Raw genomic sequence first — 119,176 nt, 5'->3', positions numbered from 1 at the left:
CCTTCTGCTGTCAGTCTGAAGGCCTGGCAAAGTGAGACACTGCAGACCTTGCACACCTTTTCATGGAAATTGCAATAAGCAGTTTGATTATGACAGTGGCCTCCTTCCACAAGACACCAGGAACACAAGCAACACGAGTGAAATCAGGGGGAATGGTTAAAGGAACATTTAAAAAGAAAGAAAGAAAAATCAAACAAAAAATAAATGTGTTATGCTGGCAAAAAAAAAAAAATCTCAGATCTTTGTTGGAGCATCTATAAGATGTCCTGGACCAAACAAGTTGCTTGAAACACAGTCTAAAATGCTACCATCAACCATTACCAGCAAACAGAAACTTAGGCTAAACACAGTTGAAGATAACTGAATAATGGAGTACAGTTCAGTGCATTGTTTTAAAAGCATTATTTTTAAGTGCTTTATTATTCTATAATTTTTAATACTCAAACCCACTCTCAAAAAACCTTTTGCAAACCACTTCAGCCACTAAACCAGTATGAGCTTCAATCCATTCTCCAGGCTGGGAGAAGATGACAGCTGATATTGGGAAACATTGTGGGATCAGAGCACCCCATTCGCTCCCAGGCATTGAGGTCTAAGACTAATCACTCAGCCTTGTGAGTCAAAATTCCCAGGCCTTCAAGAGTCCCAAACATGGTCGTTTGTCCACACACATGGTCACTCCTGGGTCCTCCTCTCTGTGAGACAGCGCTCTCATCTTAATGAAGCGTAGTAGAGATTGGAAATCAGGCCTGATTGTTCTTCGGAGCGCCTGCCTGGAGGCACGTTGGCGCTGGATAGAGGACTGGCCCTGAGAAGTCATAACGTTTCTCTCTTGTTTTATTGTGAACAGATCAGTCTCCACAAAGGCCTCGTTAAGCTGGTCCCCCTCCTTCTCTGTCTCTCTTTCCTCTTCACCAAGTGGCAGCTGATTATGAATGTAGGGCTTGGGATTCTAATTGAAGGGTTCTTTGGCAAGGGACGTGCTATGCCATGGTTGGTGTTTTAGTGCTTTCCAGCTCGTGCCGCTCACGGTAGTTCAGGATCACATGTAGTAATAGAAAACCATTCAGGAGGGTTTGGGGAGTGATGGGAATATGCAGGACCTGATAGCAATATTATATCATTATCTGGGTTGGAACAAAAAATATAGTGATTATTTAAGTGGACCAATTATTGAATTTGTTTCTATTTTCTCTATATTCGACGCTTTATTTTTTAAAGTATTTTGCACAATCTTATTTGTTTCAGTAAAAAAAAAAAAAAAAAAAAAAACTATATAGACCTAATGCTGCGTTGTCTTTTTCCCTTCTCAATCTGAATGCTGGTCAACCCATAATTCATTTTTATGTTTAAAAATATATATAATTATCAATGAAAAAAACTACTACTAATACTATTAATATTAGTAAAATCATCGAACAGTTAAACTCAGTGACTGTATAAAAATGACTAGTAAGTGAATTATTCATAGAGAAGATTCTACTCAGAATAAAATGTTTTGACAAATCAAGAAATCTAGTTGTCTCATGAACGTGCTTACAAACAAACATTTTAACTGAATAAAGCTGTAGCTAATAAAAGCATAACGGTTGAAAATGAAATGAGGGGGTGAATTTTGGAGTAAACTAGCCTTTGTAATGGTCCATAAATGGATTCAGTTGATATGAATATTTATTCTTCTCTTTAATTCATATGTGCACTCCAATTTTAGGGTAGAAAGGTGCAGAGACCTGAATGACCAGATTTATGCAGGTTCTAGTCTGTCCCTCTCTGTCCTTTGAGAAGTGCTCAGTCACACTGTCAGCATCTCTCACACTGCCCTAGGAGCAAACCACAGCATGCCAAAATCTGAGCTCACTCCATGAATATCACAAACTCACTGTGATATAGTTCGTTGCAAATGCCAAACACTGTTTGGATAAGGGCAGTGCATTAAAATAAAGTGTGCCGTAGATGTGAACAATATAAATATCTAACCCATTTCCTTCATGGTTTAATGTTTAGTGTGCGCTATGCAATATATTATTGTAGTAGATGAATACTACTCATCATATTAAATCTGTTTGCAACAGTTTTTAATTATGCAGTTGTGTTTGTGGCATGGTACAGATTAGTGCAAAATATCCCAGAATCTTCACAGGTCTGTAGAGAGAGCTCCTAAAAGTGTAGTTTAGATAAGCTTCTCTAAATATCCAGTGTAGATATCGTGCACGTATTCTACATGCTTCTTTCCAGCAGAGGGCAGTCCCCATCCCTATATACAGAATCTGCTTGGCCTAGTACTAGCACTACTCACTGACATTAAAATGCTAAGAGCTAATAAGCTGATCTGAGAGCCTGCTGTCTGTCTTCTGTCCTGATCCAAAGCTGTGGTATCAGCACAGCTTGTGTGTACCCTAGATCGAGGTGTTTGATTTAGAAACTGATAATATTAGGATGTCAGAACATCTTTTGTACTGATTTTATACTATATGTTCCAAGTATCCATTTTTAGTGGAAGAATTCAGGTGGTTTATTTTTGTCTAAAATTAAATCTTTCTTTTCCCCAAAAAGAGATGTGAGGATTGCATGTGAGGATAAGCAATTTGAATGTAATTTATGGTTATGCATAGTTAGCCTACTATAGAAGTGACTTTGTCTTTAGATTTTGGAAAACCACTAGTTTTCCAAACAGCAAATTTAAAGCAAAGTATATGTGTAGTATTATATAGATCTCTATTGTTAGAAGATATACACTGCAAAAAAATCTGTTATAAGTGCAAGCTTAGTTATTTCTTAAATGCCCTTGTTAAAGCCATGATCAGAATAAAAATGCTTATTAATGCCATTTAACATTTGTTAACATTTACGGTTTTTATTTGTTGTTTGAGGTAGTCTGACAAAGGAAGAACATCACTCTGTTTACATAAATACAAATAAATAAACATGTTTATTTGACCACTCTGCAGACATAAAGAGCTTCTTATAAACAAGTCTAATAAAAACATTTTACTCTCATAACGTAAAATATGAAAGAGGTCCAACATTCATAAAGTTCTATCGTATACTTAAATTTTTTTTTTTTTTTATTTTACTGAATATTTTAAATAATCTGATTATGTATTCAGCCAGATATGAATGTAGTAGTACTCTCAGCTCTATTTAAGACATTTCTCCACACTTAACTCCATTCCACTCATTTTCCCCCAAAATCTGCCACAGATTCTATCTGGATCGCTTGTGAAAAATACTTCAAAACTTTGACACACAAAAAAATGTCGCAATATATCCCATGGCTCTAAGTTTGTGTATCTATCTCTCTATCGTTCTCTCTCTCTCTCTCTCTCTCTCTCTCTCTCATGGGGAAAGTAGCAGTGGAGGGGATGGTTTAGATAGGTCAGAGTTTGCCATTACTGGAAGCCTCTTCGTCGGTAATGAATTCCCCAGGTCAGAATCCTGGGCTCTCCGTTAAGATAAACAATGATTACACCTGGAGGAGAGTGAGAGTGTGTGTGTGTGTGTGTGTGTGTGTGTGTGTGTGTGTGTGTGTGTGTGTGTGTGTGTGTGTTTGTGAGTGCATGTATGTGAGTCTGTTTAAATCAGTGGCAGGTGCAACAGCAGATCAGGCCTCATTAAGCAGCACCTTCTGCCACAACAGGCCTTCAGCAGATGGGAGTTCCACCCTGCGTACACTACCTCACCTCATATGGCATGGGCGTTTGTGTGCACGTTGGGAGGGGGTATTAAAATTAGCCTTTATAGGCTAGTTGCATTCAGATTGAGGCAGCAATGCAGTGGATATGCAGGCTGATCCTGACTTTCACATGTGCATGATCTGTTCTTACTCACTGCTTTGCTGCAGCATTTAAAGTTTAAGGAACCTGAAAGGAGAAAGGAACATTCTGTCTGTTCACATGTGGACTGACCAAACAGATAATCCTGTTAATGCTAAAGGCCTTTTCCAAAATGACCAGCATGTTCAGGAGTAACAACATCAAAAAACACAAGGACATATAACATATAACAGCTTCATTTGTCTGAGCACTGTCTTACATTTACAATCTGATTAATAAGCTAATGTAAAAAAAATGAAAATCCTTTTTGTATTACTTTTAACCTTTAATCTTTTTTAATCTAAGATTACTTTTAACCTTTTCTAACATAAACAGATATGTCAGAGAAAGAAAGTGAGAGTGAATCAGATCTGAGATGTTTATACATAAAGGAAGAATTAATAAAAAAAAAAACTACCAGTATTGGTGATTAGAGGGTGCTAAGGATGGCTAAAATTGAATGAACTAATAATATTTAGAAACAAGTGAACTCTCTTTTTATGTGTGTCAACACAAATCTTACTTGATAAAATTTAGGATTCAAACATGGATATTCTAATTTTCTGTCTTCCTAGGTCTTTGTTGACCTTTGAACAACATTGATATTAGCCAATCAGATTTGTGTGTTTTGTGAAGTTTAGGCTTACAATCAGTGTTTGGTGCTTGTACAGCAGTGTCATTAGTCTATAATTTCCTGATTGGCCATGGGTAAGGTTAGGTTTAGGTGTAGATATGGTCAAGACAAAATATTTGGATTAAAATGTTGTTCCAGGGCCAACAAAATATGTGAAACTAGGAACACGTTGAACACAAAAAGATGATGTATACTTAAATCAACAAAGGGACATTACATGCGGTCTATCTTGCAAATTTTTACCTGTTCAGTTTTTATTCAGGCCTTCCCGGGCATGGTCTGGAAGCTTTTTTTCTAATCCAGCCCTGCTCACAGTTCAGACCTGCCTGTGTGATGCAGCAGTGTGGAGTCACTCTGAATGGAACAGCACTTCTTGGCTCAAACCATTGGTTTTGGCACAACATTCGTGTAGCTTTTGGCTTAAAGGAGGCCATTCCTGACTGAGCCGGACACTGGCCAGTCGAGATGAGAGATGTTGGTGTGTAAATCTGTTGCTTAGTGTGTGACCGCTGAGCCCGTGGGTTCCCTTTAATCAAAGATGACCAAGATTTCCTGGAAAAGCTTTGAATCTCCCACAAATAGAAACAGAATCAACCTTCTAAGTATGGCTAGACATGCAGACATGCTTGTGTTTCACTTTTTTTTTCCTTCATTCCAAAGGCATTGTGCTGTAAGTCAACACACTTATTAGTGTCTTGATTCTAATTGTGTTCTAATTATCTAAAAGAAAATAAATGCATTATGAAAACAATATTATAAGTTACACTGCCTGAAAGAAAATGTGGCAACCCCTGCCATTCAGTCACCCAGATTATTTGTGGTGCAGTTATGTAAAGCCTCCCTTTTATGATCCAATCACATGGATACATCAAAAGTAAAAAGCTTTTATAGTGTTTTTGTTTGTTTGGTTGGTTGGTTGTATCCATTTTGTGTTATGGATTGGCAAGCACCAGGTGAATATTTTTAAGGCTATCAGAGTTAACATAACTTGCGACCATTAATTAAAATGTTAAGGGTGTTTTGTTGTTGTTTTACTAAAAACATTCCATTCTTTATTCTAACTTTAAAAGAGTGTTCAGTAATCTATTTATATAACAGGGTTAAATAACTGTGATTATATCACTGTATTGAAAGAAATAAAACAAATATTGTTTTTGTTGTCTGTGTAGTCTGTATATGTTTCAGTATTTTAGGAAATGGCTGGGGTTATGAAACTGCTTAAAAATATACATATCATGAAGAGTGTTAAACAAACATATTTAAATTAACTGCTAAACCCTGAACAGTTTGACCTATGTCCTCTTTATATTTACATAAAAGGAAAAAGTACACACACAAAAGGAAGTAGAAGAAAACAAGACAACAGTGTCAGGTATGGACAAGAAAAGAAAATTCCTTCCTTTTTCTGATTTACTTTCTTATTTCAATTTTTTGTTACTGAAATCACTTTGGCAGAGCTTGGTCTGACAGGATTAATGTATAATCTGCACAGACTAGTGCTACCAAGAGCTCACATTCAACATCATGCTTTTTATTCATGCTGCAGATTAGGTAAATACAATGCGCAGACCAAAATGGCTGCTAGCACTAAATTCCACTTGAATTTTGGCCTTGTATTAGTAGATTTATGAGCCTCCTGACCAAAGAACTCTTTCAGTAAGTGTGCGGTGACAGATTGAGCAGTGCCTTTTGTCCTCCACTTTGTGGTTTTTAAAGAGCCCCTTAGGGAATTTTGCAGAATGTGATTGGAGATGTAGTCATATGAGGAAGGGCTAATTGTTTGTGTTCTGGCACTGATCAGAGGGCATATTTAACTATTTATGGATTAAGAGTCATTGTAAGGAAGAAAGGTCAAACTGTACAGTTCAGTTAATATCTTAAGTAAGAATGTCTGACTACTGGCTCTCCATAAACTTGAACGCTGGGTAAATGAGACCATTACATATTAACTGGGATTACAAAAAATGCCATTTTACTTGTGGTATTAAATGATGAATTGTGCTGAAGAATATTTAACAGGCAAGCGGTCGTGAAGTGGGTGGGGAGGAGGATGTTGTGATAAAGGCCCATGGAATACGCTGGTAAGTTAATGTCTAACACACCTGTACATTTTGGTTTATTGTTGGTAAAATGTTTTGTTTTATACGGATTAACAAGGTATACATGCTTTTAGTTTAACAAGAAGCTTCTTTGAGAATTTCAGAGAAGTGTCCAAACTGTGTGGCTGTAACTTGAGAAATGGTGAGGTTAAAATGATTAACAAAATTGTGACACATTTTAATAGATAGGCCTATATTTTTTGTGAGTAATATTAATTTAAAACTTAAAACTTATTTTTAACAGAAAATTAATTTTTGACATGTACTTCTAAAAATCTGAGTTTATGTTTTTGTTCATGTATCTTTTAAAAATATGATTGAATGTGAGCTTACAGACAAAAACAGACTGTGTGTGTTGGGGGTATTTTAATGATTTATAAATTATTTAATACAAGAGCTAATACAAGAAAACACTTTCCTCAAATCATTTGAGTAGTCTCAACTTTAGGGTTAGGGTTTACAGTATACATTACTACTGCATGATTCTACTTCCAAAGTGCACCTTTCACCATTGATGTCATTTGAAATATAACTCTGACATTTATATTAATAGTATAAATAAGAATACTACAGGATAAATGATAATAATTAAGTTTTCTCCAGGTTTTGTAGACATACCTACTGTCATAACTGCAGCATCAGTGAAAAGCATTTTTTTCCCATTGACCAATCCTGGTGGGCATAAAAGAAAAAAAAAATATATATATATGTATATGCTCTGATTAGCTCTGATAAGAGAAAACGCCAATGAAATTTGGCAAGTGATTAACTAATCCTTAGCCCTTTCCCGTCACGCAGGTATAAACCACTCATCAGATTGAATGACAGTCTGTATAACTACCAGCCCTGAAGTGCTACAAACAGAGGAGAAGCTGAAAACATAAGCTGTTCTGGGTGGCGTCGACAGCGTGATCAGCGGTATTCCTGAGTTTAATAATTACCTGGGTGTCTCACCAAGGCCCCAGACACTGAAGACTGCACCCAAGAGGGCACAGTTGAAAGCGGCATTTTGGGAAAATGTCTTTTGGTGAGACACCCAGGGTAATTATTAAACTCAGGAATACCGCTGATCACGTTGTAATCGAGGAGGATTATGTCCTCATTGCGAGGTCATGCCCATGACAGTTCTGCTATCCCACCTTTCTATCCTTTGGGAGGGATCGGCACCCTTTGCTATCACCCCACTCGGTTTCTCTGTGGCTAACAGAGGATTAGTGGCTGACATATTGGGGGATCAGTGAGTGAGGCTACGGTGAGTGCCGCTCTGTCAGTTCCAACCCTGCTGACCACTCATTCCTCCCACAGTGCTTGTCCCGTCCGACTGCCTAGCGATGCAGGGGGGCCGTCTCACAGCGGTCCTCTTGTGTCGTTTGGTGCACCAAGGGAGGACCAATGTCAACTGCAGCATTGGGGGATGTGCTATCGTCTGCCGAGGTGGAGCCACGGCCTTCAGGAGCTGCGGCCTCCTCTGAGCAATATCCGAGGCTTCAAGCCATGCTTGCCCAGGCTGCTGCGAGTATCGGCTGGAGGTGTCAACACTGCCCAGCCCTGAGCCCTCGCAGTTGGATGTTTGGTTTCTGGGTGCTGCCCGTGATAGTAAAACGCAGCCCGCCCCTGCCTTTCTTCTCGGAGGTGGAAGCCACTCTTCCTCCTCCATCCTCACCACCCTCGATGACGGGGTGACATGGGGTTATGTAGATATTCCCCAGGTAGAGAGAGCGGTTGCGGTGCATTTGTGCTCTCAAAACGCCGTCACCTAGCGGAATCGTCCCATCCAAAGCCTATAGTACTCACTGCTAAGGATTACAGTGCTGCGGGCCAAGCCGCCTCTGCCCTGCATGCCATGGCAATCCTGCAGGTTCACCAGGCCAAGGCATTGAAAGAGCTGTACGAGGGTGGCTCCAACCCAAGGTCGATGCTGGAGCTGTGCACTGCCACCGACTTTGCTCTACAAGCAACAAAGATCACGGCGCGGCCCACTCGGGAAGGTGATGTCTGCTTTGGTGACCTAAGAGTGCCATTTATGGCTTAACCTGGCCGAAATGCGCAATGCTGACAAGATGCTCCCATCGCCCAGGCTGGGCTATTCAGCGACACTGTTGAGGACTTCGCTAAGCAGTTCTCGGTGGGACAACAGCAGACCGAGGCGATTCAGTACATCCTACCCTGGTGTGATCCTCCAGCTGCCACCGCCCCACCGTGGGTTTCGTCTTGTTCTGCTCGTCGCTGAGGGCACCCCTCTGGAGCAACAACACCAGCTCCGCCATGTGCTGAGACCCCGTCAAGGCCGTCGTGTAGAGCACCATGCATTCCACCTCAGGTAGCCTCCAAGTCCTCCATGAAGACGATGAAGAGACCCTGAGACGGATGGCCCGGAGAGGTGACGAGTTGCTCCTCAGGAGATGGTAATCACGCCTGCCCACCTTCTATCTAAAGTGCTAGAAAAAAGATGCATAGTTTATATTATCACAAGTTTTTCTGATGTATTGGATGTGCTAAGGAAATGGCATGGTCAAGACGATCTGCTGCAGTTAAAACCGAGCATCAGAATTGGGAAAAAAGGTGATTTAAGGGACTTTGAACACGGCTTGGTTGTTGGCGCCAGACTGGCTGGTCTGAATATTTCAGAAACTGTTCTGTGGGCGCAAATGCTTTGTTGATGCCAGAGGTCAGAGGAGAATGGCCAGACTGGTTCGAGCTGATAGAAAGGCAACAGTAACTCAAATAACCACTCGTTACAACCAAGGTATGCAGAAGAGCATCTCTGAATGCACAACACGGCGAACCTTGAGGCAGACAGGTTAAAGCAGCAGAAGACCACACCGGGTGCTACTCCTGTCAGCTAAGAACAGGAAACTGAGGCTACAATTTGCACAGGCTCACTAAAATTGGACAATAGAAGAAAAACATTGCCTGGTCTGATAAGTCTCAATTTCTACTGCAACATTCGGATGGTAGGGTCAGAATTTTGTGTCAACAACATGAAAGCATGGATCCATCCTGCCTTGTATCAACGGTTCAGGCTGGTGGTGGTGCAATGGTGTGGGGATATTTTCTTGGCACACTTTGACTTTGGGCACAGTAGTACCAACTGAGCATCATGTAAATGCCTACCTGAGTAGGCTGTTGAGTCCAACTCTTTATGACCACAGTGTACTCATCTTCTGATGGCTACTTCCAGCAAGATAATGCCCCATATCATAAAGCATGAATCATCTCAGACTGGTTTCTTGAACATGACAATGAGTTCTCTGTACTCAAATGGCCTCCACACTCACCAGATCTCAATCTAATAGAGCACCTTTGGGATGTGGTGGAACGGGAGATTCGCATTATGGATATGCAGCCGACAAATCTGCAGCTGATGTGCTCATGTCAATATGGGCCAAAATCTCAGAGAAATGTTTCCAGTACCTTGTTGAATCTATGCCATGAAGGATTAAGGCAGTTCTGAAGGCATAAGGGGTTCAACCCACTACTAGTAAGGTGTACCTAATAAAGTGGCTGGTGAGTGTATATATATGTATATACTCTAACACTGAAGAGAAAACCTATCTCAGCTGATTATAATATGTTAAACACTTATGAAATATTTATATTTAGGTAATTTACTTTAGATAAATTGGGCCACTTAATTCACCTGACCAAGTAAAAAGTAAATAAATGAAGTATTGTTTATAGGCCTGTCACAATACCAACTTTTTGTTGTGCGATATATTGCTCCATAAATAATTGCGATAAGCTGTATTGTTGTCATTTTTAAGACCATTTTATGCCACTGAATGTATAATCATAAAGTAACTGCATAATAATGCAAGAAGGCTTACATACTTTCAGCTGACAAAAACATTTTATTCTTAGAAATATTTCGATCATGAAAATGAAGTATTAAAATATTAGATAAAAATAAAAGTAAATACACATTTTCTTACAAGCATAAAAGGCAAATGCACAAAGAGATTTTTCCATCTACAGATTTATATCCTTTTTCTCTGAAAAGTAAAGGGGCACAGTATTTAGCAGTCAGATCTCTGTATTGCACAAAGGCACAGATCCTAAACAAGGCAGATTAAAAAAAAAAAAACATTTTTTTATGCTGTTGTGTTTTTTATGTAAATATAATGAGCAATTTACCAAAAATTATTAAGGTTGTTTACATATATTATGCAATAAATTGATATATTCATTATTGTGACAGGGCTAATTGCATTTAACTGAATGCTTGCGTTCTTTGATAGTGTACTGAAGAAATGCATTCTATTACACTAAATTTCTCTTTCTATCTATATTTTCTTTATGGTAATGGAGAGGGGGAAAACAGAAGATGTTGTTAAATTCACAGAAGACAGGCTTCTGTTGGATTTGGGAGCAAATGAAAAGAAACAGACACACATATGGGACGTTTTTTTAGTCCTCAAACATGCGCTTAGGCCAGATTCACACACCATATGGGAGTGGGTGAAAGTGTGGAAGCTCCTAACGCATTCTGAACACTCCATCCAAGAGCCCAGAAGTGAGCCAAGATCCCTCTGGTCTGGCTCTGGTTCTGCCGTGAGCTCATGAAAGCCAAGGTTACACGCCACAACAGCCTCAGAGCACCGCTGCACTGCATTATCTTTTTATGTTAGGAATTGTGTCTTGAGTGGGTTGTATATGCTCATGTGTCCACATGGAGGATGGACCACAGACTTGTAATGTTATAAAAAATCCATGTGTAATATACAATATGGCATGCAATACAAATGCTGTTCTGAGACAAATTATATTATGTTAATTAAGTGCACATGTTTGGGTGACTGTTGAAGTTCAGTTCAAAGAGAAAGTCTAGAATCACAGAAGCCAATACAACTAAGTAAACAAGACAAGAACGTTTGGGTTTTTGTGTGGTTGTAACACTACTTGTTTTAGCATCTGTAACTCATTGAATTTTTGAGCTAGAGTGCTCAAACTTTTATGCAAAGCACCCATATTTGTTCTTTACAAAAGCACCAATTCAAACCTCTGTAAACTTTTCAAAGTTCAAACTTACATCAACTCTCTAGATGAAGCCAGTGCATCAATTTTAGGTAATATGTTCATAATTCTGTGAAACATTTTTGACTGTTGACATTATAGGCTAATGTGTTTTATTGGTGGTAATAATTTCACAACCAACAACAATACATCTAACTTAATATTTCTGTTTCTATGACTTTTATTATATAAAAACAACAAGACAATAGGACTATATAGTTTACGGTTTAATTATGGTTTCATTGAATAACACTGAATAATACATAATGTAATACAGTAATACAAATTTTTTTTTTACATTATTACAAATGCCTACAAAGGGCACCAAAGGGCTGATAATTGCTGTTGTTGATCTTACAGCATGATCAAATAGCCTATTTGTTTAATATTGTATAAACAGCCTATTTAATGTCTTCAACAAAACATGGACATCACAAGCCTTGCCAAAATTAAGTAAAACTGCTTAATTTTATTTTCTGTGATTTATGATTGCTTGAGACCGTAAAATCAATCCCACTGTATAATAAAATCATATAGGTTACTATATAGAGCTACAATTAATTTACAGATAATGCAATTTAATTGCAATTTATTTAATTACTTTTATATTTATTAAAGTTCTATTTTGACCTCTTGTTTTCGTTTCTTGGCTTTTAAGGGAAAAAATGGTACAACCACAAGCTAGGGTGTAAAAAAAATGTATGCAAAAGTAACATAATTCATTAACAATTAACACAACCAGTTATGTTTTTTTTTTTTTTTTTGGAATAATGCAATATTGTAATACATTACTTTTAAGCAACTTTCTAGAGCACTGGTATTTAAATGATAAAGTTAGTCATCTAAAGGCAAGAACCACTTACATTTAGAATCTTATTTGCAGTGCAGCTTGTTGGAGACGTCTAGGTCTCTGGAACCAATTACGAGCCAAAAAGAAGGAGAGTGAAAAAGAGAGTCAGAGTTGGCTTAAGGTGAACTGTGATAGATAAGCGTAGCTTTACAGCACAGAGAATGATTGTCCTAGGTGGATCTAGCAATGATAATACTTCATTCTGAACAGACAAATTACCAAAAAAAATTAAAATTTAATTCCACGGAACACATGCAGTATAGCAGTACACCTCAGAAACTCTCCAACACTTTCAAAAGAGTAAACACAGTGATATCTATCTCGCCTGAGTTTTTTTTTTTTTGAGAGTATGTAATCAGTGGCTTTCTGTTTGTGGTTTTCTAGGCATGGGTGTGCAGTTGTCCTAACTCTTCAACCCCTCATGGTTCAGTATTAATACCACATGCACCAGACTGGACAAACCTCTTCAAGCATCTTTCGCCCTATTCCTCTTTTACGCTGTGGGAAAACACCACCATCTTGTGAAGCCCACAACCTGATTACCCACTATAGTGCGGGTGTCTGCAAAGTCCAACATGTGGCAGCGTTTGCTGGTGTGCTCCATTGCCTTTTTTTCTTCCTTTCTCTATTCCTCTTTCTTCCTACGTCTATATACAGGATTGATGCAGCATTATTAATTTACCTATGCTATAGGGTAAAATAAAGCGTGGTTTAGCTACATGGGACTTTTTGAAGTTCCTAAAAGAAAATTGAAAAATAAAGCACAAGAACCATTTTGAAATACCCCCCAATAGGGGTCTTGCCATCTTCCAGAGGTACACAATATGCAAGTGTGTAGCTTTTCATGTGTAGTTACTCAAACTTAACTGTAATGTCGTGTGTATGTAGGATTCATTTACTAAACAAACATACAACAAAATATTGGGCATATGGTAATTTCTACACAAAACTTACACAAAAATCGATATGGACTTAGTGGTTGCTATGATCAAAGTTTTGAGTTATCTGATCCTGCACGCAGCCTCTAAATCTGCTGGAGAATTTGTAGGTTAAATAACCTAAGATTTTGTAGGTTATTTTTCTGACCGCCAACCAAAGCTTATTATTCAATTGTTAGGATTTTAATGTCTTTTTTTCAGACTTTAGCTTTAAATGGACTAAAAGCAGTGCAAACAGCATACCACGAAGATTCAGTTGTTGCATTATGCATCTGCAGTGCAGAGAAAAACTGAAATTAAGTCTATAAAAGGACTGATAATCGATACATGGCCATAATCATCCACCTTTCTTCTCTACGAAGAACAATCCAGCGGCGGATGGAGATGTGGAGGGACGGATGAAACCAGACATGAGTGCTTCCGAGGTATATTATTCCATAGCTTAACTTTTTCATCCATGTTAGCAGGTATACTTTACTCTTGGGTGACATGGCATTAGGGAGCAGTTCAATTACGCAGTCCACAGGTCTATGAGGTGGTAGTTTCGTGGCTTTGACTTTACTCCATGAGGTCATGGTAACAGAGGGGAATGTCGACTGACTGAGTGTTGAGGCTTTCCACACTGATAGTTAAGCAGCATGGCAAAGGTTTAGGAAGCAAACATCATTGATAACAGACTGGGGACCAGTTCAGTAATTCTCCTTTTTTCCCAAGAGATGAGGGGGTCGTGTGCATTCAGCCATGGGAATCCAAGAGCGATTTTGTGTTTTGGTGAGTCAACTACATACAATGAAATGTATTACTGGTGAAATAGACCAACTTGAGGGGTTAGGGTTTGTGTCTGCTCTGAGATTTCCTTGCCAATGACAGAATCGTTGATGCATTTGATTTGAATAGGAGGATTAGAAGGTTGAGTGGGCAAGTTGAATTTGGTGATAATACTACGGTCAATTATATTCAAAGTGGCTCCGGAATCGATCATGGCTATGAGATGAACAGATAGGGTGTCAGTTTTTAGTAGTACAGGTAGAGTAAAAGTTCTATTTGACAAGAGAGCTAGATGTTCAATATTTACCCGAGGTACAGAGCTCTTATGGGGACATCTCAGACTACGATGTCCCGGGGTGCCACAGTAAAAATAGAGATGTTTAATTCGGCGTCTCTCTCTCTCCTCCTCAGATAGCCTGGAAACTCTGATTTGCATCGGTTCGAGATCTTTTATCTTGGTTGTAAGTAAACTCAGCAAATATAGGTTGGTCTTGGTGCTCTTGGTTTTGGGTGCTTGTCTCATGAGATTATCGATCTTTATGGCAAGTATGACAAACTCAGAAAATTGTAGTTCCTCTCCTCTACACGCTAATTCGGTCTGAAGTTCTGCCGATAAACTCTTAGAAAAGACTGCCTTGAGAGCAACATCGTTCCACCCACTTTGTGCTGCTAGTGTTCTAAATTCTATTGAGTACAGTGCGGCAGAACTTTTCCCCCGTGAAATTTGAAGTAGCTGGGTTGATATATCCGTTATCCATTATAAAAGCTCATTTTTGTCCCTCAGATTCGAATTTGCTTTCCTGGTCCTTGAGATATATTCTAACTTGAAGGAGAAACCCCATACATTGATCTGCAGAACCATCAAACTTATTAGGATGGGCAAAGCTTACCTGTAGCTGATGTAGGAGGAAGCGAGCGGATTAACTGGGTCAGGTGCTCATTTACAGATTGTAATTTGGTCAGTGCTGATAGTTCTAAAGTAACTTGATTAGGTATGCAAATGCCACTTGCAGATTGGACACCTCCACTGGATTCATAGTAGGCAAAGTATTCTGTAACGATGATGCAGAAGACAGGGTAGAATCCATTCACGGAGGTTTATTAGAGATAAAGACAATAGACATCAACGGTGAAACAAGTACAGGGTCAAGGATAATCCGGCTCAGTGGGCAGGCAGTGAGTCATCAACAGGTCAACAGTCCAATCAGGCAAACAAAGCAGACAATTACTTTTAATTACTTTTTCTGCAGCTTTTCTGCTAAACTATTGCATGCATCTGAGCACAGAACTGCTAACGGAAGGTCTCTGCTGCTTCATGCAAGACACTAAACATTGTTAGATGTCTAAAATATAAAAATAAGAAGAAGCCTATAACAGGCCCTAGGCCTGGCCTGTGTCTGAACTTTGATGTGGAAATTGGCCTGAAGCCTGGCCAGAGTCGAGTAAAAAAAGTCTGGGCCTGTCGGGCTCTAATGTGTGTGCACTGTCTATGAAACCGATATGAGTGACAACGGAACACATTAAAATCTCTGTGACATCAGTCATAATCAGTGGGTTAGCGTTAGCATTAGCCTGCTCTCAAGGAAGCAGTTCTCAATATTCATATTACTGCTTTTTTTTGTGAACTTTCACACTGCTCTTGGGAAAGGAGTACTTAATATTACTATTACTGTTGTTTTTATTGAACTTTCATGCTGCTCTGTGGACAGAATTACTCAATGTTTATATCAATGTTATTTTTAGTGTACTCCGTGCTGCTCTCAGGGCAGGATTACTCAATAGGTTCATATCACTTTTATTTTTACTAATCTATCTACTTCTCTCAGGGCATTGGTACTCAATATTCATATTAATGTTTACTAAGAGGTGTTCTCAGAGCAGGTGTACTCAATATGCGTATTACTGTTGTTTTTACTGAACCTTTGTACTTCTCTAGGGGCAGGAGTGCATAATATTCTTTCTAATTCACCTTGAGACTCTGGATGATATGCTCTGCCTAACTGATGTTGAACTCCCAATTGACCTATCGGTGAGCCCCGCCCTCCTTTAGTTTCTTACGATGACAGCTGCAGTGTGAAAACCTTGTCCAATCATGATTTTGCACATTTTTGGACACAGAAGTCCACGAAATGGGAATTAAATACTCCATGGACTTATTTATGAAATATTTATATAATAACTGGAAAGCAAGGTTTTACAGATCACCACGCAAGTGGAAAAGTCTTATATTACGGTCGGTCATCACGATCACGGATAATACTTAGGATTACCACTGTATTACTGGATACAATTAAATTAATGTACGTTTAACCTGTTTGACAGTATAGACCTTCTTTGTGTTTTTGAGTGCGCCATTTAAGTTTGTACATTAGAAATTTGCACTGTATTATTAATATTTAGAATAGAATAACCAGAGCCATCCCAGTTGCCATTTAATGTGAAGGCAGTCAAGTTTGATATTTTTCATAAAAAAAGATTCTGAATTTGTTAATTTTGTGATTTGTTTTGGGACAAGTGCAGATAGTTTATAGCTAAACCCAACTTTATACGTCGGTGTAACAATCTGAAACTCTTATATAAATCTTAAGATTACAAAAGCCCTTTAACTGAGTTATCTCTTGGAATTGTATCATTTAATTTAAAAGCCCTTTTTTACTGTATTTAATTTTGGTTCATTTACATGTTTTTTTTATTATTTTATTTTATTTTGTTATTATGTTTGTTTATTGTAATGTCCAGAGTCATACGGTTCTGCTGCTGTTGCAGTGTTTTCTTTTTCTTTCTCTCCCTGCAGAAACAGTGTCCTCACCTGAAGTTGATGATTAGAGCTGGGTGATGAGTTAGTTAAAACTGGCATGCTAATTTTTGATGAGGAGGCTGTTGTTGGAACAGAGTCAGGGGTTGGGGCGGAGACTGCAGTTATGGACTTTGATCCTAACATAGATGCCACAAATCCTTGTTATGAGCCATTGACGGCTTTTAAGCGAAAGAAACTAGAACTCAAATTGAAGTGAGCCAACTTCATTACATCATTAGCTGCATTTGTAGCCGGCGGGCGGCACCAACCAGACCTTTTTAATGGAATGTGAAATTACCCATTATCCTTTGCACGTACACGTAGGGAGGACGCTCCGAACCTCTGGTTCTTGGTGTGTACATATGTATCCATGGTTACAGAGTTATTTGGACCAGTAATGTCCTCTAGCTGATGACAATTGACTGTTCACAAAGACCCACCCTCCATATTGTTGCCATGAACGACAATGCAGCTCTCACACTACATGTGTGTTCTTATGAAATGAAAAATACATCACAGAGCAAAGAGAAAACTAACAACACACCAACAGAGAAGACAGACGAGGTTATTTCTGATATTAAACAAAGTGTCAGGACCTGAAAGGTGTAATTTGAACTTATCATCTTATCATTCATGGTTATTTAAAGCATGAAATAAAATAAATGAATACCAGAAAGTTAAGTTAATCTTACTGAAGTTTATCTACTCTCTTGTCTGATTTGTGGATAAGGATAGAAGGGATACAGTGGTGGGTTCTGCATATATATGTATTTGCATCTTTTTCAAGCCAACATAAAACTATGAAAATGGTTTTAAAAAGCACATGGTTTCGTTACTTCAGAGTGTTCTGCAGTGTTCAGTGTTTTGCAGTAAAGGACCTGTCATAGTTCAACATCTTAAAGACATTTTATAGATGTCTATTTGACACTGACCCAACCTTAAAGGGACCTATGTAGCTTGGACTAAGTTTCTTGCAGGGAACTTCGAGGCACAGATCCCGGGTTGACAGCCAAACCCATTGACCTGGTTGATAATTGGTACTGGGACGTCTTTGACAATCAGCTTATAATTGTATTCATTGCACACTGTTGATTGGAGATGAAAATGAGCCTCTTTCCATTTCTCCTCACTCCGTTGTAGCCATGAGGCAACTGGTTTTCAGAGAGTTCTGTGCATATTCTGCCCACATGAGGTAGAGACTCCAGTCTATCTGGTTATGGTGGCAATAGGAGTGAAGAAAGCATGTAAGCTCTTGGTTTAGCCATTCGACTTATCCATTGGCTTGTGGATGATAGAATGGTGTTAAACCCAACACTGAGACTGAGCTTTTGACAGAAGGTGGACCAGAAGGTGAACTGTCAGAGACTATATCCTCTGAGAAGCTGTAAAATTTGAACATGTTATATATGACTTTGGCTGTTTTTGAGGGCTGTGGGTAATTTGTGCAAAGGGATTAGATGGAATGCCTTGGAGAAAAGGTTGATGACTGTAAGTATGGTGGTGTGGCCATAAGTCAGTGGTAAGTCTGTGAGGAAATCTATAGCAAAGTTCAGGCCAGTAATTGGTGAGTGGTTTTGGATGTGCTACAGATGGAACAATCTCCGATGAAGGTTATGGTGTCTGCCTGCAAAGTAGGCCACTAGAACCAATTATTAAGCAACTGTGTGGTAGCAGCAATGCCTGGATGCCCGAGCTAGGAATGGAGTGTACCCAGTGTATGACTCTCTGATGTAGAATGTGAGGAATGTACATGCGGTAAGAGGTACCAAAACTTCACAATAATTTCATTTCAGACCTCTATATTCAGTGCAAGGGCGGAGACCGCCATCTTTCTTCTTTACAAAGAAGAAGCCAGCAGATGCAGGTGAGGTGAGATGGATGAATAAATCCCTTGACCAGCTCCTCCTTGATGTATTCTTTCAAGGACTTGGATTCAGGTTGTGATAGAGGGAATATACAACTCTTGGGGGTTTGTGCATTAGGTTGGAGCTCTATAGCACAGTCATTAGCTCGATGAGTGGTTGTGTCAACCTGAGGAGTGATCTTGAGGCATTCTTGATGGCAGGATTTGGACCACTGAGTAATCTGTTTCTCTGACCAGGAGATACGGGGATTATGTTTCTCGAGCCAAGGCAATGCCAATATGATGGGTGTTCTGGGTGACTGAAAAACAAATAAGATGGTTTCAGTGTGGAGGGCCCCAGTGCAAAGTGTTACATTCTCAGTAGTAAACTGAATCTCATCCGAGCCCAGAGGATGAGCCTGACGTCAAGTTCAGATGAAGTTATCAATGCCAGTTCCAGTTTATTGAATTGGTCCAGCGATATTCCATCATCGTCAACTCCATACTGAGCCCCTTTCAGTAAAGAATCCTGTGGATGCACACTACATATATTCTCCATAATGGTGCTAGGGTAGATAACATTCAGTTTGAACTACTGCGGCAGAGTTTCATGTAAAATTGTGTTCAGAAGACAAAAAAAAAAAGCTATTATGGGTTTACAATGACATGGGGATTAAGTGATTAATGACAATTTCTTCTAGAAATTCTCTTGGTGTACATATGCACTCTGGCACTTATTCTGCTCTGACCATAGATGTAGTGTAGAGCTTTAACCTGCTGAAAAATTGGCTTATTAAAAACACATCCTTTTTACCCACTAGACTATGGAATACCTATTTAAACACTTTCTGCTTCAAACATGGCCATAAGGACATCTGGGATTCAGTTTACATTATAAAGGAAATTATTACAGGTATTTCAACTCCAGCTGACAGATGATTAAATTGTCCTATAACAGGTTATAGATTGCTATGTGTCTTAATGTGCTGTCTGAAGTTTTATTGAATTGCAAGAAAAAACTAAATCCAGTTTAGCTAGACATGTCATCATAGGTCAGTGTGTGCGATATCCTTAACCTAACCAAACATTTTTACTACAAATATTATTCATTTCACCTTCAAAAATATTCTAATCAGTTAGTTTATTTGCTAAATCAGTGGTCAAGACCAGCTATTTTTTTTTATTATTTCACACAGTGCTATGACAATGTCAGTCGACAGATGACAGAGACTGATCACAGGTGCATGTTCTGCGACACAAATGAATGGGACTGACATCTGGCACAGGGTTGTACTATTACAGACAGTGATGCCTTTGCATACATCAGGGACAATGGAGCAGCAGTCAAGTGTCAGATTCTCTTCAAAGACAGAGACATATGGTTTTATGGGTTTATGGGTTGGAAGGCACAAAACTGGAAAAATCTCAAGTGCATTCACGCATAGTCTTTCAATTGTGAATAAGCAGATTCAAATACTACGCCTAGACTTTCAGTCTCCATATTGTCCCATACCCTGAGAACTAACTATTTGCTATATGCTACTGACTTTTTAGGATGCATGATAACCATTTATTTCCCCTATTATGCATATTAGGCATTAAATGCTATCACTGTTAAACCCGTCAAGTTACGGTAACTTAAACCGTTTGAGGAAATAGACTTAAACCATTTAAGTTTTAAAACTAATAAATGTGAGTACTACAAACATTTAAATTAGTTAAATTAACTTTAGTGTTGGTGTAGTAAATTATTATTATTATACTTAAATATTTTAAGTTTATTCCATTCATCCAGTTTGAATTAAGGTAACCTATTCTAACTCTATAGCTACTTAAATAGTTTGAGGAAACCGATGCCTTAAATGGTTTAAGTTCATTAAACTCAAAGCAATAAAAACACCAGTACAAAGAAATTATGACAAAACAGGTGTATTTTTCAAATATTAATATATGTATTTTTTCAAGCATAAAAATACATTTGTGGGTTGTATATTCAAAATGTTACATTTATAAGCTATCAAACTATTCTAGAAAAATTATGCTTAACATGATAGTTCACCCAAACATGAAAAGTTGTGACCCAGAAACACAGTAAGGACATTGTTAAAACAGTTCATGTGACCGCAGTAGTTCAAATACAATTTTATGAAGCTAGGAGAACACGTTTTGTGCACATAGAAAACCAAAATAATGACTTTCATTCATTTTTTCTTTTGCATCACCCAAGGGCACCATCATTGAGTGCATCACAACACATGTTCCTCTGCACATAAACTAGGATCAGCACATCAGCAGCAGCACTGATTAAATACAGAAGTGGAATGGTGGAAGGTGCAATTTGGAGAAGAATAACTGTTGAATAATTTTAATTTTCTTTGCGCACAACTGTATTCTCCTAGCTTCTTAAAATTGAACTTGAGCCACTGATGTCGCACGGACTGTTTTAACAACATCCCTACTGTGTTTCTGGGTCTGGGAACAGGTTGTGTTGCTGTCTATGGAGGGTCAGGAGATTTCATCAAAGTTATTTTAATTTTTGTTCTTTCTAGTTATTCAGTTTATAGTCATTCCATGGATAATTTGTGAGTACACTGTGTAAATTAAATTGCCTGTATAGTATAGGCAATAAAAAGAGGGTTTTTATTTACTAAAGGAAACTTAATTATAAGCCATATATTAAATATTTTTATTACATGGCAAGTTTTGCATTCATAAAGGTGAGGCATGATCAATCATAATTTTTTTTCATTATGCTAAATGCAATATGATATTCTCACTCATCTGTTTTAAACAGTAAGCAGTTAAAGCTTACTTTTAATATATTTAATATTTGTTCTGAATTACACTGTTATAAATATAAAGTATGAAAGTTACACGCAACGATATTTTAATAGTACAACTTTATGCTGAACTATTCCTGCGCACAGGGGCAAAAGAAGACAGGGCCTAAATTACTGAATTAAAAGGCTTTCTGTAACCACATGTAAATGTCTAAAACATTTATTTGACAAATATGTCTGACTGCAATAAAGACAGCAAACAGTGCACAAGAGTCGTGGGAATCGGTGACTGCGGTGCTTGCTTTTGTAACTCCTCCCTCAACTTAAAGCATCAAATCTCGCTGATCGGTAGTTGGTAAATGCATTTGAGATGCCAGATGCCTCTCCCTAAATGAGGACAAAAACATACAGCAGCAGGCATTCTCCTATCGCATCGCAAGTTTTACAAACATTCGAGTGAATAGCGCTTTTCTATATTGGTGGAAGTAATACCCAGCTTCTAGTCAGAACTGAAGTTGAATGATGTCATGTGAAAAGGGTCTATAGCTTATAGAGCAGGAGTGCCCAATCCTGCTCCTGGCGATGGACTGCACTGCAAAGTTTTGCTCCAGCTATAATCAAACACACCTGAAGCAACTAATTAAGGTCTTCAGGATCTCTTAAAAATTACAAGCAGGTGTATTTGATTAGAGTTGGAGCTAAACTTTGCAGAACAGTCGATCACCAGGTGCAGGGTTGGGCACACCTATTATAGAGCAAGGGATTTGCCACAGCTGGTAAAGTCACAAAGTTGGTTTGTTTCGATGGCCAGTATAGTATAGTAGAGTCAAAATTTCTTTACAGTTTGAAAAAGCACACTTGCTTTGAAATTGAGCTAGATCAATTTGAAATTAATGTTGAGTCCATAATAATTGCAAGTGCCCAATACTGTTAGGAGTTGAAGACTGGTTAAAGAAGTTTGTGTAAAAGTGCAGATAAAACAATGCATGTTTACATGAATACAAGACTGTTAGTGTCAAGGCGCAAAGAAAGCTCAATTTGATACTCACCTGCTGCCTGCCAGCTTTTTGTGTGTGTGTGTGTGTGTGTCACGTCTTTGGACTCTTTTGTTGTCGTTTTTGTCTTGTGTCATGTGCTCTGTGTGCCCTACCTTCCGTTCCTGTTAATTGTATCATTGTCTTCAGCTGTTTCTTGTTAATTTAATCAATGACCCTGTGTGTTTGAGTTCACGTTTGTCCGATCGTCAAGGTTTTTACGTGGGTTTATGTTCTGCCTGTCTGCCTGCCTACCTGTATATTATTATTTTGTCCGTTTGAAGAGGATTAAAGCCGTTTAAGTTTATTTATTCTCATCGAGTGCTCCTTCACGCCAAACCACACCCTGACAGAACGATCGGACCCTAAAAGTATTTGTGTTTTCTTGTTTTTCTTTTTGTCATGAATTCCCCCTATGATGACCCAAAGGATCGCTCTCTCGAGGGTTATATGAAGGACTTTCTCGCCCTCACAAACGACTGGTGGTACCCGGACAGCTTCCTGTGCTCGATTCATTTCTGCGGACTAAAATCCACCACACGAGCGATGCTGTCCTGGACTGATGTAGGCCTGGACTTCGACCTGGCACCACACCTGTTCCTGGTTCTGTCCAGCCGTCCTGTTTGCCCACTGGTTCCGTTCAGCTATCCAGAATGCAAGAGCGCACTCTAGAGACCATTCCCAAAGGGCGCCCCCTAGAGACTGTTCCCCAAAAGCTTTGGCTAGTGCCCGTACCACGTACACTCTGTGCAGTGCCCGCGCCACCTGTGCTCCGTCCAGTGCCCACACCACATGCACTCTCCCCAGTGCCAGCTCCGCTGCCAGTGTCTACGGTGCAAGTTTTCCCACCCTTACCATCCGCTGTTGATGGATCCCAGCAGCCCCTGCACTCATCCTCAGCTCACCATCTGGTGCTCGCCACGGGTCTGCCAGTCTCCATCACCGTCGTGGGTGAAGGATCCCTCACCTCATCGTCCGGCCTCCGAGTCCTGGAATCCACCTCGGCCTGTAGACCCGTTGGCTCCCTCTAGGCTCCTAGCTCGCTCCTCTCCACCGTGGTCCATCAGGCCATCAGCTTTACCAGGCTGCATCATCCCTCCGTCTCCGCCTTGGTCTGTCGTCAACTATCCGTTGCCTTGGGATTCCTCTGCTCTGGCTTTGCATTGTCCCTCCATCCCTCTGGCTCTGTCAGGCTCCTCCTTCCCTCCGGCTCCACCTCAGTCCTCTGTCGCTCTGGCTCCAGCCTTCTCGTCCCCCCTCTCTGCTTCAGTCACCAAAGCCTGCAGCGTTGCCTAGGTCCTCCAGCGCCTTTGTGTCACCCTGTCTCTTCAGCTCTCTGCCTCGGTCTCCTCCACCACCTGCTCAACCTCCGTTGGTCAGCCCCATGGAGTCGATGGCTGCTCCTCCTCCATGGCTCCTCCCTCCGTTGACTGTGGATCATCATGGCTGGGCTCTGGATCTCCTCCTGCTCCGGACTCCTCCTGTCTCCTCCCTGGACTCCTTCTGCTTTCTGCCCACTGGCCACCACGAGGGGGGCATATATCACGTCTTTGTACTCTTTTGTTGTCGTTTTTGTCTTGTGCCATGTGCTCTGTGTGCCCTACCTTCTGTTCCTGTTAATTGTATCAATGTCTTTAGCTGTTTCTTGTTAATTTAGTCAATGACCTTGTGTATTTAAGTCCATGTTTGTCTGCTCATCAAGGTTTTTACGTGTGGTTTATATTCTGCCTGTATATTATTATTTTGTCCGTTTGAAGAGAATTAAAGCTGTTTAAGTTTATTTATTCTCATCGAGTGCTCCTTCACGCCAAACCACACAGTGCCAGTTTGGTACACTACTGTCAATTGTAATATAAATTCTACTTCATTTTAGGCTTATTATTATTATTGCAGCCTTTGTACTTTCTTTGCCTTTAAATGCATGAAAACAATTTGTTAGTATGATTTAAGAGTCTTGATGAGTCTTGGAGTGAGTGACAGTTAAAGACGAGGAAGAGGGTCTGCCAGCCGTCTCCTCAGTTTAAAAATAAAATTTGTGGTATTTGTTACTCTGTTAAAAAAACCAGAAGAATATTTCTTAATTTATCATGGACAAACTGTTGTTTAACACTACATTTTTAACACTATCTTTTGATAAAATGGCATGTTAGGTCTTTGCTAGCTAACTCCAGTGTTGACTACACATCTTCAGATAAAGTTGACAATATAACAAAATGTTCAAATGTGTCTTTAACAGAAAAAAAAAATAAGTTAGAATGCATACCTGTCATTTTTTGTGAAGTTTCTATGCTTAACATGAAATAGATTTATTATATTACATTACAGTTTCTTTAACCATTGCCCTATGTCAAACAAACAATGAAACAATGTTAGAAATCATAAATTAAACCTATATTTCTTGGTCAGTCATTTACATGTAATAATCATAGGCTGTATGGTAATTATATATTAAATTAATTTATAGTAACTTATTTATATTGAGTTCTGCTTTACCTAACTTAATCTATTGTGTTCACATTACAAATATTTATTGAGTTGAATTAACGTTTTTACATTTGAGTTAAATAAACCTCAATAAATTTCATTTAGTGAACTTTACTGTTAGGTTTACCAAAGAGTTCAACAGACCTATTACATGTCAATTGAAATGAGTGCTGCATACCTTAGGCTACATAAAGAAAAACGTCTTTGGAATATAATGTCATTACAAGGCTTTGTGGAATATTTGATTCTGACTGGTCAGTTGTGATATTCCAAGGTATGTTTCTCTTCAGGAACTCGAGGTGCGTCAATGGCACTTTGGGGAATGCTCCCCAGCAGGACAACTCTGAGCGTATGTGCAATCAGACCAAGAAAATGGTGAGACGTCATAGGAGGGTGACGTCATGGGCCAGGAAGCATAAGAGCATGTTGAATGCCGGCCTCAGCTTTCTGTCACTCAGCATGCAAAAGTGTGTGTGCAGTTTGGCCAGTGTGTAAATGCCAAAAACAAGGCAAAAACGAGAGAGGGCGAGTGTGTGTTCATCTGTGCAAAAGGTACATCATGCCAGATGACACACACGATATGTGCATGGCTTGCCTGGGAATGGAGCATGCCCCTTGAGGGGGCTGACTGCCCACATTGTGAAGGCCGATAACTCACTGTAAAACAGTTTCAGAAACTGCTGGGTCTGATGGCAGGTGCGTCCAACATCGTACCTCTTGTTCTGCTGTACATAAGACCCCTACAGTGGTGGTTCAGGAACAAGGGCGTTTCTTTGGGGTGGAAATCCGCTTGGCATGATCAAAGTGTCATGCCATGCTGCATGTGCCTTAGACATGTGGAGGAAGCCCGACTTCCTGTCACAGGGACCCATGCTAGGAGCTCCTTGTCACCACGTATCGCGGATGTATCGCTTCCCTCACTGGTTGGGGAGCGGGCATGAACGGTCGCTCGGACCCGTGGTTCCTGTGGCTCCTCTCTCCTCCTTCCCCAAGTCTGCACACTGGGCTGGGACTGGGAAGCCTGGAGGCTTTGGCATCTTGTTCCCCAAAGTGTCATTGACGCAGCTCGAGTTCCTGAAGAGGAACGTCTCCAGGTTACGAATGTAACCATGATTGCTTGAACGGCCCTGCCCGTGCCTGCTTCATGACAGAGGCTGAGGCCAGCAGCATTCCACATGCTCTTATGCTTCCTGGCCCATGACGTCACCTGCCTATGACGTCTCACCATCTTACTGGTCTGATTGCACATAAGAGAGACGCCGGAACTGATGAGAGTTCACCCGACCATGGGAACAGGGGAGGTTGGTATCCCAAGACACACTAGAAGGGGGTGAGGCCAGTAGAAGAATGAGTGAGCGAATTCTGAGCATACTCCATCCATGGCAAAAACTCAGACCACTGGTGCTGTTCTCTACTGCAATAAGTTCTCAAGTAATGACTAATCTCCTGATTAAGCCTCTCCACTTGTCCGTTAGACTGAGGGTGGTATCCTGAGGTGAGGCTCACATTTATATCAAGGTGATTGCAAAAGGCTTTCCAGATTTGAGTGCGTGCGATTCCTCAATGACCGGCTGCGAGGGATGCATGGACCCACTGCATGACTCGGGGTCCTAGATTAAATGGTACATACTGTTTGTTGGGGGGACAATTTATTGGAGCTGGTCCTGTCTATTGTGCATGTTGCATGACCTCTTCCATAAGGTCCCAGGAGACAGGAGCTAGAATAACAGAGGAGGGAAGTATGGGTTCATGGTACAGAGGATTACAGTGTGAATCGTAACGCCTGGAGAAAGCTTTACCATTCTTACTGCCGGCATGGTACATAACACTGAAAGTATAACGTGTGAAAAAGAGGGACCACCGAGCTTGGCGATGATTCAAGTGCTTTGCACTCTTGATATACTCGAGGTTCTTATAGTCAGTAATCACCTGGAATGTATGCTTGGCCCCCTCTAAAAAAATTCTTTGTTTCCCAGATCACAATTGCGTTCTGCTGAGAATAGCTTCCTGGAGAAGAAGGCACAAGGGTGCAGCTTACCTGTTGTCTCACATCTCTGAGAAAGCACTGCTCCGATTCTGCTATCCGAAGCATCTACCTCGACCACGAATGGGGAATCAGGATTGGAGTGTTTCAAGATAGGGGTCTTGTGCCTTTAGGTCATCAAAGGCTTGGCTGGCTTCCTTGCTCCACTTGAGTTTTTTTGGTGTACCCTTTAATAAGAGTCTGGTTAGTACAGTTCGTACATGATTGACATGATCAGATTCATGGTGGATTCTGGTGGGGAGACAGACTGGAATGTGGAAGTGGATTCATGGCGGTGGCCTTCGCGTCTTGGGCATTGTCGCATCAGATTATCCATCTTGATGGTAATGGTGACAAAATCTGAAAAGGACAAATCCTCCTCTTTACACGCTAGCTCAGTTTGTAAATCAGGATACAAGCTGTTACGAAACGTTGCTTTCAGGGCCATATCATTCCGCCCACTATGAGCAGTGAGAGTTCTGAACTCAATAGCATAGTCTGCTGCTGAACGGTTACCCTGCGTCATATGAATGAACTGAGTGGAAATGTCCCTTCCATTGGCTGGATATTCAAAAACTTCTCTAATCTGTTGCGTGAAATAATCCATGGAAGATCGAAATTGTGCATCCAATTCACAGACTTCTGATGCCCAATCAAGAGCTCTCCCAGTTAACATTGTCATGATAAAAACACATTTTTTATCTTCTGATTCAAACTTATCTCTCTGATTATCCAAATACAAACGGAGTTGACGTAAAAAACCCTTACACTGATTGGCGGCAAATTTATCAGGCAGAGCAAAGCTTACCGTCTGGGGTGAGGGTGATGACAGAGTTCTGATAAAATGCGTGAGATGCTCGTTCACTGCTCGAAGCTTGTTGAGTTGATCTTGATATTTCTGAAGCAGATCTTGTTGGTAAGCGCATGCCGCTTGCAGAGTTGAAACCCCCGCTGGATTCTCGTTAAGCAAAATATTCTGTAATGAAGGTGAGGAGGCAACATTCGAATCCATTTGCAGGGTTTATTTGACAAACACCATAGACAGGAATCAAGTTCAAGCAAAGGGTCGGTAACGGAAAGCAGTCAGATCAAGTACCAAGTTCGAGGGCAGACCTTAGGCAACGTAGATAAGCAGGCAGTGGGTCAGAACACAGTCAGGCGGTCCGAAACAGCAGACAAATCAAAACAGGGGAAATCCAAACAGCAGAGAGAACAAACAGGCAGAGATCATACACAATGAGACAGGCAGAATAAATCAGAGAACCGCTCAGTAAGGTAGGGTAAGCTGGAAATACATCAAGCTTATTGAGCGTCCTGATTATATGCTAGCCAAACAGAGAAATGAACGCAGAGGGAGTGGAGCCGAGTCAGTACTCCAGTGACGGCTCCCTCTGCTGGCATGGCATACATTATCTAATTTATCTAACATTATTTTATCCAGACTCTTGTTTATGATCTTTTTGTTTTTCTTCCCCACTTAGCATTTAGCAAAGAGCTCATAATAATATTATACTAGTGGCTGTTTTACACAGAGGAGCATCTTACCCAATAATTGTATTTTATGTTCATAATTCCTTGTTTCTAAGTGGTCTAACCAAACAAAATGACGTGTAACTCCTTAGTTAGCAGGAAATATATTAGTCTCAGTTTTGCAACCAAACAGATCATAAAAAACAGAAAAGTTCCCAAAATGCAGATATAATACATTAAGTTTTTGGTTTATCTGGAGTGCATAAACCTGAAGGAAAAACACTTGAAGTGCAATTTGGGATTCTTCAGGCTGTTTCATCACAGTGGAAATCTGAAAAACTCCAAATTGTGCATCAAGCATCTGTAGAAATTATTTTTACCATGATGAAACAGGCTTTGACCTCAATTTGAGTCTAAACTCTAGTACTTAGGCACTAAGCAATTATAATTTTCCATAACGTAACACTCCACTTTGCTTGCTGAATGGCTTAATTGTATTAAAGCAAAAGTTGGCCGCCTAACATAAACCATAATTACTGAACAGATTCTTCATCATCGAGGCAAACAGAGGTAAACGCAATGTGTGGGTGACAGTGTCTATAACTCAAGTTATTCATCACGCAATTAGGTGGACACGAATGTCAATTTCCTCTTTTACCAACTGTCACATTTACTCTTACTGCGCTTTGTCGAAAAGCATATCTCTTATTCATTTTCCTGCTGTGAAATGCCAATATGGCAATTAAAGCAGAATAATAATGAACAATAATCAGGGTGCATGCCAATGTATGAAAAAAAGAGATCTTATTGTTTTGGAGCATAGACAGTTAAGGTATGCTGAGCACTGAGCTGTTACCAGTCCTAACTCACGTTCTGCCCGCTTTCACTTATGCCAAATGGCAAACAGCAGGTGACCTGCTCGCCACTCATCTCTGACCAGAACACACACCTGCAACTCATTATGCTGCCCAAGGTACTTAATGCAGCGCAGGTGGAAAAGTGTTGCAAGCAGAGGCCTAGGAGAAAGTACAAATTCACATAACAAATACAAATACACATCTGTTGACACATAGTTAGACATATTAATAACTGAAACACTATTCATCTAAGAAAGCTTGTGTCTTTAAATGCACCATTCTGTCTTTACACACCAAAGATCATGTTCATATCATATCCTTTATCTTTTACTTCATCTAGACTACATAGTAATGGTTTTAATTCAGTAACTACTAATGTGGCCCAATTAATAAATGAGGTGAACAAATGATGTGCACCTCATTGAAACAACTGCTCTCACATTCTCATTCACTGCAGCTTGTTTTCCCCTGTTCTTAATACAAGCCTGCTCAAAGTTCAGCTAGGTGATTTGGGAGGACATTTAGCACTTATGTATACAGTAATCTCAGCTGGAGCACCTATAGTCACATTTAACAGAGTTAGTTGCTCTAATGTTTCTTTCCTTTCACTGCTTGTCAATCATATATGCGATAGCAACAAGGTCAAAAATATGTTTTTTGTATCGACTAAATGTTAAGTATAAAGTTTTATGACTTTAAATAGTATTTCAGGAAATCGAGATCTGGAGAAAAGAGTGAATAGGGTAGAAAGCAGGAAAACCTTTGCCTTTTTGTTGCCATGTCTGTTTAAAAACCTGGAATTGTATCTGCTTGTGGAATTAAGAGTAACGATAAGTTAGCTCATTTACATAAACATTTTTGTAATAACAAATTATTTATTCGACAAACTATTTTATAATAACATATTATTATTGTTGTTATACTCTATTCTCAAATTCATGTTAACACCATCAGCATTGAATAACTATTAATATAGTGTGAATTAGTGTGACGTTAATCATTGAATCGGGCTAAAGTAAGGCAATAGTTTTGAACAGTGGCTTGTTATGTACCTGTAAAAATGTAATTTTTAACCAAAGAAAAGTTTCAGGCTGCAGCTTTAATGAACACTAGAGCTTTCTGTATCTGTCTTCCATATGATACTCAGTAGATGGCATGAGAGAAGAACCTTTCAATAAACACTTAAGAACTGAAGCTGAATTTGTAACATTTATAAACCAAGTGTTAAGATTTTTGAGACAAGGATCTATATTGAGAAATATACTGTTATCATACACACAAATTTCATCATTCTAGAGCTGCAGAAAAATTATGCAATATAGATAAAATTATTGACTGATGGCAGCACAGAAACGTGCACAGTCTCACGACCCCTCTTTCATGAGGGAAATTTTATTCAGCAAATTTCACTAGACTTATACTTCACTTGTTTAATAACTCAACACATTAATAACTTTGACACATAAATACAATGTTCTGGCATGGAACTCTCACTGGTGGGTTGCGGAGTTTACTGGCAAAGAATTAAATGACATCAACAACAAAAAACTTTATCCTAAATGTTTTTCTGATGCGAGACTTATATTAAATATTATTTACTTAGAGATTTGCTTAAAAAGATTTGCATGAAAGCTGTTGACACCTCTGTCAGAGGCAGTTTGAGTTAAACAGTATCTATAAAAGACAAATAAACTCATAAACTTCATTTAATCATTACCGCCTTTACTAAAATGTAATGTTATTTATTGTCCAAAATGTAGTCTAGAAATAATATAATATATTTATTAATAAATATATATATATATATCTGTTTGATTATATACAATGGTGTTAATAAAATGCAACATCCACAACATCGAAAGTTAAGTTCTGCCGAAGTGTCGTCAGCCTCATCACGTCAGCATTACAATGATATAAAGCAATCATCTGCTGACTGCCTCGTACATCCACCATATTTTTTCACTAAAGACAGCCTCAGTGAGCCACAAAACCAGGACAATAAGCTTCCAAAGAATCACTGCTCTTCAGCACTGTAATAACAGACTTTGTGGTGACATCTGCTTTAACTTAGATCCAAACAGCCCAGCACTTAATAAAGCAGCAGCAGTGTTGTATTGGAGATGAGAAAATGAATGTCTGTTGGAAGGAGTGGGGGAGGAATTCCTTCTCGCTTCACCATGTGAACTGCCTTGAAGAAGATCTCTCAGATGTGGGAAAGAAGAGTGAGAGTCACAGCGCTGCCTGTTTTACATTTGTTAGTAGATGAGAATCTACAACAAATCAAAATAGCCAAAAAGCCCTAGACAAAAAGCCCTTTCCTACTCATCCCATACACAAACATAATTGAAAGATCAGCCATGTACGTCTGCCGTTGCAGACACAAGCAGGTGGTTGTCTGGTTTTGGCTCTCACATACATTTGGTTTGGAGTTCTAAACATAGCATTGGCATTGATCTAGTCTTATTTAGCCTGGCTAAGTGGCTGAGGTGTACTGTAGCAATATATGGTGGGAACGTGACAAGAACCGGCAAATTCTATGGTGATAGACAAAGGTTTAGTCTGTCTTCTGATATTTGTGCCATTAATTAACACCCAGAACAGTTTTTGTTTCTAGTAAATTATACACTTGATTATAACGGCCTGTGCTTGTTTGTGACCCTAACTTTTTGTCCATACAAAGTAATAAGCAGAAGCAATAATTCAAACAGGTTTAAAGGCACATGATAGTGAGAAAATGATGATAGAATATTTATTTTTAGCAAACTACTTCTTTAAAAAAATCTTAGATTTTTTAGAAACATCTTCATGTCAAAATAATGTTCCCCTAAAGAAGAGAGGTACAGAGGGGTCTGAAACTTTTCTGACTTAGTAATGCATTCAATATTGGTAAGAAGCTTAATTTGCATTGAAATTGAATATTCTTCTTTTTGCAAGGAGTCCCAGTCCTTTTACGCTGAGACATAAAGGCTGTAAGCCCCATCAGCTCCTTACTTGAGACATCACCCTGACTCCACACAGGTAACCTAATCCACAGCCATTTCCCAGCACACCCCAGCTGCCTGCTTTCCCCTTCCTTGTCATCACAATGAGCCCAGTCAGGGTCCATTTGGAATGTGATTTATGAGCTAAGATGGCTGCTCCGATTTGCGACTGTAAATCTAGCATGTCCTGGGCTTTTGTGACTAGCAAAGCATCAAGTAGATTGGGCAGTGAACTTTCTTACGTACTGTAGAAACGTGAATTTCATTTTTTTACTGAATGAACGCTCTTTATTATACTAATGCTTTTTATTAAAGAAATAGTTCACCAGAAAAGTCTGTCATCATTTACTCACCCTCATATTGATCTAAACCATTATGACTCCGTTATTGCCATTATTGACATTAAGTCAACGTTTGACCTGAAAGCAAGGGTTTTAGTTAACTTACCTGAGTTTGTGTGTAGTTTAATAGTCTGACAGAGACAAACATGCCAGTAAAAAGCCAAATCAAGGTGTGCATTTGGACATTGCTTCCAACAGATGTATTAATCTTCCATTTTTTCACTGCAGATGTTGCTGAGGTACTATAGACAACCAACACAACTATCTGGTAAAAACCTCAAAATCAGTTTACCTCAAATTTCTCTTCTCGTGATGGTAATATCTATCCATTTTTTAAATGGAAATTCCCTCATCCCATGTTCTCTTCTGAGATTCTGGATCACCAAGGCCCCTTGTATATTTACAGTGGCTCATGACAGCTGCATAAGTGAATCTAGTCGGTGGTAATACCCTTGCTCCACTAACAGCAAAATGTGGAATATCTTAGGAATCATAAATCAAGGTCTTGATAGAAACTTGGCGGCTTGCAGGAGTGCTTCAATGCAATGTTACAGTAAACTGGACTTTACAGTAAAGTGGCTTTGTTTATAAGTTACTAAACAGGTTAGGGATAGGCTAGGGATAGGGGAGGAACAATTTGAATTAAGTGACAATTAGAGAACACCCTTTTTACTTTCACTGCGACCACTGCAATCCAGAGAGCTGGTCCACATTCCAGCAGTAGATAATTACTGAGAGAATCGTGGGGATGCACACATCTTTTCGTGTCAGCATCTGCTGCCTTTCATCTGCAGATCACTTGCTGTGCTACACCTCAAGCAGACAGACACCATATAGAAATCCCCTTCCCAACAAAGCATCCCTGCTTGTTGCAGGAGAAACCCAAGGCTGTGTGAAAATGATGCTGTGGGAGTGGGTAAAATCTATTGAACAGCCAGTCACGGCTCAATATGAAGTTTGTTTGTTGCCTCCCTTGTCTGTGGCATATGCAAATTGCCTGAGTGGGAGGGGTGAATGTGTGTGTGTTTAGTGGGGTCGGTCTGTGGGAAAGTGAAGGAGCTAATCCTGAGTGTTTCACAGGGGAGGAGAGGACCATTCAGCCACCCGCCCCTCCCAAGAGCCCACCCCACCACTACAACTCACTGCATGCCACTTCTCAAGACAAGGACGTTGTGTTTTCTCTTTGTATCAAAGTCCCCTCTCACCCCACCCCCCTGTACACACACAAACACTTTAATGCTGAACACCTGTTTCTGTACACACACATCCCGCTGATGCAGAGACATGATAAAATCCCACGCTCCCATCCACCGTGGACCCTTCACGAAACAGACAAGTTATTCAGTGCATTAATTGCAAAAATATTCAAGTTAATCTGGCATCTAATAGGTATCCCACACTTGCAATAAAAAAGACACTCTTATGCATTTTCTTAAATTGACTGATATTTCATGACATACATATAATGTTATGAAATGTCTTATTTAAATTCAGAAATAAATCTTGCATTGTATGTGACAAAACCTTAGTGATCAAGTTATTAATTCATAGTGCCTTATTTAAAAATAAAAAACGTGATGGCAAAGAGCTGCTATCGATTACTTGAAGTTGAACGTCTTTGTTGTCATTATATTTTTCTGCATGCAACGAAATTAGGAGCACTGCTACTGACTGGTGTTAGAAGGGAAAAACACATAGCCACAGACAATAAATAAGACTATAAGACTGTACAGTAAAATTTGAAAACAATTGACTGAGTCATGATATTCCCACTGAGCAATGTGTGTAAAGTATCACAAGTTGTCCTTAACATTGATATGCACAGTAATGATTTAATAACTAAAAGGTATTGCACATTGACATGTTGCATTATTGCGCCTATATTATTGGATCTTAGGTTACATTTAGTAACCAGATATGGTATTTCACCCTGACATGTTATTTTGTGCATTTGTTGAAAGTTCTGATCAACAAATAATTGTACATAATAAATACATAATGTTTTTTTTTTTTTAGTAACAACGTAAAAGTCTTTACATCATAATTTGAAATTGAATCCATTCTTACACAGTAATAATAATAATAAAAATGCTGAGGATTATGTATATAAAAATATATTAAAAAACAAAAGAAAAAGACAGACTTTTACAGCCTTAACCGTTTAGGTACCTGGATCCGTGGATGTCTTCATGGCCATTCAGTACCTTCTGGGTTTCACGACCCAATCTTCAGCTGCCCCTTTCTCTGCAACTTTAGTCATCCAGAACCCAGAATTGATCAAAGATTATTGGTCATCAACATCATCAGATCACCAGTAGAAAAAGAAAGCCTTGGAAAATATGTGGGACACTGAGAGCCAAAACCCTACAGACTTCAGCCTCACTATTGAAGCCAGATGTTTACTTAACTGGCCAATTTTGATAAATGGTGTAATGATAACCATTATGCATTGGGGTAATTTTATATCAGCACAGCACCACATTGTTTTTCTTTTGCAGCCAAACAAACGGTTTGTGCCCACGGCCAAGTGCTGGTTTCGACCTAATTGATAAGCAGACAGCAGTACCAAGGTTTTCATGTTCTTCCAACACGATATCCACAAAGGCCTAAGCTGTCTTATTCTCAGGCCTCAAGTGAACTACAGCATTTGAGATGTTGTGCTATGATACAAAGTGTATTTGGTACTTATAACTTGTGCAGAGGTGTAATACTGGGTGTAATCAGTCTAGCTTTTGTGTGAACATCCTACTCATAAAAACTTGAACACTAGTTAAATGAAAATCTATTTTCCTGCAGAAGATTAAGGTGTTTTCACATTTTTTATGACAGTCACTGTGCTAGTTTACATGATTTTACATGAAACATGCCAGACTGCACGTTTCTACCCAAACATTTTTCACTTGCCGCCTTCGATGGCTCGGGTTCCATCTTGATATCGCGGGACTAAACTGGTGACAGGAGCATAAACAAACAATGGTTAGCAAGCGTCGTGTTCTGTCCTTTTTCGTCGAAAGAGTCGACAAATCTGGATGAATCTGCATGAAGAGAACTGAGATAAAACAGTTTATAACTGACCTTTTTCACTCTGTAGTGATTATTCATCAAGGAAACATTGATTATTGTTGCCATTGTTCCACAAACTTTACACCTAGCAGGACCGATGACGTTGTCTCTCTTTTGTTTTAGCATGTTTGAAAGATTAAAAGCAACTCATGGTTGACGCCTTAAGAGTATTGAAACATGCTCGTCTGTGCTGATGTCGTGAAGCTTCGCAGACATAACATTGGTTGTTGTGCACTATGGCACACTACTCGAGCTGAAAAGAACGAATCTCGTGTCCTGACACCCATTGAGCACAGAAAATCTCCACAACAAAATCAAGCTACATTGTGATTATATTTCCCACTTAAAATATCCAATATATTTCACCTACAAACAATACTCTGGTCATTGATATATTACTTCTTCAAGAAAAAAACCCAAAATACTGAAGCACAGCGATGAAAAAGCAATGAGTCCAAACAACAGTTGCTTTGTAGCATAGCTCATTTTATTGTTTAAACAGTTTTGCATAGGAAATATATCCACTTCCAGTAATTGACTGCAGTAAAAACAGCTGCTAGCAGTATAGGCTGGATATAACAGTAACAATCACAAAAAAGTCAAGCGTTATTTACACTCATTTGTAATCTTGTGGCATTTTTAGCCCCTGCAACAACTGCAACCAGCTCAAAGGCAAGGCAGTGCCTACTGTTTATAGCTGTGAAAACGGAAAAGCTTGAAATCAACAGAAGAAAATAAAACAAGACCTTCACTATACAGCATCTTGAAGGACACCTGTTTTTCTTATACTGTGAGTAAAAGCACAAAAACTTGATAAAGTGATTCTATAATGTACATTCAGAACATACATTAATATTTGCATACAATGCTGTGTTTCCACAATCACTACTAATAACCGTTATGAATTTATAACATTTGTTGGTGTTAGTGTCGTTGTCATGTTATAAACCCACCTACCATAATACCACTGAATTTGCAACGGGCATAAAAGTGTCACAAGACCCCTCCCCCCCTTTAAAAAGCAAAAGAAAAAAAAACTAAAAACACCTCTGCTGTGGAGCTGGCAATCTTTTTTTTTTTTTCACCTGACATTTTTGTCATCTACTATAGTACTAAGTGTAGTCTAGAGAAACACACTGCCAAACTATTACTGGATCTCTCTTAAATAGAGACTGGGGTATCCCATTTGACAAAATTATCCAAAATTGAACAAAGCACAAAAAAACAAACAAACACAGAACACTAAAAATAATCAAAATAAAAGCAGAAACGTTTGGGGGGATTAAACCATGGGAAGAGGCATCCCATAGATTCCATGTTAACCGTTTTTTTTTTCTATTCCCTAAAGAAAATTACATGTTTTCATATTTACAATGGAAAGTCCACTGAGACTTTGAGCTGAAACAGGCACTGCTTGAAATATTTTACTTTATGTTTCTTTTTTTTGTTTTTTTATTGTTTTTTTTTTGGTAAACATCTCATAATATGCTGGTTTTTATGTTTTACTGTTGTGTCAATGATCACTCATGCTGTTGTAAATGCCCTAGAAATGGAAATATGAGAATAGATGTGGACAAAAAAGTCCTCCTGTCGTTTCCCTGCACTGATGCACAGAGAGTTCCACTAGTCCTCCTTGCATAAGTTTCTTCCGTGACCGTGGCTTTTACAGCTTTACCAGGCCATCACCTTACTGCTTTTAACAACTCAATTCTGCAACAAAGACTTTTCTAAAAGATCAGCCCTTTGAAAAAAGAAACTGCTGTATATCGCTACTACGGTGAGGGGAAATGCTCCAAGCTACTTTCACAACATTCAGTCCAACTAGATAGGAACGCTCAAGCTAATCAGAGCATCGTCACTAGCTAGACGTAATCCAAACAACAAACAATGTGCCAATGAAAGGGGTAGTGGGAACTGCAGAAAGTGCAAATGCTCATCTGTTTTCCTCCCGTGATGGCAACATGAAAAAGACATCTGTGGGTCCACACAAAGGCTTCTGGGAGTACCAAGCCTGCCCTGAAAACTATGCAGCATTCATTCTAACATGTCCATCGCTGCCCACGGCAGACATATGTAAACACTACAGAATGGAGGTGCCTACATGCCGGTGTCGGCACAGCAGAAAAATCTCTGAACATGGTACGGTGGGTCGGCCTCTGTCGACAAGGGAAATAATGCACAAGACAGCAGAACAATCTGTGATGTTGTGTAGCGACATTACCCTGGTATTTTGTGTTGGGAGACTCAAATCAGGTGCCTTTATACTAAAGTGACTAGGAGTTCCCCAACGGATCAAAACAACAACAACAACAAAAAAAAAAAAAGCAAGATAATAAAAAAATAAAAAAATAATGACCCTACAAATTTGAACATTATTCATCTTGTCCTGTTTTCAATATCACATAATCACATCACACACACTCTATGTCCACGCTAACAAAACAACACTTCAAACATTTATGAAATGTCTCAAGGATCCAAGTTACTCAACACGAAAAACAACAAAAGACCTTCATCGTTTTGTTTTAAACATTTACAATCCCATACAGGAATTCACTCCACTTTATAAGTACAGGAAAAACAAAAAATAAAGAATTACATATTTAACCTTTTTATGCACTGTATCAGACAGCTGTTAAGTCATAACACGAATCTAAAGTCAAAACAGTTTCGTATTTTTTGAACGCTTTTGTGTTTCACTAAAAAATATGGACATCACTTAAATTCACGAATACATGTCAAAGGTTGTTCTTTTTACAAAAGGGGAAAGAGAAATTTACAGTGTACACACTTTTGTCAGCAAGGCAGGCATTTCAACAGAACGAGCCTCACGTACTCTTCTCTCGTAGTGTCAGAATCCTCTTGAAACACGCACATCTACAAACACGTTGCACAAAGCCGCCAGATTTTCAACCCATACTGACTACTACTGAAAACTATTGCTATTGCCGAACTATTACAATGGCCAACAAGATGACCCCTACCTATGGCCTCCTTCATGGCTTCCAGCACGAGATTGACTCTAAGACCCTGACACTCCCACCAGTCCAGGAGGAAATGCACTTCAGTGGCACTGCCAACGGCCAGAAGGCTGCAAAGCACTTATTTTTCGCAAATGAACAACAACAAAGACGGAACAGTGCACATTGAACGGGGTGGCTTTTTTTTTTCTAGCTTAGTCACATACATGACGAAAAAAAAACAAAGCAAAAAAAAAAATCTCAGTGAAGGAGGAGAGATTCAGCTTGACTTGAGGTCTCAGAAAAAGACTGAACAGTGATTCATAAGAAGGTCATAAGAAGAGTTATTATAAAGAGGCCATCTATTAATTGATGCTGGTAATGCCCTGTTAAGCAAAACGCCTGAGTTTTTTTCTTCTTCTGTGTTTAACTAAAAGACACTGCGGGTGGATGATTGCCTTTATGCTGTAGGTGCAAAACCTTCTTATTTTTGTGATCCTCAAGACCGTAAGAGCATTAAGTTATTCTCTTTCACTGAATATTGAAAATAACTATATAAGTTGAGATAAATATAAAAAACAATTCTCCCCATGGGGGTATTTGTCTATGGCCTATGATCTCTGTAGCAAGGCTGTACATTTTATCGCTTCAAAGGGAAGAATAAAAAAAGAGTGAATTTTACTGATTGTGACAGATCTAACACGCACTTACTTGCGTGACAGTGATTGTAGCGCATTTTATAACAAGTCACTTGTTTGTAAAAATTTAAGGCATTTACTTGGGAATTGCATATAGCTACATTGTTAACCGAAATAGGTGATAGGGTAGGGAAGATATCTGATAAAATAAAATAAAAAAAGCCAGCATTTACCACGTTGCCTTAGTGTGCATACTTCGACGGTGATTGTCACTCTCAAGTCAAGCTGTCTCCCTTATGAAAGTCATCTTCTTCTGAAGGTTAAACTAGCACCCCGGGTGAGAAGTTTGAAGGAGCTTGTTAGTCACAGTAGACGAATCAGTGACTTTGCAGCCGTATTAGACCAAATGGTGCCTTCTTTGCAGACATGCTTTAAAGTGTAAAAAAAAAAAGCCCTCCCCTTACAGAGAATACAAAACAAACTTCTCTCACGCACCTCTCTGCCTTTAGGTACACTCAAGGGAAAAAAAAAGACCTTGTCGCACACTGCATAGAAAGCAGTTCCCACTTTGGTCAATTACCAAAAAAAAAAGAAAGGAAAATAACAACGACAACAACATCATCAACAGCAACATAGAGAGAAAATAAATGTTTAAACTATGTGTATTTTTATACTAGCTTCTAATAATCCACACAGCTAAAAGCACTACCTACATAGGCAAAACTTGGTATTGCATAATTCTTATAAATCTGGACCCGCCCTCCCCAATAATGACTGGAAGATGGAAAAACAAACAAACAACACATGATTCAAACAAAATCAAAAAATGACAACCACCAAAATACTGAAAAGAATTATAATAATGCTGGTTGATTATAAACTTTAGAACGGCAACTATACACAGCCTTGATACGCACTGTAAATGTGAGATAAAGTAGTAAATGAAGCTAAAAATCAACGTCACAATTTCATCCAGAGTACAAAATATTTCTTATCATAAAAATGTTACTTTTTCCCCTAAAACGGTAATAAATGCAGCAAAAACAAGTGTAGTGATGTTTTCTATAGTCGAAGGCAAGGCACGTAATGTGGACTATATATTTTCGTGCAAATTAAGATTATTGGAAAGATTAATTATATAAATATGTCTGATTGGAGAGGCAACGGCATTGCAAATGCCACAAGCAATCATCGATTTCTGGGACTGCGACAGTTGAAACTACCAAAGTGGGTTTGAAATAAGCACCTTGAGACCTCGCCTCATCCTGCAGGTTCATGTTGAAATGAGTACAGCTTTACACATACACATCACCAGCCTGCATTCCTCTTGTTTCTCATGATATCAAATGTAAACAGTAGCTTTACAAGCCAACATCTGACTAAACATGCATACTAAATCGGTGAGTAATATGTAAAAAAAAAAAAAAAAAAAAAGCCATTTTATACACGCAATGTGTCTGAGTCTTTTTTCATCGACTTTGTTTTCATTTTAATAAATAAAAAAAACAAAAAACTACCCGCATATGTCTGGGTACGGCTCAAAGTAAGTGCTGTCTTGTTCATGTTCAGTTATGCTCACGTAAACGTTCGCTGTCAATCCCACTTTTCTCTTCCACCCTCAGCTTTCCCTAGTATCCCGAATCAAAGGATGCAATTTGAATTTTTTTTATGATTTAGGTTCACTTTTTTACGTTTTTTTATTTTATTTGATTTATTTCTTCTTCTTTTTTTTTTTTTTTTTTGTTAAGTTAACATTTACTCCCCGTTCCTTTAGAGTCTTAGGGCAGACAGACTGTGATAGCTTCCCTTCAGTAAAATCATTTAAATTGCACTTGCCTCTTGTGAGATATTGTCTTATTTTTTCTCAAATCGTTTTCGAAGGAAATTAAAAAAGGGTAGTATTTCTTACCTACTAATTCAGGCTTTTTCTTTCCTTAAAGGATAAAAAAAAAAGTTTTCAGAGCTTTTAACTCTGGATAGTAAATTACAACCTTTACCTTAAAAGAAAATTAGTACAAAATTGACATGATTACATATTCAAATGATTTTGCACCATGTGTCAAATTAAACTTTGAGGGTAATATGAAAATAGAAACGTTCAGTTCATTGAAAATTGTTCCTATGGTTATGTAACGAATACGGTGAGCCTTTGATTGATGATAGTTTGTTCCAATTGCAGCCTGCTTTACAAACCATCCATTCAGCCAGCCCTTGTGTGATCGCCCCCTTCTAAATCGTTTTGTAAACCAAAACTAGTAATCGTGACATGAGAACAAGAGAAACACTAACAAGAGACTAGCATGTCATGCATATACAGTAAGGCATCTAAAGTTTGTATGGTAAAGATCACAGTATCTCAGTTCAGGGACTTTCTTACACAATGACTGACTGGTGTGGACTGGCTCATATCAGAAGAGAACACTTTGGCCCAACTCACTCTACTGCGCTAAGCCAATGTCCTTGAGAGGCTGGGACAAAGGTCCGTGTCGATTGTATAAGTGCTGCTTGCTGGTTTGTCCGAGGACCTGTCTCTCCTGGGTCCAGTTTTAGGCCCCCCTTTAATTGCTTGATTCTGCCTGGAGGAGGGGCTCACCAATGATGTTTATGCTGTAATTCTGGACATTTGTTGGCAGAATCGGAGTCCCGTTCGACACTTGGAATGGAATTAAGCTCGCCCAGGTACCAGGACTGCAGACACACAGGGGAAAGACAGAAAATGAGAGTTGTTTAAATCAACTATTCAATTAACAGCAATGAATCAAGTCAAATATACTGCACGAGAAAAATGGGTAAAACTTTGAAATAAGGTTCATTAGTTAACATGCACTAAGAATGAACAATTCTTCTGCAGCATTTATTAATCTTAATGTTATTTATCCTAATATTAATGTTAATTTCAGTGTTTACTAAGCTGAATTAAATTATCTGCTCATGTTAGTTAACACTAATGTTAACAAAAGATGCCTGATTATAAAGTGTTACCAATAAATGCATTACACTGATCACAGCAAATAACAAACAATAGTTGCAGTATTTATTAAAAGCATGTTTATTTAAAGTTTTCATTCAATTATTTCAATCTGAAACAGTTACTGAAGAGCCATGTCAGGTCTAGACGTTTTCCACCCTCTTTTGAAAAATACCCCTTTCCATTTAACACACGCACACACACACACACACACACACACACAAATAATAATCAAGTTTGGGATTAAAACAAAGCACCCATAATGCAATGCATGGGGGAAGCTTCCCCAAGAATAAGCACCCATCTCAGCCCCCTGCAGCTAACACCCACTTTCGGATCAATAGGGTTAAGTCGGCGGGACTGTCTACAGAACTTTCCTATCTGCATTCAGCATGTTAACGGCACAACAACACAAGACTGTTAATTGTGAGCTGTGGTGCGAAATCTCGGCTGCAAAGGCACTTGGGTGGACAAACAGCATGTTGTTCCCTGGGGGGAGGACAGGGGAACTGAATGGTGCGTACATGTGTCGAATAATTAGACAGGCCAGAAACCAGAGCCCCGGTGTGCCCCCCCTCTTCTCTTCCCCAGCCCTGGTCTGAAATACCTGTCTCACCCAATCGCCTAACACAATCTTTCTGCTCACAGATTACAGGCTGTACTCCTGCTCTATCAACAGTGCCCGGCGCACACAGCCACCTCTTTGTTTTTCCCCCTACCCGTTTCTTTTTTGCCCACGAAAAAGAAAAGGGACAGGTCCGGGGGAGGGGTGAAGGGCGGTTGGCTGATTGAAGGAGAAGTAAGGAGACTGTTGTTCGCAAAGACTTTTCCTTGGGTTCACTGCTTTGGATGCAGGTGCAAAGCTTTAGTGGGCTTTTTTTTGGAGTTTGTTGTTTGTTTTCTGAGGGGGAGACAAGGGCTAAAGCCAGTGGCTGGTGAAGGACAGGGACCCAGCGGATGTGGAACAGTGACTTTATTCTTCATGAGGTAGCCTGGGGTTATACGGCTGCCTGTCACCCTGAATGCAGTCTGAGATTTACACAAATCACTTGCAGCCAATGCCTGAAATCTTGTTTAAACAACAGAGCAGCACATTATGATTTCAGACTTTAAGGAGTAAAGATTCACAAAGAGTTGTATCGATGAACACTACATCAAATGTTGACTGAACTCACTTTAAAAAAAGCTTAAATATATTACTAGAAGAACTAACTGGGCTCTGTCTCTGTTCTTTCCTGCAACCCCTCTGCTGTCCTGGCTTGCTAGAAATCATCTAACAGGAAACAAGAGATTAAGTGTTTTAGAGATGTGGATGGGAAAGTCAGGCTCAAATCAGACTTAAATCACTGTTTGGAGGATTTATGACTTGACTTGCTAACTATTAGAGTACTTAAGGCTTGATTTTGACTTTGCTGCAATTACCTGTGACTTGAGCTGACTAGATGACTAGACTCTTGTCATTTCCTATGAAAAAAATCCAATGGCATTACAATTACGCACTGCATTTTTTTTCATGTCTTTGCAACACAAAAATAAATGGCAGCCTTTTAGAGTTTCTTTCTTTCTTGATTAGTTGTCTTGCTAGTCAACCCTGCTAAAAAAGACTAGCATATGTTAGAATCCTGAACACAACATAGTGAACTCTTAGACAGGGAAAGTGAGCACAAAGAAATAAAAGCATTCAGGAAAAGGATCACTAATGGGCCACAAAAAAACAGACTACCACCCATCAAGCTTGTAAACTGCCTCATGTACTACTGCCCTAAACTTTGCCTTTGCGGAGCAACAGTGTCTGATGGATTGCCATGGAGTGGGGTACAACCCCTTGTTTCCCAAGTTCAAGGTTCAGTCTGGTGTTACCTACTGTCTGGTATCCTTGGCTACCAGACAAGCGCAGATGTGATGGGCCCCTTTCACATGGGAGATGGGTGTTATGTGGGATAAAAGGGAGAACAAACAACTTTCCTCCCATATCAGATTCTTGTTTCTTCATGAGTCGCTTACTGGTCTCTCGTCTCAAAAGTCCACCCTCCTGCTGGAGCAAGCATAGGCCTGCTTCATTTTGGAATCAGATGCTAAATTAGATTATCTAATGCCATCTTAATGGATTGCTGACCCAATTCCTACAGGATGGCAACAAGCAAGTCTGGCTAGAATTCAATTTGTGTTGAGCGGTGGACTGGCATGCATCACACTGCGGCACTGCAGCTTTACTAGTACATGCAACCAACAAATCACATTTCCAATGTCAATGACCTGAAGTCAACTCTTCAACTGCATTAATCTTCATCTGAAGCAGACAGCACACATTCTGTCCCTATCAACTGTGTTGCAAGTTTGTTTTTTGCAGTTGACCGAAAATTTGAATAAATATTTTAAATATAACATATGTGCATTGTTTTCAATGCTCAATGAAAACGTAAAAGGGTGAGCCACTGCTGGGGAACATTTTTCCTTCATACTCCGTGTGGTCTATTAGGAGGCCAGAAAAGGGGCTGGAAAGAAAGCAGGGGCCTGTAACCCTGATGCCTACAGAAGGAAGTGAGAGTGTGTTCAGTGAGACTTTGCTTTTCCACAGAGTTACTGCAGTAAGGAAGTGCTGAGCAAGCCCTTTCCCACTGCAGAGACCTGGAGAGACTACAAAAGTGGACGAAAGAGGATATAGCTCAAGGACATATTGCTCACACTAAGCCCACCGTGCATTAAGATTTGATTGCATATAGCAACATTGACTATTCATTTTAAGGGAAAGCTAAGAATACATAACTTTCCCTTAAAATGCCATAAAAAAATGTGGCAATGATTTGAACTATAATAAATGAATAACTAAATATATACGAAGGCTAAGGAAGCCTTACAGTGGATTCAGAAAAGTATTCCGAAGTCCATTTTTCAACAGACTGAGCACGCAAAAAATTATCACAAATGTGTTTTTTGCTTTTAAGAAAGGAAAAAAATTAATAATAAAAAAAGTTTAGCCTAAGGCAGCAACATTAAATGTCTAAGCCCTGTATGATGCATTATCACATGAAAAAAGGGTTCAAAAAATAGAATTTTCTTAAATTGATCTCGATTTCAACTTAAAATTCTTTCACTGTTAGGCATTTATTTAAAAAAAAAAGAGAGAACAGTGTAAAGCTTTAATGCAGAAGGGCAGATGAGATTATTAACCAAAGGTAAACAGTCTTGACTGCCTTAGCTTTGAAAACCCAAGCTTAGCGGTGACCTTTGCAAACATGCAGCTCTCTCCTGTCAATGAGCCTTAGACAGATGCTGCTGCACTAATGCTGGAGTTCTGCTCTTTCCCAGCAGCAATCATCTTTCTAACTTTCAGAAAGGTAAGGATGTTAACCATTCATATATGTGAAATATGTGACTTTCCAAAATACTACTAAATAAAATAATTAATGATACACAATATTGTCTCTGAGAGGGGAGAGGCACATGAGGTGCCAGAAAGCAAGTCTTGCCTCTGAGACCCATTTGTACGAATGATGTCTGTCACTAACAATCAGTGAATGACAAAAGCATTGTAAAAGTAATTGTATTTCACAGATTTAGCTTTGTATAGTTTTTGCGCAATTTTTCTTAGCAGCATTTGGTAAATGAATCGATAGATTTAACTTCTTTAAGATGGCTCTAGTGTGCATCCTAACAATAACTGCTTTATGCCAGTATATCAAAGCCTTTGAGCAGTGGAATCTCTAAATGCATCCACATGTAGCACCTACAACCATCAAATCCACCAGTTTCAGCGATTAATTCTCTCGTGTTATTTAACTGTGAAGTTTCTATAATTTGGCCGCAGATTGCTCATCCAGATGTTCACAGTCTTGCAACCGCCTGAAAAAGGTTTGTGGAGTTCCCTTTATGACACTTTGAGAAACCAAAGTTTAATAAAGGGCAAATGTGATGGACCTAAAACATTTGGAAATATAGTTAGAAGTCAAAATGCAAATAAGCACATATTAAATTTTCTATCATGTTGTCATCTTGACAATTTTATGTCAGTTTTAGCCATTATATAAATAAATGATGCATTAAATGCCTTAAATATGAATACATGAACAAAATTAATCCCAAATACACTTCTGCTTTTGTCTGTATTCTTCTTTTTTTTGTGATGAGTGTAAAAGAACAGAAAAGGGGGGGGTCTTGACTGGATTGGAACTGGTGTTGAACAATTGCAGATATTGGTTGTACATAGTAATATTTAATGGAGAGGTGGGTTGAAAATAAAGGAAACGTTTACCTTTGCCAAGAAATCCCCAAAGCCTCCTCTGAGCCATATGACCTGATGTTTTGATTCACGGGCCAGTCACAAATCCTCAGCTGTCAATCAAACACCTCTCAGTCAGACAACTGGGCTAGCACAACGGCACATTTAGCATGCAACAAGACCTGGAGCAAGACCTAAGCTCATCTCAACACATATTCTTACATTTATCTGATAATAATCTTACATGAATAGATTAAGAAAACACTATCACTAATGGTCAGGGTTAATAATTCTTAAATCAAATCTTATGTTCTGGGCCTAATTAAAATTACAGTTAGATTCCATTCAAGAAAGTTGCCATCAAAATGTAAACAAACAAAAGGCAATAGTCACAAGTATCATGCAATACAATTAGTGGTCTAATCATTAACCATCCTGAAAGCAAAAGAAGAGGTTAGTATACAAAAATGGGGTCTGGGTTACATGGAAACTATTCATCTTTCCCAGAATGCACTGGAATGGAAGGAGGCACATGCATTCCAAGTGGTACATGCAGTTACAATCACTTAATTGCTGTTAGACACGGTCAAAGCAACCTGTTTTCACTGAAGCATACCTTGAAACATGCTATACGAGAGACTGATCTAGGTCAGTAGAGTCAGATTGTTTTTGTTCACAACTGAATAGAATTTAAAAAAAACTGTGTCGATTGGGGAGTTGGGAGGGGTGGGGGAATTAAATGGTCATATTTACACACAAGCATGCAACAGGCTGTATGCATGAAAGTGTGAAAAGCCATCCACAAAAAACAACATCAGAATAAATCCTGATACTTGGAATATTCCAGTTGTTAATGCCACCCTGTCACATACAAAAGTGCTATACAAGCCTTTATCATTTTCTATATATTCTTCAAAGATGCTTTATTGATCACCCAAAGAGTTTTGGATGGCTGAAATGCACACACACACACATTGATAAATGATGCTTCAAATGATACGTTGAATGACGCTCAAGTAATATTTCTTATTCCAATCAATTTTAATACTACCAAACTTCAATATATTAGATTATATCAGCATACCTGACCGGTGCTGTAAAATGAGTCACAACAAGCTAAATTAACTCAAAATTTAGCATTTTACATCTAAGCAAAAGCACTATAAGAAAAACAAATAATCTAATTTAAAAATCACTTTGAGTGTTCATTACAAGTAAGAGCTGTGATTTTTTTTATATTACTGTTAGATTAACAAGACAGATGGCCTATGCCCTACATGGTAAGTTCTACTATACTGCATAGTTATACGTCAGATGTTTTTCCAAATCAGTTCCCTGGTTAAGATACAACAGATTATGCTTGCGTGGAAAGCCTATTTAAATACTGTTTTTTTTGCGGTGTGTGTGTGTGTTTATCAGGATAGCGGGCTGGCAGAAGCACCTTTATGTGCGTGATTCCAATGTCAGTCAGTGGCAGCACAAGAAAAGAGCAGAGAAAAGGGTACTCCTCTCATGAAACGTACAAATAAAGCTCATTTTAAATAACTAATTACTATTTGTGGCATTGAGATTGCAAAACAAGTGCTTAATGAACTCATTTTGTGAAAACCTGAAAATCAACCAAATTTTGTTTCCCTTTTCTTGTCTGTATGTTAGCTCAAAATCAGTCAGTGTGCATTCCGAGTAGTTTTTACCAGCGTGGGTCATGTACATTATTTCATCAAGAGGTTCTCTGATGGAAAGAATTAGATTCTCTGAACTTAAACTGTTGAAAAACTTAAGTGCCATTAAAGCTTGATTTGTTCTGAAGAGTGACTAATAGAAAAATATGAGAGGTATTTTCACATTACTACGTGCAGATATCCACCTCCGTCAGTACTGCCAGCGCTACCTAACGAACTCTAGCAATAAGTGTGTGTGTGTGCATGACAGAGAAAGAGAGAGAGAGAACGAGAGCGTTTTCGAGTGACCTGAAGCCAGAAAACAATGGCACTGGGGCAAAGTCTGAGGTCAGCTATCAGACTGTTTTGGTAGTGCACATTCCTTCATCCTGTTTTGGTCGACCTCACACATTGAAAAAACACTCGCTCATACAATATGTGCTGAAAGGCTCCTAGATGTGTTGCATTGCGTGCATCCTCGGTGTACAATTTTACCGAGGGGTTTGAGAGTGGGAACTAAGAGGGGTGATTTCAGGTTTTCAGAATTGTTTAAACGGGCCAAAAAACATAACATAAACATAAACCACAGAGTATAAGAAACTAGAAACAAGATTTTACGTGTTCAAAAAAACCCAACAATATGCCTTTATTTTTAAACGAAGTACAAATGTGATGTTTCCTATTTCTGTTTTATTTTAGCAGAGTACATATATTAGCTGAACTTGATGTTCTCATGTATAATGGAACATCTAAAATGCCACAGTGACATAAAATGCCATAGTTTTGTTGGCATTAAATGCATAATAGGCTCTCTAGACTTGAGGTCGGTGGTGTTCTCATCACGGGTGCCATCTGTCACTGGCACCAGAGTATCACAAAGGTACACCACAGCACAGCTAGCACCTTCACAGCTGTTAGTGGTGGCTGCTTTAGCATGTTTGCATTTGATAAACCAAATAAGATTGTGATCAGTGGTCGAGGGTGAGATGGAAGGGAAACGCTGAAAGAAAAAGGGAAGAACCCCTGGGGAAAGCGGCTAATGAAATCTTCTCCTCATTGGTGTTTTCACAAACACAATACACAGGGGTATCAGTCTAGAGCAGGTGCTGCTGGGTTATGTGCATGAATGCTCATCTGTCATTCTCCCCTGTGTGTTTGGGTTTGGAGTAAGTTGTGAATGAACTTGATTTAACAACAGTGCTATCGTGATGTTCACGCTATAAGGACATCCGTCAATTAATAATCTATCTGATGCATTATAGAGGCAAATATGCACATCTACCTCTACGAACATCATACCACCAAATCATTACACAAAACCTATGCTATCTATTTATTTTTAAACTGTTACATATATACATTGTATACTGGCCTGTAATAACCAGTACTGGCCTGTAATTTAAATTCAGGTCTCAATTCTGCGTCCTACTTTCTAGATATCAGTGTCAACCTTGGAAAAGCCAACGTCTGTTGACCACTAAAGTGTTCTTTTTTAGGTCCAACAAACACATGGCCACAGCTCTCTGCAATACTGTTGCTACTTTGGATGAATTTTCTTTATGGCTTATCACAGGAAACTGTCCATTACTCGAATGGCCACCATCCAAAAGCTGCCACTTCACAGTCTGAGCACCATAATCATACAGCATCATACATCATGTGTGCTGCGACAACAGACAAGAGGCACATTATATAAAGTAGAAACATCTCAACATCTCACATAGGGGCTATAAGAATACAGATGGTTCTTGTAAATGAAATAAGCTCAAACAGTTGCTATGGGACCAATAGGAGGAGTGATTATTTATGTACGGACACACCCAATGATTTACTGACTCCAGTATATGGAGGCTAAAGACAAGGCATGAATGTTTATGTAATGGAGTCATTACAGTGATGGTGTGTTTGAGCATATACTGAGACCCTCTCTATGCTAGAAGAGAAATGCAGAAATAGAGAGAGAAAGAAAAAAAGAAAAAAGGACAGAAAGGAAAGTAAGAACAAAACATGAGGTAAAGGGAGAGAAAAAAAAATCTTGGTTTTGAATGAATAGTCAGAGAATGAGAGGAGGCATTAAGCAACAGAGAGAAAGAAAGAGAGCGTCCCGCTGAGCGTCTGGAGCTTTCTCAGTTTCCAGACGGCCTAGCTGAGCTGTAGGCAGCACCCTGCCCCACAGCATGCTGGGAAAGGAGCACTATGGGTCTGTAAGGTGACACCACGGTGACGGCTGTAATCCATACGCCCCACGTGTCACACCGCACGCTCTGACAAAAGCCCAGCAGGGGAACACAGGTGTCAATACATCTCATAATATCCTATGATAAATCACCCAGAATAAAAGCTGCTGTGTACGAGAGACATTATTTACCCAACGAAAACGCCTGCTCAATGGCCGCAGGTTAACTTGGGTCAGGACCGGCTATACAATTCTCACTTTCAAGGACAAACAAAAGCTCCGGCTCATATAAACATGATGGATGGTTGATATATCATCCTGTCTACATCTGATCCCTCTCCCATTTAAGTAGAGCTAAAACAAAAGACATTAAGCAAGCCGTATGAGACACTACAGCAGCTGCGGTGCCTGTGTGTGATACCTGCTTGAAGATATTCTAATCACTCATTCATCCAGCTTATTCACCGAAACGCTTTTATCAATATCAATTCCTCCTCCTGTCCATAGTTTTGCAATGCACTTCTGCATTTTCATAAAGTCATTTTTTTCTTAAATGAAAAAACAGCAACATTTTTTTATGTATTTATTTTTAAATAAGGCCTGCAGCATTGTCACTGTTGGTGAGCTGTGTATTTCTTGGCCCTGTCCAAGGATGCCAAACCAGAGAGCAATAAAAGCGAGGCTTGCCATTACTGTAACTCAGGAGCAGGGCAAGAGAAAACCACTAATTATGATGTCGCCGCGTGCAGATGAATTCAATTAGAGGAGGGTGGAAAATACTGGCCTCAGACCAGCCCTTTCATGCTGCAGAAGTCTTTTACGCACACACACACACACACACACACACACACACACACACACACACACACACACACACTATACCATTACTCTTTTTACAATACTACATGTTTTGCCAAAAAAGATCATTTCACTAAATGCCTTATAAGCCAGGCCCGACATAAACCGAATCACTCAAGTTAAGTACTGCATTTAGCCGTATATCATTATGTCCATCTGAAGACAATGCTAGCTATTGTTCCACAGTAGTTTTAACACTGCAAGACAAGATAAATTTTATGTTGGAATGGGTCTCAAGGGAGGTGATCGCAATAAAAATTCAAGTTCAACAAACGTCCCCTGCTGTGTATAAATTTATCAATTACTTTTAACTAAACAGCTGAAAATAGAATGAAACTGGACTGCTTGGAACTACGTTTTTCAGCAAAAAGTATTTTGACACTTTGAACACTTTCTGGTTGTCGAATGATGATGTAGCATGTCCCTAGCTTACTTGAGGCACCTGTTGGCACCGCTAGGACACCTGTGTGTACTTGTGACTTGTCAGGCAAGTGACCTCATGCATCCAATAAAATCAGAATGTATCGGTTAGTTAATCACAAAAAATGATAGTTCTGAGAAAATGTCCAGCATTATTTGCTGGTTTGATATTTTGTACTTTCAGAGTACTCATATGGAAACGTATTGTAAAAGGTTTAGTCTCTGCTTATTCTGAGAATTTAGACTCTGTATCTATGAATTTATGAAAGCCAACAGATTCCTTGTAAAAGTGACATTAACCCACACTTGCAAAAACCATAAACCTCTAAACGTGACTGTGGTTATAGAGCAAGTGGAAAGACATGCTCAATAACAGTGACTAACAGGGAAAATCTTGCCAGGAATGTCTGTGGCATTAAACACTTTCGATGCAGCATCTCAGAATATGCTATATGTGCCCAGCAGACACAGCTGATTAACAAATGCTGACACAAAACAAACAGGAGTTTTCTCCTAAGCCCTGTATCTTTACAGGGCTACGACGGTGCTTAAACTTCATGGCTAGATTATTTGATGGGCTACCTGTCTGACGGCTCTGACCCCTGTTGGGAATACAGAACAGTTGGATGGGGATTTGAGAGAGAACAGGGGAAGGGACAGGGTGGAAAAAAATAGAAAGGTAAAGGGGATGGGTCATGTCTCACCTGTTGCTGGTGCAGAAAGGCTGGGTCTCTGGAGCTCAGTCCCACGAAACGATTGGCAGTGGGAGTGCCTGGAGCTGAATAACCTAAATATAGCACACATTTTCAATCAGCATTAAATATACAGCTTGTGTTGAAACGTAATGATGAAAATGTAATGTGAAAAGAAATCATAGCATTTTATTGGCATAATTTACCTTCTGAGGATGTGGTGATTGGCTTGGTGTCAGCCATTGAGAGAGACACCGGTCTGACAGTGCTGTGGTGGGGTGAGGGCGTAAGCACCGGCGTGAAGTGACCGGGCACTTTCCCCAGTACCTGGCCACTGCTGTTCGGCTGTGGTGTTCACAAAAAAACGGTCCGTTAACACAGCAGGCCAAACACTGACGTGTTTTTAAATTAAGCTAATGATCATGTTAACTCATTCATTCAATCTTTTGACGCTCTCCCATCTTCCGGCAAAGGCGCTAGACAGCTGAGTGTGCATTTTTCATGACTCACACCAAGTTTATACAAAAAACAGAAATAGTGGGGGTTGAGGGAACACAGGACGGAGAGGCAGACACAGAGTGAGCGTCTACCTCCTTCCACTCCTGACTGCAGGAGACAGACTTGACTGAATTCACATAGCGGGGCCCTGAGTTCAAAACTCAAACAGGCCTTTATGAAAGAGAATGGTGTCCATGGGGTTCCCCAATGTGAATAGAATGTTTAATTAGGGTGTAATATAATCTGCGTTAAAGCAAGCATAAAAACATCCTGGCTCCCATCCACCCGATTATATGCCCCGTGTTATTTGCAGAGCGATCTCCCCCCACCAAGCTCCGGACCCCGGCAACGGCAAATATTTACGACCTTTATCGTTCCCTGCGGTTTCTCCCGAGTAACAGTTCCAGCGCGCTATGACTCGTCCAGTCTATGAGCCCTTTGTTTACTGTTTGAGCGTCGGGGATATAAAACTCAGTAGTATCGCAACCTTGCTTCAGTCACACAGTGAAAGAAGAAATCCCTCACACAATCAGTGCCGTGTTTCATAACCTGTCAAATCACAGCAGATATTTCTTACACTACTTTGTTTATAATTCCTAATAAATACATTGTTTAAAACTGAACTGTTTTTTGAGAACAATGTCTGTTCTCGAAAACTGTGATCTGTTAATGGTGACACCATAAGTGAATTAAATATTTTTACTTAATAACCCATATTAAAGTAGTTTTTTTGTTGCTGTTGTTGAAGTTCCACACTTTTTCATAGTTTAAAAAATATGCTTTTAGGCAAAAAGGACCTGTAAGTATAAACCATTCGCAATATCATCCAAAAGAAAGGAGTTAAAATTTTCTCTTAACAAAATGTTTGGAGAAGCTTGGCCTTTTTTAAGATTTTGTGGTACTAATTAAGATGAGTGGGACAGTCTGAGTTGCTTGGCAGAGATGCAGAAGGTTCTTTAAAATGCGGCCTCACCAAAAGCCCCATCAATCACCTGCTAAAGAGGAGGAGTTAGCCACCATGACCACAGCAGGGTCGAAAAAACTGAGCATGTCTGAATTTCTTCAATTAACAGGAATGAGGTAAAAGCTTGTGTTTTTATTCTTCATACTTCATTTAATACCACTATATAAACCAGTATGTATTTATTATGATGCAATAGCACAATAAATGTAATAACTATTTCCATTCATTTTTTATTATTATTTCATACTATAAGGAATCTCAACTCCAGTAAAACATTCAGCAACGGTAGTTTTCATAAGAAGGGAGACACATTGAACGCATATGTGTTTGTGCTAATGTGCAGTGGCTGCCCTGGTTGGAGTGTTTATTGACTTGCTTTTGCTTTTTTTTCCCCTCTTTCTTTTCGTTCCCCTTCGCTTCATTTACGGCACTGCTGGTAAACAGAGTCACCACAGCGATGGAGAGCCGTCGTTTGGCTCTACACTCGGCTCAGAGCTGATTTAGACAAGGCGCCGACAGAGAAAACCACTAATGATTTTGTGTTCGTTAGCTAAACTGGGTCAATTACTGTGCTGAAACAATGTGGCCTGTTAATCAAACTTGAGCCTAATGCAGTGGGAACAACCAAAGACACCAAGACAGACAAGCAGTCAGAGGTAGAGGCAGCAAAAGAAGAAAATGGTGCTAAAGTTAAGTTCTGCACAGGTTAAGTTTACAGCATGTGCTCTTACAATGAGGGTCTCATTAGTTTGAGGGGGTAGAGCGGTTTTGGCATGCAGTATGGTTAACACATGTGACAACATGATGATCATGATTGGAGAAGGTACGGCACACGTGATCCAAGTATGCTTTACATGCGAGTCTGCTCGTCTGAGGAAAAGGAGCATTTCAACCGAGACATTAAACTAAAACCCTATTTTAACAGCTGGCATCTATTATGTTTTGTGGACAATGCACACACAGTCACAAGATTTAAAGGCTCCGTTCCAGTACAGATAAACTGTACTAATCATGTATGATTGCGTTAGGGTTGGGGTTAATGCACATGTACATTGGTTTTTGTGCATGCACGTGAGGATTCAAAACTTACCTGGCTGCTCTGTGGGCTGGACGGGTCGTAAGGCTGCATGTAGTTCTTAAGGGAGTCGGGTGGGTTGAGGTGCGGAGGGTAGCGGATGGCGCCGTGAGAGATGTAGGGCGAGGGGGCCGGGGGAAGGATGGCAGGGGCCGAGAACTGCAGCGGAGGTGGACTCCTGGTGGAAATTACTGCACACGCATTGAGAACAGCTACTTTACTAACAGATTTAGAAACCATGTCAACTCTTATAAATAATATCAGAGGAAATTTGGCAGACAAAAATGTGGGAGTTTGACAAAGTGGGAGTGTTTTGGATTCCATGAAAAGAGGGGTTTTTAGACAGTGTAGTCTGCAGAAAGTGAGTTTGTTGTATGTTTTTATACAGCTGGTGATAAACTCCAATAATTTTAATAATTTGAAATTTAAAAAGGAAATTGTGTCATTATTTAATCAACCTTGATTTAGTTTAATCGGTCACTGTTGAATGTTGAAGAATGTTGGTAACCCAGCAGTTACGGTTATCTATAGACTTAGTATTTTTGGCTACCAGCATTTTTCAAATTATCTTTTTTTTTGCATTTAACAGATATTCATACAGGTTAGGAACTGAATTATGAATTTTGGGTGAACTATCCGTCCAAGATTCATCATTAAAATGAATTTACAAACTCACAGTGAATAGGAATTTCTGAGGAGTATTGAAAAGCAGAAAAAGCATTCAGAATGTTGAGCATTTTATTTGGATAAGGGAAAAATTGTGAAAATAATTTTTTGAAAAGTACCGCTATGGCCAACGGTGGTCAGTCCTGGGTGGTGGTGTTGGGGGAAGGTGCTGAGCCGAGGTGAAGAGTCTTGTGGAGATGTGGGGCTAAATAATGGCTTCTCTGGCTTCTTCATGGTGGGAGAAGACATGTCTGCTGAAAAAAAAAATCATTAACAGTGTTAGGAAATCATGTGTACAGGAGAACACGTTTTTAAAATTAAAAAAGTTAAAAAAGAATTATTGAACTGAGCATCCAAGTAAACAGACATACGACAGACAACAATATAAAGACTCGATTTCCATGTGTCACTACTGTGCTGTTTCTCTTTTGCTTTCCCTCTTCTGTAGTGTAATGCAGTGTATAATCTACTTTGAACGTGTAAGGAAAACATTAACTTCATATCTACATCCAACAAGAATCAAAAAAGCCTCCTCATCAGCAGACATAAAGGAGACATAGTGCTTGGCCTGTGTGTCTCCGGAGCTCCTCACTGACAATCATAGATGAGATGAGAAACAGAAAAAAGGGGAGGCACACGCGGTCAAATCAGAATAATGAAATAAGAAAACTGAAGGACTATTCACAGTGTCTTAGATTGTGTTTGGACATGCTCCGATGCTATATATTGAACTTCATAAATGCTCCATCTCTCTCACTCTCTCTCAGTCTCATTGTTGTGATAGCAGGAAAAAGGTAAATGATCTCACAAAAAAACACAAAGGCATTGGAATGTAGGGGGATTCCATGTGCCTGTGTCCTTTCATGCTCCAAAAATAACTTTTTACCACTACTGCCTGACAAGATAATTAAGAAAATTCAGCTTGCTGAAATTGTCAAAATAAACAAATAGAATTTTGCAGTATTTATTTATTTATATAAAAAAAAATATATATATATATATATATATATATATATATATATATATATATATATATATATATATATATATAAAATTTTATTTTTGTATGTATATTTAATAAAATTAAGAAATAAAAGAATCACAAAAGCCCTGCTTCAATCACATAAAACAAAAACAGTGTTGCCTAAGAATTGTCTAAAACTAAAATGCAGTTAAAGCATTTTAGCAAAGAGCCTGGATACACTGTTTGCTGTAAACAGTTGTGAAGCCGTTAGGTATATATTGACTTCTTTATTTTTGTCACACCTGCAACAACAGAGAAAGAAAAAGAAAAAGAATAAGCTGAGCACCCTCCCTCAGGAGAGTATTTATGCGCGTTTGAGAAGAGAAGGAGCGTAGGAAAGAAGAAGAGAAGGAAGCTGGGTGGCATATAGGTGACAGGAGGAAAATCTGTTTCTCTGAAAACCTTCACAAAAAGTGCATATGCAAGAAAGGGGCTGACGACATATGTCAGGAAAATGTATTTATCTGTTTTTGTTTAGTTTGTCAGGCCGCATCATCAATTACTAGGGCTGTTCCATACAGAGAAAAAGAGAGAGGCTAAATCGAGGTGGTGGTCCAATGGCATATTCTTTTCAGAAAGTCAGTTTAATAGGAAATCAAAAAGGTATATTACTGTTTCAGAGTGTTTGTATGTGTTTTTTCTGTCCACATGAAGACTGGATTTTGGCTGAGGCAGTTTCCTTCTGTCAAGGCCTCATATGGCTTTAATATTCATGCTTCGCTCCTTCTGATATGGGTTTTACAAAACAAACCACTTTCTCATGAGCACTACCCTATTCCTGTCTTCACTTCTCCCATCTCTCACAACAGCTCATCAGAAAAAACAATGGCATCAGAAAAAGAAAAAAATCTGTAAAAATAAAACAAACATTACTTTAATAAATGAATAAATATTTGTTCAGAAAACCCCAAAGTTAAAATCATTTTAAGTCACTGTTTTGGCAGATGAGTAAATCATTACAGCAATTGATTTTTTGATTTTCTCGTTGTTTTCAACACAGACTTGGTGGCTTTTGTATCACCTTATTTTATTTATAATTCAGATAAAACTACTAGGATCTATATATATTTTTGGGAGCCATTTGGTTTACACGGACACTGAAAGTGTCCTCATAAGTAATGTTTATGTTGTAGTACCCACGTCATAATACACATGTTCTCATAAACCATATATACCAAAAAAACACATGCACACGCACCATACAAACATCGTCTCAAGTGTTTCTCAAAGAATATATTCAAAGCTTCATATAGCAATCCACTGGCTAATTTCTAAACTTTCTATAATAAATGAGCGTGTGAGTAATGGGGGTAATGGTGCATTAGAATAGGAGTTTTGTCCAACCACCCCCACAACCCCGTCTGGATCTGGTGTCTAAGCTCAAAGGTCACAACCCCGCTCTGACCTTTGACACATCCATTTTAAAGATCAGGTCAAGTTCAATAGTTGCCACACGCCAGACAAATCCCCCTTATGAGGGGGGAAACATGGCCAATCAATTACACATGCAGACAGGAAACCAGGCTTGTCTGATCTACATCTAAAGGATTTGCTCTTACACATTAAAGTTTTTTTTTTTCCAAAAATGAAGAAATGGCATATCACTATATTGTTTACATTAGGTTTAAACTGAGCCTAAAAAAACATTCCTGTAAATGAAGCCATTAACCTACACAAAAAAGAAACCGTACCCAATTCTGACACACACATGCCCACACAAAACAAGACCGGACAGATCCACCAGGCAAAAACGTGACACTTCTCAATAAATGAAGGTTTCACTCAAAACAGGAAAAAGAACATAGGACAGTCCATTTATTCTAGTTATATTTAAGCAACATACTTGAAAGTAATGCAGAGGAAAGAAAAACCTTATCTTAAATCAAAAATTTCTGGCCACATTAGGTTGGATTTAATGTTAAAAATAATATAATCCAGTGTGCAGTCACATGCATTGTAAGTGACATTTCAAAGCAACTACATTTTCAATGGTCATAATTTTAGGATCAATGGTTCATAATGGTTAATTGTTTATTAATGTTTTTTTTGTTGTTTAATTGTTTAAAAGCATTCAGAAGAACAGCAGAGGTTATGAGGTGTTGTTCAGTTTTGAATAAAGAGTTCACAAAGCACTGCAAGAGTAAAGACCACTTTATCAACGTTACACTTTACCGAGATCTGAAGAGAGGGGAAAATCAGACAGAAAACATCTTCACACAGAGGGGAGAGAGAAGGGGAGGGTTAAGAGAGGCACAGCGCTGAATAGCTCTATAAATGGTCTCTCTCTCACCTTGGTCTCTCTCATGCCAGGGTCTGCTGGCCGGTGAACTAGGGGACGGGTAGAAGTCTGGCCCGGTGGGACTAGTCTCCATACTGTCCTCTTGGATCGTCTTAGGCCGTTTACTGCACAAATGTTTTTTTAAAGAAATTATTATTTCTATAAAATACTTTCATTTACAAAAACAGGTTCTGTTATGTTTAAGCTGATGTTCGCGAAGTCTCTTCTTTTTTACTGAAAATGGATCAAAATTGAATTATGTAGGTGTTTGAATACGTGTGCTAACCTGCCGTGAGGGGACGAGAGGGACCGGTGTAAACTCACTCCTGAGTTCAGGTCTTGATAATATGGCTGACTTGGCATGTCAGCCATAGGGAAGTTCACTCCTGCACCCTGTGTGATAGGAGCTGGTAAGAAAAGAGCGAGAGGAAGAAAAAAAACAGCAGTTGGGATAGGTTGAAATGTGGAGTATCTTGCTTCACGCATTTGGCATGAAGTGTAACTCGGATAAAACACTTTTGAAACATGCACTCTTTGTTGCTCTCGGTTAGAAGCTGTTTTCACGCCAACATTTGCATAAAGGCAAACCCAAACATGATTGTAGCTATAACTCAATCTAAGAGAGAACTGCCTGTAATAGAGTGAAAGAAGCTGTAACAGTATGAAGTGTGTCGGAGATATCATATCTACAGAGAAACCACAAGAGCTAGAGCACCATTCAGTGGTCTAACCACTGCCACTAGCCTCTTTGTTTACATACAATAGCATGACACAGCTAGTTTAGTCTTTTATGAAAAGAGAACCCAATGCAACATTACGAAAAGTACATATTTAACAAATTGTGTATGTACCTTTCATAATATGCGTAAGTGATTTAATAGATGGCTAGTGCACACTGTAGAATTGACACATCCTTCATTAGCAGTATTTGTTTATTACAGATGTTACAGTTTTTATTACAGTTTTTTGTTATTCAGGAAGCACACATGCTGATGACACCATGTTAAAATAAGTTTCTCTGAATGAGACTACAAAAAAAGTATGTTAAAATATTAAAAAATAATTAGGATTGCTTAATTATGATATCTACGCAAAAAAAATCTTACTAAATGATTAGTAACTGTTGATGTAATAGTTTTATATTAATTAAGTTTTAGCAGAATGTGTGTTCTCATGTATGACATGATGTGGCCTGAGGGTCTGAGGTGAAAGAAAACATGTGAAATTACTGTCAGTCACTGCTGCCACCACATGAATGCAGTGAGCGGGTATGGCATTTACACTATAACCTCATCTAAATTGCATTAGAAGGAGACACAATGCTCACTACATTAACCATTTAAGACCTTAAGTACGCAGCAAAATAGTCATTTTTTCAAGGAGATTTGTTAGGGTGGTACATGCAGTAAGTCATATAGCTATACTGTTAATGAATGAATGCCTATCCAAGCAGAAGAAACCTAGAAGCTGCATGGATGTGTGTGTGTGTGTGTGTGTGTATGTGGGACAGATCATAAGCGTTGTGTTACATTTAGGTGTGACATGGATCAGTTACAGTGTCACAGAGTGCATTCAACCTTAGGTTGAATACAAGTGTCTTTGTGTTTGTTAGTGTGTGTGCATCTGTGTGTGTGTGTGCCCTGATAACCCCTTTGGCAATTTGTACAAATCTTGCCTTGGGGCAAAACTGTCCTCAGTCATTGGAGAAAGATTTCTTCTGGAACATCTGTCATCGTCTTTGATGAAGGCAGGCATGTCGACACATAAACTACTGCGTGTTTGTGCACCAAAACTAGTGAACACACACACACACACAAGCGCGACTCGCCAGACTGGATTTTCCACACATGTTCTGGGCAAGTCCCTCCCTTGCTAAATCAGGAATGCTTAGGCATAAAGCAGGCTGGTTGTATTGCTCTGTATATTTACTTTAGCTACACTTGTGAGATGAAACTGTCAAGACTATCTGTATATTTTACAGAAAATATCTTTGAAGACATAATCCCTTAATTCTTTTGTAGATCATACAGAAATTTGTGCAAATATAATCATAAAATGGACAAACATTTTATGCTTTTATGCTTGTTTTAATACTTGTGAGTAACATTTTTGATACTGTCGCAACACACAGTGAAAAAAGTCAGCTCTGAAAGTCATGTTTTACATTAAATCTACTGACTTCAACAGATTTATCTCAGGCTTTAAAGTATCTTTACTTCTGAAAAATATTTCTTTAAGAAACTGTTTGTCTAATTTTGTTAATTCCATAAAAATGGTGTTAATTCCATTGCGCTCTATGGGAGGGTCAGAGAGCTCTTTATTTTTATTTTTCGAAGTTGAGCGAAGATCTTACAGGTTTAGAATGACATAAGGCTAAGTTCCTGAAGTAAGTAATGACACAATTTTCATTTGGGGTGGAGTAAACCTTTAAACAAGAGTTGAGTTAAATAAAGTGTCCAGAAGTTTAGTTTTAACATTTAATCCAACTGCTGAGTTTGGTTTGTCCATATTTCACTCAGCACTGGGGTATGAAATGCGTGTGTGTGTGTGTGTGTGTGTGTGTGTATAGAGAGAGGGAGACTTACTTCTGGATACTCTAACCAGCTCCGAAACACTAAAGACCCCTGATTTAACAAAGCTGTCTTCCAAGTAAACTGTGGGAGACAAGAGAATTTTCTTCAGACACACGTCCTTACTTAACACGTACACATGAAGACATTTCAAATTCTGTGTATTTGGTAAGCAGGCATCTGGGAATTAGATTAAACAAATAATCTTTTGTCCGTATCACCATTTCATCTTTTCTTTCAGGAACATGACAACACTAACTGTGACTTGTAGTATGTACAGACTAGATGGATTAGGTTCAGAGAAAGCCCACTAATACTTAACACTGCATTCCAGACTCATGTTTAAAAAGTCCAGCACCACAGGGTCAGCCTCACAGAGCATGCCAGGATGTCCAAGTCTTTCCCACAATGCACCGCAAAGCCCAATAGGAAGTGCAGTGAGGGCCAGGGTTTCCATAGTAGCAGTACTAGTTGGGTCTGAGTTGTGGCCTGAGATCTTTATTTTACTTGGCAGGGGCAAACGCACAACCTACTCTTGAGGTAAAGAACTAATTACACTTTCCATTGTTTTCATTCTGTACACATTACAGCAGTAACCGTTAAAAAAAGGAAAGGAAAACACAGGTTTAGCTAGCATGACAAACAGACGCTGTTAGAAGTGAACCGCTATTCGCTCCACATGCCATCAGCGAATCCTGCTCAAACCAAGATCTGACAGGACTGCTGATGTCATGACACGGCTTGTTTTATATAAACAACAATTTTCGTTTTTCTTGTAAAAATCAATGGTGGCTTTGCAGTTGACTTTAATTTGTGCTGAGATCCAACTATAATTACGGTCAAAACCAACATATTCTGATCAAATAAGCCAGTTTTTTTATTTATTCATCTTTTTTTTTGACGCTGTGCAAAGTTCAAGGTTTAGCTGTAATGCAGCTGCTAAGCTAACATCAGAAGGATTTGTTAATGGCGAATTTTTCAGTGTATGTTTTCTCAGTACCCAGCAATAATATCACATTGTGGGGTGTGTTGGGATTCCCTAGAAAGTAATTTATAAATTTATAAAATAAATACGTAAATAAAAATCGCTATTTTAAAAATCAAATAATGAACAATGAGCCTGAAACAAGCACTTACATGAACGTCAGGGAGGTTATGTGTACGAGGTCTAAATTGTTTTATGGTGTGTCGTTATTAAGGGTACACCAGCACCTGGCAGTAGTGTACTGCAGAAGTCAGTGCATTTCTATATTGTGTTGACATACCTGGAGGGTTCTTGCCAGGTTCATTGTTGCTAGGACTTCCTGACTGTTGCGAGTCTGAAAACACAAATAAAGGCAGTGGATTAAAACACAAAACCCAGAATGATCAGTAGATCTACGGATGACAGTCCTGCACTTAACTGTAATTTATCACCCACTTGCAATGTTTTCTAATGTTTGTTTAGCTCTCATGTGTTTATGTTGATGTCTTAGACATTAGCAAATCAGAAAAAATCTATATCAGAGCAACAGAAACACATATATAGGGTGCAAAAGACCACATATAAAACTGGGATATTTTTTTTTACAGCATGGATTTTACTTTTTTAAAACGAATAAGAAATATTTCCCATGTTGAACTAGAGCACTAACAAAATAAGCCCATTTGTGACACTGATCATGTGAATTTGTACAAATAGTTAAGCTGGAGAACATGATCATCAGGTTTTACATAAGTTTGTTCAGGTATGGCAGACAGCCGTTATAGTCATTGCTGCCACTTCATTGCTTCCTGAAAAGGAAACTATATTTACTGGGCCCTGATAGGAGAGGCCAGATGTGTGCAGAAACACGCTTTCTTTAAGTGAGGGGGGGGAAAGAGAAGAAGAGAAGAGAAGAAAGAGAGAGGGAGAATGCAGAATGTACAAACAGACAAAGGCGAAGCTAAAATGTTCCTAACAAAAGTGAAATGGAGGCATACATGTACAACACTTGCCCTTCCTTGTAGGGTGTGAGTAAAAGAAGAGAGTGGGGGAGGAAAAGATGGAAAAATGAAGTCCTGTCTGTTGCTGATGTGTGCTTTAATGTTCACGTGATTAACAGTGTTACCTTACAGAACCTTTAGGAGGGCCCTCCCTTGATTCTATACTGCTAATGACACGCATCCAGTGGAGCACATTCACACAGTATTTTCAGGAACTAACAATGAGCTTTTTGCAAGAGCTTTTTTCACAACAAATGCAATATTAGGGATGTTCTGAAAAAAAAAAAAAAGTAACAAAATGGCTGATGTAACCATCCAAAATTAAATGTAGGTACATTTTGTAACTGAAAAATAGAAAACAGGCATAAGCAATTGAAATTAGAAATTAGATTGTGCAATTAATAAGTATAAAACAGTATTTAATATCATCTGATTCTGTTGCCAATACAATGCAATGCCTAAACAACCCATCACAGGTTGTAACACTGCATTTTACACAAGGGTCTTGTAATCTAAAGGTGACTAAACCTTAGTTAAATGATCGGCTTGAGACTGTTATCAGCCAATGCGATCTTAAGATGCCGGTATATTGGCTCGGCCAGTGAATACAAAGCAGGTCCCTTTTCAGTTTCCTTTCCTCAAGCTTCATTTCAGAAGTGAAAGTTAAAGGGGAGAGTTAAAGAAACAGAGAGAGAAATAAATCCCACCTCCTCAAAACTGACCATTAAACAGAGCTGCAAATATGGAATGTTCTTGGCCTCAGCTCAACAATGACAAAGAAAGGAAGGGAACAACATACATTAATAAGAAAAAAGCCCAGAGAAAACGTGTTTTTTTTCTAGTGTATTTGTAAGAATTTTTTAGAGCTATTTCTGTGTTAATCTTGGCCACCTTTTTCTTTGATTGGTTAGGACCAGGTTGATCTTTGATTGGTCAGAAGCGTTATTGTGACACTATTGTGACAGTGCCCATTCCTATGCCAACCCCCCCAATTCACATATAAGTTCTACACCATCCATCAGTCTGCTTAAAGACATCTCCTACCACGCTGGTGCACCAAGAGAGAAAAAAAAACAGAGGAAGGTGAAGAAATCGTTTGCATCTCTAAATAGAAACTTGCATTAAGCAGAATGCACAACAATGAAGCAGCTGGCATACACAGTTAAACAGTTCTGATGAAGGTACGCTGCTACAGTACACAAATTATACAAACTAAATTAACCATGAATCATTTCAGCAGGATTTATATATATATATACACACATACACATATACACACACACATACAGTGTATGTACACACAGGGATGTAAAGGGATTTTGAACAACATTTAGCTAAACAGTTTGGCCAGGGTGAAGCTGATTGCATGTATGTGTATGTGTGTAAAAGAGAGACGTCTCCCAGAAACACTCTAAGCTTCTCCAAGCACAACAACCCTCGGCACCCAACAGCCCTGCCACTTGTTTAAACAAATAAACTGTCCAAGGAGAGAACAAGGAAGAGAGAGGGCAGACTGAGAAGATGAAATGAATCTTTTCTTTCTTTGCACAGTAACCCATAAGAAAAGCAAAGTATAGTTGAAGACGATGTGAGTTGTTTGCATGTGCTAAATTCTTCGCCATGATGGTAGGTTGCTCTGAATAGATTCCAGGGTATTGCAGTGTGGTTTCTAAGGTTGTGGTTTGTAGCATGTTATGCGGTTGCTATTCCTAGAGTTGCTAGGTCATTGCTTACTGGTCTATAAGTCAAAAGAACCCACTCCCAAGTCTTATGATATTGTCCACTAAAAAAAATCTGATATTTTTCCACCTGTATTATCATCCTCCGGGTGACAATTAAAAAAGCAGCAGTTCTCTTTAAAAGCTGTGACACAGTATAAACTAGTGGCAATGAAACCATGCCTTTAAAATTATGGGCACGTTGAACAGTCTAAGCAATAGCCTAACAGTGACGCTTGCCTTTGCAACTTAAAATCTAAGATGAAGACATTTGATCTAGGATCATATCTACATGAATAGAATAGCGTGATGAGCTCATTGCAGACTGTGTAAGCTTCATAAATACAATGCGTCATTGTGCCACCTTATCTGTTGGACAGCATCCATACAGCTGTCACAATTATATCTTCTGCACTTCTTCCACCTGCAATGTAAGGTAACGTCATTATGCAGGACAATTACCTCCAATACCTGAATCGGGGATCTATGAACCCAAACCCGCAAGAGCACACACTTATACTTGGCTCTGTTCCTGTGTAATCTAAGCAGTCTTTGTTTTGTGCGTGGTTGAGAGCTATCACATACTTGAGCAACTTTAATTCAATGTATCACACCCCCACCCCGCACACGCAAACGCACGTACAAACAGACCTGACGAGTGCATACCGTCGACATTTCAGGAGGAGGCGTCTGGCAGCCATTTTAGAAAGCTGCACACATGTACTGTTATGTTTGCCAAAGAAACCAGGCCTGAGCCAAGAACGCTCTCTCTCTCCTCCTCTTACTCTATCCTGAGTCCTGAGCCAAGCAGAGGGAGGGAGAGTGAGAGAGAGACAGCAGAGGAAACTAAGAGGCAAAAATATCTCCTAATTATGGGCAGTCCTGGACGAGATGTTTTGAACGGTACAGCTGCAATCTTGTAAATACTGTGTGTGAGTGAGTGACACCCAGCGACTGAGAGTGTTTGTGTGTGTTGGTCATTTGCCCATTCTTGCAAACTTGCTGTGACATTAGTGCACATAAATCAGAAAGTGCCTGTCTTTCAGGTGTGTATCTTTCTGTTACTCTTTCCACTTTCTCCCTCTCTTCATTACAGCGATTGTTGATAAACCACAGCTCTTTATCAAAGTTTGCTATAACACAAACACAGATACAGTGCGCAGCATGCCAGCTCTAGAACTCTAGAGAGTGAATGTCAGATAAGACTTGTGCCAGCAGGCATCTTATCTGAAAGCACAAATACAGATGAGCTGATGGTCATTTCTATTTAATTAACAAATATCAGTTCTAAGAAATATTATGCATGTTAATTGTAACATGTTTATGCCTAGTATTTTGTTAATTAATACTACATGTATTGGATGCTTTTGTTTTATATAATACAAAAATGCACTTACATGCACATGAATATATAAATAAATAATTGCTCTGTTCTGCATGAATACTAGACAACATAAAAATACTTATCTCTTATTGGTTCAAAAAACTGATAGAAAAAAAAAAATCACCATTTATGCATGTCACAGATAAGACTTTACACACAGTCTGAAATATGCACTGACCCTGTCTCAGACGCAGTCTATCTGCTCACACACACACAACACAGACATGGTGTGAAAGTGGGACCAAAGCCATGACAGACACATACACCCCGCCTCCCCCCAAGTCCTTTCCAAAAAAAAAAAAAAAAAAAAAAGTTTATCCCCAGCCACACATCCTCAGTTGGCCTCAGTTTCCCGCCTGAGTTCAAGCACTTGATTGCAGACATGAAGAGGAGAGGCTAAAGTCAGAATCTCCAGGGATGAATGATTGAGCAGAAAGAGAGAAAGAAAGGGGGTGGGAAAGAGAGACAGAGTTGAAAAGAAGAACCTAACAATAGTAGAGACAGGACGAGCTGTTAAATAGGATTGGGGTGGATCATGCTAGGACAAACTAGACACAGAGAGAGAGAGAGAGAGCAAGACTGAAACAAAAGATAAATTGTGTGCATTTCAGACTGCCTTCTGTGGCTCAAAAAAGTCTGTCTGGAAAAACAAGTCACTCAGGGCACCTTACGCACACACACACACATGCAACTTAAGGCACACGTTTTCACAACAATGCACTGTTAATAAAGACATACAGCCATAAAGTCTACGCAATGGCTGAGATGTACGCTGCATCTCGCTGGTGTACACATGTTCCCATGTCAGCACAGTGTGGCTCATTCGTCATGTTAAAAATAACCAGACCACTATGACAGCACTGTGTGTTTGTGAGTGTGTGCACTTTCCACCATAGCAACAAAGGAAGCCTAAAGAGGTCATGTCAAATCAAATTGGTCTACAGCTGTTGTGTCTGGCCTCACAAACTTTAGTCACACTTTCTTTCTAAAGGGACTTTAGTTCCTAGACATCATAACACTCATAACACCACCACCCCCTCCCCCCACGCACACACAGACACACACACTGATAGTGTATAACTTCTGCTAGTATTGTTGTATGATTGGCCAAGTGAACTATCCATTTGCATGAGTGTGTATGGAGTCATGGGGATGCCACCATTGGCCTGATCCATCCGTAGCTGTGGCAAATGTCCAAGCCTCTTTGTAGCCATCAGACGTGAGGAAGGGAGGAGTGAAGAAAAAAGAAAGAGGGAGGGATAGAGAGACTGAGACTATAGATTCAATTATGCATGCACATTTCCCCATTCATGGAGACTTCTACAGACGAGAATGGAGGAAGCAGAAGGGGGGGGGGACCAATGACATTCTGCTGTACGTAGCTCCTGTTGAGAGGAACACTAATGAGGTGACACTCAGTGGTTGGAGTCCAGCCAAAACAGTCCATTAACTCCGCACAAGTAGTTAAGAGGAGGAGAGATGGGGAGGGGAATGGTCTGAGCAAAATGAAGGAGAAGAAAGACAAACAGAGAAAGAAAGTTGTGACAGAAGACCAATGCCTGCGTGGAATATGTTTATGATCAGCAGCGGTATAGTGTATGTGAAAAGTTTGGGTTGGGGTTAAACATATTCAACGTCAGCTAGCTGACATAGTGAAAGGGGTCTTGAGTGGTCTTTTTAACCCAACAGTAAAATAAAAAAAAAAATAATAGAAACATCATAATGACTTAAATGACTAATTTTAAAAATTAAAGAAATTAAATCAAAACTAAACTCATAAGAAAAAGATCTACCACCTCACTTATCTACTAGTCAATTGCTGGATATTTAAGTTGACAGTTGTGAAAACTAATAAAGCTCAATGCAAACCTGTAAACTAAGATGGACCATGATTCTTCTGTTTTCATCTCATGTTTACCCGGTTGGAATGGTGCAAGCTAAGAACAAACTTTTAGAGAGTGTTGGCTTACAGAGTGCAAGTCCTGGCAAGAATTAACCTTTTATGTGCTGCACAGGTCACAGCTCTCAGTGTTTATTGTTCAAAATAAAACCTTCTAAACCTCTTCCAAAGCAATAGTTTATGCTTATTCTATCAGCTACAAGTGCACCAGGGAACTCTCAAATATAAAAAATTTAAAGCCAAATTAGCATTGCTAACACATCTGTGCATGCATACTTGGACAATGACAGTGTGAGAATAAATCCGGTTCAACCGCTGTGTTCCACTGTCAGGACATGTCATAATAAGTGTATGTTTTTGTACACAATGTGCAGTTACTCTCCTTAAAGCTATATTCACATGGCATGCTGAAGAACGATAAATCAGACGATGTTGAATTTATGGAGTTCAATTAATCTACGATACAGAATGCACGGTTTATGAAGTCATTATGCATATGCAGTTTAGCCATGACAATTTGTATATTGTAGCAAACCAAAGTAGGTTAGTACACGGCATGCTTCAGGGGTTTCTTTGGTTGTTAAAACAACAAGTAATAGTGCATTCTTTAGATTTGTTTAAAGTTATAAAAACTGAGAAACACTTGAGGACACACTTGTGGTTGAGAAAAGACTGAAGTTGCACTTCACATTACAAAAATGTTATGCTAGTTCGCAAGCTATGTCAAAAATGAACCAATATTGTTTTGTTACAGTTGGCACTGATAATGATTATTTATAGACACCTAGTAACCAATGTGCAGAAATAGTTGTTATTTACTGCTCAAGTAAAATTTCAAGTTACTTTACCAGTTAATAAGGTAACCAAGTGGCATCCAGTATATCATGTATAAGTAGATTAAATATCAAAGAAATGATTACAAGTGAAAAAAAACTTGTGAAGCAAATCAATAGTTGTTCTGTATGAGTTGCTAAATTGGTTACCTTAAAATTCCATGTTCACTGACAGTTAACATTCACTACAACTGTCATCTTACATCGCATAAGGGGTTGTGGGCTACATCCGCATACATAGATTCACACTTCAAATCTAAAATCAAATGTAAAAGTAATCATCAACACCCTTTTAACATATTTCTTATGATGCACAGTATGCAAACTGGGATGCAGGAAGGATAAGCACACAGAACAGCATCCCTTATGCAACTGAGTTTCCTTCAGCTAAAAGTCATCCAAGTGCCAACCTCAGCTGATAGCCAAGCTTCCGTTTGTGGTGAGGGCCAATGGGGTGTCAGCTCAAGCATGAGGAGGCGGGGCAATGTGCCAGCACAGTAGAGACATAGTACCCAAGTATGGCCTCACTCCAGCTGGGCCAGAGGCGACAGACAGCCACTGTTTAGCACCCATATACACACACAAACACACACAGACACACGCAACCTAATTAGGATGTTGAGGGAATTATTGGATCATATAATGCCACATCTAAGGCAAGATCTTGGCCCGAAACAAAGAAGAAACAAAGCACACACTCATTTAGACAGCTCCACTGGCACACATTTCTGGATCAAGATGGGAGGAAACACTGAGTTTAATGTGTCATTACAAACATAAAAACTGACTCCCAACATAGCCAACAGATGTCTGAGAACTTTTATAGTGCTACGACACCACTAATTTCAGTGCACACAGAAAAAACCTCAGCCAGGGTTAAAATAGAGACTGCAGGTGTCTCTCTGTGCAACAGCACTCTATTACCTGTAAACCACTCTTGACATTCAATAACCTATATAAAATACTGAATTATGAATCCTTATGTCCCTGGTTTAATCAGAAGGTCCCTTGATTATTTGCTTCTGGTGTGAAGATAGCCAAAGTAAGCTTAGGGATCAAATTTAAAATGAATGCATCTAAAATTATGTTACCGCTGGTTGGCTTTAAATTATTGTCCTTGACAATAAGTAATCATGTCAGCTATTATTTGAAGATTTAAATTTCTTTACATTAATATGCATCATCATGATATCACAATTTTCTCTGGAATAGTCTTTAGAGGGTGATGCCTGTATCTATCAGAAGTAGATCAGAGAGAACACAGCTCCCTGAAGCAGATGTTGATTTTCCGTTCCACTTTAGTACCTGACAGTGCTTCCCCTGGACCCCCTCTATTACGAACACCCTGCAGCCTATGGTATGTATCGACTGCTCTTAACTCTGCATCATGTTGACATGTATCTGAAGCCCTCTGTGGCAGCAGTTTACAATCCTGTGCCTGGAGGTCCAATGTCTTGCAGAGTTCAGCTGAAAACCTGCCCCAAAACACCTGCCAGGAAATTGTTTTTAGTAAACCTAAAAACCTCAATTAGCTGGTTCAAGTGTTTGATTAGGACTGGAACTTAACTCCTAGTGGCCCTCTAGGAGCCAGATTGAACTTGAAATATTATACATATTCAAGTATAAAATCTCTAGAGCCTCTTTTGACATAAGGCCCAAGAAAAACCTGAGCTAAGACTCTTAAACATTGTAACATGCTTACCTCATTGCGAAGCTACAGATGCCCAGAAAGCCAAAGTGTTACTGAAATTATCATGTAGCCACAATTTGGTAAACAGTTGCTGTAAACATTAGGTACTGTCTTTCAGTAGGTGTATTTGATATAACATGAAGTCTGATTAAATCCACTGTAGGAACCAACTGTATTTTTATCATGTTGTCAACCAGTGACCTTAACCATGAGTTCCATTTCTCGAAATTTATCCCCTATAGTGATGGGTTTTTTTTTTTCTTCCTAGGACAGTTACGTAATAGAAAGCTGTCGTATATAAAACAAAAAGGTTCAGTTTATAGTATTTCTTCCTGGCAAATGTAGCAAGTGCATGAAACAGCTTGCAAAGACAGAATGGTGTTCCCCTGACAAAGCCCTTCCTGTGAAGAGTGTCAGAAAGCCAGCGGTTGATGATTAATACAAGCATAATAAAGCGGGCTCTCTTTTCACTCTGGAGAGTGCACACGACCGCTGCAAGGTCAGCAAGCAGGCGATCGGCCAATTGACCGGTCTTGCTGCAGCAACTGTCCAACAGCCTCCAAGAACTCCGGCTAGCTCACCAGAATGGAGCGACGCAATTCCATAATTCACGTGGCAGGATCCCTCATCCCTGGCAGATGCTCAGGCAGGCAAATCCTCCATGTGCTTCTTTGGCTTGCCGGGGTGGCCTTGGGCTTCAACAGTAACATGTGGTTTGGCTCCAGTGCTCAGTTTATATGGGCGATGGTAAGAAGAGTAACCGCTAAATGAATTTCAGATTCTGTTGTTCTAAAACCATAAACAATTTTACACAAAGCCTGGCATTAAACAACGGGGTCCTGGTGCAAAATGAGGAATGCTTCCAATAACAAACCTATTATGCAAACAACTCTGTCTTCATCCTTCTGTAACCTGCAAACCTCTCCAAAAACGCAGACTGCATCTACTTCTAGTAAAAAATGTCTCAACAAACAGCTCATTAAAAGTATGTTCAGTAGGTCATTTGTTTATTTTCCCAGTTCCTCTGCATGCTCTCTTTCAGGTTTTATCAATTCTAAGCAAACATATACAAAGATAAAAGAAGGTATTGTAATGGCTTGCGAGAAGTTAGTCCATCAAGCAAACAGTGGCCAACTTCTTTTTTTTAGAAATCATACTTTGTCTAGGATGAAAGTTATAGCAGGCGTTCATGCACAGTGTGGCAAAGCTACCCTGCCTCTCTTTAGGGGATGGAATGCTCAAGGTCTTTGTGTGGTTTCGTTTTTGGGGCAGGTTGCCAAAACACTAAAATGATATAAAGAACAATGCCAAGCTGTCATGCAGATTAATTCACTGGAGGCCTATTAATTCTCTTTCACCTACAAAGGTGGCATTTCTTAACAAACCTCCTAGAAGACACCTCTGAGAGGGAAAGGAAGCTGAAGAAGGCCTAAGAAAAAGAGGGAAAATGCAAAATAGCATTAGGTGGCCTGAGATGTTAGTTTGAGGTTTTTGTTCATATGAACTTAAAGGGCAAGTTCACATGTTAATCACATAAGAGCTCTTTTGTGCAAACGTTGTAGCCTCTCCTTCATAAGAATGAAGTGGCGGATGGAACTCTTAGTCCCAACAGTCAACTTTTCCAAGAGTCAACTCAGGAATTTCCCGTCCGGCATTTTTCTTCTCCTGTTGTTTTTTCTCCCACTTCCTCAGTTCTTTGTGACTTTCTGCTTGACCTAACGTATGTAGACCTTTTTCAGCCAAATTTGTCACCTCCCGTCATTCCAGGTTCACTTTATTAACAATGTCGATCAATCGGTCAAAGGTGACTGCGCTGTCACACGTGGGAAGTTCTGTGCACTTCTCATATAAGACTCAGGACAAACATGAAGGAGAGAGGGGTCTTCTTCTTTGTGTTTGGTGGGATTCAGAAGCAGAACTCAAGGCAAGAAGTGAAGAATAGGAAGCAGAGGAAAACAACCCGATGCTCTCATTGTATATGATGCAATGTGATCTTGTTTTTTAACACTGAGCAGCCACCCCTCCAACACACCGCCTGAAAAACTCCTGAGCACCAACACATTGGGTCCATTTACTAAACATGCGTACAAATTTTATATTTATGCGTTCATTATCGTTAAAGTTTTTTTCTTTGTATTTTGTTTCAGTGCTACAATTCACCGTTCACAAAGACCCGCCCTCCTTAGTTACTATCGCCATGACCGACAATAAATGCAGCTCCCACACTGCACATGTTTTTCTCACACAGTGAAAAAACACATGGCAGAGCAAATAAAAAACTGACAACACACAGACAAATCAGGTAACTTCTGATATTAAACAAGGTCCCAGGACTCTCAGCTTTTTTGTTTTGTGGCTCTTTAAATGTATAGTGACAGATCACTGTATTGTCTCATTTCAAACCTGTGAATGGATCGTCTTTTCATATTTACATAAAACACAAAATGAATGAACACCAGAAAGTATTTTTATTCTATTGTGGAACTCACCATATTAAGTTTAATTTCACCGAAGTTAATCTACTCTTCTGTCTGATTTGTGATTTAGGCAAGAAGGGATACAGTGGCTACTGGGCATATGTGTATTTACATGTGTATTTTCCCGAAACAACAGCATAACGTTAAACATATAAAAATAGTTTTAAAAAGCAAATGATATAGTAGTTTCATTACTTTAGAGTGTTACAGTTTCCGTGTTTTTGCAGTAAAGATGTGTCACAGTTTAATGAGTGAGAAAATGACAAGAATGTACACGTTGTGATTAGTCAGATCACCTTGTCAATCAAGCTCTATGCGAATGGTCAATTGTCTTTGCCTGGACGAGTGCCGCTTTGCAGAAAGTCTTTATATGGAGCTGGTTTTGGGCGTGTATTATGCAAATCACTTACCTTGTACAAGCGGACGCTCATTTAGAAGATTCAGTAAGATCCATTGCCACTGTTCTAGACAACACACATTGTTTCCATTCAGTTACTGGTGCACATTGGGAGATCAGTGCTCAGAGGCACACCCTGTCTCTTCACCTCAAGAAGAATTATAATGGCCACAACACTTTTAAGCTTTTTTACAGCCCAGGTATGCTACCATCATGTGCATTAATTATTATTGCCTTCAGCAATTTTCCATCGTCTGAGGAAAAACCCCAGCTACATTTTACTGCCTTCTTTTCTGCCCTGTACGGCACTGCTATAAACGCATAAACGTTTGATCCGCTACCTTTTCATTCCATTACTGAAATTAAATTTTAAAACAGCACACCACACAAATAGATACATAATTTTAGCTGCAGTATAATTATTTAATGCTATAAGGTATATGTAATTCTTAAATAAAGGATCTGAATTTTACACCTGAAATTAATAAAATGTAGAAATTAAATACATGTGCATATATGTAATTCAAGACACTATGTATGAATGACATTTTTTATTTTATTTATTTATCTATTTAGTTTAGTTTTTTTTTTTTTATGAACATCATGTTATAGACCTAAAATCAGTGATAACAAATGACTCAGCATTGTATGGTTATTGCATGTTTATAAATAATTCACCAAACCAGAAATGGACACGTTTTACACACTCTCCAATAATTTCTATAACTCTTGATGCTCTTATGACTGACAACATATGGGAATATACTACTCACTGGTCTCTAACCAATTAGCATGGCTTTTGCAAATGTAACTAGACTGTAACCAACGTAAGCAACAACGGTCCAGAAATTTGTTCTCCCAACAATAAATCCTGTTGCTTTATAAAGACTGATGATCAAGTGATACTCCCCTAGTGCTTCCTTGCGGAGACTGTAAAATGTTAACTGTGCCGGGCCTAGACATGCCTTTGCATCGTGAGAACTGGAGGGGATATCAAAGAGCCACCATTGGATCTGACACGCTAATCCACACTCTTGGCAACTTTTTGCATACACGTAGACCCCCAACCTTCAATACTGGACTACTTTTCCCAAATGTTCCCTAGAAGTGAGGTCAATCTTGTTGCTGACACCAATGGCAGGCGTCAGGCAGCAGGGCTTCGGCCACATTCCCAGGCGGTTGGCAGAGGTGCTGCAACATTTCCCATCCGTGGCCTAGGGCCGCAATCCAAGCCACTCGAGTTTGGCATGCCTCACCTGGAACAGCCCATGCCTCCATTCGTAAACATTTACTATGGCAAACCCAGGATGTCATAGTGTCACGTCGCTAAAAGTACAGTAAAACAGATTCTCTCCAATGCTAAAGTAGATACAGAAAAACAAGGGTGGGGGAAGGGCCTTTATTTAAGCTTTTTTCATGCCGAGCACAAAAAGAGCAGGGCATGCAAGGTGGGTTTTTTATCATTTGAAGGAATTATACAGATCGTATGTCACCATATGGAATTCCTTTTACACATAATGCATTTCCTTCATGGAGACAGTCTGTGAGAGGCCATATAGCATGTCTACAGGGAGCACTTTTTAGGACAGAGAAAAAACTCCAGTGACTTACAGTGCACGTGGGGTGGGGGTGGGGGCCTCCAGCAGGGGCGGTCTCTTCTCGCTGAAGAGAAATATGCCATATGCACTCGTTGAACTGGGGCCTGCGCAGGCTCCTCTCAAGGTTATTAGAAAATCCTGCACACCAAGTAGCCAGTGCAAAAACAAACAGAGCAGAAGCAAACTTCAAGAGAGTTCTGCAACAATCTGTTACTTGCTGTGAACTTTCCGAATAGCCCCACACAGTCAAACTAAAATTTCCATGATGATTTGAATACAAGGAATTTACTTGGTTTGTCGTATCGGATGCCTCGTAATGGCAGTGATTCGTCTCTGCCCCAGATAGCTGAGCTGCTGCCTTTGACACAGAGCTTCCTTCCCCTTCAAAGCGGCAAGCGCCGGGGCAGAGCATCCGTTGCTACACCCCTGGGCCCTCATCCACACAAAGGTAGGAAACGTCAGCCACAGTGGTTTGCATTGTGACCGGGTCTCTAAATCACATCTTGTTTCATGCACTGCTCCTCATGCAAGTTTCACAAGAGGAAATTATAAACACAACAGTGGCTTGTAAAGGTACCTGCCCACAGCCTTTAGAGCACTCGGGAAAACCAGGCAACTAATTGAGTAACGCCACAGCCTATTTCAGTGGCATCAGGTTACAGTGTGCCGTAAACAATGCATGAACATCTACAGACAAAAGTCTGTATAAAAGATACTGAGGGCCAGGATGGGCAAATCACAGACAAGTTCAGTTTATTACAGATTAATCATGAGTTCAAACAGAAACGTGAAGTCTGAATAAAGGAATATGCTACAGTGGAAATTATTTGATGATATTACCAGCTTACTTGTACTGGTCACAGCAAAGTATATGAACTGCTGGGGGATTCCTGTCAGCCTGCTCTCATTAGGGGGTGGTTAAGCTGTCAACATTTCTCCCGTGGTCTGAATAGAGGCCTACCTCGATAGGTTGTAAATAAACAAGCAGGTAGATGAATTGGTTCCTTTGCATTAACAGACCATTAGCACCTCGTAAAGAAGCTCTTTTCAGTTTTACTACAGATTAACCCCTGTCTTCATAAAACCAGGCCCAGGAACTCATCTGCCACAGGTATCTTAGACCTCACAGTGGGAAAGGGGCTCTGTGATCTCTGTTCTCTCCAAACCCACAGACACTGGAAGAGTGAGACTTTCAAGAGAAGGTCATACATGTTCACTCAATCATGGCTCATGCCATTTAACCATGTCATAAATTCTTGCAGAGCGCAGAAGGACGAGGAAGTAAGCAACTTCAGGTACCTGATAAAAAGGTCTTCAAGTCATGTGGCCTTGCAAAATGAAAGAAGCTTAGGCTGTTTCAGCTGCTTTTAACAGTGACTGTAAGGTAGAACCAGGTCATAAATATCATGACAATGGCTTTCCAGTACATTAAAGGAACCTCCGCTTTAACACAGGAGCAAATACGGATTAGATATCATGGTAGATGTCTACTCAAACTGTTCAATTTCACAAGAGACTCAGGGTGGCTGCTCCTTGGATAGTCTGTGGTTTTTAGGCATCTCCTCTTTGACAAATTCACCGTTTTTATTAAAAAGTCTTGAGTGCTTCTGCTGAAAGAGGAGGGTTGAAACAAAGGCAATAACTAATTTATAACTTTTTTATCAGAAGTAATCATTCCACTTGCTGGGCTGACTGGTAATACACCACTAGCACAACTTACTGTACACAACCCTCCCAACTATCTGAAGTGGGCAGGCTTAATGACAAACCAGCCAAACTTGATGGAACATTTCAGCAAGTAAACGATTTGCTATCACCTTATTTAACCTTGGCAGCTGCGACTAAATCTCAGTGGAAGACGTCTGGAGTGTTAACCCTTAGTGCACATGAGGTAAAATCCCTGAGCTGCTGTGTACTTGAATCAGCACTTCATAAAACACTGGCCTTGGTCACGGGAATGAGTGTTGAGTGCTTTAAAATACCAAAATAGTTTCATTAAAAACACAGCTACAGGATTTGAAATAGTGACAATCAATTCTCTATAGAGCTCTTTTGAAGACAGTTTTTGAAGATTTTTTTTTTTTGTGCAAATAACAGAATAATGACTTTAGCAGGTAAATCACATCCCACATAGTACTTAACAGGTTCTGAGCAGGCAGATTGAAGTAAAGTGTTTTAAAGACTGGTGATATTTGGTCTTTGACATATTAACTGTTTCCTGTCATGTTGAAAAGCGAGAACACTAAATGCTGGGCTGCTAATTTTAGACCTCACTGTGACCCTTCTGCTAGGCCTTATATGCCTTAACAGCATAGATACTTTAGTTTTTTTTTCAAGTTGTGCTGCTGCCATCAGCTATTGCAATTATTGATTATTTAATGAATGAGGCAAAGAAAAAAAACACTTTCCTGACAAATCTTTCTCCTAAGTATAATTTGTATAATCAAAAGTAGTTCAAAAACATAATTTCTAGAACCTGAAGCGTCATCACTCCAGTGTGATTAGTGTTGAACGTTCTCAGGCTTGAAACTGTCTAAACACTAAAGTTAGCCAATAGCCTAAAGACAAAACCAACTTATATGTTAAATATTTTACTACATTTGCATGAGGTTTTCGACTGCCATGTCTTCACAATATAGAACAACAATAAGAAAGGTTTTAAGGAAGGCAAGCACAGCCCTAATTTCTGTTTGCAGTGAAATCACTGTGCTCATAGTCAGTTAAGAGAGCCAATGATAATATTAGGCTAGCATGCTAAGATAGGTGCTATAACTAAGAAGTGTTATGATTGGCAAAATATATCAAGGTAAATGACCACCTGATGGCTGGAGTAAACATTCAGGCATTATTTTACACTCAATTCTTTTCCTCAGTTAACCTGGAACAAGGAAATAAATTCCACACTTCTCAAGGCTTTACGTCGTCCTCACTCTTTTCCTGTAACTCAGCTGCATTATACAGTGCTTCCTTATGGTATGACTTAATGTTAGGATGTCAATGGCAATTTCACTTTTTACCAGTGCAACAAGGTGATAGAAACAGTCCAGATAGCACTAAGCTAACTCTTAAAAGCTGTTGATCACAGCAGGGCCAATACCATTAGAACACATGAAAGTCATGGTGCTAGACTCGGTTTACATTCTGTCTTAGTGGTTTCTACTGTGTGGAAAGAGGATAAGCATCAGCCTGGCTTTATCTCTCAAGCAGCACTCTGTAGAAGACATAAACATTTGTGTAATCAGGTCTTAGAGGCCTCTGTTCGAAAAGGAGTGAAGGCATGCTGTCAGGATGGGAAGTCAATACAGTAGGTTATACTTCAAGTTAAGAGATGATGCTTCTCTTAAAAGAACAAGATTAAAATTGTGGCTTATGAAACACATTTAAGTCTTACAAAAGAGATTCAAATTTATAACAGATTCATTATTCATTCGACAGATTCAGCACTCATTTTTCACTGATTAAGAATTGGGTATAGACCATGCTTCGTATTAAAAATAATTCTAGTAGCCACTGTGTGTGGGTGGGGGGGTGAATGAAAGAGCTCTCTGTTATACCTGGCAGTTGACAGACAAGTGTACGTGAGATATCTCTACTCATTCAAGCGCAGCGACCAGCACAGCTTCCAATGGGAAGCTTATTACACAGCAACTGCACAAGTAACTTTTTTGTCTTTTATTTGTTATGGACTTTCAAATCAACTCAAAATAAAGTTAATAGGTAAGTATTACAACAGGGACAAAAAATAGGTTACACTTTATTTTCATTGTCCACTTTAGACATTCTACTATCTGTAAGTAACTTTGTAACTACGTGTCACCCAATTTTTATTAATTTGCAACTACATGTCTACAAAGTAGACAGTTAGGGAAGGGTTAGTAGAATAAGTTGACATATACTTGCAAAGCTTCTCACAGTCAGTATGTTGTGGGCTCATCAAAATAAAGTGTTAGGAGTTATTAAGCCGATAGTCTTACACAATTCTGTGATCACTTCCATCACTTGGCCTACAGGCAATGCTGATATTCGGTAAAGCTGCCCTCTTACTGCAGTGTTGTTTAATTATGTCATGCACATTTCACTGCAACAGATCATGTTTTGCCAGCATAAACACACTTCTGACTGCCAACCAAATTCCTGAGTGTGTACATGCTGACTAACATAAGACAGCAACGGTACCTCAAATGGAGCTAAACGAGTCACCATGTTCTCAATCATCTCATTACCAACTGAGCGAACACAGCCAAGAATCACATCACCCACAATGTAGTATGTAATGCAATAACTTCAACTAGTAAGTTCAGTACATGCTGGGTCTTATTGGGTATAGATGATAAAATACCACTACAGATCACTAAAATGCCAAATAAAACAATTCTCATACAGTCAAAGTGATTCCTACACTCCTTCTTTAAACAGAACCAGTGCCATGTCCTGTAATATGAAGTGAACATTTGTTAAGTCAATGAGTCTTTAGTCCCGCAGAATACCAATTAAAAGAGAGAGAGAGAGAGAAAGGGACAGAAAGAGTTAAACACTAGGAGTCTCTCAAGCCTGACAGCCATGTATACAGTGCAGCTTACAGCTATTCAGCAGGTGACTCTCAACCCTTTAGCCTGGTATGCAGCTCATTTCCTGATTACAAGTACATGCAAGTGAAGCTGTAAGAGAAAGAAAGGTTGAGAGAGCAGTGTTTGGTTAGTGGCAGTATACATTAGCCTAGCTTTCAGTGCTTTAAGGGAACACAAGGACCAACCCCTCTGGACACACATCCCGGTGGAGCTTGTGGGATTTCAAATCTTTTAAGAAAAAACACAAGCTTTTCCAATATACTATTCAGAAGTTAAATATAGGTGTGTTCACTATTTTGGAGATCACAGGAAATCTTGTGAACTTTGTCGAAGAAACTAGAAAAGAAGCAATGTGCAAACATGTCGATTTGAAAGCCTGCTAGTTATTGATCCTATCTGGAGGACTGGTATAATAAGGCTAGTTTTTATATATATATATATATATATATATATATATATATATATATATATATATATATATATATATAAAATTGGAACATTGGAACATTGGAATATGTACCATGTCTTTGCCTGTCCGCATCTCTGCTTTCAATCTGAAGTCTGGAGAGCCATAATGGCCAGCGTGTTTTTGCGGTTGGTTGAAGCATATGGTGTGTGGTAGCGTGTGGCTTCCACGCTTGGGTGAGGGGAGAAGATTGTGAGATTTATTTCTGTAAAGTTACAACAATAGTGCTGGTTTATATTAGTGCCTGATTTGAGTGGAACGGCCTCCGCCACCAGAACATGAGACATGTATCCCCTGTGGAAGGGTCACACATCACTGAGCCACATGTTAAACATCATGTAGTGGGAATGATGATCTAGTAAAAAAATAATTGCAACTTTCACTGAGGTTTATAGATGTATTATTTAAAGTTGATGAAATGGAAGTAGTGACAAACTGTTCTTCTGTGAATAATCGAAAAGAAAAAAAGATAAAAAATGAAAAACTCAACTAAAACGTAGACTAAACCACCTTTTATATATAGATACAGAGCTGTCACTTAAAAAAAAGAGTAAATGTATAAACTGTTTGATCCCATCAGAGCTATTTTCACTCAAATTATTTGCTACTATGCTTGATATATGATTTTCTGCACCACTTTTCACCTGTGTTCAGGCTGTGCCTGGCTGCTTGTAGAGTTTTCAGTTTTCTTTTGTTTGGCTTCTCCCTTATCAATCCCCCTCCTGAGCTAATCTCTCCTCACAGAGCTCTCCATTTTGTGTTCCTTTCTAGAGATACTATTACATGCAGCCCAGACACAACTTTGCAGGGCTGGGGTGGGGTGGAGGGAGAGCGCAGGGCCGATTAGCCTACTTCCACCCCCCAGCAGCATGCGATACATGTGCACTCCGTTTACTCCCTCAGTGCGAGCTTTGTGCAGTACCACCGGAAGAGTGGGACAAGCAACCGGCCGGTGAGAGGAGATGATGTCATTTGGCGGGAATGCAGATGGCTGGATCAGTGGAATCGCACAGGGTGGACACGAGATCTTGTGTCACATATACCATATACATATACAGAGAAATTAGTGTTTGTACTATACCTTTCAAAGCAGGTCAATGATGGTTTGTAGTATAAATGGCCAGCGTTTAAACACATATGATCTTTATTTTTGCTGTTCTATGAATTTACATTAGCAAAAGCATTATTCAGAGTCACAAGTATATACAAGCACTCATTTCATTTCCCACAGATGCAGGCCTCTGTATGTGTACAGTTCCAGTAGATGGCTATCAGCTAGACTGAGGGGACTTATCTCAAACGCAATTGTGCTATGATCTTATCTGGCTTGTGTGTGTTGTTTATCATTGTTGACATGGAGGCCTGGAGTGGAGTGTGAGGGTTTGGAGTTCCCCTGCAATGCTAATCTAGTGAAGTGAAACGGCCAACTGTGTGTGTGTGTGTGTATATGTGTGTGACAGATGGAGATGGGTAGTTTCAAAAGAGTTTGTATCAAAGCAGTATTTAGTCACCCCTCTCACACACCTTCCAGAGATCACATGTGTGCTTTCTGGACAACCTCTCAGTTGGCCCTTGACTTTAGGGTCATTCCGCGTGTGTCTTCATTCTTCTTTCTTGGAAAAATGGAAGGGGGAAGAAAGGAGGAATTTTCTCATATGTAGAAAAGGGAGGGACAAGAGAGACCCCCACACAGCGAGCTGGTATTGAAGACAGTGCAAAAGAGTGAGTGAGAGAGGGAGAGCTGACAGGCTCTTTTCCTCAGGAGGAGAGGAGTGATAGGCCCAGTGTTTACACAGGTGTTTTACGAGCTTAGCAGATTGAGCAGCGCGTTCCGCAGCATCTTACTATAAATACTGCAGTGCACATACACATACCTCACATCCAAACCACAAAAGGCACAAAACATAAAAAAAATCTGACTTTGAAATAGAAGTGAGAAAAAGGGCTATTGTTCTTGTGCCCATGACAGCTCGTATGAACCTTTAATTGTTGCTGAGGATACACATTGTACAAGCAACTGCATTAAAGAAAGAAGTGCCACTTTTTTCCATCTTATATTCTTTGGCTATGGCAAAAAAGTTAATAAGCATGCCTGTATACACTGTCAACTGAGTAAACCAAAGTATTATCAGCTGATAACGCACACTAACCTTTGAACCTTTTGATGTGTTGCCAGACCCAGTTTACACAATATACTGTACATACTGCTGTCAGTGAACAGCACAGTCTGCGTCTAACCAGGGGTGTTTGAAAATCTTTGCTAATATATGTGTAGTGTATGTGGTCAGACTGAAGGAGGGTTGTCTTTGCAGTCAGGCTTATGATCAGGGTTGTTGGGGAGAATGTAGAGGGAGCGAGTGGAAATCGTGCAATCAGCTGCCTTTACTGCTCAATAAAAGCAGATTGCTCCAAAAACAAGTACCAAACCACCATGAAACCCACTATACAAACAACTATTGAGAGGCCTCTGAAAACGACTTACAGTACTAATTAATCATAGTCAGCATATTTTTTTAAATCATTTTTAAAATTCTCAAGATAAAAATATTAATGCATAACAAAAAACTGCATTAATCCCATGTTGTTTTATTGTAAAATATTAATGTATGACTCATATAAAGTCATATAAATGTTGAGCTTTTAAGGTTTTATTCTAAAAGGCTATAATCCACTACTTAGCCTAGCTCACCTTTCTATCACTGCGTTTCCCGCCATTTTGTGGGGATGTCATTCACCGTTAGAAGAAAAACTCACCTCGGATTCACTGGAATGCAGCGGTGGCTCCACCCATCATAGTGAGTTCACCTCAACGAGCCAAAAACTACAGCTGTGAGTAAACTCACTCAGGCAATTGCTCCAAACACTTTGCTCTGTCATAGATTACAGCAAATTAAAGCAAACACAACACATCCTATATACTTGAACTCGAGTTTGTGTGTAAAAATTCAAAGTGTTTGGAATGAGAGAATCAAAAAATGTTTTTCTAAATAAACTTGCTCTTATGTACAAAAAACACACACTTTTTATACAAATCATACATAGGTGTGTGTGTGTGTATGGAGGGTAATGTCAGTTATGTAGTAATGTTTAGCAGTTCATGCAAAATGTGCCCTGTAGCATCCTAAACAAACCCAGACTCTCTCTCTCACACACACACACACACACACACACACACAGTCATAACACTAATCCCAACACACACTCCATAAATACACCTAGAACAGCACTAATAGTCTACAATAGTAATAATGTATCTCACTGTGTTGAGTGCTACCTCACTTAAACACATTGAAAAATGCTGCTATAGCACTTCCATAAACATACTGACAAACTAGTACAAGATGTCTGAAGAATGAAACCAAAGTTTAGGGAGTGACGGCAAAGGTTAAATAATACTTAATACTTAATTATAATAATAATAATAATGGATTGGTGTTGGTAATGTGGCATACACATGAAAGTAATTTTCTATTCACTAATTTGTTCAAATACATTGGACGTATTGCTAAAAGTCTCATAAGAATCTAGCTGCACTGATCATGTTGTATGTGTCTGATTCACTAAAAAAATAGCAGCTTAGAGTCATATGTTTATGAACTATTTTAGTCTTGTTGGTTTCTGAGTGCATCCAAAAGACATTTTTCTCTCTGTTTGTATCCCTCTTAGACTACTAAACCTCTCTTTAGTTGCTCTGCACACCTAGTATCAGCAGGCCGACAGACAAGTGCCTGGCACTCAAGCTTTTTCACATGCACTCAGACACACACACACACACACACACACACACACACCGACTGTAAACACTCTTTAAGGGGACATGAGGCCCTATGCAAACACAGCAAGCTTCTATTGAGCTCTCTATTGAGACGGCTGTTGAACAATAGCAGGCCAGAACGTCTATCCGCAGATGTGTGTGTGTGTGTGTGTGTCTGTGTGTTTTTTGCAGACTGTGTGAGTAAAATCCAATTATCAAGGCCACAGCATTAACATTCCTGCAGTCTGGCAGGTGACGGCAGAGTCTTTTCAGGCAGTAGGGCCGCCACACCCCGACAAAGGCTGGCGATGAAGATGTATAGATGCAGAGTGGAGGTCCCGCGGGGGTGTGCTCACAAACACAAGGCCATTCTTAAGGAATTCATAGCTTTTGTTGGTGTAGTACAACAAGACTGTCTGTGTCATTTGACTACATGGCGGCTTACGGTGAGAGCTGGAGTTTCTTTGTGAAGAGACGGCAGACCAGACAGGAAAGAAATTTTTGCACTTGAGAAGTCAAATTCCAAAATAAAATACGGTAATAAATTACATTTATAAAAATTTGTTAAAAGACTTCTGCTTCTCAAATCATCTCTAGAGGACCAGACCCCTCTTGAGTTACAGAAAAAATCAACAATCAACAAACAAACTGTGCACAGAGACTTGAATCAAAAGCCAGAGTTCACTATAGAATGAACTCTGAGAATGCTATTAAAATTTGTTGATATTGGGCATTTTTTTGTCATGCTTTTTCCCAGTTTGATAGAGTATGATAACATACCAGTACCAATTACCAATATATGTATGTTCTGTATTTGTCATTTTTAAAACTAAAAGAATATGAATCATATTATTTTGCTTTTTTGTTTGTTTTGAAAATAAGTTATTTCAGGTTTAATTATTCCATTAATATGTATGGTATACATTTTAATAGGATTTTTTCAGCAGTGACTCTAAGAAAGAGATGTATGTATGTGAAAAACACTGTGTAGTAATAAATTGTTGTAATGCCTACATTTATTTCAAAATTGAGTTTTTTTTTTTACTGAATTTTTAAATGATCTACCATAACATGAAGATAACAATAGGTTTTATAAGATATACTGCACATCCCTACTAAATGTCTCACTTGTTTTTCTTAGTATTTCTATATGTAAATGATATCAAATTTAACATTTCCTGAGCTATAAAATAATAAACAGTGAAAACATTTGAGATATTATTAAATAAATTGTCTCTGTGGGTGTGCGTGACAGAGGGCTTGTCACATGCTACATGCCAGTCGGTGTCCTGCTCTGAACTTAAGTATATATAAAAAGAGAAACGCACATACACACTTCATCAGCATGCTTGAGCTCTTAAAGAGATTCTGATGCCATAATAGCTGTAAAATCCTGAGTGATTTATTATATAGCAGTGATGTAGATGCTGAAACAGCCTTTCTCACACACACACACACACACACACACACATTCTCTCAAAGGGTGATCTGATCTCCTTGGGAGATGCCAGACGAGCACGGCAGCAGAATGATTGGCGGTGGCCCTTTATACTTTGTGAATCCGCAGGTGCAGCGGATCCCTTACTGAGAAGAACGAGTGTGTGTGCATGTTGTCACAAAGGCCTGTGCTGTTCTGCCTGCTGCACTCACACATCAGCTCATCTAAGATCAGATCCTTCTTTAAGAGCACCAGCCTTACCAGCTTCCAGCCAAACCGCAACATTAAACAAAGCTGACTGTCCAAATCCCACAAGATAACTTAAGAGAAAGAGAGAAATAACGAGAGCAAGGGCTTTTTTCTAAATGTTGAGGAATAAAGAAATAGCACCTGGATGAAGCCAACACTCTGAATCTGCTCTCTTATGAAAAGGTGAATAAAATTAAAACGCATGCCAGGAGATCCTTGTGTAAATGTTATTTAAAGCCTTTAACTTCTCCAATCCTATCCAACTGAACAGGATCACTTTTCAAAACACAAGCCAAAATAGATTTTTTTATGCTTTCTAGAGAAAATGTTGGTGATGATTGCCTGTGTATAACCCACTATACTTGTGGCTGATTGGCAGGGCTGTTTTGTTATTGCTAAGATGTGTTCTTTGATGCATTGCTAGGAAAATGAAAAGCGTGTGTGTGTGTGTGTGTGTGTGTGTGTGTTTTGGTTTGAAAAAAATTTTTAAATAACATTATGTTTGTGAGTTATCTCTGATGGGAGGTAAATGTGTGTGTTGGAGGTAATGTTGTCTAGTTTGTTAAGTATTTTTTACAGGGAAGTTGTATTTCAAAGGGCAGTGTTCAAAACCACAGCACCATGCATTAAAATATGACCGTCAAATAAGCACAATGTTTATCCTAATCCTTTAACAAAAGATTAAAATGATGAAGGGTCATTTATCTATAAAACAGCCTTGACATGAAAGCTAGAATGAAAGATTTTAATTAGTGAATCCTGTAAACTATGTGTGTGTGTGTGTGTGTGTGTGTCTTCAACATTGGGTTGGTCACTACTCTTGTCAGGGCTGGTTATAACTCCCCCACACTCTTCTAGACTTTCTCTCTCTCTTTCTCTCTCTTCAGTAAGTCTGTGGCTTTGCCTGCAGCCAGAGGGACTGAGCTTAATTATTCTTGGATGCAGCATAGAAAAAAAGTCAAGCCCTTTTCACATTCAGGTTTTTCATTCATGCATTCTGGTACTACTCAGCCATTTCATGCCTGGCACAGTGGAACACTTACATCAGGCTGTCATTCATTTTTTATTCTCTATTTAATTCTACAATATGCTTTCCATGCATGACCCCAACCGCTCAAGGATCTTAACAAAACTGCGTCCTCTTATCATACGGAATACAAATGGTTCTTGCGGATTTATTCCATAACCTAGTTAGTTGTTATCTAAGGGAGCGTCGCAACTGAAACTGAAGTAAAGGTTTTCAAAGTTTACCACCGTATTTTAAAACTCTATGTCCTATACATCTGTGATAGTATACAGAGTGATAGTATTGCTAGAGAAAGTGAGTGAAATCATTGATCCTCTGTGGAATGATGGGACATTGGTCCCTCGAAGGGATTCATTTGAGTGGAGTTGAGCCGACAGTGACCACTATAACGTACACTCCATCATTACAAATCCAGTGGGAATGTAGCCCCTGACAAGCCACTTCCCGCCACACGTACACACAAGCAAGCCCCAGCAGCTGTGTAAGGGTGCGTGCATGCACAAGCGTCTTTGGGCTACAACATAGTGACCTAAATACCTTAACTATTTCTATTCATAAACACTCTACATGTACTAATGTTATATCATGCAAAAGCGCACTTGACTGACCTACACAAACCCACGTTTGATTGACCTAGACCAGCCAAGCTAACGTCAGCTCGATAAAAACACGTCAAGAACTTTAAGAAAGTTCTCCACACTCACACACATACACATGCAGAGGTTTGCTAGGCCAGCGGGAGTAGGGGCAGGTTGGCAAGCTGTGGATTACGGTCTGACAGTGGCCCATTGTTAATTGAATGCCATGTGTGAAAGCTACAGAGAGATTAGTTTGTACAGCTGCTGCCATTTGTCAAAACTGCCCTTAACAAGACACACATGGTGGGTTGTGGTTCAAGCCACTAGAGTCTTGGCTTATTTCTGCTTTTTATACTGCCCAATACTTTACCGTTAGCTAATGAAGATGTTTCAATACCAAAACACATCACTGTCCTTTATTTCTAGGTTTTCCTAAAAGGTTTCCTAATTGTAGCTCTTCTCTGTGCACACAAAATAAGCTCTAGTTTTTAGACTACAGTTTTTAAAATCAAAATCAATGCGCCAAAAATATTATTAGCTTTTCTCAAGAATAGTTTACACAAGCTCTTCTGTACTTACATATTTTTAACTTGACAGACAGACAGGATATCTGTGTTCTGTGTCCTGTATACACCATAACTCTGCCTCTGTTTTCTTTTTAAAGAAGTGCAGAACAAATATTTATAATACTTTTGAGCAATGTAGCCCACTTACAGAAGCACACATAAAAAAAAAACAATATAATAAGGTCAAATAAATATGCAAATAATATTTCTTTCAAATCAACATCATCACAAACAATCATATGCTATTTAGAAATTAAAATGTAGCAGTTGTCTGTGCAAGGGAAAGGCTAAATACAATACATCCTCTCTGGAGAACAATGGTCAACTTTCCTCTAATCCTTCTTAACGCAGATTCAAAAGTTCAGAGTCTGTGTCTGAGCAAAGGTGGCATTGTTCTGGTGCTCGGAAAAGACACTACAAAACATTGTAATGCATCCCCCGCTGATGGCAAATGAACAAGCTGCAGGAAATTCCAGCTGGCAGTTATGGATTGGGATGTGTTCAGGTTCGGGGGTAAATGTGGTCAAGCGGGTATCAGGAAACTGAAAAAGTCAAGCCAGGACTAGTTTCCAACCCAGTAATCAAAAAGCCTACTTTGACCTATAAAGTGTCCCCTTCCTGCATGCCTTTACTTTACAGCCTATGACGTCCTCACAATCTGTTTTATTGATCGTGCACTGACGTGGGTGAACAGTAAAAACAATGCATATGCCGCTGACCCAGCATAGCTGTAGTAAATATGCCTTCTCCCTCAAGGCAAATCTTATTGTGTTGCATCATTACGTTATTATTTTGGGAAAGAAGCGTAGGGCAACTGTGGGTTCAGGGCTTATGCACATGTAACAGCCTTAATTACTAACTTCCACAGCTGAACTCGGGACCCAGATCTGAAGTGCTTACATACAAAAATACACAGGCAGTACTGACAAATGCCATGGCGGAGCTGCGGTTATCAAGGCTGTACGCTCGATTTTGTCTAAATGCAGGCTTCAAGAACTGAAGTGTGGGCGAGCATGTGTGTTTCTGCATGTGTGTGTGTGTGTGAGAGTATGCATGTGGGTGGGTACATGTTCTACTAAAGTCAGAGAGACACAACGGGGGGAGAAAGAGAGAGGGGAAAAAAACAGCAGCTAGATTCCTTGGCCAGCAGAAAGGCAGGCCAATTTGAGAAAAATTCCAGTAATCTGGAGCCAATGCGTATATCCTTTCAGTGCAGGCTTTCATAATGAGGCACATACGTAGCCGTTAAAGCCCTGTATTCATTAGCGGCCCCGTTACCGGCAGAGTGCGTTTAATCACAGCCGTCCAACTGCTAGTTCTGAAGCGCTCTGCGTTTAACACACCAACTTCCCAGAACCCTCTGCCCTGAACTGTCACCGGATAGGGCAAATTACAGGAACAGACTTCTTCAGAAATGAAGAGCTGAAAGCAGCAACAACTTTGCAATCAGTGACAGGTGGATACACACTGGGCATATCAGGAAAGAGTGAAATTTTATTGCCAAGAGGCTTTTATAACTAAGATAAATTATGAAATATTTAAAAATAACTGGAACTGTAGTGCAATTTACTGTAGCCTAAAAGAAAATGCACTTAAAGAAAAAAAAAATGAATTTACCTTTGTGTTTTTCACTATTGATTCTTTATATGGCTACTCCAAAAACCTGAAGTAAGGTTTAAGTAATACCAGGAAAGCTCCATGCCATTGTTCTCATATACGTTGTTAATATTTAAACTTTAAAATAAAGGAATGTGTTTTACGTATTGCTTTCACAGTGGAATCGATCCAGTATCATGAATTGTGAAATCTCACTGCTGAAATTGTGGCATCACGTAAACACTAATACACAAACCTCTCATGATCAAGTAAGAAAGTGTTTCTTAGAATCATTAGCTCATCTTTGTCATTTAACACTAAATTGGGGAAAATCATTTTTCTGTTTGGTGGATTACCAGTGAAAGGAAAGAAACTTCTAATAATAAACAAACCTGCGCAAACCTTATTCAGAAATAAACCTTGTGTTACCTAACTAACTAGCTTTCCAGGCAACTTCACACTCTGTACTATCAGGTCTATCAACGGTATTCTGCTCTTTCTTTTTTAGTAAAATCTGCCCTTATACAATGAAGCCATGTGAAAACAGGATGCTATTATCACTTGGGGAAAGCGGCTGGAAAAGCAAAGTTTTGACATCTGTCGTTCCCATGATTGCAGAGGGTTAGTTGTTATGTTGATCTACCTCACAGGATGTCCATACAGGACCCACTGGGCACTCAGCTACAGAGAACTAGAGAACTTGTGGGACTGTACTAAGAAATAACTACAGACCTGGACAGAAGCATACTTATTTTCATTTGAAAAATGACAATTCTAGTTTTCTATTATTCAAAAAAAAAAGAAGTGTTGTGGTGCCTGCTCATGAATAACCCATAAGGCCATGATGCTAGGGTGTTATGCGTGGTTTCGAAACAGTTGCTATGCAGTTTCTGAGGTCTTTTGAGTGATTTTACTCTATTTCTCTGAGGTTGATAAGGTGTTTTGGAGCCTAGATATGGCGTGGCTCCCTTCTTTAAAGTAAATTAATGCTTTTTATTATCCAGGTGATAATTCTATGCCTGATTGTATAAGTAAGGTTATCCTCGGCATTCAATAAGCCCAGTAAAGACTGTGTGACATATTGTGCTATGAATAATGTTCCTGGAGAAACTTTTAACCCCACACAAAGTTATTCATAATGTGCTTTACGTCTTGGGGGCCATCTTTTTGACAGACTTGACCCCATTGTGGCTTCCCAACTCTTCTACACTGTTACCTCTGGGTCGTCCGTCTCGTTGGCGGGGGGTACTGTACCAGACTCCACAAAAGAATAGACGGCCATCACTCTGAATCCTGTCTGCCATGAAAAGAGCTCGACTGTGGGCCGAGGGGGGAGAAGTCACTGTCTCCCATGGCAACCTCCTCGATTGTCTCTGGCCTTCTCTGGCAGCTATTCATCGGGTCCGTCCCCCTAATGAAGGATGCCCATCAGTGTAGAGATGTGAAAGACACTGAATGTCCCACCACGGAGGAATCCAGACTCTCCCTCTCTTCATGTCTGTCTCGTGCCCTCTTCAGCTCCCCAAGTCTCAATATGAGTTTCTCTGCTGCCTTCACCCTAAGCCCCCTCTGTCTTTCCCTTTTGTCTGGTCCTCTCTGGATGATCTCCATTGGCGCAGCTGCAAGATAAGCACGTTTGGTTAATGGCAAAGAGGAGAAGAGGCCATTATGTAGTGGTGCTGGTCCAGTCTGGGTTTGGGGAGGGGGCCATGTTGGGGAAGACCCAGACACCCCATACAGTGAGATACAGTAAGGGAGGATGAGGCCATCCATCTTCATTTAGAGAGAAGGAGGGGTCAATGCTGGTTCTCTTGTCAAGTGGGCCCCAGGGATAAGCAATGTATTCCGGGTTCTCACAAAGCCTCTGTCTGCACCGATGATGTGGGGATGTATGGAAGCGGCTTTGAGTAATGCAAGATAAGTCTTTGTTTTTTAAAAAAAAAGGCAAGAGGCAAAGCAGCAAAGTCTGTGACCCCTGAAAAGAGAGTTCATTTTCCAACATACTTTCCCATTTTTTCGTGATAGTAGACTCTGGCATTTAAGTCAACATTAATGATAGGCTGCGCTTCCACCACTTTTGATAAAACATTCCAAAGGGAATATCCCTTCTCCCGACCACACACTCAGACACCCACTCACACATGGGGTGAAGTTGCACCCACACTGCAGCACAGACTCTTCTGCACTCCTCGAAACCATGGAGATTTATGTACACATTACAGTGTGTGAAAGAAGACGAGGGAGGTTATAGTGTGCTTGAGCCTGAGGGTATTCAGTCAACAAAGAGTCCCAGAGATAGCATACACAAACACAGTCTCTAACACACACATCAACTGTTTATAAAATCTAGCAGCACCTTAGACAGAAATTGTGCAGTGAGATAGAAAGAAAGAAAGAAAGAAAGAAAGAAAGAAAGAAAGAAAGAAAGAAAGAAAGAAAGAGAATTTCATCAAAAGTAACTAATTACTTAAAATAAGACAGAAACAATTAAGAAAAACAAAAAGAAAAGCAACAAAGGAAGAACTGAGTTAAGAATTGATTTTAAAAAACAAAAGAAACAATAAAAGAAAAAACTGAAGAAAGGAAAGAATGAAAGGTGAAAAGAACAACGCAAGAGAAAGAAAGAAAGAAAGAAAAGCAACAGGCAACAAGGTAGAAGAGAAAAGCAAAAGACAGCATAACAGAAAGGAAAGAGAGAGAGAACAAATGAAAGGGTGGGGGGAGATTTCCTTTGCAGCAGCATGTGGAGTAACAGTACACCGCTGAATTGAACCAACACCGAGGCTGAGAGGAGAGACTGAGCACGAGGAGGGGGGGGATCAATAAGGCAGGCCAGAGAGCTGGAGGGAGCTCTAAATGGATTAGACTAAGGGAATGTGTTCGATAGGTTATGGCTTTTGCGTGAGCTAGTCACCGCAGGCCATGCAGAATACTAATCAGTGCTGCAGTCTCTGCTTCAGAGACCTCACTGCATGCTCAGCACAAACGCACAGCGACCTCATCCCCCTCTCTGCTTCAGCTCTGAGATCATGCAAGCGTCTGTAGATTTGTACAGAAGATTTGTCTGCAGTATTGTTGTGGATCCCAAAGTTTTCCAGTAACATTCCTGTAATGCTTACATCATAAAGTCGTCCAAAGCGATGTGATCAGATGGCCTCGTACTGTTGGGCTGCTTGGAGTAGAAGGGGATCAAGTTCCTTCAAAAGAAAACCAAATGGTTGGCGGAGGTCAAATAAGGCCAACATCTTTATCTCCGCTTTGGTATTCAACAGCCTGCATGAGCTGCTCTACATATGTGCCACCATAAAATTGCAGCTTAGATACTCGAAATGCACTAGCAAAAAAAACAGAAAAGGATGTTAATGGAATAAAAAAAACTGTATAATCCACCTTTTAGTACAGATTTCTCAAGCGGGAATAAACAGAGATGTAAAGAAATGTGTGTTTTAGTCAATCGGGCTCTTTAATCAGAGCAAACTCAGCAGAAAAGAACTCACAACACCCACAGGCCACTAAGATTATCGTCTGGATTGAAGTCGTAGTGGCAAATCCTTTCACTGCTCCTCCACCGCTACCCCCCTTCTTCCTTCTCTTTCCCTCTTTATGTTTAATGTGGCGGTACACCAGTGTACTAAAACATCAAACAGAAGCTATTGCCTTTCATTTCCACAACTGAAACCAAGTCGTGCGTTGTAGTTCTTTTTTGAAAGCAAAGCACCAACAAATGCGTGGTTCAGAGGAGAAACCGAGAGCAAGAGAGAGAAAAAGAGGGAGTGGAAAAAGAGACCATCTGTACTGATTTTTGGGAGCGAGTCAGTAGCTGCGGGCCATCAAGTGGATGTGCTGAACACTTTTTTTGTCTCTCTCTAAAAGGACAAACTCTTGCCTGTCTCTGCCCACTGGAAACAATCAGCAAATAAATAAATGACTAGACAAAAACAAATGCTGTGGCCCTGTTGGATTCCATACACTTGCAGCTCCGCAACTCTTTTCCTACAAGTTTCGGCTAGGGCCCCAAATTGTTAATGGGCTAGTGTGTGTGTGTGTGTGTGTTTCATCCCAGCCAGCTGTCCCTTTAATTCTCACTATTACAGCACGCTGGCGTTTATATTGTGTCTGCAAACACTGCCAATGGGAATGATGTGTCACACGGATATAAAGGAAAAATCTAATTACAAAAGCGGTGCTCCACATAGAAATCAAAAGTTGAGAATAAGGATGATAATTGTTAAGACGTTAACAGTTCCAGTTAATTCCATTAATGATTCATTAGTACATGTAAAAACTTAATGTTTGGGGGGAAAAGAAAAAAGAAATACAATTCCACAGTGAAACTGTAAGATAGTTTCAATAAAAAACACATTTAAATCCGTTCTAACAAAAGTGTTACTATATATTAAATATAGTATATTAAATATTACTATAGTAATAGTAATAGTCTGCATATACTATTATTCAGGGTGTGCATTTTTAACTACACGCTGTTATATGAACAAGCATGAAGATTTGAAAAAAGTTTAGAATCTTGTCATAACTCTAAATACCTCTTTTGCGCTTACTCAATAAAATTACAAAAAATGTGCTGCGCTCCATCAGAGTTTTCTCTAGTGCCCTTCATCAGGAAGAAAAACCATATGGTTGTATCAAAAAAAATTCTGATCTTACTTTCCATGTATGTGGACATCAGAGACAGAGTGAATTATATAGGAGGAGACAGAAAACAACAAAAAAGGGGAAAATGGGGAAACCACAATCTGTACTTAGTCATTGACAGGGGTGACAACCTATAGGTCATGTGGCTAGTCCTGACCCTGCCATATACTCAGCCAGTTGGAAAACTAGGCGCAAACAGCTCTTCTACAGCGCGCACAAACGGCTAATAAAGGCCCAATAGGGAACTCAGTGTGTGTGTGTGTGTGTGTGTGTGTTGGGGGTTCTGGCAAGTTGAGAGAGGGAGTTTGATGAATGACTAACTTTTCTCAAGGAGTTGGCAACCGCTCCACTGACCCAGGCATCCAAATGTCACGAGCAAGCTGGGGGTCCAGGTGCCCCCTGAAATGACCCCCTGGTCAGCCCCCACGTGCCGCAGGCCGCCACCTTGTTTTCAAAGATCTGTTGTGCTCAATTAAACTTCATGTGACACCTTCCGCATCTTTAGCGAGGTCTTGACACCAGGGGCAAAAGTTATGTCCTGCAGTCGTAAAACAAGACCTCTTTAACATGCTAGAACAAATGAGAAATAATCCAGCCGACACCAGAAAAGCAGCCAATAAAACACTGCCTACTTCACAAGGTACCAAAATAAACATTGGGGAATTTGGGGCAGGAAATCCCAGCACCTTCACACTGTTATTGATACATTGAACTCTTGTGATTGTGTAACACCTTCAAGTTGTTGACTAACGCTTGCTGTGCCTGTGCAAAACATGACAATTTTTTCAGTAACTGGAAACCACAAGAAAAAGTCAAATCTGCTATTAAACGTTCATTAATTTCCTACAATTATTTAGCTTTGCAAAAAGACAGTTAGGTGTTTGAAACAAACCAACAGCCAGACCAATGTAAATATTTATTAGAGGCTTGAACCAGCACTTAATTTACACTGGCATTTTTGAAGTTTTGTGTAATGTCTTATGTTTAGGATACTGTAAACACTGAGATAAAGGTTGTGAACATATTCCAGCTTGGGGGTGGAAAATAAATAGCTTGGGTTAAAATGAAAAATGCACGTTTGATATAAACCGGCTGGTCCCTTTTCAAATCTATTTCTGCTCGGTCACTGTTCTGGTATAAAATAGCCTGTGCAACTATTAGGAATCTCACGGTCTAAAAAGAAGCCTGGTAAGTGAATTATGACCTATGAGGACCGAACTGAAAAGAGCATCACTTAACATGAACAGGCTGGATATGGTTTCGTTGATAATCACGCAAAACAGATTCTAAATATCTTCTGCGTTTGCTAGCAATGCAAATAATCTGCTGAACTGTTTTCACAGAGAATAACTGGATAATGTTAGAATTATTTCACAAGAGACTAGAGCTGAACAGCACTCACAGAAGCGCAGGCACAATGGCATGGCCAGACTTGGTGAAGTGCAGAGGCAGGGCATGGCACGATGCCCAACCAACAAGCCGGCCGCCCCTCATTCCTGTCCTCTCAACCACCTTTTCAATGGGTATTCAGCTGGGCATTTACTAAGGTGGTATTACAAATGCAGGCGAGTCAGCCTAAACCCAAGGCAAACTGTATGATGTTTCTACAGCTACCAGGTGCTGCGGCTAGCAGTTGTGTTGTAGCGTGAGAGTGCATACAATCGTACTGTGAAAACGTAAAACAGTTAATGTAACAGAACACGGTTTGCAGTCGCCTTACAAAAGACCTTTGCTGGCATAAGGACATGAAAATCACTAAACACACAATCCAGAGACCACAACTGCAATTTTTCTTTATGATGTGGGCAAAGATTTTCCTTTTGCTTTACATTCGGTTTTATTTAGCTGAATTGTGTCAACTGCTATTCGGCTGCCATCGGGAAACTTTCCTCCATGCCCACTGCATTGCGGATGCCAACTAACGAATCAAAGGCATGCAGCAAGCAGACAAAGAGGGTTTGATACCAAATCCTCAGTCGCTGGCACTCTCCCTACCACTCTCCTGGCACAACGCTAACAAAATGGCCGCCCTGGGTGCACTGGCACAATGTGAGAGCATTGTCTAGAGATGGGCGCTGGATACTAGAGGCAAAACACGTCGCAATGCCATGGTAAGCCCTTAACAGAGAACCCAATATTTATTTGCTGACACTAATTCACTTGATTGATGATAAAGGTCAGAAATATTTTTAATGAGTAACATTTATAATAGCAGCAAGTGATTATGTAAAACAAATGCGTAAGATAATTTGAAACAGTTCTACAAATATGAATACGTAAAAAAAAATGTGAGTGTGTGTATATACATATATACATATATATATATATATATATATATATATATATATATATATATATATATATATATATATATATATTTTTTTTTTTACATATTAAACTATGGTCTATTAATTGCATGAGAGATTTAGGTTGCCATGTGAGTGCCAACAGGCGAATACACGCCATCTTACAAAGACACAAAAGAGACTCTGATGCCAACCATGGTGCCAGTGGCAACCATTATTGTCCCTCCACTCTGCCTTCTGCTTACCCTGGCACTTCAGTTTCACAAAATGGAGGTGCCGTGACTGACGATAAACCAACTCTTTGTGAAAACATCAAACGTCACAATAAAAAAACAACACTTTGATGAGATCAAAATAACAAAATATGAATGATGTCAAAATGAATTATTTTGAAACAGAAAACAACTTAAAGTGGAAATAGTTTAAGTTGCAGCATTGGTCATTTGTAAAACATTTTGGGTAAAAGTGCATGTTAAATAAATAATTGTGAAGGTACATGTAGGAGTTCTGACTTAATTGTCATTTTACTTTGCTAAAATAAACAAGTACCCGACAAAAGAAGAAAAATCAAGAGAGTTAAATCATTCTGAAAATGACCAGAACTAATCTAGCTGGGAACTTGACAATAAAAGCAAACAAGAAAGAACATGTTAATAACACAAGAAAGTTTTCTATTAGAACGTTATTGTGCAATTGTGCAGAAATTCTCCATCCTTAGGAAATATGTATTTAGCAAATATTTAAATAACAACTGGAATTTATGTGTATATGAATTATGCTAAAATATTTGCCACTTTTATATGCCAAAAATTTGTGAAATGCATAATCTTAAACTATTAAAAATACTATTTAAATGTACCAAATGCGATCTTTTTAAAACTTTCTCTGCATGTAACAGAAAGTATGAAAAACTACAATCATTTTATTTTTTTTCTGTGCACCCTTCAATCTGCTAGTTAAGGGTATAGAACCTAAATTCAATAACTGTCATTTCCCAACCCCCTCATCAGGCTTACCTTGGTCCTGGACGTAGTATGCCAGAAACAAGTCCAGCTCTTTCACAGAGACAGTGATGTGGTGGGGCTGGACGCAAAGTGCCGGGTTGGTGCAGTGCGGGGACTTGACTAGCCTCTCCCCATCTGTGCTCTCCAGCGGAATACCTTTAAACAGGATGACCATCACCAAGTCCAGCCGCCACACTTTATCAGCCTGCCTCAGGCAGTCGATTCGGCGGATCTTGCCCTTCTGATCAGGGTTAGAGAGAACGCAGCACGGGTGCTTCTTGCCCGTTACACTGAGCACAAAGTCCTCCCGGTACTCTTGCCGGATGTCCTTCCGCAGCTTGGCCAGGAGACGGGACGCCCACTTCTGTTTGATTTCAGGCTTCTCGCTGAGCAGCTCATCTTTTACGGCCCGTTCCTCGTCCTTGGACATCCGCTTTTCGTGCTTCTTAAAGTACTTGCGCTTTCGTGCCTGCAGGTTGAACCAGGTGTAGGCTATGGCACGGACATGAGGGAGCAGTGCCTCGATGAAGGGATGAAACTCATCCTGAGAAGAGAGAGGGAGGGAAAAAGGAGAAAAATTGAGCGGGAGCAGAAGTGACCTTTTGGCATAGGTTCCCGTTTGAATTAGCCAACAGCCCGTGCAGCCAGAAACGGAAGAGGAGAAAAACGGTTTAGAAATTATTTCCACTGAAAAACAATTATAAGCAGATAAAAGTTATACAAATCACAGCTTAGTGGTCCGCAAAAAGCATTAAGCAGAATTACGGTTGCAAATAGATATTTTTCTAACTCTAGCATTCCGTTTCCTGATTTTAAAGAACTTTCAAGCACAAGTTATTTCAAATGAGATTTTAAAACATCGACGTGACGTGTTTATCTACCATCTCAACTGCGGTTGCAGGCAGCGCTGGCCTGCCTGCAGGTGTCGAAGGCACGCTGAAAAAGGATGCCACTGTTTACTGCGTCTGCCCGCACCGTGCCAGCGTAGAGCAGACAGTTCCAGAATCACCAATCACTCTCTCCCCTTCTCTCTCTCTAAACCCCTTCTCTCACTCACTCACTCTCCTTCTCCAGCCATGCTCAAAGCACCAGTCCGTGTGTTGGCACAGGAGAGCATGCATCCCCCATACTTCCAGATCTCTTATCAAAGCGCCCTGCATTCCTGAAACAGCCCCTACCACAGAGCCCTGCAAAACCTCTTAGAATCCTGGAAAAACCAGGCACTAAATGCCTTCGACGAGGGCACAATCATCCACCGCACTCGCAGAGGCATCAAGACAACTGGGAACGTGTCTTTTGTCTGAAATGTGAGTAAAAACATACCCAAGGTCAGAAGTATTGGTTAAAGCTTTTAACTAAACATGGGAAAGAGAAAAAGGCGGCGGGGGGAAAAAATCTATTTTACACCTTCAGCTTTTATTCTTAACTATGAGGAGGTGTTTGCGGTCCTTGGGAGTCACTTAATTTGTTAGCAATAATGTACCACAATTATTCCAAGGCACCTCCAAAATCAAACCAAGATGGACAATTGAAAATGGCATCTTGGCACAAAAAGTCACATTCTTCAGGCCTCGGATGCATTTGGGTGAGCGTGGTAATAAAATGGCAAACCAAAGCTAAAGTGGCCTGACTCCTCAGACAAGCGGCGCAGCTAATTCACACTTGCCTTATTCAGCGTAAAGCTTTTTGTTCTTCATACGCCTCAACTTGTTATATAGCTTTACGCCACAAACTGAGCAAATGCAGTTACCAATTTTACAGACCGCTAACATTTGCTCAGTTTTTTTTCCACACATAATCTCCTCATCGGCTCAGCAAAAGAAATGCATTTAATATTGCAGAGCAATTTCAAACATGTTTTAAAAAATAAAACAGAGCAGGTTAACTTTTCACACTAAACACTGAAAGACGAACGCCACCGCTTTCTGATTCCGCGATAAACTGTTATCGTACGTTTTATCAGTGAATTCTTATTAAAGGACAAGAATGTTTCAGAGGTAAAAAGACAATGAGAGCAATGCGTGAGAATCTCAACACAATAAAAAAAAAAAAAAAAAAAAAAAAAAGAGTAGACCACTTTATGCACACACTTCTCTGTCATTTTTCCGCTGCCGCATTGAAATATGAACAAGGACTGCAGAGAATAGATCTATGAAGAGTTAAACCACATATTGTTCTGTGTGCAGGCGGGCGGCAGCTCTTTGGGAAACCACAACCAGCACACCACTGCCTGTATTCCAGTGACATCCCCACACACATAGCCCACACTCAACCACTGCAGAAATACAAACACTCGACAAAACTTTGAAATGCATGTGAAATCTATCACTCGGCAATGTGCAATAGCGTGTGTTGCTCAAAAAAACTGTAACTAGCTGAAGAGTGTGAGTTTTCACAATATCTGGTGCAGTCCTGGAATGTATAAAAACTCTAATTCAAAGTGCTAATTTAATAACCAAGCACATCAGACAGATTAAAGCTAGTTTATTATTATTATGATTATATAGCTAACTCAAAATAATGTGTGTGTGTGTGTGTGTGTAAATGTGTTGTAAATCTGTAATTTGTTTTGAAAATTGTATTACAACTAAATGCACACTGCAATGTCCACTCAACAGAAAATACAGTCAGATAATATAAACTATATGCAAAAATGCAGTCTACTATATATATATATATATATATATATATATATATATATATATATATATATATATATATATATATATAATTTGTTTGTTTTTTAATGTGACAGAAAAAGCCATTGCTATTTAATTACTATTTTGTCATATTGCACAATACATAACGCTGTTGAGGACTTGAAAAAGTGACATATCCACGACGTAACAATAAAATCATAGTGAATGTAATGTGAAATTAAAACATTTCGCTCAACTGTTCTCATAATAGCTCTTATGCAAATGTCTTAAAGGGGAAAGAAATGACAGGTTTTATAAGTGTAAGGTGAGTACTCAGCATATCTCAGTCAATCACTCTCTGATGCCAAGGAAAATATAAACAGTAAAATTGTGTCAGCCAAAGCCGGCGGACTCTGTCCAGCCGCTGAATCAAGCCTATCGTTGTTTTCATCTTAATTCACTCTATTTTCTCCCTCAGTTTTCTTTAGTCGAATGTAAGGCTAACTCTCCTGAAGTGAAAGCGCTATCCTAACCTCGCGTTTGAAATGAACACTTTTCAGACATCTGCCTGTTGTTCGCCTCATATAAAGTTGCTTTGTTTAACCGAGTTCATTTCTGTAGCTGAATAAATTGACCGACGACGTAAGATTTGATTTAATTTGTGTGAGCGCTGGTCTGTTCAGAGACGAATAAAGTGACCGTTTATGTGATGTGCGCGTGCTATCACAGAAGCCGGTCTTTAGCCTACATCACTGAATGTCCCGTTGGATATTTGAAATAAAAACGGCTTTAAATATAATATCTAGTGCACTCGTAAAAAATACAATTTTCCTCAGATAAACGTCTTATGAAGGACCGTGCCCCGCTGTATGGCTCCGTGAAGGTTAAAAAACTTCTTGTAGCCTATAGTTTGTCAGATTAGGGTAGTTTACTCATTCTGGGTAACTTAACAGTACGCAAAGGGCTCTTCTGAGGCAGTAAATGTTCTTTATTGAATTTAAAAAGGTACTTTAAAACGACTCCTTCGTTCGGATTTCAATCTTTATTTTTAGCGTAACTCAAAGGTTTTGAATAGGCTGCTTCGATGCATCGATTTCCTTAAACGCTGTTTGTAAGACACGACGTCAAAGAAGTTGTTGAACTGCGATGCTTCAAAAAGTGAGAAGTGTGCAATAAATTCGCATGCAGCGGTTCTTTAATTACAGGCTAATCGAAGCGCGGTGAATAAAAAAGTATGAGAAATTACCTGCAGAGAGATCATTTAAAAAAAATATGTAATATACCTGTGTGAGACAAATCGGCGAATACATCGTAGATCGCGCTGTTATTCAAAGTCCTGAAGGGTATCGCAGATGATATTATCGCTTCATTCTTCAGAGCCCGTGCCGCTCCGTGCACGTTTGACTAAATAGCTGATATCCTCATTCAAAAAAACCACGCTGTTATCCGGCACCGGAGAACAACTGGAGATCCCACACTTAGCATTTAACCGATCCTGACCGCTGTTTAAGAGCACAAAAGATCGTAAATGGAGTGGATCTAGACGCGTCCACAGCGCCGCGGAGCATAAAGCTAGCAGAAGCTCAGAGTTGACTTTTAAAGAGGAATCTTAAATTAATATACCGCACGTGCAAGAAGAAAACTTGAAGGCGCCTAATTTCTGATCATGTGTTTGCTTTTCAAACTTGATATAATATGGGCCGGTAACACCCTCTAGTCTGCTGGAGCCTAACAAATCAGTCTGAAGATTTTTTTTTTCGCCTTTAATTACACAGTCTTACTCCTCCTCTTCCAGCAAGCGCATATCCCATATTTCCAGCCCACCTCGACTGCACCTCCGTGACACTGACTAAGATTTACACAATTTACCACTTTTTAGACAAGTGTCACTATTTCTCGTGGCAAGCACTTCAGGCATGCAAAACTATGAAACAAGATAAAGCGCGGCGTTCACGCGCCACACATCATCTAAAGGGGTTTCTTCCATTGCGAATTAAAGCACTTCAGGCCATTCGTATCTGTTCGCAATAAAGAAACAACAAATAAAGCTCATTTCAGCCTGTTCGACCCTCATGTCGCATTTGTTTTTGAATTACGAGTATGCCTTTTGACTTTGATAAGCTACGTCTTATAAAGGCCGTGGTCTTAATAAAACAATCAAATCATAGCAGGTTTCCTTTCCAAAGTCATTTTTGACCAGCACAGACATTGATTTTCTGTCATTTTTAGTTACTTTCACTATCAGCTCGTACAAACCAACACGGAGATATCGCATTACTTTTAAAACACCGGTGCTCTTTTATTACATCACACGTTTTGGAAACGCGCGGATTATTACAGACGAGAACGCAAGTTTGGGCCTGCTGCATTTACACAAGAAGTCAGAACAGAATAATGACTTATAGCCTATATCTACTGGGAGCTCGGCGCGTTTAAAGGCGCTACGTAACAGTTTGATTTATGGAGAAAAGTCTGTGGCGGTGCACGCTTCTATCACGCGTGCCAGGGAGAAAGGAGCACGGGGACTGGTTGTTTGCCGGACATAACGACTCCTTTCGCTTTACGTCGGCTTCTTGTGTCAAAGTCGAAGCCGGAGCCCACCCCTCCGTCCGGCTCGTAAGTCAACAGAATCAATAACTTCACTGAAACAGGACAGCAACGAAAGCTCAACGCGACAAACTCCAAAAACGTTAACAATGGCTCGGTTCGTGGACGTAAACTATCCCTCAGGCGAACGCCGACGCGTGCACAACGCGACGTTTCTTAGATTCAAAGTATCATCTGTCGAAAGAAAACGTAAAAACAGACACGCGTTACGTAAAACAGCGCGAGACAAAGGTGAAATGACAGGAGAACGGCGAGTAAACATCGACGCGACACGTCCAGGTATCCGCGCCGCCGCTCCGTGCCAGAAGTGCACTGCTATTCAACAGAGGGAGAGTTTTAGAGAACATAGGATGCATGCCAAGAGGCGCAAACTCGACTTCTGACACAATGATATGACCCATATGGGACGTCTGCCAATGCGTGACATAAACAATACGACATTGCTATCGCTTTTTCTGCAGTTTTAAACGCTCTCGGTCATTTCAAACGTGAAACGCGACGCTATTGCCCTTTTGAGGTTACATACGCGCAACACAGCCAGCCGAGAAAAAAATATTCACAAATGTTAGTAAGACAGTGTTTTCCATCGTAACGTACCATTGCACTGTATTGCATGGAATTGAAGGGGGTTCCTGGAGGCCGGATGAAACTGAAGCCGGTACGCTCACATGTCTCAAGTTCAAAAAATTGTGCTTTTTATTTTTTTTTCTTTCTCTCTCTCTCTTTTCGTTTCACGTTGTAGTGCTTACAAAAATGAACACCGGAAGAGAATTCTTGGCAGACAGGCGGCAAAATCAACTCAGCGAGCACCTCTGATATTTTTTTATCTTCCTTCCTCTGCAAGTCAGTCTTTTTGGATGGCTTTTGGTGGTTAAGTTGAACGCGGTCCAGAATAGGCTGAGTTTTTGGAAGTGGGTAGGTCTGCGCCTTCACTTTCTCTGTCTGTCGTCGCTGTTGCTCGCAGGCGGCAGCCAAACGTAGCTGCGCATTTGGAATTACATCCTCGTTTCTGATTGGCTGGCGCACCGGCGGAGCTCCGCTCGGCGTTCCATGCCCTAGGCCCCTCACTTCCGCTCGGCAGGCAGTGTCACTATTTGCATATTAACATTGACCAAGTCCCATCAATCCGAGACCGGGAGAAATTTAGACTAGTGGCTGAAGATAGGTCAAATTCCTGTGTGCGTTTTGGCTTTGGGGATTATAGAATTCCTTGTGGGCCGGCAGGAAAGCAAATAAATTAATACAAAATCAATTCGTATTAACCTATTAGAAAAAAAAGAACAAAAGAAACACTTTTATTTTAATTAAATTGAATTAAATCAGACGGTTTTCATACTGTTATCCACGTTGTTTGTTGGAGTATGTCCTATTTAAATACACAATCTTAACACCTCGTAATATTATCGGTTCTAATAATGCAGAAAAAATCTCTCTCTCTCTCTCTCTCTACATTATATATATATATATATATATATATATATATATATATATATATATATATATATATATATATATATATATATATAATTATTATTATTATTAAAACAGTACGATTTTTATATGATATAGAAAATAAAGACACCTCTGTTCGGGAGCACAATGATGGCACTGATCCAGCCCAGGAACACCAGAGCGCAGCACACACACACACACACACACACACACACACACACACACACACACACACGAGTCCAACAGCACAAGAATAAAACGCGTATTTGAGCGTGTTTATCGATGTCATCAAATCATGCGACAGACGTATTAAAACGGAGTGAGAATTATACATATCGCGCATTTATTAATCAAAATAGCAATAAGTGCATATAACAGAAAACATACACAACACACGTGGATTATTAGTTATTTGGGCGCATTTTATTTTTTAACCTATTCTATAAGACATGCAGTTTGTGCGTATCTTAAACAAAACAGTTCATTTAGGTCAGTTGTCACAAAATGTCCCTTCTGTTAAACACCGTTTAATCGTTCGACAGGAGAGGACTTCGCGTCACGTTACGTTATGTAGCTGTAAAATGCATTTAGTATCAGCTAAACGAACTTTTACAATTCTTTCACCTACAATGAAGCGTAACGACATGATCACCCACACAATAACTCAGTCACCGGGACATCCCGGCTCTCTAGTGACACGAGACACATCGGAGAGAGTTGACTGTGACTGTACTCGCCGGGATAAACTTCTTTTACACAACGAACCGTTCGTTCCGCTTCACATCGCCACACTTGTAGCTAAAACACACGGTTTGCTGGAGCGTTGTCGAGTAGGTGGAGTGTGACGCGAAATCAAGCGAAAGGGCTCCAAATTCTTAGACGCAAACTTTGGCAAGCTCAGTTGTGAGCGGGGGACAGGGACGTTGTTAACGGGCAGAACGAGTAGAAACACCGATGTCCGGCTGAAGAGTTTAGTTCGCTCTGTTCCCGGTGAGTCTGGACATGTGTCGCGTGCGCGCCGCGAGCCTCCGTAAGTTCACTTCATTTCAGCATCGACACATTCAGCGCCAAACTTTTCTAATCACAAATCCTCGTTTTATCTCGGGTACAGCGAACGGGTTAGTGGCTCGCTGCGTTAAGATAGTATTTCGTTGCGAACGTCTCTAGAAATGATATTCTTTTTTTAAACGGTGCGTAGAAAGAGCGGGCGCCGAACTATTAAAAAGCGTTTTCACGTCTTTATAGGTTACCTAGTATTTCGCCGTCGAGCCCGTTTCAAAAACAGCTTTGCTGAAATGCTGGTGAGTGGAGAAATGTTTTCATTAAATGAAAAGCAGTGGAACCCAAACCATTTGCCACTCTTTTTATGTATATCCCGGCAAAGACAGCATACGAGCATCTAAAAGTGTTAGAAGACTACCCACAGCTCATTTACGTCTGATGTATCTCCCTTACAGCCTAGCTTTACCGCAAACGATATTAAATGGTAATTACTATTATTATTATTATTATTATTATTATAAGCAACTAGTACTAGACCGTAATTTCCATTTAAACCCTAGAAGCGGTTCTTTACCACGTTTTAGTGGAATTTCCATTATATCATAATGTAACATTTATTATAGTGCTTTGAATCGTTTGAGACGGAATTGACCATCAATAATTGTTAAATATTGTAATTTGTAGGCTATTATTTTATATAAAATGACACACGCACACATGAATTAGTACAGATTATGCAAATCAAGTCATATAGGATATTTAGTAGATAAAAAGACAGTATGCACATGTATTGTTTTTAATAGCACTACCTTTTAATCAGGCAACCTTTCTAATGCCGTGTTGTGTTTGGATGTTCGATTTGTGCATAAAAAAAAAATATCACGTGTTTATTGTCGGCCACGCTGACCAACTAAAAGCTGCAACTATTTTATCATTCTGCTCAAGTTAATTGATCGATCTTTTTTTATTATTATTTCTCTAAGTCTACTGAATAAGTTAGACTAACCTGTCGTTTTTAAAGCATGAGTTAGCCTGTTGTGGGGTCATTTTGTCTATACTATAATTCCACGTTACACTGTCCACACAAAGGCCATCCTGTCAGGGCGACCCGTCTGTGGCCCGAGACGTGACCCTAAAGAAACGGGAAACGGAAGGATTTTACATATTTCGTCTTAATCCGTTTCATAGCTGAAATTTTGTCAAGCGCTGAATTCTAAAACAATTAGACAAACGCACAAAGCTACACGTTTGTCGAGTATTATACCCACTGTTATTTTATTATTTGAATATGTAGTTTTGCGATATAGGTGGTCTCTGCTCTTAAGTGGCCTGATGCGTTTTCATATCGCCCCACAAGGCCATATTTGTATTAGCGGGCCTAGACTGAAAGCAGGTGATGCTGAACAAATTAGAACAGGCTATAGGAGGGACTCATATGAATGACATTAGCAAGATGCATTTCGGTGTTTTACAAATGAACAAATGCAGATTGCATCATGCACTAACATACAGAATGCCAGTGAGCACTCTCTGTCTTCATGTCCCCTTTATTTACTATTTTCAAAAAAGCACACCTGCTACCTACCTTGGACAAGAAATAACAGTTTTGACTATTAACCAACGCACAAACAAATGTCCCTTAAATCATTTTAATTTTGCTGTTTTATACTTAAACAACTGGACAGAGTTCCCACTGATTAGCCAGAGAGTCATTACGTGTAAGGTACATGAAATATATATGTGTATAATTAAAAAGAATAAACAAATAAAAAACCCGCGACCTGTCATTTTTTATCGGAACATTTTGTCGCGACGCCGCAGTAAGAGCAAAACTGACCCGCGCCCGTTCGAGCGCTCTCCTAGCTCGCCGTGATCGTATAGTGGTTAGTACTCTGCGTTGTGGCCGCAGCAACCCCGGTTCGAATCCGGGTCACGGCAGGGGTGACAAAAGAGCGACTTTTGCATTTTCTAATTATTTTATAGATGTTACAAACAGCTGCGTAAGAATATATGAATGTCACTGTAATCAGAAAGCCTATTTTAATCTTCGCACGGGACAAAAATAAAAATATAAAACATAAAAACATAAAAATCTAACTTTTAATCATTAACACAATAGTTGTTATATACAGCTATGTTTATGTTTATTTGGTCAGAATAAAATCTTTGCTCTTTGTTGATCATTTAAATAAGTTTAAAATACCGTTTCCTAAGGCAGAGTGCGGCCCCAGCAGCTCTCGGGTGTGTAGAGTGTCACTGCCCTTTCGGGAGTTATTAGGCTGGGTGTACGAGCATGCGGTCGGGCGAGCCGCTTCGGGTCCAAGTCACGGCAGACGTTCCTGTGTAACGCTGCTTTTCTGAGTGACAAAATTATATGTTCATATTCTAAAAACGCTAAAGACATCTATGGCCGTTTCTCAAACGGAAGACCGCATCCTCCGGAGGGGCAGGCTGCATACGTCATAAAGAAGATGTTGTTTTAAAATACTAACAGTTATCAAATTGACCATTATTCTGAATTAGTTGTACACTGTTGTAGTATGCTTATGACTAGCGAATATAATGCTGACTGAACTCAAATAAACCAGGCTTAATGTTGTATGCAGCCTCAAAGTCTCAAGTCTCCTAGTCTTATTGGTGATACAGTAGTCTATCACATCGCCGTATTTTTTTACACTCTCTTTAATCGAAACACGTAGGCTACTTACAGTTAATATTCTTGTTACTCAGAATACGCTATACATTATTTTTTCACTCGAGCGTGATTACACAGAGAAAGCTAGCATGACCAGCACCTGACTGACCCGTGTGTTTTCAGGATGTTTGAAGACCTCTTCAGTTTTTAATGTGTAGCGCCAGACGATTTAGGCACCAGAGGGCAGCACTCGACCATGTATATGAAACCACCGCTAAAATGGACCATTAGGAAAACTTGGCAGAGATAAAGACTGCTTAATTACCTCACTGTGTCCAGTTGAGATTAGCACACCTGTACCAGACACGGATCCCTCTGACTGGCGGATGCTATAGACTGCTAAACGTTCAGCTAACGTTAGTAATGAAACGCATCAACAATGACACAAACGAGTCCGTCAAAGGCATGCCAAATCATTTTATTTCGTTTTACGCATTCGCGCTGTTCACCGTAACGAAATAAAATAAAAGTTAGAAACGCGTATGTGTTTGTTTTTGTCGTTCCACCTCTCTTTGTCCGACGATTCATCTTTAAAAGCTAAACAAAACAAAAACTCACACACTTACGCATCAAAAAAACACAAAGACACGCAGAAGGAGCTCTTTTGCACCTGTTGACAACCATGAAAGAGCGTTCTTGTTCCTCACTGCTACAAACCAGCCGCCGAGAACAAGAGCAGCGACGAGATGCACGCTCAAATAAACAAGGAGAAAGCTTATAGTAAACATGGAATCCTGCCAAAACCACTGCGTCCCATTCACACTCACACACACACACACACACACACACACACACCCGCGCATGCATCGCAAATCCTTCAGCTACGAGAGAAAAAGCAGCAGGCCCCCACAGAAGAGCCAGGCAAAACTGCTGTGTGCTTGCTTTCTCTCTCTATGTGCGTCTGTCTCCCTCCTCACTTCAATAGGTCTTGATTGACAGGACAAGCATGCACCTATGTCGCATGAAATGTGCATCCCTGCAGGCTTTTGTCTGGTCTCAGAACACATGTTCCTGTAACAATGTGCATCTTCATTAGCCACAGCTATAGAAGCATCATGGTCTGATATTTTATCTTTCATCTTCGCTAAAGAGGGGGTTTCCTCCAAAAGCAGTGCCATAAGTTGTTTTCTTGTGATCGCATCACATGAACAGTTTGTGTGTGAAGGGTATTTTGAAATTCACAATTTAAATCTTTTTTATCTTTTACATTGTTAAAATAAATTCTGCTGTCTGTGGATCTAATAACTGCGTGCATTTATATTTGGCACTAGATAGTTTCAGCACTAAAGCATAGAAATGAAGGTAAGCAGCTGCAGTGAGATGAATAAACATTAAAATACAATAAAGGCACTGTTCAGCCAAAAATGTTTTATTACTTCCTATAAATGATTCTTCTCATGCGACAATTTAAGGGCTAATGCTGCAGGCAAGCAAATGGTACAATAACAATATAATTTATCTGCAGGTATCACTTTACTTCTACTGGTAAGCAAGCAACAGTTCTTTCTTCTTATGATGTTTTAACAAGAACAAACAGGGAATCAGTAGACAATAAACAGACAGCTGTTATAGCACGAAGCTCAGCCTATGTGTAATGAGAAGGGTTAATATAAGTGGCCAGGTTACATTAATACACACAGTTCTGGTCCATACCTTGACGATTCCCTTTTTCCTCTCTCAAGGCTCCTTTCTTTCTAAACGTCCCCTCATCGACCCCCCAACCCTGTTTAGAACAAAGAGGCCTTTTGTTTCCTAATTGCCTTAAGCAGATCTTCGTCAGGCATGGCTACACATTGCTGTAACAGTTAAAGAACCCCTGCTCCATCATTCTCTTCAAAACGCTCTCCATCTGATCTCTCAAAGATAAGTCAACAGATAGCAAGGGTACTAATATACGTCTTTTCACAGCTTTTTGAAAATAGTCTGGATCCGAGTATGCATGTTTCCCTACTATAAGAGGTAAGACAAAGTTGAAAAAAAGAGTAGGATGTCCACATTCAGAGTTGAGGAATTCAGAACCACACGCTTAGCATGATATTCTTACTGTGTTAAACATATACCACAGAAAGACAAGTGAAACATCTCTCATTTGATTATGAAGTTTGCCACGCATCACATTTTTTTGTACATGATTTCTTTCTCTCATTAAAGATACTACAGTCTTTATCTGTTTTTATTTATTTAATATTTTTAGGCATCAAATCAAAGTTAGTGATGGGTTTTTTTTACAATGTAATGTTTAAACGGGTTGCTGGTTGGTTTTGTTCTTGACTCAAATATGTTTGACAAAGACTCTGCAAAGTCCCTATGGGAAAAATACTTCTGGAGCCAAGGCACCTGAAAAAGTGTGCAGGCACCGCTGCTCTCTGACAATGACAGGTCACATGACAACATGGTAAATGTAGTACATCTGGATTACATTCATATAGAACATAAGTCCTTTTTGGACAGGACTGGTTTTCTTTGCAATTTTAATCCCGTCGGAATCTGCCAAGTTTTTCTCCCACAACTTCTGTAGCCTAAAAAATCCCAGAGCAAATTTCCTACTATTTTTTGTCAAATTCAGTGGTCCCCGGAGAACCGTAATCCTGAATGTGGATGTCTGCCGTGTGTTGCACCTGAACGGTATCTTATGAAACGAAAATAGATTATATAAATATAAAATACATATAACATTTTTAAGATATAAGATTATATGTGAAAAGCCAGATGACTTAAATTTCTAAATAATTTAAACTGGGTAAGCTACATGTATATAGTTAATGCTTGTCAGCCATTTCTATAAACTAATGTTAAGTTTATTTAAATAATGTCTCTATAATAAATTCCATCCCATCCGAATAGAGGTCTATTCTTTTTAAATAGCAACAGAGTAGTTCATTATTCAGTTAAACAGATATGAATATACCTAGTATATTAACAGTATTGTGCTAACGCATATTACAGTTGTCTCAGACATGTCCTGACACCTATGGGTGCAATATCATGCAAAAGAAATGCTTTTTAGTACCACTGTCATTGTATAAATCTACTCACGGTCGGCTAATTCATCTCTCAAGAGTAAGTGTATTGAGATGAAGAGAGTGAGTCATGTGATCTTAAAATGGTGCTCTACATAAGGATGACCTGCTTAATGTAAAGTAAAACAACTAGGTATTTAATTATTATTATTATTAATATTTTTTTAATTCTCAGCTTTGTCCTTCAACTCTGGAAAGACTCTAAAGACGTAACAAGAATAACACAAAAAGGATCGTCACTGATCACATACATTTAGTAGCATTATTAATGCAATAATGTTTATGATTATTATGGCACTAGTGGTGGTAGATGAATAGTGTTGAAACATGCTGATAATACGGAGCGCTGGCAGAGAGCAGTTAAGAGCAAGCTGAGCTGGATCCCTCTGATAGTGATCAAACTAACCTGAGGTGTGCCCAACAGACGGAATAATTAACACCGTGATTACGGACAGAGTTTAGCTTCCAGACAAACACAGCATTTAGTCGTTAGATCAGTCTGAGGATCTGAGTCTGAATCAGAAGCACCAAGGTGACCTATCACTGCTGTCATAGAATCTCTCGCTGTGATCCGGTTTCACGCTGGTCACTGAAGAGTTAAAAGCTAAGCTCCTCATGACTCTTCTCTTTTAGGAATGGACTTGGAAAAGCGCGTACTGCTGTCCTCTTGCCTATTTGACACTGCTTTGACACAATCTGAGCTGTAAAAATGAATAATAAAGGTAAAAAACGATAATTAAAGTTGGCCTGACTAGTCACAGAAGTTGGCTTACTTTGTCTGCCCGTTATAAAGCGGTCACCGTGCTGGTCATCGTCTGACCAGAAGCCCTGAGCACCAGAGCCCAGTGGTCATCCAATCAATATCACAAACATAGTTGTCACAGAATTTCCTAATTTATTTCTTCCCCTACTGCTAATCTTTTTAATTACCGCCTTACTCAATGCTAATGTTATTCACGATTAGTTGGTATTATGCTAATCTTCGACCCACATTCGGCAGGAGAGCAGGAGCATCGTCTGAAGGCCAGATTGCTGGGAGGCTGGCATGCGGACTGACATCAGTCTCCCAGCTGCACAAAGCAAGCCAGACAGAGGGACTCTTGCAAAAAAACCTTAATAAAAAAAAAAAAAAAAAAAAAAATGGGGGACTGTAATGTGTACCTTAATGAACGACTGTTGGCCGCAGGGATTAGTGATAAATACTGCTTTCCTCTCTTTCCTAGCCCACCCCAGCATCTGCTGACAGTTCTGACATTTTGAGGCAGTCTCTAAGTCTTAAGTATCTGTGTGGTTCGTACTTCAAATTAAACCTTTTTTTTCTTTATGTAAAACACTGAAAATCTAAATATTGTGAAATATTACAAATATTGTTGAACTTATATATTTTTATTGGATACTGCATGAAAAGGATAGATCTCCCGTCTGTCAATACTCATTTCTCACTGTATCTACTGTATAATGTGACACTGTGACCCTGTCCGTGAAATCCAGGCTTTAAAACAAGTCTCAAAACCTAATTATGAGATAACAAGCATCGAAGTTTGATTTCAACCATTAATTTCATATTTGACTCAATATTAAAGATATCAATGGCACGTTTTCACAGAATGTTCTTTACATTATGTATAAATGTGTAAATATTTCACAGCCGCGCTCACATTTCTACTTAAAAGGCAGTGTCAGTGTTTTACATTCAATTGCTGCTTTTTATTTACTAGTTTTCAGTTAGAAAATACACAATATCAATAACATAAAAAATCAATAGTGCACAATAACACACTTCACTAATGCGTGTATAACACTAAACCTATCTATAACCAGAAAACACAAATGTTAGCATTCTTTATAAGCAGAGAACGTAGGTCACTGCAATCATCCTCAAATAAACATCAATATCATGTAAAATAAGTACTTTAAATTATGTACAATCTTTATACAGTTTTATTTTTATTTGTTATTTCATTTATCAATGTGACAAATGGCTCTGACAGAAGCCACAGACATTTTTACACAAAATGAATGACTAAATACTTATTGACTAGAACTGAAAACACAAAATAAATCATAAAATTGTGGACTTGTTCAAACAAAGATGGTTCCTTACCAAACACTCTTTTAGCTATAAAATGTTCTAAATCATGCTAATAATGTTTAAATGCTAATAATAATAAGACGAATGTAGGTGAAAAGAAAATTTCGAAGCATTCCTTTACGACCTAATTGTTGTAACTTCCCTATTAAAAGCACACACAAAAAAAGCAACTGTTAACTCACATGGTGGCTGGCAATATGAAAAAAGGCATGTAACGTCCAAAAAGAAATAAAATAACATTTATAGTGAGAACCAGCAGTAGCAACATTCAAACAAGAGGCTTTTGTCTGCCAAGAGACAAACACAGGGAAAAATGTCAACAAGTGCAGAGCAAGACCACATCTTGTGCGACAGTGTTCACAAGCGGCATGAACAAAACCACTGGAGTAAGTCACGAAATCAACCGAGCAACATCAAAAACATCATCAGAAATCAACCGAGCAGCGTCTGCAAGAAACGTCATCTGAAACAGCAACTTCTTTGTTTCATTTTCATCCGAAGTGTCTACGGATAATTGACGATATACTTTCAAAACCCTCACAACAGCCAGAACTCTGGAACTGACCTCTTAAATGTGACTGAAGGTGAGTTATAGCCTAAAATGAGTATAGACTGCAGTATGCAAACAGAAGAGGGACTCTGACCCCCGGACACAGAGTTTAACGCAGGGTCCTGACCTCACCTGACACCAGTGACATCCAGATCCAGATCCAACACACATTTTACTGTTTAGAAACACAGTAGGATTACAGAAAGTAATGTGTTCAAATAAGAAAAAAAGTAAAAGGGCACGTATACATATATACACATATATTGTTTTACACGTCACAAAAAGATGTAAATATTTACGTGAACGTTCGCTACGTAAGGATTTCAAACAGAATTCAAATTCAAACAGCTACTCGGCAAAACCGTTTCTCTAAGACGTGCCATGAATCGCACTGAAGGAGGAGTTACGTCACTCAAAAAATTGGTGGGAAAAAGCGAAAAAAAAAAAAAAGCTCCAAAAGCACCAAACTTACCATCCACCAGGTCCTGGCTGTCATGTCATAACATAGCTGCCATTTGATGGAGCTGTCTGCCGTTTTCCCAGCCATTCTCCCGTCAGTAGCTTTCATCAGGAGCAGCTCAGGAGTAGATAACACACTAATCAAGCCTTCATCAGACGCCACTCTCTCAGCCCCATGTAGGCCAATCCTTATCACACTGCATTATGGGAGAAAAAAGTACTCGTGCGCACGCACACACACACACACACACACACACACACTCACACACAAGCAAGCAGCCCTGTGCTGCAGCGATGACTCCAGCCTCCAGTGCTGCCTATAATGACAGGATCAGGATCTGAATCCCTCACACACACACACTCACACAGAGAGAGAAAGCCCCCCACCTCGGCCAGGACTTTAATTTTTTAAGCTGCGCGGAACAGGAGCATGGATGTGGGTTGTTTTTTTTTTGCCATCTTGAACAGTACAACAAGTGGGCAACCAATGATGCGTCTCTGTGCAAGGACGGTTTACAAAGTTTTTTGCTTTTTCATTGGTTCTATATTGTTGATTATGGTTTTTGGAAACACCCCCCCCAAACCCATAAATATACACACACACACACATTTTGTCCCCCCTTCCCCATACACTCCTCATGTTGATGAAGGGAGGCCCAAACGGGAATTATATTCCCCAAACAAAGACTGGGGAGTTTCATAGACATGAGAGCCGGGCACGGTTCAGATATCACAGACTTACAGCAAACGAGGGAGGGAGAGAGAGAGGGAGCAGAAAAGAGAGATAGAAAGAGAGGTGCAAACACATACAGGTATTCCAAGTCCATTCACTAACAAACCTGGAGTACTTTACCAGCCTTTCACCATCACTTTTAACACATTAAAGGATAAACTCTGGTTCAGAAGAAGCAACGGGATTTAAACATCTTCAGAAAGATGAAAGAAACGAAAAATTCCCATTGAAAAAAAAAGATTGTAGTTTATTAAATTGAGGTGTGTTGATATGCCAAATGAATTTAAGAAAAAGTGAATGGATAACACTTTATTTTAGGGTTTCTTAACTAGTTGCTTTTTAGCATGCATATTACTGGAAAACTAGCCATGTATTAGTAGTAATTAAGCACATATTAATGCCTTATTTTACATGAACTTATTCCATATCCCTAATCCTACCCAAATAATTTACTAATTATAAATAAACATTTATTGAAGGGAAAGTCATAGTTTATATTGAAGTGTTCCCTATTCTGAATAATGAGTTACCCTGTTCTATTCTGAACTGAAACAGTTTTATAAATGACTCTGGAAAGTCGTGTTAGGAAAGTTTTATCAGAAATACAGTTAACAGAATTTATTCTTACAAAAGACAACTAGATTTTTGTTGTCATTTTGTGAAATAAAGGTTTGACATCTGACAGTCATCTGACAGAAGTCTGATGGATTTTTGAGCGGGAGAACACAATGGGTCTACTGTTGGAAAATCCATACAGATGTAAAAGAATTGACATTTATTACAATTTTAATTAGTAAATGTCACAGTTATTTAGTTATGTTTAGTTCACTCAGGATGGCTAAGGAACTTTTCAGTTAAAACGTAAAGTGTTTCAGTGAACTTGATGGAAATGACTTCATTCATTTCCAGATGCTTTCAAAATGTGTCAGCATTGCTAATGATAATAACTGACTATGCTGCTCGTCTGCAATCTCTGGACAGCTGAAGATACACACAGCTGCGAATCTGATGAGCCTCTAGAAGCTTACAAATATTTGAGCAATCAGAACATTCTAGAAGCACGTTTTTTGAGGGGTGGAAAGGCATCAGCTAGCACGTAATAACTAGCTTGCATTAATAGCATTAGCACAGCTTTGGCTGTTTAAAGCAATGCTTTGATGACCTTAGCCAATTATAAGGAATCTCTTGCATCAGAAGTCTGAGAGATGTAAGTGTCCTCCACTGGATGGATGGATGCGCTGGAGCTACTGATTCACAGTTCTTATTCCAGTCACACAACGATCTTATGTTCGGGCACTGTAGAGCATGCTTACATCCCACTCCTTCAGAATTACGTTTAATACACATACATACAAACAAATGAAGCTCTAGTCATGCCTTTGACATTTGCAGATTTACGCATCAACCTGACTCTTTGCTGTGAGTAGTGGGGTTTAACGCTGAATGCCAGCTTTGTTCCATGTTTGGAACGCTCTTTGTAACCTATCCAGACCTTTTTCCCTCGGCAGCACATTCCCAACCTCCACCTCCTCACAGAATGTTCCCGCCTGCAGCTGCTTCCCTCCACGTGAATTGTGGGATTGTGTGAGAACGTCCCGCGAGTCAGGGCACAGCGCGTCTGGCATTCAGAGGCCGAGGTGGCATTTCAGAAGCACTGCGGTCAGAAGAATACCTAGAGTGTTGTTTATCCTCCTCGCCTTTGCGTTGTCTTTCCATTCATTTCCAAAACCTTTTCCCACATTTCCACACAGGGTCCCAAAGAGAATATTCTCTTTTCTCTCTCTTCAGGGTCATAACTTATTACATCAAAAAATCTGTTCAAGCTCATCTGATAGCAGCGTTAGACGGATGATTCAAATAATTATCACAATAATAATAAACCAAAGGCGCCTGATCGATAAAAAGGGGGCTAACTGACGAAAGCAGTAAACAACTTCACTGCTATATCAATTTCTTCACCGTCTTATGACATTCTTTTTACATTTCACTTGAATTTCTTTGTCTGTGCCATATTGATTTAGACTCTGCAGCTCGATACATTTTCTAGCCTTGATTGGATTAGGATTTTTTAGACTGTAGTTTTAATTGGATTTCTACTTTCTTTCGGTCTAGTATTTGCAAGATTTGTATGAAAAATCAATAGTTAAATCAATAATTTGAAACGCTGGGAAGTGAAAATTGTTGATATTGTTGAAGTACTGTGAACAGCTGCTATAGACTTACTGTGTTTGTGCTATCTACTGAACTGTGACAGAAAATTAAGAGCTTTTGTCAAATAATATGCATGTATTGAAATCTATTTCATTATAGGCTACTAATGTATTAAATATCTCATTTTGTATCGTTTTACATCAAAAATCGCCTGATTCAAAAAATGTCAACAGCAGTCGCATTTAATATAGACCCAATACAGCAGTCATGGCAAAGGGTCATTGAAGGTTTATTCATAGTTAAGTCTGAGCCATTGTCTGTTACTAATTAATGATAGCCAATGTCCAGAGATGCTCTATAATCCCAGTCTAGCACTGTCCAAGAAACATTAGGATTATATTATCTCCAATTAAATATATGTGTGTGTAAAATGGATATCATCCCAAATATCACTCTTCTAGATGCCCTTTATTAGGTTCTATTCCCATAATTCTCTCTTTTGTTTAACCAGATGTCCACTCCTAGAACAATAACAGGTGGCCATTTGTTTAATTAGGCCAGTTTACTTAGCAGGCCAGACACATGGACAAGCGTCAAATTTTAATTCAATATATAAGCATTCAATTACAATAATCGAGAGGTATATGTTTTGAAGCAATGAACAGTGATTGTAATTGGTGAGGGTGTACATTGATTTTTCAGGATGAAAGAGGTCTTTAATAAACAGTAATTAATGCAAGACGAGAAAATTATTGGCAGTAATGGAGTAATCTAACAAAAAAAAAAATAATTAATTACAAAACCTATTACCATGATCTATTGGAGAGTCTAATTTGTTCACAAATGGCCACCTGTTGCTCCACAGAAGAAATGATGCCTGCTTTAGAACAATGGAAAGAAATCACGGTTCGTTTACTGACGTTATAACACATTCAACCAAATGAAATTGCATTTCTGAATTCATAAACATTTAAATTGTGTTGTCACCCATTTATGCAGAGTTGTAGTTTGATTTATCAAAATGTATTAAAATTAAAATGAATGAAACTTTTTTGGCTGTATCATTTTTGGTCAGTTTTATCAAGCGTGTGAAGTATTCAAATAAATGTTTATAATTGTCTGTATGTTATGATTAACCAAAAAAAAGGAACAGCCATTACAAAGAATCAGCAAAAAAGTTGTTAACGACTGATTTTAATATAAAGTAACAATAAAAAACTAAAATAATATAAAAAAAAATTCATTAAAACAAAAGGAGACCAAGAAAAGGATTTTAATAGTTAAGCATGGCCTTAGCCACAGTGAGAAGGAAATTATGAAAATGTCTATCAAATGCAAAAACAGAATAAAAGGAGAACGCAAAGAGCTTCCTACTTAATGAACCTTAACAGAAAGAGATTTAGTTTCAGTGAAGATGGCCATGAACGTGATATGTTCTAGATTAATTTTGGCTGAGAAGAGCGATGCAGCCGAACACTTGCTCAGAGGTCATGACTCAGTCTCTCAGTGAGAGAGCGACATTAAAGAGTCCCAGCCAAGACTTTTTTTCCCTCTGGGATGAGGTGGTCCTGCCATCACACAGGCAATCTTTTAGGGTAATTCAAGGGAGGTACTATCTGCTGTCACTCAAGTGAAGAATGCTGAACGCCAGGGAGCCAGTCAGTGCTGACAGGGGCCGTCATTCACACCACCACACAGTGCAGGACACACGCCGGGCCAATCAACAGAGGCCCCTACTGGGAATGGACAGCATCAGGGCGGGAGGCATCCAACCGTGGGGGAGAGAGAGAGAGAGGGTGGGAGCGAGTGGGCGTGGGACCTTCTGGGGCAATGCCAGAGTTCGACAAGAGTTAATGGAAGCCACTAAACAAGCAGGATTAGAGGTTAAGATATGGATTAGTTAAAGGCCTTGACGTTGAATCATGGAGCGCAATGTAATTCTTCTGGAAAAAAAATCATCCAATTCTTATGAAATATAACAAGAAATGGTGGCATTTGATTAAAACTGATCAAATTGCACGGAAAACGAAAAATGCAGAGCAGAAGTTCAAACAAGGTGGGCAGAGGACGGAGGTAAAGCTAGTTCTTACTGGCCCAGACGCCACCTTTCAGCAGGGCACACACACACACACACACACACACACACACACACACA

At 39.4% G+C, this 119,176-nt stretch overlaps 1 protein-coding gene and 1 non-coding gene across 10 annotated transcripts; one reads left to right on the top strand and one right to left on the bottom strand.

Annotated features, from left to right (window-relative positions):
- Positions 1–36,252: 36,252 nt before the first annotated feature.
- LOC122348476 (nuclear factor 1 B-type-like) lies at positions 36,253–114,298 on the bottom strand. 9 transcript variants are annotated; one of them, XM_043243937.1, is made up of 12 exons: positions 114,151–114,298; positions 97,634–98,165; positions 62,720–62,773; positions 61,470–61,538; positions 59,171–59,291; positions 58,897–59,009; positions 55,702–55,833; positions 54,932–55,107; positions 52,586–52,724; positions 52,392–52,474; positions 46,606–46,685; positions 36,253–42,073 (listed from the first exon to the last, which is right to left on the bottom strand). In XM_043243937.1, the coding sequence occupies exons 1-12, from the start codon at positions 114,244–114,246 to the stop codon at positions 41,944–41,946; spliced, it is 1,725 nt and encodes a 574-aa protein (XP_043099872.1). In that variant the 5' UTR covers positions 114,247–114,298; the 3' UTR covers positions 36,253–41,943. The 9 variants fall into 9 exon arrangements, with proteins under 9 accessions (XP_043099872.1, XP_043099871.1, XP_043099877.1 ...); XM_043243936.1 differs by having other exon boundaries at positions 55,702–55,836; positions 114,151–114,295; XM_043243942.1 differs by lacking the exon at positions 114,151–114,298 and adding an exon at positions 103,465–103,854.
- Positions 107,188–107,259, top strand: trnah-gug. The gene has a single exon. It is a non-coding gene; the product is annotated as a tRNA-His (tRNA).
- Positions 114,299–119,176: the final 4,878 nt, after the last annotated feature.

The sequence above is a fragment of the Puntigrus tetrazona genome, chromosome 7 (genome assembly GCF_018831695.1).
Source record: "Puntigrus tetrazona isolate hp1 chromosome 7, ASM1883169v1, whole genome shotgun sequence".
In the NCBI taxonomy this organism is placed as follows: Eukaryota; Metazoa; Chordata; class Actinopteri; order Cypriniformes; family Cyprinidae; genus Puntigrus; species Puntigrus tetrazona.
The sequence above is the reverse complement of the archived record's forward strand: the minus strand, read 5'-3'. Positions and strand labels throughout refer to the sequence as shown.

Bases quoted from the DNA above. Each gene is read 5' to 3' on its own strand.
- LOC122348476 (XM_043243936.1), bottom strand. From the start codon at position 114,246: ATGAAAGCTACTGACGGGAGAATGGCTGGGAAAACGGCAGACAGCTCC. The intron at 98,166-114,150 runs GTAAGTTTGGTG...CTCTCTTCTCAG, and splicing joins CAGCCAGGACCTGGTGGATG to GATGAGTTTCATCCCTTCAT. The intron at 62,774-97,633 runs GTAAGCCTGATG...TTGTGTTTTCAG, and splicing joins ATACTACGTCCAGGACCAAG to ACTCGCAACAGTCAGGAAGT.